This window comes from Electrophorus electricus, chromosome 16, assembly GCF_041902795.1.
Source record: "Electrophorus electricus isolate QZ-2024a chromosome 16, ASM4190279v1, whole genome shotgun sequence".
NCBI classification, from domain to species: domain Eukaryota; kingdom Metazoa; phylum Chordata; class Actinopteri; order Gymnotiformes; family Gymnotidae; genus Electrophorus; species Electrophorus electricus.
In genome coordinates this window covers 6,382,958-6,521,773 of record NC_137512.1, presented here as the reverse complement: position 1 = coordinate 6,521,773, position 138,816 = coordinate 6,382,958, and the positions used below count along the sequence as shown (strand labels likewise).

At 40.6% G+C, this 138,816-nt stretch overlaps 14 protein-coding genes across 44 annotated transcripts in view; 6 read left to right on the top strand and 8 right to left on the bottom strand.

Moving 5' to 3' along the window:
* Positions 1–9,810, top strand: part of mrpl11 (mitochondrial ribosomal protein L11) — a 33,849-nt gene extending 24,039 nt beyond the window's left edge. Inside the window, exons 3-6 of one of the 3 annotated variants that reach the window (XM_027013041.3) lie at positions 202–297; positions 5,518–5,611; positions 6,360–6,519; positions 9,664–9,810. In XM_027013041.3, coding sequence (XP_026868842.1) covers positions 202–297; positions 5,518–5,611; positions 6,360–6,519; positions 9,664–9,748 — 435 coding nt within the window. In that variant the 3' untranslated portion in view covers positions 9,749–9,810. Of the gene's footprint in view, positions 1–201; positions 298–5,517; positions 5,612–6,359; positions 6,520–8,213; positions 8,476–9,663 lie in introns of those variants that run through there. The other 2 variants (XM_027013040.3, XM_081699423.1) reach the window with 2 other exon arrangements.
* Positions 9,811–12,484: 2,674 nt separating this feature from the next.
* On the bottom strand, positions 12,485–18,773 carry npas4a (neuronal PAS domain protein 4a). The gene is made up of 8 exons (XM_027012969.3): positions 18,153–18,773; positions 17,517–17,680; positions 17,277–17,379; positions 16,851–17,151; positions 16,635–16,744; positions 16,237–16,372; positions 14,366–16,125; positions 12,485–14,252 (listed from the first exon to the last, which is right to left on the bottom strand). Exons 1-8 carry the CDS (start codon positions 18,325–18,327, stop codon positions 14,224–14,226), a joined length of 2,778 nt encoding a protein of 925 aa, XP_026868770.2. The 5' UTR covers positions 18,328–18,773; the 3' UTR covers positions 12,485–14,223.
* A 10,597-nt stretch (positions 18,774–29,370) lies between these two features.
* Positions 29,371–39,064, bottom strand: efemp2a (EGF-like fibulin extracellular matrix protein 2a). 2 transcript variants are annotated; one of them, XM_027013031.3, is made up of 11 exons: positions 38,828–39,064; positions 34,982–35,260; positions 34,789–34,837; positions 34,433–34,645; positions 33,628–33,750; positions 32,915–33,031; positions 32,188–32,307; positions 31,894–32,013; positions 31,650–31,776; positions 30,938–31,133; positions 29,371–30,401 (listed from the first exon to the last, which is right to left on the bottom strand). In XM_027013031.3, exons 2-11 carry the CDS (start codon positions 35,084–35,086, stop codon positions 30,240–30,242), a joined length of 1,332 nt encoding a protein of 443 aa, XP_026868832.1. In that variant the 5' UTR covers positions 35,087–35,260; positions 38,828–39,064; the 3' UTR covers positions 29,371–30,239. The 2 variants fall into 2 exon arrangements, with proteins under 2 accessions (XP_026868832.1, XP_081554794.1); XM_081698668.1 differs by lacking the exon at positions 34,982–35,260.
* Positions 39,065–40,615: 1,551 nt separating this feature from the next.
* fibpa (fibroblast growth factor (acidic) intracellular binding protein a) lies at positions 40,616–46,577 on the bottom strand. 4 transcript variants are annotated; one of them, XM_027013000.3, is made up of 11 exons: positions 46,440–46,577; positions 43,427–43,546; positions 43,133–43,331; positions 42,895–43,021; positions 42,716–42,816; positions 42,310–42,443; positions 42,007–42,115; positions 41,832–41,895; positions 41,573–41,659; positions 41,391–41,488; positions 40,616–40,945 (listed from the first exon to the last, which is right to left on the bottom strand). In XM_027013000.3, exons 2-11 carry the CDS (start codon positions 43,509–43,511, stop codon positions 40,876–40,878), a joined length of 1,074 nt encoding a protein of 357 aa, XP_026868801.1. In that variant the 5' UTR covers positions 43,512–43,546; positions 46,440–46,577; the 3' UTR covers positions 40,616–40,875. The 4 variants fall into 4 exon arrangements, with proteins under 4 accessions (XP_026868801.1, XP_026868803.1, XP_035388079.1 ...); XM_027013002.3 differs by lacking the exon at positions 46,440–46,577 and adding an exon at positions 44,819–45,341; XM_035532186.2 differs by lacking the exon at positions 46,440–46,577 and adding an exon at positions 43,908–44,033.
* On the top strand, positions 45,370–47,149 carry ccdc85b (coiled-coil domain containing 85B). The gene is made up of 2 exons (XM_027013003.3): positions 45,370–45,908; positions 46,053–47,149. Exon 2 carries the CDS (start codon positions 46,375–46,377, stop codon positions 46,975–46,977), a length of 603 nt encoding a protein of 200 aa, XP_026868804.1. The 5' UTR covers positions 45,370–45,908; positions 46,053–46,374; the 3' UTR covers positions 46,978–47,149.
* A 2,244-nt stretch (positions 47,150–49,393) lies between these two features.
* fosl1a (FOS like 1, AP-1 transcription factor subunit a) lies at positions 49,394–53,701 on the bottom strand. 2 transcript variants are annotated; one of them, XM_027013028.3, is made up of 4 exons: positions 53,290–53,701; positions 52,567–52,830; positions 51,143–51,250; positions 49,394–51,043 (listed from the first exon to the last, which is right to left on the bottom strand). In XM_027013028.3, the coding sequence occupies exons 1-4, from the start codon at positions 53,422–53,424 to the stop codon at positions 50,471–50,473; spliced, it is 1,080 nt and encodes a 359-aa protein (XP_026868829.2). In that variant the 5' UTR covers positions 53,425–53,701; the 3' UTR covers positions 49,394–50,470. The 2 variants fall into 2 exon arrangements, with proteins under 2 accessions (XP_026868829.2, XP_081554795.1); XM_081698669.1 differs by having other exon boundaries at positions 52,567–52,833; positions 53,290–53,700.
* A 2,846-nt stretch (positions 53,702–56,547) lies between these two features.
* On the top strand, positions 56,548–63,186 carry yif1a (Yip1 interacting factor homolog A (S. cerevisiae)). Of its 4 annotated transcripts, none has more exons than XM_027013047.3 (9): positions 56,548–56,588; positions 56,896–56,957; positions 57,248–57,489; positions 58,503–58,607; positions 58,930–59,008; positions 59,561–59,618; positions 60,045–60,200; positions 60,394–60,487; positions 62,438–63,186. In XM_027013047.3, exons 2-9 carry the CDS (start codon positions 56,927–56,929, stop codon positions 62,594–62,596), a joined length of 924 nt encoding a protein of 307 aa, XP_026868848.2. In that variant the 5' UTR covers positions 56,548–56,588; positions 56,896–56,926; the 3' UTR covers positions 62,597–63,186. The 4 variants fall into 4 exon arrangements, with proteins under 4 accessions (XP_026868848.2, XP_081555363.1, XP_081555362.1 ...); XM_081699236.1 differs by adding an exon at positions 60,625–60,707 and having other exon boundaries at positions 56,549–56,957; XM_081699235.1 differs by having other exon boundaries at positions 56,565–56,631.
* Positions 63,187–63,323: 137 nt separating this feature from the next.
* Positions 63,324–66,964, top strand: si:ch211-145o7.3 (forkhead box protein N2). Of its 7 annotated transcripts, none has more exons than XM_035532291.2 (5): positions 63,324–63,649; positions 64,187–64,778; positions 64,876–64,997; positions 65,153–65,208; positions 65,783–66,964. In XM_035532291.2, exons 2-5 carry the CDS (start codon positions 64,203–64,205, stop codon positions 66,067–66,069), a joined length of 1,041 nt encoding a protein of 346 aa, XP_035388184.1. In that variant the 5' UTR covers positions 63,324–63,649; positions 64,187–64,202; the 3' UTR covers positions 66,070–66,964. The 7 variants fall into 7 exon arrangements, with proteins under 7 accessions (XP_035388184.1, XP_081555358.1, XP_026868835.2 ...); XM_081699232.1 differs by having other exon boundaries at positions 63,969–64,778; XM_027013034.3 differs by having other exon boundaries at positions 63,324–63,654.
* A 445-nt stretch (positions 66,965–67,409) lies between these two features.
* Positions 67,410–78,155, top strand: atl3 (atlastin 3). Its single transcript, XM_027013019.3, has 14 exons — positions 67,410–67,501; positions 69,122–69,352; positions 69,625–69,759; positions 70,353–70,457; positions 70,547–70,597; positions 71,184–71,240; positions 71,428–71,520; positions 72,374–72,512; positions 74,200–74,327; positions 74,414–74,470; positions 74,862–74,933; positions 75,642–75,833; positions 75,939–76,178; positions 76,352–78,155. Exons 2-14 carry the CDS (start codon positions 69,149–69,151, stop codon positions 76,409–76,411), a joined length of 1,533 nt encoding a protein of 510 aa, XP_026868820.2. The 5' UTR covers positions 67,410–67,501; positions 69,122–69,148; the 3' UTR covers positions 76,412–78,155.
* A 1,137-nt stretch (positions 78,156–79,292) lies between these two features.
* On the top strand, positions 79,293–83,678 carry cfl1 (cofilin 1). 2 transcript variants are annotated; one of them, XM_027013049.3, is made up of 5 exons: positions 79,293–79,447; positions 82,102–82,400; positions 82,491–82,567; positions 82,697–82,833; positions 83,123–83,678. In XM_027013049.3, the coding sequence occupies exons 1-4, from the start codon at positions 79,445–79,447 to the stop codon at positions 82,813–82,815; spliced, it is 498 nt and encodes a 165-aa protein (XP_026868850.1). In that variant the 5' UTR covers positions 79,293–79,444; the 3' UTR covers positions 82,816–82,833; positions 83,123–83,678. The 2 variants fall into 2 exon arrangements, with proteins under 2 accessions (XP_026868850.1, XP_026868849.1); XM_027013048.3 differs by having other exon boundaries at positions 82,697–83,678.
* Positions 83,679–87,353: 3,675 nt separating this feature from the next.
* Positions 87,354–93,286, bottom strand: prss23 (serine protease 23). Of its 3 annotated transcripts, XM_081698673.1 has the most exons (3): positions 93,147–93,286; positions 92,768–92,906; positions 87,354–89,483 (listed from the first exon to the last, which is right to left on the bottom strand). In XM_081698673.1, exon 3 carries the CDS (start codon positions 89,463–89,465, stop codon positions 88,311–88,313), a length of 1,155 nt encoding a protein of 384 aa, XP_081554799.1. In that variant the 5' UTR covers positions 89,466–89,483; positions 92,768–92,906; positions 93,147–93,286; the 3' UTR covers positions 87,354–88,310. The 3 variants fall into 3 exon arrangements, with proteins under 3 accessions (XP_081554799.1, XP_035388351.1, XP_081554800.1); XM_035532458.2 differs by lacking the exons at positions 92,768–92,906; positions 93,147–93,286 and adding an exon at positions 90,639–90,969; XM_081698674.1 differs by lacking the exons at positions 92,768–92,906; positions 93,147–93,286 and adding an exon at positions 90,889–90,960.
* A 14,479-nt stretch (positions 93,287–107,765) lies between these two features.
* On the bottom strand, positions 107,766–117,378 carry ubl3b (ubiquitin-like 3b). 4 transcript variants are annotated; one of them, XM_081698869.1, is made up of 6 exons: positions 116,439–117,378; positions 116,080–116,227; positions 111,547–111,655; positions 111,121–111,207; positions 110,813–110,890; positions 107,766–109,428 (listed from the first exon to the last, which is right to left on the bottom strand). In XM_081698869.1, the coding sequence occupies exons 2-6, from the start codon at positions 116,116–116,118 to the stop codon at positions 109,376–109,378; spliced, it is 366 nt and encodes a 121-aa protein (XP_081554995.1). In that variant the 5' UTR covers positions 116,119–116,227; positions 116,439–117,378; the 3' UTR covers positions 107,766–109,375. The 4 variants fall into 4 exon arrangements, with proteins under 4 accessions (XP_081554995.1, XP_035388161.1, XP_035388162.1 ...); XM_035532268.2 differs by having other exon boundaries at positions 116,756–117,378; XM_035532269.2 differs by having other exon boundaries at positions 117,040–117,378.
* A 131-nt stretch (positions 117,379–117,509) lies between these two features.
* Positions 117,510–125,311, bottom strand: slc7a3b (solute carrier family 7 member 3b). Of its 3 annotated transcripts, none has more exons than XM_027012999.3 (12): positions 125,213–125,311; positions 122,094–122,513; positions 121,547–121,708; positions 120,902–121,073; positions 120,658–120,770; positions 120,344–120,566; positions 120,121–120,260; positions 119,905–120,007; positions 119,603–119,787; positions 119,189–119,355; positions 118,877–118,985; positions 117,510–118,644 (listed from the first exon to the last, which is right to left on the bottom strand). In XM_027012999.3, the coding sequence occupies exons 2-12, from the start codon at positions 122,461–122,463 to the stop codon at positions 118,514–118,516; spliced, it is 1,875 nt and encodes a 624-aa protein (XP_026868800.2). In that variant the 5' UTR covers positions 122,464–122,513; positions 125,213–125,311; the 3' UTR covers positions 117,510–118,513. The 3 variants fall into 3 exon arrangements, with proteins under 3 accessions (XP_026868800.2, XP_035388113.1, XP_035388112.1); XM_035532220.2 differs by having other exon boundaries at positions 125,198–125,275; XM_035532219.2 differs by lacking the exon at positions 125,213–125,311 and adding an exon at positions 124,264–124,904.
* Positions 125,312–131,947: 6,636 nt separating this feature from the next.
* Positions 131,948–138,816, bottom strand: part of si:ch211-126c2.4 (uncharacterized) — a 7,904-nt gene continuing 1,035 nt past the window's right edge. For 3 of the 7 annotated variants that reach the window (XM_027012996.3, XM_081699356.1, XM_027012995.3), the window contains 8 exons: positions 137,112–138,816; positions 136,837–136,888; positions 136,125–136,280; positions 135,922–136,011; positions 135,703–135,816; positions 133,046–133,138; positions 132,888–132,959; positions 131,948–132,804 (listed from right to left, as the gene is read on the bottom strand). The exon at positions 137,112–138,816 is cut by the window's right edge. In XM_027012996.3, the coding sequence (XP_026868797.2) occupies positions 132,794–132,804; positions 132,888–132,959; positions 133,046–133,138; positions 135,703–135,816; positions 135,922–136,011; positions 136,125–136,280; positions 136,837–136,888; positions 137,112–138,816 (2,293 nt within the window). In that variant the 3' untranslated portion in view covers positions 131,948–132,793. Of the gene's footprint in view, positions 132,805–132,887; positions 132,960–133,045; positions 133,139–135,702; positions 135,817–135,921; positions 136,012–136,124; positions 136,281–136,836; positions 136,889–137,111 lie in introns of those variants that run through there. The other 4 variants (XM_081699359.1, XM_081699358.1, XM_081699357.1 and 1 more) reach the window with 4 other exon arrangements.

The following is a 138,816-nucleotide window of genomic DNA, read 5'->3' as shown; positions in this document are numbered from 1 at the left end:
CCCTTTAAATGGTCACTGGTATTCATCGAAGGAAATGTTGCTATGAATAGCAGCCTGATAAGTGTGTGCACACAGCTTTCTACTATATATATATATATATATATATATATATATATAGATAGATAGATAGATAGATAGATATAATGTGTGTGTGTGTTTGTTTGTTTGTTTATGAATCTGGCCGTCTGTTTGTTCTTCTAGAGGGGGATCCCGATTGGTGTGTTTTGTAAAGACTTCAATGAGAGAACAAAAGACCTTAAAGAAGGCATCCCTCTTCCCATCAAGATCTACGTCAAGGTAACATGAGTGGCCCTTTTTGGTTCAGTCACACGGTTAATTCTGTTCATTCCCTCTTACCAAGGCCACCCTTTACACTAGGCAAAGGAGCAAATACAAATTACATTTATGCGTAGATGTTAAATCACTTATTCTTAAATATGTACGAATATATTTTCAAAATGCCTGTTATCTAGTAGCAGTTATGGTCAGTAATCTTGCAGGAGCAGCACCACTGGTCACAGTTATAATTCTGTTCCATTTTTTTTTTTTTTTATGCAATGATGGCTACAGCGTGGACAGGATGTGCTTCAAAGTGATTTCCTGAGTGCTGAGATGAAATAAAAATCAAAGTTATCTGAGCAGCGCAGAGAAATGCATAAAGAGGGAAGGTTTCGTTGATGTCGTGGCACTCCCGACATTTAACCAGTATTTTTCAGTCACTGGACATAATGTTAACGCTAAACTGGACATAATGCTAGCACTAAAGTCGCATAGATTCCCACTTTTCAATAAGTCATACTGGACAGCTTCCAAATGGCTTTTCATTATTTGCAGTGAGTCATTTTTAAAACTTGCCAATATTAATTTCATTACAGGTAATTGAAATGCGTGAGTTATAGAGACGTTACAGTGTTATTGCAAGATTTGAATCTATGTGTAATGGGCTTCCATTCCTGTTGTTCACAAAGGGTCCCAGAATCTCTAAACCAGCCTCTGCCCACTGTTGTGGTAGATTATCACTATTGATCTGTGTGAACTGACAGTCCTCGTTTATGCAGTTTTAACAAGTCATTTGGGATGCCCGTATAGGGTGCTGCCTTAGCCGCGTTACCGCAGCGACGTAAATGGTCTTAAGCGGCTCTTGGCAGCATGGCACTGGTGGTCGAACGGAAGCGCCGTCAACGCCGAATTCAGCGGGACTGCATCTGTGACTTTGACTATGACTTTGAAATTCAGCCGACGCAGTGGTGCAGGGCGTCGAGGTTTCAGCAGCTGTCAGCTTGCCTGATCTTGTTTATTGTCCATACGTTTGCCAAAGACATTGTTAGCATTTCAGCTCCTGGAGTTAAACCTGTCCATGTACTCGGCTCAGTGATTTGTGGACTTTGTAGGCAACTGAAGGATTTGTCTCTGGGGCACATTAGAAGAGTTTTACCTGACACCTTCAATTTCTCGTTCCCTCTCTGTGCAGTCATTCCATCTCCTCTTCTCTCCCCATTTCTTACCCACCAGATAAAACTAAATGAGACCGGGTGTAGCCTGTCTTAATCTTTTAAATAAAGATGGATCCGTGGGCATTAGTACTGCTTGCAGAATCAATGCCAGTGCAGTAGGTTGAAAGCCCATTACAGAAGTTGTGAAGAATGTCTTTACATTGAACAGGGGTCATCGATGACTGATTGTAAAGCCTCTTGCATGACAATGTTAAGAAATTTAGTCCTGAAGGCAGGCATCAGTTTCAGTTTCTTCTGTTAGGCTTAAGTGCTCAAGTATTTATCTTGCATTGTAACCTTCTGTCCTCCTAAATCAACTGGAGGCATTTTAAAAGCAAACCCAGACATCGTGATCGAGTTTACTGACACGGCGATGGAGCCATCTACTCCTCCATGCATGCGTTTGCCTGGAGCAAAACCCAGAAAATGCTGTATTTTAAAACTAATGGGTTGTTGGTAGTGTTCTGCTGCAGTCAGAGTCTGGGGCTTCGAGCTAGGGCTACAGTTAGACCTTTGCAGCAGCACTGTCAACTTCGGGCTGAATCCCCTCACGGCAGCCTGTCGGCCCTGGCAGCCTGGAGGATGAACATGTCCCGCTCTGCTGTCTCTGCCGTGTTTGTGTTGCAGCATCGCTGCTCCCTGACCTAGCTGGGAGACGTTTTCAAAGAGACCAAGTGAGAACAGTCACTTTGCTACCGTTATGTATTCAGCTGCATTGCACTAGATTTAAAGGCACACATTGCAATTTTTACAGCACTGCAGTTCAATTTGCCAGACCCAAAGAATACTTTTGTAAGCTTTAGAAATTTCTAGAACCAACATGGTTTCTGGACCTGTCTAATGATGGAACAGAAATGTCACACTTCTCACTCACATAGCGAATCACAAAGATGGTAATTCTAAACATCACAAAAAGATATTTTTTTAAAAAAGCAAACATTTAAAAAAAAAAAAAAAAAATTTAGGAATTGACAGTGGTTCTGCAAAGACAGCAGCCTTTAGAAAGCTAACCTTGAACTCTTCTCCCTAACTCAACATATTTCCAGAATATACTAAGTTCCTGTTTTATTAGAAACATTTACCTATTAGAGACACCTTGTACACAAGTAGACATTGGCTCGTTAATTGCAATGCAGAATGGTTGGCCAATTAAATTCCATGAGATAAATTACATTGACTTTTTATTATTGTATTTTATTTATTCATTTAATGTTTACAACATTTTTTTATTACCACCTTTGAACACTTATTAGTTGCTGTATTTAAAAAAAAAAAAAAAAAAATTTAAATGAGTGCAGGTCGACTTAAGCAAACCAAGACAATGCAGGCAATAACGATGTTAAATAATTGTTCATTTAAACTCAGCAATTTTGTGTTTCATTTATTATTAAATTGTATTTTTTATAATATCCAAAAAATAATAACATATCGTCATTATATATCGGCTGCTCTAGTCTAATTATTGGCATCTGGTCCATATTGGTCAACCACTAATGCACAATTTGTGTTAGCCAGGACCACTGGTGGCTACTTTTGCATGGCAAATCAGCAGCTTGTTGCTCCAGCACACGTTACCATGCTACTACCATGTTGGCAACACTGTTGTATTAAGAATGGACCAACAACCATGCTGATCAATTATATCTTGTCAGCAGTGGTTCAGTGGTCAAGAATCTGACCTGTGATGAACAGAGTAGAAGCAGGCTCAAAGATTGTGGCGAAATGTAATCTATAGTGCCTGTAGGTGCAAGGAAGTAGTTTCTAAAGAGGTGGATGAGGAGCGTATGTGAAAGTGGTTCAAAACCTGGTTAAAATTTCCACATTAACTATTAGGTTAGTTCTATCCTATTCTCTCTTAAGGCTTTCAGTCATAACTATAATCGGTAAACTTCATTGTGTTTCTCTTCCTAGGCTAAGTTCAGAGCCTTCAATTTTCTTCTGTCCCTGTTATAAGGGAGTTCATTATTATAACAAACATTAAAAGCTTTTCTGTTTGATGTGACCATTATGCTTAAATATGCATGAGGTTGTGCCGTTCAGTTATAATGCACATTTTGCTGACAAAATATATGGGATTATTTTTCTAGTCCTCCAAGTGTGTTGAAAACTAGGCCAGCATTTTCACATTATGCATCCAACTCACGAATCTGGACTTCTCATCATGTTTTCATTGCTTAAATTATTTGAGCCTTTACAGCTAGCCGGTTAAAAGCAGTTTTTACACTTTGGGTCTTTAAACTCAGCCTGAAGAAGTCCTTGAATGTGCCCGAGTTTAATTTGGCGACTGTATAAATGCAAAAACCAATAATCAGTAACTCAACAAGAGGAAGGAGCGAACTGTTTTACTACATGTGCCAGTTTTGCTTTACCTGCTGGCCATGCGACTTTACGGCCTCGGTGAAGGCTGGTCACCAAGAACCAGGCACCACCTCTCCTCTCTAATTGAGAACCATGATGGCTGAATTCAGTTTTACATACTGCACCACGTACTACCCCCACCTGCCGTTTCTTAGGGTACAGTCATGAATACTAAATTTATTCAAGGCAAAGAGCCTCTGGAATACAGGAAGATCTTCTAGGTGGTGGTGGTGGTGGTTGTTGTTGTTATGCATTTGTGTTTTACTGCATGGGCCATTTCACACCTTGCTGGTATGAGGGACTTTGGCAGAACACCCTGTGCTGAGAAGATTTGCTGCTAGACCACATTTATTCTGTTTGGGCAGTATGACCGGTTCACAGGACCTCATAGAGCCTGGGGATACCATGGTGCTTGTATCCACCCTGATGGTCATAAAGAATATTTCACAGAGGTCCAACAAAAATGTTTTTGCATTATGCTTCCAGCAATGTTGTGCTGCCAACTTCACTATTGATTAGGGCCAAAGTTAGTCATTTTGTTTTATGTTGGGTAGGACTGGTCTAAAACTCAGCTGAAGGGTTACAATAGCATTGTAGCTGATGCCCTAAATTGCAAGTGATGCTTATTAAAAAAAAAAACAAAGTTAATGTGATTATGCAAACACAAGGCAAATATGTCGTTATATTGAGTTTCTCTGAGCTCTGTGGACTCAGTAAACAGCCTGCATTTAAACTGATCTGTAGCACTTTTCATTTCTGAGCACAGCAAAACTTCTAACCGAGTCATTTCACCTTGCTTGTGCCTTGAATGATGTGCCAGAAATCTGCTGCCAATCCAAACATGGCAAAGGGGGAAATCCTCATCAGGCTTAATGATAGTCAGTCTGCATTTCAAGGCATAGTTTAAAGTGATGGCCTTTTGCCCTCTGTGTTGAGCGAGAGATTAGCCCAGCCAGCCTCGCCTAAGCGGTGGCCAGAGTTCTGGGTGAGGGAATGTCTGGTTGATGGTGCTGCACAATACCAGCTTTAAGGTTTAGCCGGACGGCTGCGGCTATTTCGGCGGGCCCGTGTTGCCGGGTCAAACTCCCTGTGAAGTCCCGCTGGACCCATTAAGCTGTCTGCTGTGCTCTCATTGTCTTTGATCCTCTGTGTGACGCTTAATCCGCTCTGTAAAGCTTGTGTTGCAGAAAGCCAGACAGGGGCTGGGTGGGCTAGTGAGTGGGTGTGTGCGGCTCAGTTTTATCAGATACAGAGTCTGTGAACGGCTGTCAGGGGCTGTGGATGCCAATTGGATTCTTGCAGGGTTCATAGCACTGGTGGAGGGAAAGGAATGTGGGCTCATCTTCCTACAGAGGCCAGTGTCACTAATAGCTAGAGGTTTCTGTGGAGAGACAGAAGCCTTGATTTTAGGGCAAGATAACAAGCCTTCCTTCTGAATGTGGATGCTTTTTTTATGCAGACCTGTATTTATTTAACATACAAGAGACATGCAAAAACAAAAATGCAGAATACTAAGTGTGTGTTTGAATAAAATATTTTATGACACCTGCTTTTGACTGTGTTTTCAGGCTATGCTAGATATTTCTTACTGCTACATTTCTCGAACTTACAATGGCCTCTTAAAGGAAGAAATCATGTTGAGTCAGTATCTCTCTCCTGCCTCCAGCCGGACAGGACCTATGACTTAAAGATTGGGCAGCCCACCGTGTCTTACTTCCTGAAACAGGCTGCAGGCATCGAGAAAGGTGCAAGCAAGACAGGTAAGGCAAGCGCACGTTACCCTACACTTCGCTCGGCAGCTCATTTGCACCGCTCAGTCCCAGGTTATGTTCCAGCTATGGACAGACCTTCCCCCATAGGCTGTTTGACTTCAGATTTCTTTTTCTTTTTTTTCTTTTTTTTTATCCTCCTTTGGATGATTTATTTGATGATATATTTATGGAAAATTCCTTTGCGGAAAGTGGGTGGAAAAGGGTCTGCGTGGATGAAAAGAGAATTATAGATTTTGCTTTATTTTCCCCCACATTCTGGTCCTTCTCAGTTATTCCCCCTTTTAACACCCACCCTTCACACCTTTTTCCCTACACACTCCTCTGAAGGTTTCCTGCTCACACTGTCTCACACTCTCACCTTCACGCCTGCACGCCCACCACCCCGCCTCTGCTCTCTGAATGAACGAGTGAATAAGGTTACACTCGCACAGTGCCATTCTCAGGGCCCAAGGACGCTTTACAGTCAACATGCAGCTTTTGCAACCAGTCACCACACCGGCATTGACTCTCTCTGCTGCCTCAAGTTCAAGTTCAAGTTCGGTTTATTCGTCACATACATAGTCATACACAGTATAATGTGCAGTGAAATGGTGGAGAGTGCTCTGTCCAAACTGAGGAAGAGAACCAGGGGTGCATAGAGAAAAAAATATATATATACAGATAAATATATATATATTCTCTCTGCCTCAGCCTCAGGTCTTCTTAGCAGCTGCACGATTTTTGACCCTCTTCCCAGGGCACGAGATAGCCGGGATGGTGTCCTTGCGGGCGGTGTACGAGATAGCGCAGGTCAAGGCGCAGGACGAATGTTTCCGGGTGCAGGACGCCTCTCTGCAGACGGTGGTGAAGAGCATCATCGGCTCAGCCAAGTCCCTTGGCATCCAAATTGTCAATGAGTAAGAACACATCATCAACCACTGGTCCCGAACCATAAACATGACATACAAGCCATTATATATAACATATACGATACATATGTGACATACAAGACATTATATACAACGTATGCAACACATATGCGACACACAATCCATTATATACAACGTATACAACACAAACGATATGCAAGACTAGATACACCAAACATACAAAATATATACAGCAAGTGGAGATGTTTTTAGTTTGTTTGTTTATTTAATAATTCATAACATCCATTTAAGCAAGCTGGAGTAGTACTGATGCAAAGGCTAAAAATCACAGGATTAAAACCACAATAAAACCCCAAGGCTTGCTTTCAAGTGGTCCTCGTCAAGCGTGGCGAAAATAGAGAAAGGGATTAAAGATTAACATTAAAAAATCCAATATTGTACAAAAAGCCAGTAAATAAACAGTAAATCAGAAAATTGGTATAAATCTGCATATATAAATTTGTATCCCCTTTTACATCTTGGATTTTACTTTCCTCTTATAATGTGAGATTCATGAAGAACTACTGAAGAAGCCTTACACATACGTTTACCTCCTCCTCTATCAGATTATTATAAACGATCTGCTGTCATGACCACTTGTTGATGACTGTACTCCAGCTGCTCCACTGCTGCCGGCTGCGTGTGTTTGGGTGGCAGCGAACATTCAGCCCACCAGCCCATTAGGTGCTACTAACTTGATGTGAACAACTTACTCCTCAGACTTAAGCCTTTGCTAAATAGAAAAGGCATACAAGTCTTGCTGATCGGATGCGGATGGGGTGTCTGTGTGTGGGTGGGTGGGTGGGTGGGGGGGGGGTTTAAATGAAGTAACGCTATGTTCAGACATGCAATGTACCCTTAATATTGCCATTAAAATTAAAATAGCATTTGCTTGATGCATGCTCACACATCTGCTGTTCCTCATGCATAACCTATATACTCCACACCACTTATCCGCAATCATCAAAACAGTGATAATGAATGTGCATAAATTGTAGTGCCATTTTTCCACACTGTCAGAGTACAACTTGAATTTATAAAATGGATCAAATGGATTTGTTTTTCAGGCTCAATTGGAATTTTCATCACTTCCTGTATGTGCAGCTTAGATTTAAACCAGACACACCTAGTTTAAAAATTCAACTCTATTTTTGTGTTTCTATAATCAGTGGTTAAATTAAGAAATCTCCAAGTTATGTAAAGCTTTACCTTTTTTTAAATCTCTATCCAGAGATGGCGTGGGAGAGTAGGTTTCCCTTTTTTTGTTACCTGACAAAGCTATTTTCAGTTAACTTGCTTACAACAACCGACAACCAGTTTTCAATGTCATTATGCCAGTGTGATTTATCAGCATTTGGACAGGTTACAAGGACAGGACCTCAATACAAAGGTGATTTGAGGCCTTGGGTCCCTCTCAAAGATAATATTGTTGTCCTGTGCCGAATGAACCATGTCACCACAACACAGGCAGCCAGTGTGCATGTGTGCATTTTATTTAAAAAAAAAAACCAAAAACGCCTGAAATATGCCTCTTCCAGCGTATTTCAGCGAACCGAAGAGAATTTTGAAATTCTAGTGTAACGCGGGTCTGTCTCTTTGTCTCTCTCATTTCTGTCACCTCCTCTTCCTGTGGTATGTCATTACTGTTCTTCCCCTCTGCTCTCCTGTCACTGCTCTGTCAGCCTGTCACCACAGGAGTATGGGGAGTTCCTCCAAGAGCGCGAGGAGAGGCTGAAGGAAGAAGCCGCCTCCATCGCAGAGGAGCCCGCTGGGAAGAAGACATGAAAGGGGAAAAATAAGCACACCGGATGTGCCGACTTCCTGTACTTGTGGAACTACCTGTCAGCACTGCCTTGCAGTCTTCCGAAACATCTTATTTCTGGATGAATGGAATTACACACTGTCTGTCTTTGGTCATAAAATACACTTGTTTTACACCCTGAACTGATTTCTTGGTGGTTATGCAGCCTCATTTTTTTTAATTCTCTCTTGCTCGCTCTCATTCTTTCTCTCACTCATCCCCTCTCTCGGTTTCTGTCTCTCCGGTGTTTCTATCTGTCTTGCTTGTTCACTCAAGCACTTCCACTTTGTTCTTTTTCTATCTGTCTCCATCCTGTGCTTGCCGTTTCATTTGAATTCATGTACTTGAACAATGCTTCAGAAAGCTCAAATCTGACCTGAAAGAAATTACTTTTGCAGCTAGCACCTGTCTGATGGCTAAACACCATTTTAACAATATGTAGTGTCAAGACAATAGAGTCATCAGTCACGGAACATCTTTGCTGGGATTGTATGGGCTTTGTGAATAAGTAGTATAAAAAAGTTCATAAAAGTCAGTAGAAGTGGGTATGACTGCACTGCAGGTGTCTTGTCAGAAGTGAAGGTTGGAGTAACATAAAGGAAGGGTTGTTTCTGTTTGATAACAAAAGAGATTGCAGTGGTTCATTGGATCACCTCCATCCCACCTCTGTTGACTGACAGCTTGAATATGTTCAATATTGGTATCTGAAGCCCCTAAACGAGTAGCTACCTTCCCAAATTCCTTGAAATGGAGCAAGGAGGGATCAGTCATCCCTGGCCATTTCAAGGAACCTTGAAGCCAGTGACTGTTTGGCAGGTGTCATATTTTTTCTCTGCCTCCCTGTGGATGTGATGGGCAAGAAGACTGGTATGACTGGTCAGAAAAATATTAGCATGAGATTCATGACCATTGATGGCCATTCTATGAGGCAGAATTGCTGAACAGGGCAGTCTCATTGACATGCATTACCTAGCTTCCTGTGAGCTTCTGTTTTCCCTTTGGGAAGGCTTTGTGTCTCAAAAGCTTGCAGTGTTTGCAAACCTGAAGCTTTGCAAAACAAAATGAATAATACGGACACCATTTTAAATCACTACGATATTCACAGAAAATATGTTCTTCGGGGAAATATGTTGGATTTCATCCCTTTCCTTGAAGGTGATTCCCCCAGTAAACACGCAATGCATTTTATTCCCACCCACAACAGATTTTGTTGTTTCCTTGGTTTCTTGTTCCCTTTAGGACCCCAGGAGATCTGTCAGTTTTCTGCCTGCCTGCACAGTTTGTGATAGCCTTCCTCTAACTTTTCATTAATCGTCTCTTTATGATCACAGGACCTCTGTGAGGTGGATATCTTTGGGTAGCAGACTATTCTCAACTCAGCCACGACCCACCACCATACCACTACCACGGCGATGAAGTCCATGGGTTGGGAAGGGTCTATCGTCAAGATAATATTTGAGAATAAAGAATGAAACGCAGAGGATTAATTTTATGTATGTCCTTTCTTCCTCGGGAGAAGGGTATGATCATGTGAAACGGCCACAAGGTGGCACTGCACAAGCCAAGAGTTTTGGATAATCTATATGCTGAGGAAATATTAGGCATTATACTAAGTAGGCCTGTACTGAGTTTAACGTCTCTAAATACAAAAAAAAAGTCAATTGATTCGATGTTCTATTCATTCGCTGTGTTATTACATACCGTTAACTGCATGAATAATGGAGGATACTAAGTCACCCGTGAATAACCAGAACCTTGGCGTTAGGTTACTTCCCCGCATTTAAGGTTCGAATGGTTGATGCTCGCAACATAACTCGTTAGTAAACAAATACGTCAAATGTGACACGCGCAGTTTTTCACCATTTCGGACGATCAAAGTGAATCGTGAACACGTCGGACACTTGGTGCTGGATATGTCTGGAAAATATTGTAGGCAGACGCTTTCGTGCCAGCTATCCTTATTCCCCGCTAACTTAAAAACTCACGCAAGATAATGAAATATACAGAGATTTATGCCATGTACGTGATCTGTACAGAGCCACGTCTAAGCATACCATTAACACCCACTGGTAGCAAAGAAGAGCTCGCCATCTAGCTTATATTGTCTACCATAGACTAGGTTATCAACATGATGAACCAAGATGTCTGGTGGTGTTTTATATCAGCATTGCTGTTGGCCGTTGCGTTGCGTTCACGGTTTGGTATAAGGAGCAGATATCTATCATTACACCCAGTTTAAAGGAGGTGGCCGTTTTGATGCTGAACGTGAGTATTGCATTCTCGATGGGCCTCTACGCACCTGAAGGAATTTGGCCAACATGCCACGTTCTTGCTATTTCACACATATCGAAGTACAGAAATGTTTGGGAGCACTTCTGCACCCATCGATCGTTTGTGGCTGTCTCGGTGTGTAGCTGCATAATTAGTACATTTAAGTCTATTTATTAGATACACATACTCCATGAGGATGAAACAGGACATTATACTGTGGATCTTTAGTTCTAAATCATTACAAAGATGATATAAAATCTAACCTAAATGCTGCTAAAAGAATGTCAAAAGGAACAATTGATTTAAGATCATGGGGTCAGGTTTATATTTCTAATAAGATGCCTTTTGTCCGGATGCCAACAGGAAGTGACTGAACTGTCCCTCAAATGGTAGCAGGTGTACTAGAGGGCAGGCTTTTTTGGTCTCTTACGTAAATGAGATGTAATCAAGTATCATAGCAGGGTAGCAAACACTCGAAATTAAGTTGATTTAACTGATAATTTATCAGTTATGTTTTATCATTTAAAAGATAATTTATCAAACGTATTAAATGGGGTTAATAAATATTGTCCTGGGTGATTGTTGCTAAACAACATCCCTGCATGTGCATCTGTTCAAGTTTGTTTTGATGAATACCATTCCACACTTATTTGCGTGTTCGCGTTTTTCCACCAGGGGGCAACCACTCTCTTCCAATGTTACACAAAAGGAACACGTCAAAAGCAAAGACAAGTATATGTCTTGGTAGGGCTGCTGTAGTATTGAGGGAACTTACAACTGAGAGGAGATTTGCCCCCAACGATTTTGATAAGCCTTAGTGTCAGGACTTCTCTCGTGTCGCAGCACTTGTGTGGTTTTTTGTTTTTGTTTGTTTTGGGTTTTTTTTTTTTACACTATTTAGTGGTTGAAATGCTGTCGTTATATTGTATGATATTTAAGATTTAGATATCACTTTCACAGCGATATTTTTAGTCTTTTCCTATTTGAGTAAAAATCAGTGTTACACTGTAAATTTTAATCGTACTAATCGTACATGTAAACTGCATCAGGCCGCTGTTTGTTTGTGTGACACGGTAGAACTTAACTTTCTGTGCCATAGGGTGGCGTCAGAGAGCTAAACTAGGTTTCTGTGGTGTTAGGCTTGTTTTCTCTCCACCATATGTCCTCATGTACAACTGAGGCTGGAACAAAATGTCCGGTCCCTTTGTCTCAGTTGCTTAGTTAGATCCTGTTCCTTGTTCAATTCCTGAAGACACATGCAGGCGAGGGAGAAAGACAGGACGCGGGAGGGAAGCAAAACATGCTATGGGAGAGGTCGTTTCATTCTAGGCTTGATGAAACTAAGGCCTTTCACTGGGAAACTGGGGTACATTAATGAGGTTTGTTTAAATGCCTTACTGGTGTCCTTGTGCATCATGACTGTTAGCTTTCTCTACCTCCCTCTCTCTTACTCGCTCTCTCCTTATTGGGAAAGTGGTGCCCCATAGCAGGAAAGTCCATATATGGAATCCAACGGTACTGTCGTCGTGTGACGTCTGCACAGCAGGTACGTTCAGTGTGGGCTGCTGAGGAGAGAGAGAGAGAGAGAGAAGCAGGAGGGGGAGGGCCTCATGCACGCGCACGTGGCATCCGGCGCACGAGTGCGTGTACGCGAGCCCCTCCGTGTCAAGCGTGTGCGTCACTCTGAGTCAGACAGTGTCTCATCATGAGTGTGCGTCAGTGCTGTTGCTGAGCAGTCTGTGCACCGGGGGGGGCGGCGGCACAGGAAGAAGGGACGCAAGGATGGGAACGAGAGGGAACCGGAGCAAAGAGTGGATGACGGAGAGCGGGGGGGGGGGGGGCGCTCAGAGAGACTGAAGACGATGACGCGAGAGGCACATGCAGCTTTAAGTGCACTTTAATATAAATGCATTTGTTTTTGACATCCAAATACACTTATCAGCGACACAAAAGAACACTGATCCACAATGTCCATTCTTCATAGATAGCATTATGTCAAGTATGTTTTTGTCATATACCATAAAAATGTCTCTGATATGTACAGATATCGGCTCTGTTCATACAAATGTACAAATGTGTACATCCTATTACCATACTGGAACTTTAGCACCTGCCTATCTAGAGGCATGTGCTCCAAGCTTCCATTCTGTATAACAGCACGCAAACAATATAATACTTTTTTAACTTAGCATGTAAATAGGTAGAATGTAGGAATCAATCCTTTACTTGACCGTAGACAACTCTACGTTAGCATGTCAACACAATGGGAATAGAACCATTCTCAACCCGTGTCGACTGGTAACTGAATAGAAATAGTATCACATCCCTATTGTCCGTTTCATTTTTTAAAACAAAACTTCACTTGTTCTTTTTTTTTTTTTGTGTGTGTGTGTGGATTTTTTAACCCCTCTCAAAAAAGAAGAATTGGCCATTCACACAGTTGTGCTCACCACTCCACACCGCACACAGTGAAGTTACGATGTCATCGTGGTATTCGCTGTATAAAAATGGCGCCTGGCTGGATTCAGCACACTTCGGCTCTGCCAAGCACACGAGAGGAACAGCAGATCACAGGCATTGCAAATATCGATGCCGCAAAGAAGTCCATTGTGTTTGTGTCTGGCTTTGCTCACACAAATGGCTGATCGAGGAGCCATTTAACCCTGGCTGGCCAAAGAGGCAGTCCAGTCAAGTTTATGTGCAATCCCACACAGTTTTCTGTTCTTCTCATTGTCAGCTAGTAGTTTCGTCTCCTGATTGCATCTGCTGGACCAGTTGAAATAGTGTCGAAAACCTTGACTTGTCTTGCACACAAACTGGGATTTGTTCACAGATTAAAGAAACATTTGCACAGCACACTGATACACAGATTTGGAAAAACAAAACTCTAGAAATGGCAGCCATAGACCCAAAGCTCAATGTGTTCTGGATTTTTAATGTTTAGTAGTGCTGTTGGTATTACTGTTTCCAATTAATAGATACACCATTAAAAAGGAATATAATATAGATAAGGAGATCACGGAAGGAACTGAGTACTACTAAGTCCTTGCAGCCTGTAGGAAAGTCCAGTTTTAGTGCTGCACAGTTAAGTTCATTCTCCACACTTTGGGCTTTGTGTGTATGTTGCTGCCATCACAAGCATTGAGCTGTAAGCTGGCTGATTGTTATCTTATTGAGATACGAAGGTAGTTTTGTTTCTCCCTTCATGTCAAGAGTTCACAACAGAGTTATTTTCACTACGAGTGAATACAAATGCAAGTCTGTAAGTCGAGTTGCGCTTACAAAGTCAGAGATCTTAGTCTCCAATAAAAGCTCATGTTACAGTAAAGCAGAGAATAAAACTGACCTCCAAGTCTTCACAACTTGGTTCGCACACAGCTAGTATATTGCATCATTGTTGTGATGTTGCACCATTATTGACATAAAAAGTTATGGATAAATACATGAACAAAATATGAATAATTGTTTTCTCAGTGGATATGAGGAAGTTTTAAGTGTTTTTGGCTTTATATACATTATGTATATATTTATACAATTAGATCATCTTCACTTTTCAGTAAAAGTAGCTCCATGAAATATGACAATATGCCATACTTAATGAAGTAAGTCACAGACTTATTTTAGAACGGAGGATCACTTCCACTCCCATCTGAAAGAAAATGAGAAAGAGCAAAAAATAGAGAGTTAGTAAATATTTCTAGCATGTTATAGAGGTCCAAGTAAATGCTAAAGACAGCAGGTGACCAGAAAAACTGCCCGTACCTTTGCGGAAGCACTGTTGCGGCAGGTGACTTTGGAGTTGATACAACTCAGGTTGTTGCCCCAGGCCAGGGGTGATCGAGGCACCTGCCCCAAACATGGGTTCCAGGGCGGCCAGCTCCTCGAGGAGGGACTGGGCGCAAGGCAGGCCACATGATGCGGGGCTGGCGGGCGAGGAGGCAGGTGCTGGAGAGACGAGCGAGGCAGTCAGGTGCAGCGGGGATGCTGGGATACCGGTGGACACTGGCGATGACACTGCCTCTGTCTCCATGGCAACTTCACCTGCCAACTTGACGTCCGCCATGTCGCCTGCGTCTACCGGCGACATTGTGGCCCCGCACCCGGCCGCGTGGTTACAGCGCGCCGATTGGACGCTACAGAAGTGGCCGGCACTCACGACAGAAACCCCGTCGAAGTGCAGGGTTGGGCGCCAGCACTCAGGAGTCAATGGGGAAGAGGGAGCACTGGAGGGAGAGGAAGGGGTGGGAGAGAGCGAAGGTGAGGAGAGGTCTTGAAGGAGGGACTCTAAGACACTCTCTTCAAACAGAGAGTCGTCGTCTGGGAAGAGGGGCAGGTCCAGGCCTCTCCAGGATTTAACTGGGTAAAATTCACCCAGACGTGGGACTGTCTCCAGCCCCTCTGAGTCCAAGGAAGGAGACGGAGATTGGGGAGAAATGGAAGAGGGCAACAGCTTGGAGAGGAGAGGGTCTAGGTAGAACCCTTCGGCTAGCGTACTTATGTGCTGGGCTAAAAGGGAGATCTCTGTTCTGTCTTTTTCTCTCTCCCGCTCTAGGGTAAAGAAAGACAGGTTGGACTGTTTTCCAGGTGAGGCTTCAGGTGTGAGTAGGCCTTCAGGTGGATATGGGAGCGGCCCATGGGGGACATCAACATAGAGTGGACCCCGAACCTCAGGCAGAGTCATGACAGTGCAGTCTCCATCTCCGGGACTGTCTGGAGTCGGAGGAAGCTTCTCATACAATGCACCACTGCAAGGTTCCACAGGAAAAAGAATCTCTGTGGATGGAGCTGGCAGAGTGAGAGGCAGCAAGGTGGAGAGTGTGGTAGTAGGTGGAGCAGGGCTGCCTTGAGGATTTGATGGAGCAGATGGAGACAAAGAGGGAGCTGCTGTCGTCGTAACCGTTGCGGTAGGGACAAGTGGCGGTGGCGTGGTGGCACCAGTGGGATCAAAGCTGAAGAGTGGCTCCCCAAAGGGAAAGCTGCTGCTCCCTAGCTGTGGTGTATATGGAGGGGTGCACACAAACTCCTTGGTCTGCTGGGACTGGGAGGTAGGTACAGGTGGTAGTGGAAGGGGCAGTGCAGGTAATGGGGGGTCTACCTGGAAAGCAGGGGGCAGTAGAATGTTCTGGGTGAGGAAGTCCAAGTCTGACACAGTTGCGACTGTATCAGGGGAAGAAGCGGCTGAAGGCCTGTCCACAGGCTCGCTAGGTGGTTGCTGGAAGAAGGTCTCCTCCTCCAAGGAGGAGAGACTGGAGCGTGGACCACTCTCCAGTGGCATGGGTTCCATGGCAGAGCTGCCAGCTTGCTCTTCTGTGGAGCCAGCGCTGCAAACTGCCGTGCTAAAGTCAAATGACTGAGCCGAGAGACCACTGCTCCCAGGCGTGAACACTTGGTCTGGGCTAGAGAGCGTTTCAGGACTTTGCAAGCTCAGAGTCTCCTGTTGGGAGGTGCTGGTGCTCAACACCCCAGAGAGCTGGGTCTCTTCAGAGCTTAGCTGCTGCCTCACAGACCAGGCCTCGGACTCACTATGGCATAGAGAAGAAAGTAAGAGGTTAATGATTTCCTCACCTTTTTTGAGTTCCATAGTCACAGGTGCAGAGTGATCTGCTTGTTACTGTATCAGATTTGTGCTTTACCTGATGATGTAATTGTTACTGCTGATAGGATTCTCGCCTGTTTCCAGCTGCAAGACCATATACAGCCAAACCCACGAGTGATCTGAAGCCTCCACACGAACCACCATCTCAGCCCTGCCTTCTCCTCCCTCTCTCACTGCGTGGGAAAATGAGGAAGAACGGCCCAACTCAAGACACGTTCCACCAAGCATGAGGCTTTGAGTCATGCAACATCTCTGTAGGTGTTCTGATGTACTCAGCTGCTACAGATATGTGTGGTAAGGAGCTGTTCATAGGAAGTGTCAAGGCAGTGATAGGGAGAGGTTTGTGAAAGATGTTACTGTATAGTCCCACTGTCCTGAACTGAGCTACTGTGCTTGAGTGAGACTTTTCAGTCAGTCAGGAGAAGGGACACTCACACAGGCTACAGTGCTGAGTTGAAGCATGTGTAAGGTCCTGTGGATGTAGAAGGCTATACCAGGAGCGAGAGCATAGAGTCGCCACGTCCATGCCAAGGTAAACACTCACACTGCAAGAGAACAAAATACTTCTGTTGAGACACTATAATCTACCAAACATGGATCACATCAGTGCCCAGTAGGCTTAACGGGGAGCCTGGTGAACATTAGCCTCACCTGTCCTGTGCTTCCTGGAGTCTCATGTCACGACTGTGCTGGGAGCGGAAACATGGAAGGAGGAAACTGCTCTCCAAGGACAGTGGCAAAGGTTGTTCTGCGGCAGTGCCAGGTCGAGGTGGGTGGGGCTCAAGAGGTGCGCAGAAGCAAACCCACACGGGGTTGGAAGTCCAGTAGGTTCCTGGAGAGGCTTGGTCCGGCGGTGGTGACAGACAGCGAGCCCGAATAAGAACAAGCTTATTGCCAGCACTCTGCCTGCGCACTGACTTGGAAGTGTTGAAACGGCAGCGGAACAATCGATCTAGAAGATGGTTGGGAGAAGATGGTTGGGAGAAGATGGTTGGCAAAAGAACACCTGCATTCCATGCATGAACAATTGAATCATGCTCAGATATTGAGGAATGTGTGGACATACAGGCATCTTACCTGTGTCAGGTGAAGTAGGAGGCACCAGGTTACTTCTCATGATAAAGTGGTCTGTAGGGTCTATTATGTCAAACACACTGTCCCCTTGAGCGACCAAATCTACCTGTAAATTTAACCAGAATGTCGCATGAGGAGAGGGCTTCTCATTCCACCTCATAGAGTTTCTGACATAAGTAGCATAAGAGCATATGTGAGGGTGCATAATAATGAGAATATCTGTCATCTGCCTGTCTAACTCACCATTGAGTGTCCGAGGTGCTCAGAGACACTGTCCGACAGGTAAAGGAGCTTTCCCTCCGCAGTCAGTAACATCAGAAATCCTGGCATCGCTTGCACGAACTCCGAGAGCTCGTGAAATGAGAGGAATCTCGCGCTTTCCTCAATACCACTAGCTGCAGCTACATCTGAAAGAATTGATGATCAGACAATGAAAAAAAAAACATGCAGTGTTTCTCCTGACATACCACAAGTGCATTTTAAATGTAGTCTGTTCACGCGCCATCGCTCGGTTCGTTTTCAGAACCATGGACAGCACCTGGGTTTTTCAGCACTGCGCAGAGCAACTCGCAAGTTTTGGAAGGCTATACAGCATGACGTTCTTTTCAGATACACATTTTTAAAAAGTGTCATATTTACCAATAATGTAATCATTTATTTAAATTCAACAAATTCAAAAAGTCATGTAACGAGATCCACCTGTTGCCATAGCTCGCTTAGTGTGCAGCTCGTGCCGAAACAGCGAGCGTGGATATCATATCTCAAAACGCTACAAAATTCTAGTATTCCTCCGTTCAAAATGCATAACGATGAAACGACTATAGGTAACAATAATAGCAGAACTGATATACAATGCATAATGAAGATAAGTCAACTTACCTTGATAGAAGAAGACGGATTTTCTTGTGTACATGCAAGCAAGGGACATGATGTGTAGATAGGAAAGGCGAGCCTTGTCCGCTTCGGAGATGGGCAACAAGTCTCTGAGGTTCCTTATCTCTGCGTTTATCTGGTCCCTTCGAGCTTTCGAAGCTCCTTTTGTGGAACGATACATTGTAGTCGGTAACTGAGGGGAAGCTAAATAGTAACAGTAAAGTTGTGTTCACTGCGGCGTGATTAAGGAAAGCGTAGATCTCTTTCCTTGAATGTGGACGGAGAGTCGAACTCTGTCACAGTACGTTCAATGAAGTGTCATCTCCGCACATGTCCAGAGTCAGGCTTCGCTCCTTTCTTCTGCCTCTCCCGGGTTTTCCTCTTCGGTTCCGCCACAGCGCCTGGCTCAGTTGCGGACCGGAGGCTGGATGGATTTCTCCTCCGGGTCGGAGTTTTAGTCTGTCGGCTGTTGTTGGAGCCGCCTCTCACCCAGATGTCTGCAGCCCGTAAATCTGGTGGAGTTACTCTGCTCGCAGGTAACTTATATAGGCTGGGACTCCGCTGGTGTAGGGGGGGGCTCCCAACGCGCCAACACCGACATAAAAAAGAGAGAGGAGGGGGAAGTAGAACGGAGGGGGGCTAGGTGATTTTATGTGTCTCAAATCAATGTTCTCAACGCTGAAACTCATTCCTCTCACCCCTCCCAACCTTTCTACTCTGACTCTGACTCTGCTACGACGTCAGCATCCCCTCTCCCCGTTGATGACGTGGGCTTGAAATCGGGAGCTCCGGCGACGCAAAAAGCCCGATTTGGACAAAACCGAGCAATGGGCGGAGTCAGCGTGTAAAACGTAGACGGAGTCACCGGGCTCCGGTGTACGGGGGGGGGAGGGGGGGAGGGGGGTCCTGTGACTGAGCTGCATACAAACTAGTTGGGCTACATATGTCTTGCTGTTTCCGAATCTTCAGCCGTTTCATTTTTAATGTATCTCTACTCCATAACTGCAACGTTCAGATATGACTGAGAACATGATTGCAATTTTCCTTCATTGCATGTTTGGAGATATTCGCAGACAGCTGCCTTATGAATGCATAGATCATTTCGTGATTTCTATGTATTTCTGATCGTATCTTTTCACCTAAGCAAATCCACGTACTTTGCACACTCGCTGTAAATTAGGAGCAATGCATTCGGGGGAAAGAGGAGGAATCCCTCACAGACGATCCTAGTGGTAGACTTAATTAAACTGCTCTTGATGCGAAAAAAAAGTGAACCCCAAATGGAATCAGATGATATCGCCAAGCACAATAACATTATCTTTTACACAAAATCTTGCTCTCTACCCTTATAAGGAAAAAGAGCGACGAACGGAGGGGAATATAGTTGATCTAAGCTCTGTCCAATTAGAAGGTGCGCGCAAAGCGACGCTCTGGGAAGTAGCCAATGGGTCCCTCTAAACGTGGCAGCGCTAGTAGTTAATAGTGTAGAGCATGATTGGTTACTTGACGGTGAACTTGAGACGTTCCTGATCGCTGTAGTAGTATGCAGAAGTCAAATTAGGCCGAGTACTGATGGATGTTCGCTGCACTGATATGACATGTCGGTTCTATGGCCGATGGCGATCTCACAGGGAATATTTCCTAGTCATCGACTCAACCAACAGTAGTTAATTAATGTCCGTGCACGGGCTCGATAGGCGTATCTTTTTAGCATGTTTCATTATCTCTGCCCTGCATAGCCATTGTTGCCCAGAATACCAGACAAACCAGCATGTAAGTAAACATCAGTCGTGTAAAAGGCGAAAAAATCCTACCATTCTATATGAATAGAATTCAAAATGAGCATCAGCCACCTTTAAGCGATCTATATTTGGGAACTTAGAGTGACTCTGTGGTCTTTCCTTTAGTTAAACTGCTTTCCAGAAAGCCTCGTGCGGTGCAAAATTACGTGTCGCACGAGAAAGTCAGGTGTTGCATAAAGACTGCAGGTTACTATTTAATCTTCATGACACTCATTCCGAAGTTTTGAGCTATTCAGTTCGCCAATGTTCAAATGTTTAGCGAAATAGCTCATGTTCTGCGTAAAATCCTATATTACAAATATTTTTAATAGATAATTTCTTCGAAAATCACCTGCGTGGAAGGCACGTGCGTGATGAAGACGTGTTTGAACCTCTTGCGATCCGAGCGTGCCAAAGCTTGCGCGCCGCTTTTCCTAAAAATAACCACCAGGGTACCTGGGACTGACACACTGCAATCGAAAAGATCTACAGCCTCATCAACAATAGGTTATCACTATTTAGACTTAATATTTTGTTGTGTAAAATAGAAAACTAGGGAGTCGGTGGTGTGTGGTGGTGAATTATAGGGTATGATGTTTATGTTAAAGTGATCTTTAGACTGTACAATGGAGCTGAAACGATTATATTGTCTACAGTAGTTTAATTGAGGAGCACATGAAAATATTTATGTAAGCACAAATGCAACTCTCAACAAGTTGCCTAATCAAGCTGGGGTTTTTTTAGTTGTTGTTTGTTTGTTTGTTTTTAGCTTTGTTTTTGTTTGTTTTTTTGCATGAATGTAAGAACCCTAAGATAGTGTGTTATAAGAACGCTAAAATATTGTGTAAGGACACATTATTTTAAGAAGTCAGTGCAGGATGTCTTAAGTTCTTGTTGAGCTCCTTTGGACAGAGAGCTTAAGATTTGTCTCAGACATATTTCAAACTAAGAAAAACTTTTAATTTACTTTTTTTTGTCATTGATTTACAGAGACCACAGATATTATGAAAATGATACATAACATGAAACCATTCAGGTACAATTCATGCAACCTTATGAATAGTCATAGTTTATAATGAAATCTACATACATTTCTAAATGTGCTGCTATATTTTCTATAGACAGCCCATACAATACTGACAAAACCAGTTTGCCATATTAGCGTATATATAAAACATAGCATGTAAGCATATATATAAAAAAGCATGTAAATAGAGCATCTTAAACGTCATGCCAGCAGCAGTTTACCAGTCAGCCTCTGTTTGGCTGTGATGCTTATGGAAAAGCAGGCCAGTGTGGTGCTGGCCCATGTAGTGGGTCGACTGGACAAAAAAAAAAAAAAAAAAAAAAAAAAAAAAGGGTGCAGCACTTGGAGTGGGGGAAGGTGAGTAGACGAGGAGCCTGGGACACAACGGGGAGTCTACTGTCACAGGATGGCTCTACTTCCTAACCTGGCCATCCCCGCTGACAGAAAGACCACAGCAGAGAACGGCTCCGGATGCAGCGCTGGACAAAGATTAGACATGGAGTCATGGAGTGTGTTGCGGTGTTGTTAATGGGGAAATCTTTTTTTTATTTACTCAAGCATTATGTACAGAAAGCTGACATTATGCATGTAGGGACGCCTATATAAGAATACCTCGATAAAAATGTAACACTGACCTGGATTATTGGGACCGAAGAACGCGATTAATCATAATCGCGATTCAATAATATTTTAAAAATCACCGGCAACCATTCGACTAATCGACAGCTAATCGGTATGTTGTGAAATACACAGAGATTTGTGCGCCGAACTAAAAGTACAATTGTGCATGAAGAATCACAGCGTAAACGAACAGCGTGCACCACCCTGCTCAAAATAGAAAACATTAGAATGGAGAAAAGGCCTCCAAAAGAAGCTTTACTGAGAAATGAAATGTTTGCAGCCTCTTCTGCACATGAAGCATACTTGTCCTCCATCTCCAGATTCTTCCATTAGGGCTGCTGTTTATTTTTTACCCAGAGAGAATCAAGGTCTTCACTCCACTTCTTGAAAGAAAAGAGCTAATCTGTCGCCTAGCAACACCTCCTACTCCTGCTGAAGCTGAGAGTGAGAGAAGAGCAGCGAAGTGACGAGGAGGTCTAGGAAAAGAAGTGAAAAGAAGTCTATGGCAAAGGCAGAGCTATGGGGGTTAATGGTGATGCAGGACACTTGTGGACGGTTGGATGGACGGATGACTTGGCTCAGTCTAACTGGTGTATCGTGTGGTCTAGCTTTCCAACAGGATGTATTAAAATATTTATCGTTTATGAATTGTAAACATATATGAACACACGTTGTTGTTTTTTTTCAGTGACTGAATTATTCAGTCATTTGTGTGCATCTAATTTGAAGTGCACTGTCCAGGCATATGTGCTGCAAGGTTCACAAAAATATATACTGATATAAGTGAGCACAAGCCCACACACACCCACACGCTGCCTCTCTCTCTTTCTCTCTCCCTCATTCTCTCTCTCTACCAATGATGCTTCTGCAGCCTGTAGCCTTGTGCATTTTCTCTTTTTTTTCCCCATGTATGGTCTATTTTTAGAACTTGGGGCACAGAACAGTGGGAATAGTTGGACTTTTGATACTGGTGTCAGCTTCTCCCCCTCTCTCTCCCCTTGTCTCTTTGTCTCCCTGGTCTCCCTGAGGCTTTCATGCTTTCCACATGAACTCACAAAAGATGATTTTAAAGTAGACACTGACTCAGAGGTCTGAATGGTGAATACCCATTCATAACTCTGCCAGGTATTTTCATTGAGGAATGTCAGGATATGTCTATCTCTCATTATAGCACAGTTATGAAAGGTTGTTTAGTCTATTTATAGGTCACCTAGAGTGTGACCTACGCATATAGTGTATATGATTGATAATATTGTTATTGATCATCAAACTAGTCATTGCAGATTTCCTCCTCTATTTATTTTTATTTTATTAAGCTAGCCTTACAATTGCAGCAGTATGTGCCAGAACATAGTGCTCTCTCTCTCTCTCTCTCTCTCTCTCTCTCATGCTCCCCCTCTCTGCCTTGGTAAGTTGGTGCTGATGCAAGGTTGCCATGGCGATGTGATGTGGATATGTGACATCACAACAGACCTCCTAGCAGCAGAGTTTTGTCCCCTCTCTGTCTGTCAGTCTCTCTGCTCTCCAATCTCATTTAACACCAAGCCAAAGGCACTGCAAGGCAAAACACCTATGATGTAAAATGACTACATGCATTTATAACAGATGTTCTTGCATCACTCAGCCTGCAGTACTTTCTTACTCTAACCATTTGCCATTCTTAACTTTTTTCACTCTGACTCAGGTGACACCACAACTCCTTACAGAGAATCAAGTATTCAGTGTATTGATGCTTTCAATATGTCATGTGCCCTGTCTCTATATGTATATAAATGCCATTTTGCACTATGCTGTATCTCTAGCTTCTCTAATAGAATCCACATTTTTATACATAGATCATATTATTTAGGTCTAACTAAATTGACATAATTGACATAAATGTGACATTTGACAGTGTAATGGTTACCATATTAACAACGTTTTGATCCTGTCACTGTGTACCTATACAATATCGCCCCCCCTCCCCCCTTACTTTTTTAAAATCAGGCTATTGCTATTTTTAGTCATAACATTTGTTCTTTTGTTGTGTAAATTAGAAAACTGGGCAGTCAGGTGAGGTCTATGTCAGATAGTCAATATCCTATGAAGAACAGGCTATAGTGCTAAATCGTGGGGTGCAAGTTTGACATTTGACATTGGCATAGAGATTCAAATATTTCTTGACTCTGTCTCTAGTTATATATATTCCGTCACCCTTGATCCATAATAGGCTTACTGTTGTTAAATTAGCGGAGAACTGATCAACAGACAAACTACAACAGAGGGCTGGTGGAATGGTGCTTAACTCTCAGAGGAGGCCAGGGAGTGGACAGGGACAGATAGACAAATGAAAAGAATGAGAGAGAGAGAGAGAGAGAGAGAGAGAGAGAGAGAGAGAGAGAGAAACAGGTACTTCAGTGCCTCTTTTAGCTGCAGGCTGGTTTATAATTATAGCTTTTATCTCCCTCAATTTCCCTCAGGCTCCCTCTCATTGAAACCAAAGATTTTTTTCCCCCAGGTACCAACGTTTCTTATTGATCTGCAGTCATTTCCACAGCCCAACCCATTTCAGAGAGGTGACACTTGTGGAGCGTTGCAGGTGTATGTGTCATTAGCACCCCTGTTGGATTTGATGTTGCTCACTACAATTTTCAGTGTAATGATAGAAAAATCATTGTACGTATTTAGAAAGTCTGAGATCCAAACTAGAAACTACAAGCAAAATGAATAAGAAGAATGTGTATTGGTGATTAAGTGCATAAGAGCAAAGAAATGAAAGAAGTGAAAAGGATGTATGAACAGAGGGTTGATTGCATGACTGACAGATCGTCATCACTGACTCATCCAGTGTGAAGTACAGTACTGGAATTCTCTTTTTCCCCTCTACACTACCCACCCATTTAATTAACAATGAAAGTTGTGTCAAAGGAAAAGAGCACACTGAGTGGACACACAGGCACGGTGTCACGCTGGATGAGGGAAAGAGAGAACACACTTTAGCAGTTTGTCTGGCCTTGGTGGGCATTCGCATGGCTGAAGGATACCAGTGCCAACACTGTGATAAAGAAGTGTGGTCAAATGAACAATTCTTTGACACCTTATGTTCGCAGACAGCTTCATTCGTGGTGACAGTCTGTGACACGTGCTGCTCATTTATTCACCATCAGGACATTTGGTCATCTCTCACTCCTTCTTTATATGCATGATTGACACGATTCTATATACTGCCTTTATTTTTCCAGCTGTCCAAAGCTAATAATGAACGTGGATGCAGAGAATCCAGTGGGGGACCAGTGAGCGTAATCTGATGTGCATAACGCTAACCGCCACTGATTAGCTTTCATTTGTTATTACAGATTGTGACGACATGTTTAGTGATGTGACGTGTGATGTCGTGCTTGGCGATGTGTTGAGTGCAGGCATGTGTTCAGTGATGTTTTGTGATGTGTCCAGTGACGTGTTCAGCGCAGGCATGTGGTCATTGCAGGGATGTATTCAGGGATGTGTTCAATGCTGCCCTGTGCTTACACTGCTTATGCTATATGTTCTGCCTGTGTTCCAAGCTTCCTCCCATTGGAGTGGCTGGTATTCCACTGCAAACCCCTCTCCTTGTCTGCCTAGTCGTCCATGGCAACATGCTGCCGTATCATGGTAACCACATTTATGCAGAAGAAACTTATGAAGGTTCGTATATGTATAACATATATGCATATATGTACCTGAAAAGATATGGTGAGCTATATTTTGTAGTTGTGATGGTGGAATTACAAAGGTCCACTGCATCAGAAGAAAACTGGCCTCAGTGTTGACCCATAAGACAAGAGGCTGGACCACAGGGTTGTAGCTCACTAAACAAGCAGCATGGGTACTGAAAAATAATAACGTACCTGTACTGTGCAATGCGCCTCACAACTTGCAGCCTATTAACCAAAGAAAAGGTGGCGCTATTAATATGTACTTTGCAGCCTATCAGTGATTGTGCTGGTCATTGAATGTAGAAGCTTGTTGTGTTACATGTGAGACAAAAGCTCTCTGGCACATCATGTACTATTTTGGAAACCATGTTTCTTTCCCACCCAAACATGACTTCCAACATGAGCCTTAGGAAGCACTAGCTCCTTTGTTCAATTCCTCTCGAAGGGCAGTCAGTGATGAACAAGGCATGTGCCTCTCACCTCCTGCAATAGTCAAAAGACCTTACAATAGCTTCCATCATGGGTGGCCAGCATGGGTGACCAACACGGGTCCCTGATTGCTGGGTGGTTGGGTGGAAATGAAGTTGCAGACCTAATTAGGTATATTATCAGGGGCAAACACTGTCATCTCCAATGGTCCACTTCCTTGAGCACTAGCTTTGCACAGACCAACGGCTCTATGTCTTGCCATAACATAACGAGACAGGCACCTATATTTGGAATAGCTATTTGCAATCTTCCATTAGCCTTGTTTTATTTACCTATCATTTAAATTTGGGGTCACATCTATAAGCCAGATATCCCATCCCCCACAACATGAGTGCATTTTTATGAAATATTTATGAGCCTCGTAACTTCCTGTCTGTTGTGATATAATTAAAGCTGCTCATGTCACAGTTCTTTTTTTATTTATTGTTCAACTATTGGCATGAATGAGGGGGTGGAGACCATCAGCAATTTATGACTACAGACAGAGAGGTTATTTTCACCTTTTTATTTAAAAAATAAATAAATAAATAAATAAAAAAAAAAACACATGTTCAACCATTTAAGCATACTAATGCTATACCAGAAATTAGTATGGTTTCCAAAGAAAGCATGGAACTCCTTAGTGGTGTGACATTTTTCCATGTCAGTTAATATGATGACTTAAGCGTGCGTTAACGTGTGCCATTTGTGTATGAAGGAACTGAAACAACTGTGCTTATTAAAGCATTTTGTACCTGTTATCAGCCCTGTGCACCTGAAGGCAAAGTTTGGAACAACGATCGCTGAAACATTTCTTTCAGCATGCTTGTCCTCTTTTTCCAGTGCATACATCATCTTGGCCCTGCAGGCCAAACGGTTTGGGCCATGAAAAACAGCTCTGATTTTGTCCCTTTATTTGCAAGTAACAGCCAAGGTTACAGTTGCGGCCGGCAGCTGCTGGTGGCTAGAAACGCTGATTCTATTGTTAAAGGCAGAGATTAATCACATCAGCTTTTTTCAGTCCTTCTCGCTTCTGCCCGTGTGGGAGTCTGGCTGTGATCCGACTGCACTGGACGCTCATTATGTTTTCTGTAATATTCCCAATTTTCTGCCAATTTTATTATAGGCAATCCCCACTGAATTAGGTCTCTCTCCCATTACCCATCAGAAGTGTTGATGTGAGGCCAAGTGTTAGCACGCACCTCCTAATCATGAGCTGGGACTTGAACCTGACAGCTATTTGCACTTGTAGGTAACCATGTGAAAAGGTGAGTAGCATGGACTTGACTGTTTGAAAGAGCTCAGCTTCATTTTTTCATTGTACAATACAATATCAGTTTCATTGCACCATCTGTCCTGTTGGATTTAGTTCAGAACTCAACAGAAAAGGTAGACTAAGGCAGTCAGACACTAGATTAACTTTAAAATACTTAACAATACTTAGAAACAGCTAGGAATACTAGGAATACCTTGGAATAATAGGAGGGGTAAGCATATTAATTGGTTGTGCTCTATAGCTACTGCTGGACTGTGGTTTCATGGGTCTGGGACTGGAAATGTGGTGTTCCCCAGGCCTGAAGTTCAGTCCTCTCTGGTCCTCACTCACCCACCCACACACAGCAGGCACAGTCTGCCATGGACTGGCCCAAACGATGAAATCATACCTGGCACGAATGTTTTTTCCTTTCTCTCTCTCTCTCTCTCTCTCTCTCTCTCTCTTTCAATCTCTCTACCTCCCTCTCACTTTCTCTTGCTGTCTCTCCTTTTCTCCCCCTTGCATGCACACACACACACACACACACACAAAATTCTGCACGCCTCTTAAATCGAGTCTCCACACAGTTTGCCACTAGAAGCCTCCTCCACATGCGGGGGCACGTTCGTGCCGCTCATCCGGCCCACCCCGCCATACGCCCATTGGGCGGGCTTTGCGCCGCCCGGGCACGGCTAGCCTCGCTCCCGCTGCTGTGCTGATGGTCAGGCGTGGGGATCAGGAAGCGGCGCAGGCACATCCCGTCCTCTCCAAACATCCTCACCACCCATCCACCCCCTCACCTCCAAATCTTTGTCATGATCTCTGCTAAGAGGCACTGATCTGCCTGACCTGCTTGTGGCATCTGTGAATGTATGTGTGTGTTTATGAAGGAGAGAGTCTAATCTGTCTACTACAACAATAATTATATGGGGTTAATGATTCCTAAGGATATGTTTGTGTTTCTGTCTCTTGGTCTGTCTGTCTGAGTGAGCCATTTGAACATGGCCAACATGTTCATGCGTTTATGTATCTATTAGCTACCAGTCCAGCACTGTGGCTTATGGAAAAAAGTAAGAGACGGGACAAAGAAGGTTCACTCATCACTTAGATTACAAAATCAGCAGCAAGATTCCATCACTTCAGGTTGTTCCTATTCTGGCCTGGACTTCGATTCTGTGTGCAATGCTGCCCCCCTGTGGCAGACAAATGTCAACCCTCCCTTATATAATTATGTAAGACTTTGCAGAGAATGAGTCATCAACGGTGCGAAGAGCGAATGTGTGTGTGTGTGTGTGTGTGTGTGTGTGTGTGTGTGTGTTGGCGTATACTAGGAGGATGCTGGAAACAGCGCGTGATGCTGGTAGGGCGATGAAGCATGAAGTCGGGGATTTTCCGGTGGGCTTTTTTTTTTCGGGACAGAGGTAGGCTACAATCTGGCATAGCACAGCTCCTGCCTCCATAAGAAGACGGAGCACAGAGAGGTTTGAAATGACACTACCCACTACTGCTGTAATTCAATATGGAAACTTCTGGAATTGTGTGCATATGTAGCTCTAACTTAAAAGCAACACCATTTATCTTCATCCATGGATTCCCATTCTTTCTTGCACTATCCTTTTATGGGGACAAACATGACATTTCCTGTCTTCAATTAATTGTTTGTTTGCTGATAAAGAATGCTATCTGAACTGAACTCTCCTTTTAACTTATTAAGACACAGTCCAGTGATTAGTTCACAGTGAACACATGCACACACACACTAGTCTTATGCGATTACCCTCATGCCACCGATTTCAGACTGCCCTGATCCCATTATGCTCTTCCTTTCTCTTGTGTATGTATTCAAAGCACAGCTGTCTATTGTCAAGCATGAAAGGAGATTCCCTGCTACCCAAGTGGGAGCCCCCAGATCTCCTTAATCTGCTGGGGCTTGGGGGAGCTGCTTTTTACAGTATCTGACCCAAGGAATTTTGCTAAGATGCACTGAACACAAACAGATTATGGTTCGACATTCCTACATTCCAGTGATGAGTGTGTGTGTGCTTGTGTAGACTTTGTGAATGTGTGAGTGTGTGTGTGTGTGTGTGTGTGTGTGTGTGTGTGTGTGTTTCTTTCTTTTTTGGCTGATGGTGAACAGTGGAACCCATCAAGGAATGGTCAAGGCTACAGCATGCTGCTTTCTGCACTGAAGACAGTCAGACGCTTCCACAGCAGGAATCCAATCTATTGTGTAGTTAGATGACTCAGAGAAGGCAAGTCGGAAAGATTAAAAAGAGCACGTGCAGAGAGTGAGCAGGCCGTGTGCGCAGACGAAAAAAGAACCAGGATTAGCATCCGTGTTAAATATAGACCCTGATGCAAATCGAATCAAGGTACAATATGGATCTGTAGTCAAACGTACGTGATATTATCATATTTATTACAGTAATAATTGCAGGACAGAAAAATACAACATTGACAGCATGGTATGAAAAATTAATCACACACACACACACACACACACACACACACACACACACACACACAACACAAGAAGAAGAAGAAGCTGAATATGAGTATTAGTGATGGTTTTGGAGGGCAGAGGGGGTAGAGATGTATAGGTGTAGTACTGAGTGGTTATTGCATAATGGCTGTGATTCAGAGTTCACACTAGCCGTAAGGCAGGGTGATCATGATCATGATGGTATGCAGAGTCGCAAACAGCATTTGTGCTTTAACATTGGTAGTTGCTGCTACAAAAATCTTGGGTGGGGGGGGGGGGGTGTATGTGATTATGCTGGACCATCAGCAAGGGCTGTGGATTACCATGTGTATTTAAACGCAAATGCAACAACAGAAAGTACACATCCTAAAAAAAATAAAAATACTCTGGATGACATGAGAGACACTGGAAAAGCCAGATGAAAGCAAAATAAGGTCTAGGCCATACAGCAGATTTTGAAATCATAGTGCAGCTGCTGCCTTTGCTATTTCATACACAACACAAGTAAGACTGAGTGTAGTACAACTGTATCTGTAAGTCTTAGTGCCTGTCTTCAAGGCCATCATTAAGCAACATAGTAGTTGTGTAGTTTGTTCAGTTTCGGGTGATATACAGCATTGCTCTCATAAACTTGGGGTGAAGATCACACGTTTATGCAAGTATCTCCAGCTCAAGTGCTCTCATCCTTGCTTGACATGTTAGTCTCCCCTCTCTTCCTTATCTTCACCACTCTCCCTTTCATTAGCCACTCCACATACCCCGCCCCCGCATTTCTAAGCTCCCTTTTAGAAAGCATAGGGCCCTACGTTGACTGTTAAGCGAAGAGCAGAACTGGTCTGGTAGCTCATCAGTGGGTTGACCGATACCATCTCCAAGTCCAGAACATACTCTTTGGGTCCATTCACCGCACGGGCTAGCACCAACATGGCACTGATGTTGTTGATTTGCTGAGGGAAGAGACCACAGGTATCACTTAAATCCTGCCATTACTGAGAAATGATTAACAGGAAATAATGGCGTGTTATGAGCATAGTATTATCTGTACCCCGCAATCATAACAGAGTTGGTGAGAGGCTACACTGAGGCAGTCATTCTTCTGCCTTGGCACATGTAATCTACTTTGCTCCACCCCCTAAGAGCTCACAGCATGGCACAAGCGTTTACTTACAATATATCAGCAAAACTGCTGTCCTCTTCAGCTCAGTTTATTAATAGTTGCAAACTGCCACGAGAATACATTGTCCTTAAATTTTGGCATTCTTTTATTTTTAATATGCCTTTCCCCCTAAGGGGACCACCTTTTCAAAAGTGACCCAGTCACATTTGATTTCTGGATTGTCTTAAATCCCTTAAATAGTTACAATAATTACCCAGATTGCAGCCCATGATCTGATTCAAAATCCAAGGTCTCAGTGAAGCACCCCCAGAAGTCTAGCATCCTGGGAAGTTCACAATCAATAAAAGCCATTAAGCTTCATCTCACCCTGATGTAGAAGTCTCCATTGTCATCTCCCGAGCGAATGCGGAAGGTGTTGTAGGCTCCGGGATAGACGCTGGTCGCCTGGATCTGGAAGATGTCCGAGGGGACGGAGCGTTCCGACGTGATGCTCATGTAGCGGTGCACGATGGAGAAAGGCAGGTCTTGGCAGCCAGCCTTCGCGACTGGACACACACAGCGGCTGCAGAGAGGAGAAAAGGTTACACTCCAGAATCATAAATAGTTCAAAAGAACATACTTTTCCTAAAAAAGGCAAGCAGAGTAGAAAGTTGAACCGAACTGATCTGACTGCCGGTATTTGACAGCGATTGCAATGCACCCTTTCTTAAATCTTTTGCCAGAAATAAGCTAGCTCACAGTCATAGTATTCCTCTCATCTGTTGTATGATTAATGATCATTTAAGCCACTTAAACCCCAAATGTACCAGTCAATGTGTGTCACATGCCAGACAAATGAACTTAATATGTTGGATGCCATCCATTTCTCTCCAGACATTTCTTCAAAATGTAAACCTGCCTGGCCATCAATTTCAGACTTGTGGAATTTTTCTGATTAGACTAAAGCATGCTGGATGGTGGGAGCTGGGACACACACTGGGAGATATGGGAAAACAAACAGGGAAAAGTCACTGGAGGTATGCCTCCAACAATCAGATGCACCTTGGGTTTAACAAAGGAGGGCCAACTGCTCACTCACTTGTCCGATACTTGGACGTAGGGCTCCTGACAGCGGTTTGCGTCAACACACTGGTGACCGCCGTGGATGTTCACACAGGTCTGGCCATCGGCACACTTGTGCGTGCCTGTCTCACACTCATTTATATCTGTGTGCAGGAACATAGGAGCAGTCAGCCGGCAAGGTTGAGTTGAGAGGCAACGTTGTGTGTTTACAAATAGAGAGGAGTTAAAAGACGGTGAGGAGAAAAGAGGTTGAGGCCCACCTTGACAGAGTCGAGTGCCCAGCAGCTGATAGCCCTCTGGGCAGATGCAGGAGAACTTGCCAGGCTCATTCACACACTGGTACTGGCACAGGTAACTGGAGTAGCTACATTCATCGATGTCTATAGACAGGGACAGAGGTGCTAAAAAGTGACAGCTGGGTAAAAGAATAACAAAGCAACTGGTCTAGGTGCACAGTAGCTTTGGGAGATGTAGACATATGCTCAAACCGAACGTGTGTGTGTGTGTGTGTGTGTGTGTGTCCAGCATCACCTGTGTATATTTATATCTCTCACCTTTACAGGCGAATCCATCTGACCCCAGTTCATAACCCTGCTCACAGCGGCAAAGGAAGGTTCCGTAGGTGTTATAACACCTCTGACTGCAGGGGGCGCCCATGTCACACTCGTCCACATCTGAAGCCACAGATACAGTAGACACAGATGTGTGGACCACACCATATTTTTACAGGAACAATCAATCCAGTTGTGCTGTATTTAGTAAGTCTCAGTTTATACCCCATGTGTTAGGGAAAAAAAACAATGACTAAATGATTCACCCTACTGCGTCATGTAGATCTTTAGACACACTAGCTGTCCTTATTTGGGAAGACCCAGAGATATGTTTGAGTATCATAGAATTAGACATAAATGTCTCATCTGGATTACTTGTCCATCACTTGTGTGACCCCAAAATGCTCTTTAACTTAGATAAACAAGCCATGGAGAGTCAGCCCCGTATTTCATAATACCACAGTAATGACTCCCTTATGCCACTGTAGTGTTCCTTATTCACCTAATTGGAAGGTGCTGCAGCAGTTTGTTTTGACTTTGGCCCCCGTTCAGGGGAGCTGATGTGTAGGAAGATATTGTGCAAGAGCGTGTGGGTTCAGCTTTCTGAATGATTGTGTGTGCATGGTTTGATTGGGGATTTGGGGGGGGGGGGGTAACAGGCCTATGATTCAGGGTGCACCACTCAGGGTGTCAGTCAGGTGCGGGGGCTGCCACATGTGGGCACACTCACCGATGCAGGAGCGATTGTTGCCAGCCAGCTGGAAGCCTGGCTCGCACTGGCAGGAAAAAGACCCGGGGACGTTAACGCAGCGGTGCTGACAGTAGCGGTACCGGCATTCGTCAATGTCTGATAACAAAAGCAAGGGTGGGGATGGATCACCTGGTCAACACGTCCAGCACAAACCTTTACCTTTCTTCAGCATGGGTAAACCCACAGCTGCAGCTCTGACTAGCTTTTTCTGTTTGAGACTGATTTGATGATTCTGATCAACATGTTATTGTATATATAGATAGATAGATAGATAGATAGATAGATAGATAGATAGATAGATAGATAGATAGATAGATAGATAGATAGATAGATAGATAGATAGATTTTTTTTTTTTTTTTGGACTCTGCCAACTTACAATTCAGCCAATATAAAAAGCTTACATCTGGTAATATTAATATTATTTTGTCTTATTTACAATTGTGACCAAATGTCCCCAATGACCTCCTTAAATTAGTTGTTATTGGTTAGATATTGTGTAATATAGTCCTTGTGGATGCTCTTTGAATGTTCCTCAATGTCTGATCCTAGAATAAGTGTTCAGACTGCTATATTATGACCTTGCTTGGCAGTATTTTCCTGTCTACTGTATGTGTAGTAACAAGCTTTAGTACAGAAGCTCAGTATTTGGCTATATCCTAAAGCCGGATTATGTGGGAAGAGAATAGCTCACCGATGCACTCTGTTCCCACTTTGCGGTATCCCCCGGGGCACTGGCAGGTGAATGAGCCCTCTGTGTTGAAGCACTCCTGGCTGGGCTGGCAGTCATGTTCATCCCGTGCACACTCATCCACATCTGTGTGTGTGTGTGTGTGTGTGTGTGTGTGTGTGTGTGTGTGTGTGTGTGTGTGTGTGTGTGTGAGAGACAGCATGACATCAGAAAAAGTGGACCAGCACGCAGGAGGCATATTTATGTTCACCTCTGTTCCTCTCATTGCTGCATTGGTATTGTTTTTGCAACAGTGGTTGCCCTTACAGATTTATGGCTAACAGCTTGAAGGATGGGAATAAATGAATGCTAGCTGTGGGAATTCATGCCAACCAGTGCTGAGTAATACAACCAGAGTGTGCATTAATGAGCTCTTGACTGCTGATAGCAGCTGGGAAATCTTAGCCTTCCAAATCCCCTCTACCTCCAGTAGCCCCTCCCCCAGACATCTCCCTGCAATACTCCCACGATCGTGCCTGAACACTAGACGCCCTCTGTCCCACATACCACCTGTTTCTATCTGAATCACCCAGGCGCCTATACAGCCAGGCATGAAACCCAAAAGCCTGGATTAAAACTTCCCATCTTTCCTCACTTCCTGCCATGTATGCAAACGCCCCCCTGAGGTGTCTTGACTCAGCAGTTTGTCAACACTTGCTTCCATGATAGCCAGAGCCATACACACTTAGTCACTCCCAGCAACTTGCCACCTGTTCACTAACACCGACACCACCCCCAAAACACCCCCTCCCACATGTGGCGCGCTCACCCATACAGCTGTCGCCCTGCGGCTCATAGCCACTGGGGCAGGGGTTGTAGGGCTCACGGGCTGTGTCGTCCAGGCCAGGGCGGATTTGGTTGGGGGGTTCGGGAGCAGGGATCACAGAAGCAGAGCGGGGGAGGCACAGGTAGCCACCGTAATGGTTAAAGCACTTCATCTCCCCCTTACATGCCTCTGTGATGGTTTCACATTCATTTATGTCTGCAGAGGAAAGGGAATGTTTTCAGCCAGTTAGGGGCTTTTTTTTCATGCCGTCTACTTTGCCATTAGTGCTGGATTCATAAAGAAGCGGTACCGTGGACTTGGAGTTGTAGGATATATAGCCAAGAGTGGGAATGTTTTACCTTTGCAGTGTTGGGTCTGAGGATCCCAGTGATACCCATCTGTGCATTCCTGCAAAAGAACGTTCAGCGAGACATTTTTGCATGAATGCATATGATTACATACCGTGCATCTGTACACACATTTGTATGCAAAAGAGGGCGAGATACAGACAGAGAAAAAGAGAAGCCGGGGGAAGGGTTCCTCCCTCCTTACCGTGTAGGTGTCACTTTCTGTGGGCGGCTGTGAAATAGCGCGGTGAAGAAGCGCACACACGCACGCACAGCGAAACACAAAAAGCGAAATGCACACGGACCGCATCCTCACACACAGGCGCTTTCACCTGGCTGCCAGGAGCAGAGAGAACACTCACGGGCAGGGCGTCAGCGATACACAAAAACACGCGCACAAACACACACGCCGCTCGGCCTCGGGAATGAGTGGAACGAAAGCAGGCGCTGGCTTTCGCCGGGACTGGAAATAACACTGCAGAGCCTGTAAGAAAGAAGGGAGGCAGAGGGGGTAAGGGAAGCTTAGGGATACCTTACATACCTTACAGCCTGTAGGCTTTATCAAGTTAAAGCTTGTCGCACAAAGTTATTTGATACGGACTATCCGCATCAGCGTTCCCTCGGTTAAAGTGCCACGCGATTAAGCGTTCATACCAATTTGTTAGCAGAAGTAAGATCTGCTAATATTGTTGTTATTCAGAGTAGATTTCACTGCATTATTGATCCAGGATTTGATTTAGACCTCGAGTTTTACTGAAGGGTATGTGTCGGTATTTGTCTTTAGTTGAGAATTAAAATAATGTTGGGAGCTTCAATGCCCTGCCAGAGAAAGTATATGGCAAACCTACTCCCCCTTGTGGCTGAACTAGAATTGCACACAATTAGTCACTTTTTGGACAATGGCACAATATCAACATGGCTTACAGTTAGTTTATATAAACCACACTTATTAAAACCTGACTAGCCTGTAAGTCTCATAGGCTGATTTTCTTTCATGGGAAACATAAGAGAAAGCCTGTCTGAGAGACTTCTTTTAGACAGTGCCTCAGTTGATGCTCTTAGTAAGAGAAAGCTGAGATTTCAGCTTGAATAAGTAGTGTCTTTCAGGTCTCCCAGCTGAAGAATAAATAGAAAACCAGCCAAATGCAACACTTATAAAACATTTCTGACGCTAGGCTGGGTAACGCAAAGCCGTTAGCTGGTTTGTGCTGCAAGGGAAATAGTGTGGAGAAAAGCTCATAACCACTGACCTTCTGACATACAACACACACACACACACACACACACACACACACACACACACACACACACACACACACACAGTGCACATAAAGCAGGAGTTATTTCGGGCCCAAAAATGTGTGTGCATGCATGTTTTTCTATGAACCTCAAGCCAAACCTCTAAGCTAATATGGAGAGCTCTGCCCTATCCACTGATATTGTCATGTTGACTTAAATTGACAAACAGCAAGCCACAGGGTAATGTGCATATCCACACACACACATATATATATATATTCTGCTTCTGTTACATCAGCCTCCGTGTGCAATTGTGGTTTTGGCCCAAACCACAAGGGATTGTTCATCATGACTTACAGTACACTTAGGAAAACTCAGGCAACTTACAAAGACATTCAAATCTTTTTTTTAAACGCCTAACAAACATCTAAGAATGTTTGTCACTGAAATATTGCATCCCTTTCTATCTAAAAGTTCTTTTGTGAAGCCTACAATGTAAATAAAAGCTTCAGTTACATCTAAGTATGCATATTTTAAACACATTCCATTCAACGGTCAATGACAACAAGAGAATGAAAATTCTTGTACTACTTCTGTGTGAATAATAGCAAATTGGTTCATCAAGCTTGCTCTTTCTCACACAGAAACCTTTGGAAAGTCATCGAAGCATTTCTCCTTTTCCTGCACCTCAAATGTATGCCTCTGAAAGCCGAGGACAGGCCTGCTCTTACCACGCATGGCAGCTGCCAAACGTCACCACTACTCACTGGAATCCACACTGTGCATCTGAACGTGACTGAAGACATGTCCACTCTCTCTTCCTTTCATCCAGCTGGCCGGGCCCGGGGAAAAACGCGTGGCCTCAGGGAAGCCCCAAACGAAGTTGCACACTGGTCCCATAGGTAGGGCGAGACCGTGGTAGGCAGTGGGCATGCCGTGGGCAGTGCAGGGGCGAGGGTAATTCCGGCTGCCGTGCCACACCAACAGGCCCTGGTCTTGCTGGAATGCCGGTGGTGAGGATGTGGGCACCATCCCCAGATGGTACAGCCAGAACATGACTGTGTTTCCCAGAGTTCCGCAAAGTTCACTGAAAGGGGAAGTTATGGCTACCTGGAATGACCCCACCACAACCATGGTGCCCTTTCCTTCTGCTTTTGCGTTGTTATTTACATACTTGGTGCGTTCGTTTCTCACGCAGATATGAGGGATTCTTGGTTCATTGCAATGCTATCTAAGATTCTGAAGTTATAAAATGAATGTGGTGTGTTCAGTGGATTATGTCTTATTATTTCAGTTAATCTGTGCATTAAATGTTTGATGTGCAGTCGGCACCATGGTGTCATGGCCACCCTTTTGTCAAGTCCCTCTACCTCGTAATCTGCTTCTTGGTGAGTATACAACCACTCAGACAAGTCATAAAGATTCTCTCTCATGGGCATACTGGGAAAGGACCACACACATATAGGGACAAATGTTTTTTCCCCCCACCTTTCTCCCCCACCTTCCCCCCCCACACACACACCAGTGGGTCCTGTGACATGTTTGTTCTATTTTCCGTTCTGCTCAGCTGGGCATAAAGCTGACTTTCTCTGATGGTGGTCAAAGCATCGTGCCATGTGCGGCTCCATCAGACCTGCTGGACATGCAGACCCAAAAGCAAACGCTCTTAATACAATCGCCCCATCCCTTCCACCGACTAGTGTAAACCACGGAGGTGTGTTTACACTTTAACACACTGTGACCCAGTACTCAGCAGAGCACATTGGCTACAGGGGGTGACCCCCCCCCCCCAGCACACTCCTCTGCCTTTGAATGAATGCTCAAGTCAGCAGCAAGCCATATAAAATAATGCAGTCAAATTTGTCACTGCAAAAATATATAAACAAAAGCAATGAAACTCCCTTCAGTATAAAAGTGGTCTGTATTAGTATACTGGGCTCCTGTTCTCAGCTGTGACGTCATCTTGACATTTAATTGTGTGTGTGTTTGCTCTCCATGTTATGCCACCTGTGTTTCTTCAGTGGGCCTAAATGTTTTGGCACTCACAACTGTTAACACCAGTAAGTACCACAACCTTTTGTGCATGCTCAAAACTCCAGAGAATCCAAGCCTCGTCAATTTAACATAATCTTGCTGACGTAGTGCCGGAATAAAAGACTGACACACAAATACTTTGCCAGGCATGTAGAAATCCAGTTTTATGGTCAAAAATGTTTGACAAAACTGGCCCAGTGCTTGTGGGGGGTCAAATAAAAAGTGGACTAGCTGACATTTATACCAGTTGTGAAACAAGACCGAAGTTTTGCAATACAGCATACGCAAAGTGTTGTAGTGTGTAACAGCATCCTGGAGGTTGTGTAACAGACACTGAAGGAACAAACTCACAACTGTCTAGGCCCTCTCTGGGAACTGTTTCTAAGAGATGTTGTAGGAAGGTTGCATGGCCAGGGTACTCAATCATTTATGCTCTTTGTGGTTAAAGTGAACTAGCACCAAGACACCGAGACCATGGACGTCTGCTGCCTGGGAGCAGGAGGTTCGGTGTGACGCGCACAGCTTTTCAAGGAGCCTGGGAATGATTCGGCCCTCTTCCTCTCCCTCACACACACACACACACACACACTCCCGTTGTACGGCCCTCTCCTTACGGCCTTCATTTTGTTGCTCTTGCCTGATGATCACATCAGCAGTGGACCTTACTCTCACATTCTACATTGATATTACTGAGCCAGAATGTAATATTCATAGCCTTATCGATTCATCACTTCCTAATGCATACATACTTTGAGAATTTGAAACATGCTATACTCACAGGTCTCTCTTCTTGAATTCTTTTCTCTTTAGGGCCTTGGATTCCTGTTAGTGTTTCTCTCTCTCTTCTTCTGCACTCTTCCAGTGGAAGTCGGTGAGTAGAAATTGCCCTTATTGTCTCTCTCTCTCTCTCTCTCACAGTTAAGTGACCTTTCTTCTTCTTCCTTTTCTTCTTCTTCTTCCTCGTTGTGCCGCCTCAGCGTAAGAGTGAGCGTGGAGACGTACAGCTGGAGTATGAATGTATTCAGAGGAGGGCGAGACAGGAGAGGGACGGCCCATTTCGACCCCCCTCTAGGCCCCCTGCGCTGCAGTCCCCCCCCCCCTCCCCTTCGACACCCCCACGCGCCTCACCCCCCAGGATGAAAATTCCTGGTCTGTGGCCCAAATTCCAAAATTCCAAATCTGTCCAGTTCGCTGACAGAACAACAGTGCACAGATTCAGTCACACACACACAATTCGACCAGCCCCCTCTCCTCACCACCAGCAGACCCTACATGTACACGCACACACGAAGACTACAACGCACCTGGTTTCATTTAAACTGCCCCCCCCCCCCCCCCCACAGCTTGTAACTTTTTCTCCAGCCCCCCTCCATTCACCCTTCATCCCACTCATCTTTTTCAGAGGATACTGCTCACCCATACCTCTCTGACTCTCATGCAGACATGGCTAGATATTTATAGCTTGGAAGAAAAACTAGTGGAATGTGGACAAAAATTAGCAAGCGGAACGACAGGGATAGAACGAAGGAGAGAGAACTTAAGAGGGAGGAAAAGACATCTGCAGAGAAAAGTCTTACTTTTTTTTTTTTTAATACCTTGTCCAAATATTTAAACCGGAGGACATCAATGGATGATATAAAGGCAGAAATGTTTAACTATTAGGCTGTGTAAAGAGTAACACTGATTACACCTGTATTTCTGTAACTCTTATATAATGTATTCATTCAGCCCTTGCCTTTTCATTAAATCTACTTCGTTTTTCAAAGTAGAAGCACATTAAAAATTTCACTCTTGAACTTTTGAATATGGACTCAATGGTGCGTTTATGCAAATGATTGCTTCACATATAATACATCATTCAAAATTTAGATAGTCCAAATTGCAGTTTTGGAGTTATTGGAGGGAATCTGTGTGAAATTCCAGAAGGCACATTTTTCTCAAAGCCATTTCAAAAACCAAGAATATTCATTATTAGCCTGTGTGGTATAAAAACTCTGTAATTGGCAGAACACCCACAAACCCTGTTTACCCTTCAAAAAGCTGTACAAATTGTGGTCTCTTACTGCTCCCTTACACTACCACATGGCCACACACAGACACCAATCACACACATTAGGTTTCTGACACCCACACTTATTGATTCAACTGTTCAAATGACAAGCCACATGCCTTAGGAGTAAATATCCTCATCCGGTGTGGATCACAAATTTGTAATTAGGCCCACACATTAAGCCACAACCTATGCCAGGCTGCCCCTATTCTTAGTATATATTTCAGCATCAATGATAAATTGCTCAACCACCCAACTCAGGACATATAAATCTCCAAATATGTTGTGTTATATGTAGCAGTATTTGTTTTATATACAATTAGAACACACATAAAACACTTTAAAGGTCCAGTACATTACCTATGCTCAGAGTTTGCTGTGTATGAATTCTCTAATCCTTAAATTTACAACACAAACTGTTGTAAAACTTTGTAACAACACAAAATTGTAAACTTATTATGGCAATGCTTGAGCCATTTTCAGAAAAGCTGGTGAGAACATATTGTAGAGGCTATCTGTAGAAAACATGCTTTGTTTATTTACAAGTCATTCTTTTGATTGACAGAGTCTAGAATGTGGAGGGAGGAAGGGAGGATTTAGACTAAGGTTGGGGGAAGGTGAGGACAGGGCCAGCTATTGAAGGGAGGTATTTGTCTAAGGATTAGAGAAGGAAAATGGTAAAATGGGATTTAAATACAGAGACGGCCAAAAGGTGATCAGACTGGGTGGATCCACAATGCAGCTTTAAGAAAGACAGGGCAGAAAAAGTCTATTCATTACTCGTGATACATTCTGAGGATGCAGCTTTTGATAACTCCCATGTACCTAGTCCAGACAGTCTGGTACCTACAAAAAAAAGAGGTTGGGGGAGATAGTGTCATACTGAAGTTATGTTTTCTGTTATACTAAACAAATCAACATTTGGACCATCATTGTGTAATATTTTAAAAAGGTTTGTACACAAAAATCCACATGCCATAATGGTTTGTGTACACAGATGATTGGACAGGAAAGAGCATCTTTTAATACATGCAATTTACTAAAACTAGACCGAGTAAAATTCGAGGAAACTGGGTTTTTGTATCTGAAAGGGACCAAGCTAACTACAGTATATTCCTCAACAGGGAAAGGATATGAGACACAGTGACCTCCACTGGTAGAACAGTACATTTCACCAGAACAGAGAAAAGCATACAATATATTGTATTGAGAATCGCTGTGAGAAGGATACATAAACCTCTGTGAAGAAATGACACTCACACACATCCTTTGGTCACTACAATACACTCACTTGAAACTGTCTAGTATGTGGGCTGAGTTCGTGTAGTGGGTGAGATAGAGATTGACGTCTGTAGCTGTCCATCTGTCTGACTTGCAAGGCTCAATGAACTGTAAAGGCGACACAAGATCTTAGAGTAAGCTCATAAGCAATTTAAATTTTGAAAAATTGCGACTGCATTATTGTAAGATCACCTTTTCTACAAGATCGATGAAGAAATCGCGGACATCCTTTGGATTTGTTAATTTGGCAGCAATATTGACAAGGCCTCTGGAAAGATTCTACAGGGGAAGAAATTGCCATGTTTCAGGCAAATCCTCAAAATCCTTTAACAGTCTTCAAAAAGGTTGTTTGCACTGAAGATGTAATAAATCTACCACATTAAAATTATGTAATTATGTACACAATCCAGATGACATCTGGAAGACATATATTGAAGACATATTCTCCCACCTTAAAATTGGTCTCCATTTCATTGAAAACTTTGGTCTTTCCTCGCAGAGCTACACATACTAGACTGAACAGATATAGAAAATAATTTTCATTACTCAAAATCTTGAGTTAGAGGGCGTCCATTCCTGTCCATCCCTGCTCCTCACCCAGACTCAAAACCGTTGCAATCTTGTACCTTTTGTGCTGATCCAAAAGATCCTTGTCTGCAATTAAAATTTTGAGATCTTTGAGGTCTTGAAGGAACTCTTTGTCTAGATCCACATCCATGTCTTCCACCATATTATCTATAGGAGTCAGATTGCAAAGGTTGAAAGAAGAGAAAAACTGTTGAAAACAAGAACAAGAGCTAAATACAAATTTAGTACAGTTATTGGCTCTGAAAAGGCCAAAATAAAGGTCCAATACATAGCTAACTAGTGAAAAAAGATACATTCCAAATAAAACATTTTTAATAATATTTTTTTTAAAAACCTCTTACCCACAGCTCCAACCGTCCAATTGTTGATGAGCTGTCCAGCACAGAAGGCAAAGTCCTGGAAGGTGAGATACTGAAGCTTCTTTTTCCCTGTCTCAAAGCGATTATTGGCAAAGAACACTATGGCAGCATAATCCCTGTAAAAAATAAAACAATTTTGATAAGCATGTACAGGGAAAATTAAGGAAAGCAGGGAAAAAGACAGATGCTCTGTACAGCTTAAACTGCTCAATGTCATATCACAGACATAAATCTACCCAAAAATAATTGTAGTCAAATAGCTGCATGTGATTATTATATTCATTCCTTAAGAATAGTTGTAATAGTTGTTAACAGGATTTCTCTGCAGGCAACTGAAGTAAGCAGAGCAGCTGGGGAAGGAACATGCACCAGTGTTTTTCTCTCTTACCTTGCTAGCTGGTCAGGGAGCAGAAAATGTTGCCTTATATTTTCCACCAGGGGGCCCTTGAGTTCCTCCACCACTTTGAATACTCGCTTGAAGTTGTCAAACTATGTATTTTTTTTAAAAAGGAGTGAAAAGCTCTGCCTTCAAAATCATTTAAAATCATGTTTTAGTGTTCTACCGACCTGCCGTCTGCAACTCTTCAGAGTGATGCCAGTCTTTGCACTAACGTCATCAAGGTCTTTTTTTGTCCCTTTGGACAGTTTCTTTCCAAGGACCTCACGAACAAAGGCATCAGCAAAAGCATAATATCTGGACAGGTGATCAAGAGAGGATCCAGACATGATGTGTTGGGAAATTATGGAAGTAATTCAGTAAATGATGAAAGTAATGGAAGTAATTCACAGTTGTGACAGGGCATACCTTTCAATCAGCATCGCTTGTCGATCTGGTGGAATCTGAAACAGGAGCTGGTTAGCTAGTTTTGCTGGATTTTGCAGAAGCCTCTCGCACATCTGGAAGGTTCGGAACTGATCCATAGTGTCACTCAGGAGGACTTCAGCACTAGCTTCACACTCCTCCATCACACCTCCCTCCATCCGCACTTTTACTGCATCATTCACTATAGGAAAACCACCCTTATTTTACCTTTTGGCAACACTTAAGATTTAAGTAGTTAGTTAGTTTGTCTAATATTTCCCCAAGCAGCAGGTTTACCTGTATATCCATTCAGCCATAACTGATACACCTCCTTGTCCATGATGGTGGTGTTGCCCACAAATACGTCAAGCTCTACTGACATCTTCACTTCACCACTGTAGCTGCGTAGCTAGCTACCTATTTAAGTAGCATAACGGGCAGCTTAAACGTTTTGTTTATATGGTATAGCAAAAAAACAAAAACCACAAATTAAATTAACGTGCATTCACCCAACAAAATGAATATATTAGTGTGGTTGTATGACTGTTAATGTTACATGTAGATAGCTACCTAGCTTTGTAATCACAAGTCTAGGCAGCTAGCTAGCTAGAAGCTAGTTTGCTAGGTACTACCAGAAAAAGGTTGGAGTGAAACCATTCGCCTGAGCACTAAATATAACACTAGGGAATAATCAATAAAGGGTCAAGTGATATAGCTAATTAAAGTCCACATTTGCCGCATGACATTATATCTGACACGCACAAACGCAAAGACAAACCATTGAACTAGCTGTTGTTGCTAAACAGGGGGCGCTTCCGTTCGAAAACAAACTCGCGCCTCCTTTTAACGTCACGCTCATTCATTTCGGGCGCGTTTAAACTCTGTAACATACAAGCAAACCAAGTCAATGCAAAGTCTTACAGTCATGAGTTGCACGACATTCCTTGAAACATGACGTGTAGATTACATGATCTGTACAAAGTCCTCATTTCTCAAACGCATCCATAATATTAGTGGATGCTACTTACGCAGAGCTGAGGCTATTTTGCTTTGTGAAAAAATGATAGGGATACTTCACCTGGCTCACACTGTAAGCAGCTGAAAACATATCAAAATTGGACATGTTAAAGCAAAAGGGTCTGCTTGAAATGTTCTGATTTTGATCTGTGTAAAATCCATAAGGGGACGGATATCTTAGAAACATACACACACACAGACAGACAGACAGACAGACAAGACAGATAGACAGATAGAGATAGATAGATAGAATATTATATATATGTGCGTGTATTTGTGTAAAATATTGAATTATGTATGTCTATCTATGTGTGTCGTGATATATATATATATATATATATATATATATATATATATATATATATATATATATATATATATATATATATGGAGAGAGAGAGAGAGAGAGAGAGAGAGAGAGAGAGAGAGAGAGAGAGAGAGAGATTCAAAACTGTAGAGAAGTACCGAGTTTCCAGCGAAACAGGACATCAGCTCTGCATGAATGTCGTCTGTTCTGTCCGAAACGTCCTGTTTCTCTGGAAACTCCGTGCACTTCAGTAGAGTTTTGAATATCTCTACAACTCTTAATAATTGCTGCTTAGTATTGAAATGGGTTTTGTTTTGATTCGCTCTGACTATTTGTTTTAATTAAAATCCCTCTCCCCTGCCAACCTTCGGCGTCAAAATCTCGCAACGCAGCAGCGACGGCACAAAAACAGTCCGCAGCCTTTTCGTTCAGCACCTCCGACTCGTGCGTTCCGCCCACTTATTCACCACCTCGCGGCCCGTTTCCACTCTCGCCTCTGCTTGCAGCCCCTCGCTCGCAGTCGTTAACACCCCACATTGTTATGGGCTCGTGGTAACAATAGTGCTGGAGAGCATAGAGGAAGGATGTGGCCAAATACCGCGGATTAGTGCACAGAAAGGCCTGTTGGAACTCTAGCCATCGTTGTGTGTGGATCATTGTTTTGCCCATGCTGGTTTGTTAGAGGGAGTGAATGCAAAAGGGGGCAGGAGGATTTTTACTGAGGCCAAATTGGGCGACGGCATAAACCGGCGGTTTGAATTATTACTACAGTTAGCTGAGCATGGCTAACTTTACTGGGTTTGCGGTGCAGAACATATAAAATACCTCGACTGAGACTCTTGTGGAATGATGTCATTTTTACCACGGCATAGCCTGATTCTTACGATAAGGAAAAAAAACCTAAAGGAAGGAAGGGGAGGAGAAAGAGACAGGAGGGGGGTTCACGCATCCGCTGCCTCCACTATCATGGTTGCATTTTGGGAAAGAGCGGTTTGTCGCTAAAATATACATACACATATAAAATATTTAACGTTGTACCACGCGGATAAAATAATAATACTGAAAATCAAGCATCGCCGAAAACCGCGGATTTATCAGACACCGCCCGTGCTGTTAAATCGCAAGCTCCAGACCAAGACTGTCCTACTTTTTACTCAATTTTGTTTATTTGTCGTGTTTACAGTGCCTCGTTGAGATATCTGTGGTCGGATGTCTTTTTCATCCAAAAACATAAACGAGATTTCGCTAGAAGAAAATTTCCCGACAGAGCAATGGAATGAGGTGTGGAACCAGGGCGGGGAGAGACGGATGCGTCTGAGGCAGCAGAACAGCGACAGAAGCAGGGACATTGTGATCCTTGACAACAGACTGGATGCACGAAGATAAAGGATGCACAATCGCGCTTAATCCCAACCTCCGATTTGGTTTTTCGACACTCAGGACGACGTCGGCAGAGTATGTTGCATTGTATCACCTTGGCATCTCGCTGCTCACATTAATTAGAATAACCTATGATACTATGTTAATAGCATAACCCGTGGAATTGTAAATAGGCCAACGTCCACTAAATTCCGGCTGGGCACATTGTCCTTTGTTCAGGTTTCAGGTACGAGCAGTCTGAAATCTATGGATGCTCCACTGTGAAATTAGACGTGGCCAACTGAAGAGCGAGAGAGAAATGGTCCGTTTGTTTGAGGCCTGGAAACGAGGTGCGCTGAGCCAGGTCCATATTGGAACAGCCTAACTGACATTACACGTGCCTCTTAAATGTTAGCGGATAACGAATCTGCGTGAGTTTCTAGGTGCTCCCTTGTGTACAACATAATATGCAACGTACTTTATTGGTTCATGCGGTGCAACATTTTTATTCCGACAATCAAATTTATATGTTTTCAAGCTACCGATTAAAAGTTTAAACGAGATGGGGAGCGACGGTGAAATATTAAATCGAGAGTTAGCAAAGATGTCTGACGAGGATTTACTCACTTGTTCTAAAGAAGAACTGGTGAATCGGCTGCGCAAAGAGGAATCGGAGAAGATGTCAGCCCTCGTACAACGTGGCCGCCTAATCAAAGAAGTAAATAAACAACTTCAGGGACATCTGCTTGAAATCAGGGAGCTCAAAGTCATCAACCAGCGGCTTCAAGAGGAGAATCAAGAACTGCGCGATTTGTGCTGCTTTCTAGACGACGACCGGCTGAAAGTTAAGAAGCTCGCGAGGGAATGGCAGCTGTTCGGGCATCACGCCGCTAAGGTTATGCGCGAGGACCTGGGTGGCTACCTGAAGAAACTTGCCGAGCTCGAGCGGATGCAAGACGGTTTGGTGAAGGAGAACTTGGATTTAAAAGAACTGTGTCTGGTGCTTGAGGAGGAGTGTGTGAGCCGGAGCGATTCCAGCCCGGGCGGGTCGACGGAGCTCAACCTTCCGTGCATGGTGGCTCGGGACCTTGGTGATGGAAGCTCGAGCACGGGAAGTGTGGGGAGCCCAGATCAGCTCCACTTGGTGTGCTCGCCGGATGACTGAGACAAAAGACGAGCCATATCACTTTTTTTTTCCTCTCGGAGAATGTCGGAAAATGATCTGAATGAATCCATGAGGAACAATGCAGTTTACAGTTTTGTCATTACATCTCAACTACTTAATGACAGATGCGAAGCAGTTTGTTTATTCTGGCATGGACTGGTTCATTTTTTTTCATGTTATCTATTTAGGCTATTTTGACCCAACTTCCCTTCATTTAAAATGACTTTCTAAATGTGAATTATGTTACTTTGCTTACAATATCAGACACAATAGAAATTGTTTTACGCTTTAATGTTATTTATCTCATTTGGTGTTTGTTCTTTTATTTAAATGTAAGTATTGAGATCACTGGGATGTTTCCTCTTTCATCTCTACCAGGTGTTGTGTATTGATAAGAGAGTATAAATGGAGGTTTTCTGAAAAAAAGAACCAATCTAACTGCTGACTCACCAGGTTTTACTGTGCACTGAATTTTTTTTCAGGTGGGCTGATGTTTTAATGATGCACTAGACAGGGCTGAAATGAATCTCAAAAAGATTCACATTTTTAAACTGCATAGAGCCATAAAATGATCTGTTCGAGATCATGCACAAATAGCACTGAATCATTTTCAAGGGTGACTTGAAATGAACAGCATAAAAGATTGGTTGCAAGGAGGCTTCCAGTTTCAAATGATTGGATTTCTCATGATTTTACTGTATGGTTGGAGGCCTCCCAGTGCTTCACTGAAACTGCACATTCAGAATACTTTCTCAGTGTTATTATGCACCAGTCAGTATAGGAAAGTTTATTACATTAAACCATCTTATTAATTGGTTACTTTACTGGATCCTAGATGTCCTTGCATTGACCCAACTTTATGATTTAACTGCCCATGTATGCTTTAACAAGCTTTTTTCTTTGATTGGATTTTACTGGGCTACATGCTGTGTTTACATACTGGCAACTGGTGGAGAATACAATGACATGTGAGTTTGTAATATTGTTATGTATATTCATCTATGAGTTTTCCTCAACTTTCTGTATTTTTCCTACAAGGCATATAATTCACGTATATAAATGTTTGGGTTAGGCCTAAGCTCTTTACTTACTAATTATAATCAGTATTACTTAATGACTGGATTTTTTTGTTTGTTTATAGCATCAAACTCTTAATTAGTGGCTTTGTTTTGATGGCTGTAATCTTTGGGCCACATTCATTATAAGTGGGAGAACTTACACTTGATCGAGACTCTCATTTCTTTAATGGTCCGTTTTTGTGTTGGAAGCCCTTCAGGCACTTGTATTGCATACAGAACGAATGTTGTAACAATTTGCTTTCACTTGAGCCAAGTGTTGACTGACATATATAAAAATTCTCTGGTCATGTTTGAGGACCAAAGACATAAGTGTCCTGTGTTATATTTTTGGTTCACTGTTTGCATAACAGCAATGTCAACTCAGTAATACCCTTACTGGAGTATACAGAGGTTCTTTTATCAGAGCATGCATGCATTGGCTCGCTCAGCACAAACTCCCTTTTTACTATCAGATGTGTTCACCAAGCTCTGAGTAAGGATTCTCCTCAGATTAGAGTGCTAATGGAAAATGTGTGTTCGAAGCATGGTGACCAAGTTTATCCCATTAGCTCTTTGCTTGTAAATGTTGTAACTGCCATTTTTGTCCTTTGCAGAGGACCTTTTACTATTGAACACTTCTAATTCTGGGTTATCTCAATTTTATGTTTTCTGTTCATCGATATGTCTCCTTTACACTGTGGGCCAGGTTCCCAGACCCAGTTTAAGCCTAAAACTAGACTAAAGAAATTTCCAATAGTAATATTCCATGAAACTGCAGTGTAGACTAAGACTAAAACAAATCTCTTTGCAGGAGACCAACCCTACATGTCTTAATGGTAAGCTCACAACTGCCTGCCAACACACTAAAATTCTCACAGTAGTGAAACATAACTTTCACTAACCCATTACATGCATAATTAATTTTACATGCTTTTAAATGTATTTTATTTAATATCTTGTGTAGTTTAGTACAATGTGGGATTATGTTTAAACAGTGTAGTTTCACTGTGAGTATGAGTCCAGGAATTTCTCTTTGCTAGTTATAAGGACATCCTTAGTGGAAGCAGTGTTGACTCCTCCTTTCCTCTAAGCCAAGCCCCGAGGACTTTCCAATTTGTATTTAACTGAACTCCACTTCAGTTGTTTCCAATTAGAAGTAGGGTATTTTCAAGTAAATTAACAAGTTACAAATATTCAAACACAAAGCTTCGGTGCACAAATTGGATTAACTTAAAGACATCGACATACCTTAGGGTTTTTACAAATGATTCCCAAAAGCAATACATTTTGTTATTTCTCCCTTTCATGTTGTATGGTGTGAAATTCTTTACAACTAATGACTAGTTCTCAATGAAAAACACATTTACAAAACAGTTTATTCTCAAAAAATAAATACAAATCTGCTAAATTCTATGGTCCAGCCCTAGTAGTGCATCAAATACATTGTAATAATGCTTACAAAGTAAATTATAAATATAACTAAACTACTACCGGATTTGATATAATAAAGTTTTACTTTAGAAAATGTACATAGTTAGCATCTAATAAAAAAATTTAAGTGCACATTTGATGTATATCAGTTGAGAATCTGCAGGTAAATTCAAATATTTTTTTTGTAACCAGTGTAACTTGTTGAAATGTATGCTTTTTCTGGCTTTCAAGGTTTGAAGACATAGGATAGTATATAAAAATAAAATATGCTATAATAAAGCCCATCGAAAAGTAGCTTAATACACTGTACCATTTTAAGAAAAAAACTACCAATCTCATAGCTTTAAACTGTAGCAACATTTTTTTTAAATATATGAAAAATAATAATGTAGTGCACATCCAGACAGTAATAGGCCTGCATGAATCAGAAAACCATGGATATGTAGTTATTTATGATAAAAGATCAAATTAAAATGTTATTTTTTTAAAGTGTTATCTATCTGGACATCCATTTTTTTATCTAGTTATCTATCAAGCCACTTATAAGTGAAGAATATATATTTAGATTTATATATTTATATATAAATATTTATATATATAAAAAATATAAATATATATATATAAATATTTATATATATATATAAATATTTATATATATTAAAAAAATATAAATATATATAAATATATATATAAAAATATAAATATATATATATATAAAAATATAAATATATATATATATATATATATATAAGAAAACCACTATGCCTTACAATTTTCATAATACATGTTTAAGTATATTCTTAGTGTTCTGTTTCATAGTAATTATCCGTTGTTCTCAAATTACGCTTGAATAACTATTGGTAATAGCAGCTATATGAAGGCACAGTGCATCTATAGGTACTAGTTTGTATTTACAGTGTACTTTGAACGTACTAGTTTTACTTTGACCTAGCATTAAACCCGTAAAAATTCAAGCACGCGTTACCCATGGATGAAAATCTAAATCAAAGAGTTAGGATGGTTGGCGAGTTGAGAGATTGATCTGACTGGTCCCCACTGCTGCTACTACGACGGTGGGCAATACCACATGGCTCTGGGTTTCGGGAGAGCTGGGTTGTACCATGGTGAGAGGCAGGAAGGTTGAGCGTTTGAGATGTAGCAGAGGCGCTTGCGTCAAGAGCTGCGGGATAGGTGAAGACCAGGCTGGCAGTGAATGGGGTCAAAGAAGGCGTGGAGACGAGGACTGGAGTGTGGAGAGATTCTGACTCCGAACTGACCATCCCAGCTCCACCAGCAACTGAGGTTGAAGGTGGAGCTGGAATGGTTATTTTAGGTTTTGGTTTCACTTGCTTGGGTTGACATTTGGAGGGTCCAGGGAGCTCTGAATCCACTGGCTCAATTTTGATTCCACATAGGGAAGGAATAAGGTTATTGGAATCAGAGTCTGAATCCGAGTCCTGCACTTTGCAGATCGGTCGGTGGGCCTCGAGAACCAGTTCAAGCTTCTCTTTCTCCTTCTGCAGCTCAGCAATCTCTTTCTGCAGATGGGATTTCTCATCTTCCAACTGGTCTGTCTCCTTAAAAAAAAAAAAAAAAAAAATTGTGGTAAATGTTTATGCAGCCGACTTCATAAGCACAAAGTCAAAGTCAGAAGTGCATCGGAATAAACAGCTTACGTTTTGTAGCATGTCGGTGAGTTCTCGGCGGCGATTCCTACACTTCGCAGCAGCCAGCTTATTTCGTTCTCTTCTGACCCTGCGTCTTTCAAACTCTTCTGGAGACAGCTATAAGATAAAAATAAATGTAAGAAAACAAATTTAACGTTTTAAGAAATTAGACAAAAAGAAAGCAAGCAGAGGATATACACTGCCCAACCAAAGTTTGGTGACAACTGTTTTTTGAGCTTTTTTTTTTGGTTTCCAATAACTTAACATAGCTGTTTAGCCATTTCAATTTCACCTTTTTCTTTGCAAAAATAGCAGAACTGAGGGACAAGGAAACATAATGACACACTTAATCATTATGGCAAAATCTGCTTTTCTTCCTAAGGAAAATATGATAAACATATTCCCAAAGTATTAGCAATTAGATGTTTCAGTTTCACAAAACCTTTGCAAGTTACTTAGCTGAAAAGTAACAGTGAAAATCAAACAAGGCAAGGTGTCTCCAATCTTTTGGCAGATCTAAAAATAAATATAGAAATATGCAAAATGTTTAAAACACTTATCACGTATAAGGAGTTACCAACTGTTGGCCACAGCAATGCTGCCATCTAGGGGACAGGGTCACTTTTATTAATAACTACCCCTTAGATGCTACATAAAAATTGTCACTAGTTTGCATCAGCAGCATGACAGTCTGCCCTCTGTCTTTTCAGTGTTTACTCTTGTAAAATTTAATCATTCACTTATACACTCTTTTTTCTCTTATTGTGCATATCCTACCCCTTAATTCTGTTGAATCATCTTCAGACCCCTCAGTGACTCGGGTGTGAGTCATATGATTTTGCTCCAATGAGTCACCTGACTTCCTGTCTCATTATTTGTCTTGTGCCACACCATCCTATTCAAAATGATGACTTGGGGTATAAATCAATCAGGTTGCCATAAATAATATTAAACAGGGACTTCAAATGATTAAAATGGACATTATCAAACTGAAATCCATTCTAGATAGATTGTCATCTACTAATGACCATGAGATATAAACAGTGTATGGTTTCATTAAAAAATTATTACATACCCTACATGGTTGCTAAACAATTGCTGAACAATTTGAGCCAAATACATTTTAACTCTAAAGGATTCCATTTGAATATGTCACACCCTTCCCTTCCTTGTGTGTATCAGTGGTGTTTGTGTAGCGCCATGTTACACACACACCCATCAGACACATTACAGGATATTACACATTGTCTGATTCTACAACCACCCAAGATTTTTTTTTCTTCTTTAGAAGTAAAAGTGGGAGAGGCATGATGCATAATGGCCATCCAAGAGGAGTGTGCCATGTCTTAGAAAACTGACACATAGATAGATCATTCATTCATTTTATCTTTAGCTAACCCTTTTTATGCAACTGGGACATAAATACAACTTACATGGTCATCAATTCGTCGCCTTGCAGAACTTCCAGAGGCTGTCACTGCCAGGGGTCTGATGACCCCTGGTCGGAGAAGGTGTGATTGGGGCTGGTGAGGGTTCATTGATCCAGTTCTTGGTGGCAGTGGGTAAGGGTGACAAGGTGCCCTGGATGGACCCGGTGTGGGTAAAAGGGAGGGCTGGACCAGCCACTGTAGATCTTGACTTGAAGTTATGGCATTGAGGGAAGGCACAAACTGACTGGATCCTGCCACTGAATACTTCTGCTAGGTGGTGGTGGAATAAAAGTAAAGTTTAATTACATATTAAATAAATTAATCTAATAACAATATAACTGAACACTTTCAGCCTTTTTTACCAAGGTCTGAAGTCCCATAAATGATCATTAAGAAGGTAATTAGAGTAAGTAAACATAATGAAATGACTATTGTATAGCCTAAATTATATGGCCCTGTGTATATGCTGGGAACCTAATAAGAGGACACCCATAAATAACGTTTCAGTCAGTATTTATTTAATATCCAGGTGGCCCTATCTTGACGCTGTCCAAACTATGAGTATGGGACACTGTACCACTATGGTAACTTAATGCTCTACTATAAAATTGTCCCATCGAAATGTTACTAAATTCGAAACAATTAGGATTTAACATTGTGTTAAAGTATGAGAACTATTATAAATTGACATTCGATGAAACCAGTTAATCTGGCATGCTGCCTTACCTCTCCGAGGTTGGTGGTGACAGCGGCAGTAGTACCAGTAACGTTCGCAGAGCTCGATCCAGATCCAGATCCAGAACTGCTATCCAAGAGGTTCTGGTTGGTTCCTCTACCAAGACTCGCATAGTTTCGATACATGTATGCCGTCTACTTTCTAATGGTCAAAGAAGGAGAACTGAGCAAGAAAACCTACTACTCCGTGATCGCTCCAAATGGTCGTACTCGCCTAAGCGCACTTACTTATACATCACCACGACAATTCAAAAGTAAGTTGAAAGTCTGTCCTGTTGCGGGGAAAATGGTAGAATCCAATCGTGTCTTCCTAGGGGTGTAAGGAAGTAATCGTTCACGATCGTACTGTACAAACTATTGCCTGTGTTCAAATAAAAAGAAGTACTTCTTCTACTGCTAATCTAGATCTTCAGCTAAACTACTGTTTCAGAATGCTCTTAGGTTTATTATCATTGGACTACATATCGTATTGTTTACGCCCCTCCCAATTTACGGGAAATAGTGCCGTCGACAATTTGGGTGACGAACGATCACATGTAAGATGACGTATAAGCCCATATTTAGATTTTTCCGGGAATCCCTTTTTTAATTCTTTTAATGCACTTTGCTGGGTACACCCCTTAGCTGTATCGCATAGTACTCCCAGAGGAATACTGTAATAATAATCCTTGAAACTTATTCAGTGGCCTCGGTTTGACCGTGTGTAATTCTAACAGATAAATTAAAAACGAGATTAAAGATGATTGAAACTGGTATAAGGTGGCGGGTGAAGGGAACGGTGAAACAGAAAGTGGCTATGGTTCAGTTAGGCGGCTGGAATAAATTTATTACCGTCCGGTTTTTTTTTATTATTAGATATTATTATCCCTCGGATTTATGAATTCCACACGTGCTACAGGCTACGTTTTTTTAATCACTAAAACAATTTGATATGCACAGACAGCTGCTTATTATATGTAAATAATATTTGTTAATTCCACTCCCGTTATTATTTTCATCGTTCGCTTTTACGAGCACTGTCTCTCTGTGGTCAGGATATGATAATCGGCAGCTGCATCTTTCTGCCATTCATTTGTTGAACTCATTCCCGACATTGCTGTGACTCATCAGTGGGTTCCCTAGTTAACACGGTCGGCGCACTGGCTAACGTGACGACTTCATGAGCTTTTTGTATTGTTTAGAAAGTAATTATAAATTACTGTAAGATTCTAAAATTAGCTATTTTTTTGTGCCAGCTGCATCAAAATGAATGTTTTTGATAGATTTTATTAGAATGACAACGTCTCAAGTTCGTGTAATCTACAATTTGCAGTTTGCGTTATGGAATAGAGTTTATAGGCTATTAAAATTGAAATAAAATTGATGACCCAATGACACTGTTTCAACAACCGTTCAGTGTGATGCCTGTGAGAAAGTAGGTGACAGGTGAAAATGACGTCATCCCTGTAAAACGTCTGCCTGAGACCAGAATGAGGCAGTCTTGGCTCCGGAAAAAAACAACGACACACCTTCCGCCACTTGCCAAGATTGCTCACACATGTCTTGACTTGGGTTTTTTTCACTGATATTGGATATGTCTCTTTGCGTGCGGATAGGATACCGATGAAAGCCACTAACGTAGCAAAAAATAAATAAATAAATGGCACTGCGCATAGACACTACCCTTACAAAACACATCCAGGTGAAAAGAATATCAAATTATTAACCGATTATAATGTAATGCTACTCCGTTTCTACCTGGATCTGACTACTTAGACTTCCTGTAGCTCACCCCTCCTCCTGCACATAGTGTTAGGGAATATATATATATATATATATATATATATATATATATATATATATATATATATATATATATATATATATATATAGATGCATATGCTGCTCCCTGCTATAGGTTACCCTTCTCTTACAAGTAGCTGCTCACGTCATGTAGGTAAGTCAGTGCAGAAACAAATGAATAAAACAGGGCCATGAATTTCCTAGCACAACCGAGACACTGACTTCTAGTTTTTTATTTTTTTAAATACACAAACAGACATTTAGCTGACACTTTTATCCAAAGGCACTTACAATTATGACTAAATACAACTTGAGCTATTGAGGGTTAAGGGCCTTGCTCAGGGACCCAACAGTGGCAACCTGATGGTGGTGGGGCTTGAACTGGCAACCTTCTGATTACTAGTCAAGTACCTTAATCACTGAGCCACCACAGTAAACAAAAATTCGGATCATATGAAAGGACGCACATGGGTATGCATGTATTCTAAGATAAATATATAATTGGTTGTTTTATACAGTATTTGTAGGATTACCTTTCTTAGTATAAGACATCAGGTTATTCACAGCTAATATAATGAGATTCTTCTTCTTCTTCTTCTTCTTCTTCTTCTTCTTCTTCTTCTTTTTACAGTACTGAGTATTTGCCCTGTTTGTTGTCATTGAGTGTTTCTAACACACTACATAATAATAATTGTAATAACAATACGTTTTATCCACATAGTGCCTTTCGCAGGCTTAATAATTTACATAAGTAATTTGATACAACCAGACAATGAATTTAGCAAAGAATACTTGAAGAACATGTTAGGGTACAGATAGGCACAGAACAAACCTTCTGATTATGAGGAGACGCTAATGCGAGTGATACCACTGGGAAAAGATAAGTTTTAAAGTCCAGAATTAATGTCACAGTACCCACACTATCCACTTTATTGAAAACATTTATTTAATTAGAAAGATTTTGTTAGAGATTTTTTTCATAATACCCAGTTTCTGACTAGAGCACAATTACTAGCTAGACCAGCAGTGACACTGATAAATGTAAAAACTCCAATACTGCTGTACACGATACATTCATACCATTGCTGCACTCTCTCATATTACTACTACTACGATATCACTAACACTTTTGGCCATTCTGTTAACATGCTGTCGATAGCGGTTCTGTGGCTAGAACAAGGATTTTTTCATGTAGGGTACTGGGTCATGGCAAATGATGGTCTCCAGTTAGAAAATGTATCACTGTAAAATACTAATATCAGTTAGCTGTATCTGCTGGAGTGGCTATTTTGAGGTTGGTGCTTTAACATGGAGGTGAATGCGTTTGCAAACGCTCTGGAACACCTTTAACTGAAGCGAATTACCGCCAATCGTAATTTAGAAGTAAATTGCACAAAGCCAATATCTGACCAATATGACTTGCGCGTGGGTAAGTAGCTGCCACGCAGGCACATTTCCGCGAGCCAATGAGGAGGGCGCGAGGCGGTATCACTGCCGTCTGCGTAGCAGTAAGTGGAAGTTGACCTCGCGAGCTTAGCGTTTATTTTAACAGTAAGATACCTAAAATGTATTTGATATGACGTACTGAGACCTTGTAATTCTCACTTTTATCAGTAATGTCTATTCGGTGTTATCGTTGAAAATAAAAGCCCAACAAGTTAGCTTGCTAGGATGTCTACTCAGTCAGCTAGCATCTGTTAGATCAGACCGGACTTGAAAATTAGCTAGATAATTGGCTTGCTTTCCACAACAATTGGAGATCACGTTTGGAAGTTACTTATAAGGAGTGTGTATATTTATTTTTTCATAAATTAGCTCATCATATTGTCTTCTAAAAGAAAAAACGATGGCCCTTCCACCCCACGGTTACCGGGCTAGTAAGTATGAGAACTTTGCAATCTAGTTAGCTTGCTAGCAGTTTGCTATGAATATGAATAGCATTCTGAAGACGTTAGCTAGCTTGATGGCTTTCTTGAACGCTGTTTGTGTTTTGTTCAGTTTCACCGTCAGTAGATAGTGCAAATATCAGCGCAAGCGACGCGACTTTTATAAGCTCTGTTTTACAACACCGTTTAGTGATTGTGATAGTTTAGTAACAGATCTCTTTTGGTTTTGTCTAAACACGTCTAGATGATTCATCTCTGTAAATGACTCTTTTTTTCTAAAGCAAAGCCCAGAGCTCGTTCAGCCCAGACTGGGGATCCCCTTCTTTTTGAAGATACCAGTTCTGGGGCGCCAGACATGAACAGCCAGAATTACTATGAATCGGGTTATAGCATTGGGAGTGGAGCTGTAGGAGGTCAAGGACCTGGAGGAGTGAACAACCTTTTCACAGATCCAGTGGCTAATGCAGCTATGATGTATGGCTCTTCAATTGCCAACCAAGGCAAGGACATGGTAAACAAAGAGGTGAGCTGTAGATGTGATGATGGCTGTAGCTTATGGCTGGGCGATGCTACCCCCCCCCCCCCCCCCCCCAATAAATAAATAAATAAATAAATATCCAAAAATAAATAAACATCCAGCAATTGGAACATTTCATCCAAACCTATGTATATTTTTACTAGAGTGCACTTTGGATGTACAAAAATAACCAGCACAATCTGTAGCAGTCAAATGGTGAAGGAATTATTTTAAATGTCCTTAACAGACTCAAAACTGCAAGTATAATATCAATGTAAGAAATATTAATTTTAAGATTTATCAAGAATTGCTTTCTTGATAGTTTTTCCTGATGTGAAATGCCACTACATCATTCATTTCTTTCAACTGGAAGCTCTTTGTCATATGGAAAAGTTTTAGAAAATGTAGCAGCTAACATCCATCTTTTAGCAGACATTTTGGGTGTCAGCTTATAATTTTTGTTTTAGTTTAATTTCTGTCTCTGCCCTTGTCTTGTGTTTTGTAAATCTCTGCCCTTCACTGTTTGCACCTGTATCTCTTTTCCCCGAGTCTACCTTTGTACTTGTTTTCCTGTCTCTTGTTGTCAGTCATTGTTGTAGTTATCTTTCACTTTGTTTACTAGGCTTCTGACTATGCATCTTTGTCTAACATTTATCTAACTGGATTGTATTAAGGTTAATGAGAATGCCTTGAATAAACTTTGCTCATCACTGTATGTGCGTGCTGTCTCACCTCACTGTTACAATAACACAAGTTATATTTCCACCTTTCTTCGAGCTATTTTCTCTGCAGATTGCAGCCTGTTTTCATTGTTGGGTGTTTTTTTTTTTGCAATCTGGATTCACAATTTTTGAAAATCGTGATAAAATATTAATTTGAATTAACAGAATTAATCATTAAAATCGACCGGCAATTCTGCACTCGCTATTATTGCACTGCTTTCAGATGGTGTGCTTTTCCAGACATTATTATTTTCATTACTGGACCAAATAGCGATTAATTTCTGCTATTCTCTACAGATCAGTCGATTCATGTCCGTGAACAAGCTGAAGTATTTCTTTGCAGTCGACACCAAATATGTCATTAAGAAACTGCTGCTTCTCATGTTCCCTTATACACATAAGGTAAAAACTGAAGTTACTCAACTGAAAGCAATTTATCATTCCTAAGAGTTACAGCGACACTCAGACTCAACAATGAATGTGACGGAATTAATTTTAGGTGCAAGAGTTGCTTTTCATTCACACAATTGTTTTTGCTGTCAACATATGTGTATATCTCAAGGTTCTGTTTTAATCATACAATTTGACCTAATTTGTATAAGCATTAATGGATTTATCTTGAACTTGTTTGTTTCTGTAAAGGATATACATTAACTTAATAAATGACAGCTACAAGGTGGTACTATAACTCCATGTCTCTTGTAATCTGCTCTGATGTCTTTAGGACTGGGAAGTTCGCTACCACAGAGACACTCCACTCACACCTCGGCATGATGTCAATGCTCCAGATCTCTACATACCCAGTAAATAATGTTCAGTGTTTATTCTGAAGTACAGATGTAAGAGCTAAATTATTAAATGTGAAATCCCCCCCTAAACAAGGTGGCCTTGATACCATCCATCACAGATCTTGGAACAGCTGCATCAGATACAGAAGTCAAGATAAGATGGAAGGACCAGAACAAAACATCTTTGATTACCATGACTAAAAAAGCTTCAGTGTACAAATTGGTTTATGGTTTTAACAAAGCAGAACTCCTACATTAACTATGTTTTACAGTGCCTGTGATGTGGAATGGGATGACCTAATGAATGCATTAACATGTAATACATTCAATTTTGTGCTATGTGTTTGAGTTAATGTCTCAGCCAGCTTTTTAAATCTCTATATATTTGTATTAGTTATAAGTACAACATTATTTATGTCTGAAAATACATTGTTAAATGTACACAGTTCTAAAATAATACCCAGGAAATTGTATGAGTAGTAGACTTGGTTTTGCACAACAACTATGAAATGCTCACATATTGTACAACAGGTTTGCTCACTGAAATGTTCTTTTGTTTTCTTGTAGTAATGGCTTTCATCACTTATATTTTGCTGGCAGGAATGGCTTTAGGAATACAGAAACGGTAAGTGATAGTGGCCCACTCTCAGAAGCAGTATAAAAACTGGTTAGTATAAAGAGCTGAAAGAAATGTTTTTCAAGAACATACTGCATATGTGGTGCAGTCTCAACACTGTACTCATAAAACCTTTAATGCTACATAGGCTTCTGTATTCCGGAGATCAATTTCTTGAAACAATCATGTTGCAAATAGTTAAGGTATTCATTGTCATCTTACTTACTTAGGGCAGTGGTAGTGGTTAAGGTACTTACCTTGTAATTAGAAGGTTGTTGGTTTAAGCCCCGCCAGTGTTGGGCCCCTGAGCTCAAGTTGTGCTTGGTCATAATTGTAAGTCACTTTCGATAAAAGCATCACCTAAATGCTGTAAATGTAAACTTATAACAGAATTTCTAACTCTGGGTTTTTCTTTTTCGTCCATTTCATTTGTAGGTTCAGTCCAGAAGTGCTAGGGTTATGTGCAAGCACTGCTCTGGTTTGGGTCATCATTGAGGTACTTGTCATGTTGCTAAGCCTGTACCTTCTCACAGTGCACACTGATCTCTCAACCTTTGACCTTGTTGCCTACAGTGGATACAAATATGTTGGGTATGTACTTTTTTTTTTTTTTTTTTTTGAAGGGGATGGGTTGTGCAGGGTATTTGTCATTGGCCTTAAAAGTGTTCCCATTTCAGTGGAGTTTCTGATCTTCAATTTTATAACAATATAACAGTAACAATCTTATCCTGCTGTTCACGTTCCTGTACACATTGGTTCAGGGTGAAATTATTTGTCTTTTTAGGATGATCTTCACTATTCTCTGTGGGCTACTCTTTGGCAGTGATGGCTACTATGTTGCACTTGCCTGGTCATCTTGTGCCCTCATGTTTTTCATAGTGAGTCCTAGGATTGCATTTGATTTTATTGGATGCATGCACACTATTCTGCTTGTGCACCGATTTCCATATCTGCAACAAAAGTATCAGGTTTATGTTGTATACCCCATTTAAAGTTTAATTTCTGATTTATTTAGAATGAAAGACAAAATGATCATTTAAATAGTGAAATCGGGGGTCAGACAATTATGGACCAAATTCCATCTCATCAATATAGTAGGTAGGTAGGTAGGTCTTTATTGATCCTGAAGGAGATAGCAGTCACAGTACCAAGACATAAAGTGCACATAAACATCCATAAAGTACGCAAAAATAAGAGTTGAGAGCCAAGTTACAGGAGTGTTTATGAAGTGGTTGTAAAACAAATGTGTCTATATAAGACATAAGTGCAGCATAAGGTGTTGCACTAAGTATCAGGAGGTTGATTAGTTCATTGTGAATATGATTAGGAGTAACAACAGATTTCACAGTCTTAAGTGCATAGTGAAAGTTTCTAAAACAGCAGATTAGAAATTGCACAGTGTAATAACACAAGTATGCATTAGTGAAATTATTTTGGTATGGAAGTTCAGACAACAGGAGATCAGTACTGTATCTACAATAAGGAGAATAGTTGTAGAGTCTAATTGCAGTGGGAAGGAAAGAACTCATGTGACATCTTTAACACAGTACAGCTGTATCAGGCTGCCACTGATTGAGCTTCTCAGGTTGTCTGGTGTGGTGTGCAGGAGGTGGAAGTTTCTCTCCAGTATGGCTAACAGCTTGTTGAGAGTCCTCCATTCTGCCACAACCTCCAGATAATCCATCTCCAACAACAGAGCAAGCTTTCCTGATCAACTTGTTCAGACTGTTCATGGTTGATGCTTTTGCGCCAGCACAGAGAAGTGCACCTCTTCTACCCCCTAAGAATGATCAGTTGACATCAAGCTAGTTTTTAGGTACTTGTCACCAACATACAAAACCTTGGAATCCCCTAACACAGAGTCTAGACATTATGCACATTTGATTCCCAAAACCTCCCAGATATAATCATGAATTGCTATCCAGAGTGCTTGAATTTTAGGGCACAGCCACAAAGCACGAAGCAAGTCTTCTTCAGACTTGCTGCACTCAGATATAGCTTGTTTTTAAGCTCAGTTTGTGCAATATGGAATGAGTCCAATAAAAATAATGCATTTTAAACTGGATAAGATGTAACCTTAAGTCCCTTGACACAGTTGTAATATTTTTGACGAATTCTGTCCATCCCCCTGCTCCATCAAGTTTAATTCTCTTTCCCAAACCTTTTTAACAGCAGAGAGAGTTCTATTTCCACATTCAATGATCAGCTGTAAATATCTCCAAAACTGTAATCTTGGGATGTCATACTGGTGCATCAACTCATCCAAAGATTTTAAAATATCCCAATTAAAGGGATCTTCTAGCATGTGTTTCACTTTTTCCCTTGATAAAAGGGAGTCCCAATACACTTAGGGTTCCTTCATATACTAGAGTACAAATTTAGATAGTGAGGAAAATTAAACATTATAGCTATTTTTATCCATGTGGAGTGTAAATGAGAAATAAGGGGGGTTACCTTCTGCTTTGAGGGAGAGACAGTTAATAGTGCTGATGGTGCTAGTACTCGGTCCCAAACCAAGGTAGGGCTTGTTCAAGTGGGAGTGACAATTATGGTAGGAGTCTCAGGGAACAAGTGAGATGAAAAATAACAAAAAAACAATAGTTTTGGTAGCCCCAGCAACTGGCGTTAGAAGCTTAATTAGATAATTAGATGAAGCTGAAGATGTTTACCATTACAAAAATGCCTTTTTCTTTATATTCAAAGACTTAATAATTTGCATTAATTTAAACCATTCAGACATGTTCATTGTGAGGAACTTAATAAATGAATCTTGTTCTCAGTGCAGCAGAAATGCACATATAACATTTCTTCTGATTGTTTGTTTTCAGGTTCGCTCTCTCAAAATGAAGATCCTTTCGTCACTGTCTGCGGATTCCATGGGTGCCGGAGCAAATGTCAAGCCCCGCTTCCGCTTATACATTACCGTCGCCTCTGCTGTCTTTCAGCCAATCATCATTTATTGGCTGACTGCTCATTTGGTCAGATGACCAGCTGGAAAGGTTCACATGGAGAGAAAGAACTCCAAAATCGCATGAGAAACAGCATTGGGTGCCAGAATGATGACTCCCAAATTTTTTTTTGCCATTACAGCAGAAAATGGCCGATAATTATTATTAAGTTGTTCTTGGTTTTGAGGACATGCCGCTACATTCTTTGGCTTACTTTCATTGAAGTGCTCGATGTGGTACACCACCATCCTTTGAAAGAATGACAGACTGTGCATCGACATTTTTTTTTAAAGCTTATAAAAGTGCTCTTTAATTTTTATTTTTTTTTGTCACTGATGTGTAAGTCACGGTAAAGAAATTCTAATATAAAGTTTATAAAGTAAACTGCTTGTGACAATTTAAAGAAAATCACTTTTCTTGGGTGAAACACAATACAGACACAAAAATGCAGAATGCAAAAATTTGGTGTTGTAATTTGGAATTTTTGCAAGTTTGGTATGTGGCACATGCTAAATACATTGTTTGCTGAGCTTGTGTCCTATTTTCTATTTGTCTGTGCATACATCATGCCTTTTTCCTTATAGTAAAATCTAATGTCAATTAGAATTTTAATATAGTAATTTGTTGAAGGATTTGTGTTTTGAATTTATTTGAATTGTGTAGTTTACTTCATGCCACACGTTTTTGTGCTACAAAGGAAAGCAGTCATGCACTACAGTTTGTACATTAGTAGAGCAAGCAAAATGGGTTATTTTGTTCAGGGTGTGGGGTATCTTATTTGTAGATGTCCTTGAAAAACGCCTATAATTTAAAAGCCCCCCCCCCGAGTGCCCATTTGTTCTCGTTCTAAAAAAGGTTGTGGTCTCTTTAAGAAAGGGTCGCACTTGAGGCGCGCCGGCTGCAAAGCGTCTTTTTCGTTTCCAAGGTAACGTGGGAAAGGACAGATCGCGGATAGGACAGTGAGGGTAATTCGGTGACTAGTCGCTAGCTAGTTCTTTTGCTGTAATTTTAATACTGTTCTGTTAATTCAGTGTATCTGTTTAAACGCAAAAAGGGACTCTCTATCTTGAGAACTCAAAGTTAGTACGTAAGGTGAGGTAAGTTTCCCATGCCCAGCTGTTTATATCTAACACAAAGCTCGGAGGTGCCTGGCTAATTGTCCTAAATGTAACTTAATATTCTAGCGCCATTTTCTCAGGTACCCTACGTGTACCATGCGGCTTCGCTCCAGTAAGTAACAAGTTGAGATGTCATAACCGACGCTCCATTAATATTTAATTTGTATATTTTTTAGGCATTTGTAGTATAATCTCTGAGTCCAACTCTCCGTATTTCTCATGTCAAGAGACATGCGTGAGACCTTGGTTGACTAGATTGCTCAATGATTTACTAGCTTGATAATTGTTTGCAGTCACTGACGGATAAAAAAAAAAAAAAGAACTTCTGAGCGACTGCAAAACCCTTTCTACCTAGTTGTGGGCCATAAACGATCTTGAGTGCAAGTTTCGTCTCCTGCTTATGCATTAGATCAGGTGGTAAGAGACTTACTCATTTGTAAATGAATGAGTTATGTCTTTGGCATGGGTTTGATGGTTGTTCAGTAAGGCTGATCTGTTTTTACCCCAACAGGCAAGCGACTGCATGCATGTGCCTTTACCTCGCGACTGGGAGAGAGATGGAGAAGGACGTACCCACATCGCCATCCGTTTCCCCTATACAATCCCCAACGAACGCATCCAAAGCCCTTTCCCATTCCCCATCTCTTCCCCAACCCTCTGCAACTGTGCTGCACCAAGCCGCTCCTTCTTATTCCTCGTGCCCCGCTCCATTGTCTGGAGGTCTTAACACTCACTGCCTCAGTCCCCCGACTCCATCTGACCAGGATGACCTGACCTGCCTAAGCTGGCTGCATCAGAGGAACTTACTGCCTCTGCAGCACCTTCCCAAGATGCCCACACTGCCTCAGTTAGAGTCACTGGAACCCCTCCCCACCCCAAATCTACCTCTGTCCCCAGGCAAACCTCCATATTCTTTCAGTAGCCTCATCTTCATGGCAATCGAAGACTCTCCAGACAAAAGGCTTCCCGTTAAAGGTATCTATGAGTGGATCGTCAACAACTTCCCTTACTATAGAACGGCTCCGAGTGGGTGGAGGAACTCGGTCAGACACAACCTGTCCTTGAGCAAGAGCTTTCAGAGGATACAGAGGGACAAAAGTCAAGTGTGTGTCTCTCTCATTGCACAAATTTGCGTGGCGTTTATATTGTGGTTCTGTTGTTAAAATACTATTAACCATAATATGTGTGTTTTAATAACAGTCTGTTGGAAAGGGGTCACTATGGTGCGTTTGCCCAGAATATCGACCCACTCTTCAGGAGGTGCTTAAGAAAACACATTATTGTCACATCAACAACAGTAGTTTGCTGAACAGTCCTGTATTGTGAGTATACATGTTTTCTTTTTCAACGATACTCGCTAATAGATGTAGTAGTACATCTAAAATGTTTATTTTGTTGCAATGGACCATTTTGTCCTACATTGTTAAATGTGTACTTTATATTTGTTTCATGCATCTGCTTGACCTGTCTGGAACAGATTGGAGGCAGCAGATTATGGACAGACCCTCATGGGTGACACTACAGTGATTTCAGGTTAGGCACTTTGTGCTGATTTAAATTATAAAATGTAATACTGTAATAAACTATAGGGTAATCTGTGAATGAGGGAAACCAATACATATCCTAAAATTAGTCAACTTTGATGTGTGGTAAAACAATTTTACCTGAATGGAAAAAGGTTACGTGTAGGTCTTCTTATATGAAATTCGTAGTTTTTTTATCTTGTGCTGGGCACCCCCTTTCCCATTTCTTGCAATGCTAGCGTTTGTGTGCTGTTGTCATGACAACAACCTGGCATTACCCTAGCAACCTATAGCCACAACAATGTGATGGCTAGCCTCTTTATATCTGTCTTTTTTAGTGCCAGCTTTATGTAAAGTGATCTTCAAGCCTGTGTTTGTGTTTGCAGTCCTCTTTCTTATCATCATTACTCTATAGAAACAACTGGCTTTGGTGTGACTTGTGTTACAGTTTTGAGCGTTGCTTTTCATAGTCTTCTAAAAAACTATTTACAAAAGTGAAATTTAGACAGTAACTTGTAGAAACCAAATCATTAGTTGCAGTTTGGATGCCCTTGTATAAATTACCTCTTTGTTCCACATCACAGACATGGATTTGAATAACCCTTCAATGTCGTCATGTTCTTTGATCCCTGACCACGAGGAGCTGGTGGCCATCGAACTAACAGAAGAGGCTTGTGAGGAGTCTGAGAAAGATCCACTCGCAGACAGTGGCTACATCGAGTTCCACTATTATCAGGATCAGCAGTACCAGTACCTGGTCCTACCAGGGGATACTGAACTGGATCTAGAAACAGTCGAGATCCTACAACTTGATGCGGAGGCGCAAGAGGCTGCAGGATCACTGCTTGACTTAGCAGGAGGAAGCCACTGATCTGGACATCTTGATGGAGAAATAATAGCTGCCATCACCAGTAATTTACTTTTTTTGATTTACTGCTACTTGTCTAAGGACATATTGAAACTGCCTGAAATCCGATGTTGTTATAGTGTTGTATGCACCACATTTTTACAGTTTTAACAGATCAGTAGTGGGTTGAGTTGTATAACATGAGAATCGATAGAAATTAATGGATTTGATCATACATGAATTTACTTATTTGCATTCATTTAAAATTGAACATGGATAAAACTGCTTTTGAGGGACCAGTGCTGATGTCAACTATGGGTAAAGGGGCGAAGGTTGTATAGAGTACTGTGCTCTAATACATATTGCAAAGTAAAAGAAAAGTATTTACTTACATAACTGTGGCATACATAACATTTTAGTAACAACTGTAGCATTTGAGAGTCTGGATGTGGTTTGGAATGTATTATTCAGATTATACCATGCTGTAAACCTAAGGCAACTCACCCTTAAAACAATGTCTTGTTTGATAGACATTTGTAGACATCACTGTTTAATGTCAGAAAACATATTTAGTGCTCTTCCAATAGCTAGTTCAGTATATAGTTTGTGTATTTTCATGGTATACGTCATACGCATAATAATTTATGATGTGTAATATTTGAGACAAACTGCCAGTAATTTCATTCTTTTGTATAGAATTTGTAATGTCTGATCTTTGTTCCTTGTTGACTCATTAACATGGTACTGTTGAAATAAATGTTCTAACATTTATTTTTCTGTCGAACCTAGTGCATGGTATTCCAAATTGTTTATTTGAATAAAGTGTTTAATGATGATTTGAGTAGTTTAGACCAAAAGGTCCACCTCCTGTTTATATATAAGACACTTGGCAATAAATTTCTGGATTTCTGACTGCTTATTTCTTTTACAGTTTCAATCTTTATATTTGAAATGAAAGTATGTATGTTAACAGCTGTGCCAAAATACAGAATGTTCTTAATCTAGATCAAATAACTGTTGTACAATACTAGTAATTTGTTCCATGAATGACTCACTGAGGAACTTACTAGACACTCCCTCGGAAGTTCTTTTTGGTTGGTAAAATACAATTATATCTAGTATACGCACATTTCCCTAACAGAAGGGGGGGACAGCATATAGATTCGGACCCTTCTCTGTCAAAGTGAAGAATAAATTAGCCGTTTGATATGATTAATTTGTGCTACATTCAACTACATTCGAATATCTCGTTTTAGTGAAACGTGCAACTTGGGAGCTGTAGTTCTTGAACGGCAGGGTACGTAAGCAAAGTTAAATGCAAATAAACTACAACTCCCACAAAGCGCATTGCTTGTTCGCGTTTGAAAATACTTATTTCCAAACAAGGGTTGAGTCCTCCGATCCGAAACAGTAGCTACCTGTAGCTAGCGAGTTCACTACTTTTACAGAAAGACAGGTAAGTTAGTTAAAGGAAACATTAGCTAATGAACCAGGTTTGCCATATGTATTGATGGTGGTGTTTTTTAACGTCAGACTTTTAGGTTATTTAAAAGGAGTTCGCCTTGCTGCTTTGCAACTGAAGAAACTGAGGTGACGTGCTTGTGATGCAGTGTAGCTAACTTGTTAGCTAACTAAATGTTAGTGTTTTCTCAATGTTTCATGTATAAACTACGTTAACAGCCGCTAGTTAATGCAATTAATTTAGATTAGTCTCTAGACCTAGACTAGACTGATACTTTCTGGACGCAGTTCAGCAAGTCTCGGTCAACTGATTTGTCTACAACACTAAACTAATGTTCGACCTTTAAAAACTACAAAGCATTTGATAGAGTGCGCATCTGTTGCTGCCGTTTTCACCTTACTTTTTTAAAGTTGTTTTTTTTTAACCTTGTTAAAAATGTTGTACTACGCCTCTTCCAACACATGAACACTAGGGTTAGTTAGCTAGCTATTAGATAATGATTTGGAAGGTAGCAGCTTTTTTTCCTGCCAATATCTAGATAGATCCCGATTTCCGTAGCTACCCTAGCTCTTATGTAAATATGGCACATATTAGCTAGCCGTGATTTGAATAGCCACGCCGGTCGTAAACACACTACCTAGGGTACCGCCAGCGACTATAAAAGTTGCAGATGCAGGCCTGCAGAGAAACAGCGCAACTTTCCTCCTGGAGCAGCTGGGCGTAGTTTGTGTGACGCATAATTGCCTCCTATTTTTGTTCATGTGTGAACCTTGACACGGACCGCGCCTTTCGCTTTTTGTTAGGTTACATATTCGTACTTTTATAATTTTCTTTTTTGCGATGATACAGCGTCTCTTATCAGGGCGCTTTCAAGCGCATCCTTAAAGCAAAACGTGGTTCTCTGAGGTCCCATGCCACAGTTGTTCGTGCACCCTGAATAAGTACATTAAGAGACAGCGTAGACTTGAAATATGCCTGGAGTTCAAACGTTTTAAAATCGATATGTTTAACAATTGCTGTAATACAATCAATAGGCTCATACGCAAGATTCCATACTCACTTGTAGTAATACCTGATTAGTGAGAAATGTTGGTATGTTACTGTACTTGTTCTCATGTACCACACCCCTCCTAAGTTAGGGTCTGCAGAAAAAGGTATACCCTTACTTGTTAGTCTGCTTTTCCAAGTGCAGACATTAATCACCTTACTCTAAAATTACTTACTCGCATTACTGTGCCTTTGCGGGATGTATTAACACTTTTCTGGGAGAACGGCGTTGCTGTGTTGATTGTACTTGTTAGCCCACGGGTAAGGGTGTACAGAATGCAGAAACAAAGACACTCATTCACTAGAGTACAGAAACAGTGAGTGGAGCAGAGCCTGCTTCCACCCCTCAGCTGCTACATCTGCATCACATATACCAAAGACACCAGCAGAGTAAACTTTGTCCCAAATGGTGCTTCGTGGAAAATGAACATCTAGGATTTTCACATGCTCAAGTAGTTAGTTAAGGCCTGTCTGATTATTTAAAACAAAACTCCATGCATTAGCCATGCACATTCTGATTATATTTGCTTACATTAAATACTGCAATACTGCATTTGTTGTCCACAGAAACACTGCCTCAACAGAGAACCAAGAATGGGTCGTGAACCTGGCCCAATCCAAATAGTGACTGTTAATAAGGAGAAGCACTCCTTTGACTTGGACTCAAAAGCCCTTGAACGGATTTTGTTAAGGCCTAATGTCCGAGATATGGATGTTGTGGTGCTGTGTGTTGCTGGCGCCTTCCGCAAGGGCAAGAGTTTCCTCTTGGATTTCATGCTTCGATACATGTACAGGAAGGTTAGTTGTCCCTGTCTGCCGTTAACTATGTAATGCATCACACTGGAAACTGTCAGTGTATGTGTTGAGCTACACTGAACAGATTTGGCCCAAAGTGCTTGACAACACTGCTGCATAATAGTATTGCCAGATTAGTGTCACGATACTGGAAGCAGTATAGATCTGGTGTGATAACCACTTTATACTTTATGCATATTTTGTCCACCTTTTTTGCTCCAGTTTTTGTGGGGTTTTTGTTTGTTTGGGTTTTATTTGGTCTGTGTGTGTCATAGTCCGATGAAGACTGGCTTGGACAGGAACATGAACCCCTGACGGGATTCTCATGGAGAGGTGGCTCAGAGCCCGAGACCACTGGCATCCAGTTGTGGAGTGAAGTTTTCATTGTGAAGAAAAGCAATGGCAAAGAGGTACCTTATAGAGGACAGATAAAGAATGACCAGTCTGGCATAGGTGAATGTTTACAGGGCATTGATGGAAGTAACCAACTATTTACATCTACGGCATTTAGCTGAGGCTTTTATCCAAAGCGACTTACAATTACGACTGAGTACAACTTGAGCAACTGAGGGTTAAGGGCCTTGCTCAGGGGCCCAACAGTGGCAACTTGGCAGTGGTGGGGCTTGAAGCAGCAACCATCCGATTACAAGTCAAGTACCTTAATCTTTAAATACCACTATTTAAACATTTACTTGTTAGTGACATGTAAAGATTCAGTACTGTCTAGATAGGTGCAGATGTTTATCAGGCACATTATTGCGAGGTGTTAAGTAATCCTAAATTGTGTAATGCCTGATTTCAGCCTTACAATCTTGAATTAGTACAATAGGCAAATAGATTCACTTATAGTATGGGCAGTGGCTTTATCCCATTTATGTTAACTTGTGTGAGCATGGCATTTAAGATACTTGGAATTCCCTTTCATCCATTGGTCAACTTCAGCTTCACACTTGATTGTTTACATCACCAGTTGGAACACAGTTCATGCTCTTTCTTCCACAAGGTGGCAGTGTTGCTTATGGACACACAGGGAGCGTTCGATGACCAGTCCACTGTGAAGGACTGTGCCACAATCTTTGCCCTCAGCACCATGACCAGCTCAATGCAGGTACAGCCGTCCTAGCTGTCATATGAGCTTTATTGTTCTGATCATATTTGGTGCTGCATGGTTAACTGATGAATATATATTTTCTGTAGATATATAATCTGTCGCAGAATATCCAAGAAGATGACCTGCAGCAGCTTCAGGTTAGTACTTTGTGTGCAAATGTACATAATGCTCAAAATTAATTTTACTTTTATTTAAAAAGTTTGTTCCTAATATTGCTTTTCTCATACTAAAAGTACGGTATGATAAAATGTGATAAAGTACTTATCCACAGTGGGGTTTTCGACTGTGTTCATTGATGAGATTTAGTGTTGAGTAGTAACTAGTAAAGTTTAAAAACAAAAACAATTATTTTTGTTAATAATGGGAACATTTTGAGGTTAACAATCCTCAATGACACTGAAATATGGTTGAAATCTTTGCTCTCTAATAGATAATGAATTGGACTGTGAGTTTTAGGTGTCATGAAATGAAGCAAATATGTATGTCTACAATTGAAATTGAGAAGTATTTTCATAATATAATCTAATCTCATTATTTTTGGAATTTACCCAAAATATTACACACTGTTTTATTTTTCCCCCCTTTAGATAAACTTTTTTTGTGCTTTTTCCAGTAACAGATTATCTCTTTGTCAGGTACTACTGACAAATGAATGTGACAAAAGATGTGCTTTGCTTCAGTCATTGTTTATTAATCACTGTTAGTTTTGTTTTCAATCTTCAGTTGTTCACGGAGTATGGCCGACTTGCAATGGATGAAATCTTTTTAAAACCTTTTCAGGTAGTAGTAAGCTCTTTGTTACTCCTAATGCAAAAATTTAAGAACATGTAGAAAGACATTTTAATAGTAACATGATTTATTTATGTTCCCAGCATTACAAATGGCACATTTTATTCAAATAATTCATATAGAGCAGAATTTAAACAGCAAGTATGCAAATGGATCATGACTCATGGTTTATTTTCAGTCACTCATGTTTCTTATCCGAGACTGGAGCTTCCCTTATGAGTATAAGTATGGATTCAAGGGAGGCAGTGAATTCTTGGATAAACGGCTGCAAGTAAGTTATTACTCTGTTCAAAGTAGCCTGCCGACAAAAGGGATTTGATCACAGTAAAATACAAAATTTTTACTGTGATTGTGGACTACTCTGCCTCGGCTGCACTTTTACCTCGCCCATTTTTAAAATATTGATTTTCACTTTTAACTAAGCACTGTGTTTTTGCTTAATGCAGCTACACTTTTATTTCCTTGAAGGGAAGTTTTTAAATGGTCTTTTTCTTGAAATTATTTTCTTTTTTTGTTGTTGTTTTTTGTTAACTTTTTTTTCTTTAAATTAACTTTAGTCTTCTTTATATATATATATATATCAATCATATGTAACTATATTTTAATAAATCGTTTTGTAACATTTTATTTTTGGCACATACTTTCCTAAGGTGAGAGATAGCATGTAATAAGCTTTATTATCCTTCTATGTATTTTATCCTTCTGCGTATGTTTATAAAAGTGCTATACAAATAGTTATTTATTATTATTATTATTATTATTATTATTATTATTATTATTATGCACAAACAATAAATAAAACAAGTTAAATAACTAAAGATGCCTAAAGGTTATATGCCTAAAAGGGGCTGAAGATTATTGTGCTAACAAGATTTCATGTCATGTATTTAATTATAGTTGACATGTTGATCATTATTTAATCAGAGCATCTTCAGTACTTTAACTGCCTCTATTCAAAATGATATCATCTGCACTATTACTATTGCTGCACATCAGACACATATAATGCATATGATATAATAAGCATATAATGCAGCAGTTCTTGGATTTAACTCTGTAGATGCTGCGTCTGCATGGATGTCCACACATACAGCAAGCCATTCGCTTCTCTACTTGTTATTCAGGTGAAAGACGCTCAGCATGAAGAGCTGCAGACAGTGAGAAAGCACATTCATTCCTGCTTCACCTCCATTTCCTGTTTCCTGTTACCTCACCCTGGCCTGAAGGTCGCCACAAGCCCTACTTTCCGGGGTCAACTCTGCGGTACATAGTTCTGCTTTGGTTTTTCTTGCATGCATGTTTGTTATACATGTTTGTGTGCATGTTTTTCCATACATATGATGGTGGACCCATTCCTAGATATGAATATTCAGCAAACATTTTGTAGACAATCTTTAGTTAGAGTTTTTCCTTCAGAAACTCCTGGATTTACCTCTGGATTTGTCTTCCTCAGTTGTCCTTTCAGGTGACACCTCTATTGCTCTTTTCTTTGTACTACTCCACTGTGTTCAACATGCACTCATTTACACACCTGATAGAAACCTGCGAAGGCCTTTGGTAATCGCCTACCAGCTTGAGTTGTGTGTGTAGTTAAATCCTAAACCCAGGAGGGCTTTGGCCCGCAGGTCCTGTAGTTGAGATTCCTGCTTTGGTGCACAGACGAATAAGGCAGTAAGTAAAGAGCTTAAACACAAAAAGGTGGGGAATAGAAGGAAGACAATCTGCCAGCAAATGTACTAAATTGTCAAAAAAGTGGTTAACATGACTTCTTAAGGCTTCTTATAGCAACACTGGGGTCAATTTAGTTTTTTTGTAAACATATTGAAGGTATGTGCTGCTGTTCCTATGTCCCCAGTCAGCTAGATTTGAAGTTAAACATTAAAATAGAAAACAAAGATGCAGCCTATAGAATTGGTTGAAGAGAACAGCTGGTCTCATCCTTTATTGCAGGTTAACGTTAACAAGCCTTATTGAACCAAAGAATGTCTAACAATCGCACAAAGAACCTACGTTTTTTACATTTGTCAGAAGTGATTATGTATTCACCTTCTTTTACATATTAGTGTTTGCATTCTCTACCATTATATCCAAACCATGCATTAGTCAATATAGGGAAACTGATATTCAATACCCACACCAGTTGGAACCCGTTACCACTACATTCCAAGAGAAGGCTTCTCTTGACCTCATCCTAAAGAAGATTGTTTTTCTATACTGTCCTGAGCCTGGTGGAGAGATTATATATCTTGCACTGAGGTCTGCTGAAACTGACCCAGGATCCTTTGAAGAAGTCTGCAGAGACCTCTAGAGAGGCCTCTGTCTTGTACGCAAATCATTCTGAAAGGACACAGAATCTCCATACTCCATTATGTTTTATGTTTTTAATAGGTCTAATTCAATGTTACAAACTTATTTACTCTGTGCATTCACAAAGAGGACCTTGTCTCAACTACAACAACTACCCATTCTGATACTGACCATACAGCAAATGCCATGAAGGGTTAAGTTTCACTCTCATGAACCTTGCAAATGGTTTGCTTTTAAAAACAGCATTTTAGACACCATGATGGTGCCATTACTGCCAACCCACAGCTATGAAGCCATGCAATCGCTTTAATGTATGTTCACAGCAGGCTGCCACAGACTGTGCTGATCTGAACAGCTATAGCTTATGTAAATACTACAGTCATGGTTTAGAATGATCAATGTTTAACAACTCACCCTCACTGCTAAACATTTAACGACATGGTGCAAGTTTGCGGGACCATGCAAATGAAGATGGTGTGGTGAGGGGTCAGCTGAAACAGGATCTAGGACCATCCTGGAATTTTAGCACTCAGGCACTTGTTTTAGTTCCCAAATTGTAGGAAGGATCAAAAATCAAAGTGCATGTGAAATAATGTAACATATTACTACAAACTAGTGTTTAAAGCTGCTTTCTGTCTCTTAGATGTGGCTCCAGAGTTTAAAACAATACTTTGCGAATTCATTCCTAAACTCCTCGACCCTGACAGACTGGCAGTCAAGGAGATCAATGGCAACAAGGTGACCTGTAGAGGCCTCCTGGAGTACTTCAAGGTGGGCACACCTGTAGGGCACCTGACATGTTCAGGGTACACACTGGCACTGTCATGGACATCTCACTTGTACTGTTTTTATTTCAGTCATACATCAAGATATACCAGGGAGAAGACCTGCCACAGCCAAAGTCCATGCTGCAGGTAATCATGCATAACATACGTTTAGACATCATTTTGGGACCCTTTGAAATTAGTTTTGAAATTGTTTCTGAGTGATGCATGGAGTAGCTGACATCATATGATATACACTTATTGTTCCCATAATTGGACCGTGTGCATCTAAAATAGATTTAAAACAGTCAATGTAATAGGTAAATTTTGGCCAAGAAGCACTATAATAAAAACATGCATACAGAAAAAGTTGTGGGCTCTTATCCTTTTGATCATAAGTCCCCCCTCACTCAGCCTGAACGAATGAGTCAGCAGATGGTTGCATATTCATTCGGTGAGAGTCAGCCCAGATGTTAGCAGTTTCTGTGTGTTTTACGACCAAATCTTCAGAAGATTTACAATCATGTGTTGACTCGTTCAGGCTACAGCAGAAGCTAACAATTTGGCAGCAGTGGCATCGGCTAAAGACCAGTACTACAAGAATATGGAGAAGGTTGGTATGTGGTTGACTCGCCAATGTGTCATAAAGGTCCCGTGACACTGCTCTTTTACTCTGAGGAAAACTTCATAAGAAGAAATTTTACTCTTTGAACTTCATATGACAAATACATACACTAACAAGATTACATCCAATTTACAAGCTACATAACTTTGCATGTTAAAGGCTAAGCAGCAGCATGCAACCTCCGTTTAAGACTTCAACTGTTGATGACAACTTAATTACAATTTAATTACTAGTAAAAACAATTATTGAAAATTACTTGATGTGAAAAAGGACTTTTAAGAAACAAATATGTGGAATAATGACAAATGGTGAAGGAAATTTGAGAAATGCAGTACATTTCATTGCCAACTATCCTTTGGCTTTCCAAAATTCGCTCATAAATAAATAAATTTGTCTTTTTAAAGTACAATGCAGTACTGCACTAAATACTGCTGAAATGCTAAGTAAGAGCAGTAACTCACACAGGCGCATAAATGTGGTTTGGAGATTTATGGCATGCATTTAATATGCATAAAACACCATGATGCTGGTTGGTTTCATAATATCTTACCGGTTGGCTGTTGTTTAGCATTTAAAGAGGGCCTGTGTCAGGATTTTATATTTTTATTTATTTTTATATATATATATATATATACACACACACACACACACTTGTAATTAACACCAGCAGACCTCCATTCTATCTTTCTCTGCTAGATCTGTGGTGGAGAGCTGCCATACGTGGCACCTGACAGTCTGGAAGAGAAACATCACTTCTTCATGAACGAGTCGCTCAAGCACTTTGCCAGTATTAAGAAGATGGGTGGGCAGGAATTCTGCAGCCGCTATCAGGCCCAGCTGGAGTCGGAGCTAACTGAGCTCTGGGAGTCCTTCAGCAAGCACAATGAGGTGAGAGACCAAAATGGATGTGCGTGCAAATTTGAACTTTTTAACGATTTTTTTTTTTTTCCTTCTCCTTGATATTTTCTGACTTTCTTTTTTTTGTCTTTTTAGTCCAAGAATGTTTTCAGTGCTTTCCGCACTCCAGCAGTGCTTTTTGTCCTGGTTTGCTTCCTGTACGTGCTCTCTGGACTGTTGCTGTTTATCGGCCTGGGCACCATTTCCGTTGCTTGTGACTGTGTGATCGGACTTGCCATGCTTGCCATGCTGACCTGGGCCTTCATTCGCTACTCTGGCCAGTACCGAGGGGTTGGATCTGCCATAGACCAGGCTGCAGGAGTGCTGCTGGAGCAGGTATGCAGAAAAAAAAGGAAATGTCACATGCCACGAAATTGTAAACACTATCCCTGATAATTAATGAAATATCCATTATATATGGTTTATATATAAATAATTCATTCTTGTATTGTTTCAGTATTGCTATCACACCGGGCACTAACCTGTTCATTTTTGTTTCTGGCATATAGGCTACAGAGATGCTGAACAAGAAAAGCGTAACGATTAAGCAAGAGAAGAAATCAAGATAGCTTTTAGGACAAATCAAAGACACAAACTGCACAAACTCAACTAACCATATCACACCAAATATTGGTAATGTACTTCTCCAAACATGGCACTTAAAACTTGGCTTCTGATTTAGATTATTGTCTTATAAAAAGGTATAATCCGTTTATAAATGGGTATAATCAGGATAGCAAATGCCACGTTTAATGATCTTAGTCAGAAAAGATTTAGAATTGGCCATTAATTGATACAGTTGGGTTTGATCTTGGTTCTTGTTTACAGTTGGCCTATTTTACTAATGTTTCTGCTAGACAATTGTTGGTTGACATTTGCAGATTATACCTATTATGTAAACATACTGATTTATATATTTTGCATTAAAAAATAAATTCTTTGCATGTTGTCATTAAACATTATCTCAAGTACAAAATCACCGGCCAGCCTATCAGGCACATGTGTGGTTTGGCACAAGAGCTATTCTCCTTAAAGGAGCAGGAATTTTTGTTTACAGTTACATATTTTAATATTACCAAAGACCTTGCCCTATAGGCTGACACTTAGATACCTTCCATGGCAGTTTAGGTCATTTCTAATTATTACATTGCACTAGCCACATATATCCCTGATTTAGTCTTTGTACATGAATAGCCATGTATTATTATGTGAGCTTGGTATGAAAGGGATAGCGGGACATATTGCATTTGCAAAAATTATTTTGGTATCAGAATGGAACCATGTACGCATTCAGTCTTTCCACCTTATGCTCATTTGCTTTGCTTTGATTGTTTGATTTTTTTTGTCTTTTAATTAATTGATGTGGCAGTGTCTCCTTAATACTTTTAATATCTTGGCCATGCTATTCACAAGTAGTATGTCAAAACAAACCTGGACACTGCATTGTGTTGTGTTTGTATCTGTTTTTATCTTTTTGGAATTCTCAGTTTTGAGAAAGGTCACTATACAATTTAAAGTAGATCAAGTTTTGTTTATTTGATTTTTTTTTTTTTTTGATTGACATGCTGGTGGTTTGTGATTGCTTTAACAGCCTTTTTTGTTTCACCATTATATGAAAAGCTAGTCTTGTTGAGGTCCTTTGTAGTTAATTGAATCACTCAGGGATCATCAGTAGCATGTTGTACGCGTGCTGAAAGGTGATTCGGCACAAACCCGGACCTAGCCTTTAGCATTGTCTCATATTAATCTACATCCAACTTCATTACTCATTGCATTTGTATGATGGTGAATGTGGTGCACTTGTTTATTTCTTTCACCAAGTTCCTAGTTGTGCTGTTGTAGTGAGTTTTGGGAGCTGGTTGAGTATGTTTAAAGCACATTACAATTCACACTTTAAATTCACAACTGGGCCTTAATTAAACACTACTTGGAGGTCTTAAAATCTGGAGTTGAAATGCCTTCAGTTAATAAGGATCATTTTTTCCATAAGTAATCAAGCTTAGTTTGCCTGAAGTAACCACATATACATTTGCCCTGAAAACCAAAAAGGACTGTTTGAAGACAATGCGGATCTGATCGCTGGTGTGCAAGTTACCTGTTCTAGTTTCCGTTATGTTTTTCATAAACATTCCATGTCATCTAAGCCATAGTTTGGGGCTTTTCTTGTGTAAAGCCATTGTACTTTGTTACCTTGTTCATTCTGTCAATGTGATATCCAAGCTTAAGATCTTAAAATATTTGGCAGTTTATACCAACACTCCTTCATGTTACTTTCCATATACATTCCATTAATAAAGCTAGAAGCATGCTATACATCATCGGGTTGGTTCGTTTATTTAAGATCGCACGAATGCACCGCAATGGTATGATTACTATTTCTTGAATCAATAATATAGGTCAGGTTTTGCACACTAGGTGTCAGTATTGATTCGTGCGTATTTTAAATACGTGAGCACACGTCTTCATTTACATAAGAGGCGGTGTTCCTCGATAACGAGACCACCAACCTATGAGCCTCTGTAGTGCACGAACTAAATAATCTGTAATTTTAGTTCTTAATAATTGTTATATTTTCAAACAGCCACGTCTTTAAGAAAACGAGACACGTCCTCGTTTTGGCTTTCCCCTTCCTCGATCACCTTTAAAACATCTCTCTTCCGCTGGATAGTGCCCCTTCTAGTGGATGCGGTGAGAGTTTACAATATATAGACCAGAAACGTCCTTTTTTTTTTTTTTTTTTCCTTATATGGCGATCGGAGTCGCGAGCCGCCCGATGCGCGTGCTACGGGCTGGCGCGCGCTCACGGCTATCACCGTTCGCTTCCTTATTTGGAAGCGAGTTAAGCGAACCTGAAAAAGGGGCGGAGACGCACGGAGGTTCGGACAGGCCGCCCCGTGTCTCGAGAATCGGTGACGAATGGACGTTTCACTTTCGCATAATGCCTTCTTTCAGTAGCTCAGCAGAATGCGTCGTCAGCGGCGACATCACTTTGACGTATTTCATTTGTCAGCACCCACGCTCCTATTCTAGCCTGTGATCAGAGCCATGCAATTTATGCCGTGATCATTTAGATGTATTGTGCACATTAAAGTGCACGATAACTCTAAAGGATCACATAGTTGGTTCTGATTAAATAAATGTCGAGTGCAAATGTTTTGTCGTACTTGAACGCACCATGCTGGTACAAGCTGATATCTTGTGTATGAACATGTCAGGTTGGTTTGTGAGTACTGAATAAGGTGGCCATTCAATGAATGGTGTAAGGGTTAAATATAATTACATCCCGTATTACGTTTTAACTTAATTATCAGGTAACTCTAGAGCCGGCTATATGTTTGCTCAAAAGCACTGGCTTTTTTAAGCTTTTTTGCAAGTGTATTTCTATACCGTAACGCACAGCGATGTGGCGTTCAGGACTCCATCTCCCATCATGCTGCTCAAAAGCCACGTGGTACGGCCGTGCGGCGCTCGCTCCCGTCCACCGTCCCGGGAACGCGCAAAAGGGCGCGTCCGCGTGTTGGATCAAGTGTGCGAGACGAGAGGACTGCATCACAGCTCATTCAAATCCTGTCCAGACGCTGACCTAACACAGAGACACAGCCATGGTATGTCTGCATTTGTCAATTATTCGCCCCCCCCTCATTTGGTTTATACTAACGTGTTTCGACCCTTTGTATGCTAGAGGCACTCTGCTCGGCATAACGCAGATTAATTTTCGAAATTAATTTTAACACCAGCCTAGCTCCGAAGCCTTTCGTAGCTGCTTCCAGCAACGTTGTTAGCTAGCTTGCTAACTAGCTATTTGATATAATGTTACCTGCCTGACAATAGTCGGAAATTTAGAGATCTAAAAATGATGCTCTTGGCAAAAAAAATGTATCGGTATCCTTACCGCTGGCGTTTAAATTAAAAGATCACCCGTTGCCAGTTGAATGTTTTAACTACGGCCTATAGGTATTTGGATGCAATGAAAATAACACAAAAAAGCCGACCCAAAAACAACTGGCGCCATTTCCTCAGCCAGCCCGTTATTTCCGTGAGTTTGGGCCCATCAAAGGCCGATCTTGCGTCCTATGGCCCCCCTCCCTCCCCCGCTTTGGTAAAACTAGGCCCTACATCCAAGCGTTCTTTACATCGCATGGATTAATCAGGAAAGTGTAAGCACGGAACCTCGGTTATGCATTTTTTTGTTTGTTTTCCGAGTCGTGCGCCCTGTGCCGTTTCCTTTAGTTGAGTGTTCGCTGTGCGTTGCAAAAGCTAACGGGCTAATTCCGCTCCGTCCTTTGTCTAAAGATGGCCATGCAAAGCATCTCAAAACAGCCGTTTGCTTTTGTTGCAGATCCGTGGCGCCTGCACACGTGTATTTTACTGAATCCTCTCTGGTTTTGTTCAGGGTTTTTTTTTGTTTTTTTTTTAATGTCTCGTTTTTGGACGCGTGTGACGAGCACATGCACGGACACTGCGTTGGTTGCGAGCCCCACCCTGTTTCTTCGTGCACAGATCGGCTTGCTGTCGTTGCACCTCGAGATGCCGGATGGTCGAATGGACTGTGCACGGCACGTGCATCGTGTCGAGCAACGTTAAAACACGAGCTGAGACTTCTGTAGCCTTGGGCATTAAATAACACCAGTTTAAGTAAGGCTGTGTGTTCTCGCCTATGATCACTCGGGGAACACGACGTTCTTCCTGATTTTATGCAACGTTGTCGAGCGCAGCTTTTATTTTTCATTTATTTTAATTGGTGTTGGAGGGGGGGCGGCATTACGGTATCCCAATTTCGAATCCATAAATATTTTTGTCCCGAGTGTGGTTTTTTTATAATAAATATTTTAGGTTCAGCATTTTCCGTGAACGGTCTTATAAACTGTTCTCGAGCATTGCAAGCGTGTAAGAGCCCCCGACTTCCTCACAGTTTCACACCCCCCCCCCCCCCCAAAAAAAAAACCCTGTAGGGTGCAAAAAGAACCTAAAGTGTTACTCTCACAGTAAAGTAACACGTTTATCATTTACGTATTCTGATTCATTTGGAGTAGGGCTTCCCGTTTTTAGGCGTGCTTGCATGTGAAGGAAATGCCGGTTCCGGTTTGTAGTCTCCGTTATAGGCCGTTTCATAACGGTGCACGTGTGGTAGACTCGCCATTGTGGGCCATTAGTTTTTTGAATGAGTTATTTCTATAATGTCCCAGCTTTGCTTTGGGCCACACAATGGGCATAGTTTAATCTCGTGTGCTTTCACAGGACACCATGTGTAACACGCAGTGCTGTTGTCTGAATCGAGTTTCCAATAGATCCTTTGGTATGTGGGCAGCTTTTTTTTTTTTTTTTTTTTTTTTACGTTTTGATGTGATCTGAAGTCAAGAAACATCTGAACATTTAAAAAAAAAAAAATGCTGAGATGTCAATCCCATTCTCTATATGTAGACTAGACTTTATTGAACTGGCTCAGAAGCCAGAGTGGGTTTATGGGCCTGATGTGACTCAGGCCGTTTTGATTTTGACAGTAGTACCATTGTGCCTGTGATTAGCTACTGTGTGCCTGTGCAGGCATGGTCCCCTCCCTGTCTTCACCCTACCCCCACCCCTTGTTGTATGGCAGCTTTATGGTAGACCTTTGCTGCTTTGTGGGGGAATTGTTTGGCTTGCTTGTCTTGTAACAAGAGTCAGACACACCTTTTAAACCATGCAGCTTATCTCTTAACAGCCAATGTGTTTGAGTCCTTGGTGAACAGCCAACCCTTCCCCACCCTGATTTACAGGAAGTGTGGTTCCTTTCTTCCCTTCTTATGTGAAATCGTATTCATTTGGCCCTCTACGAGCTGTGATTTTATAAGTGTTTTGGCTTCTAAGGTGCTCAGCCAAGCGGGCCTCTTATTTTTGTGTTCTGCTTCATTATAGTTAAACCTAGTGATGGACTTTTGTAGCAATAACGCAGTTCACACCTAACCCTAGCGACCTTTGGCCCTGCAGGATTTGTCTGTTCCTGCTTCCAAGTCTGAGTGGGTCTCCTCTGGTTTCTCCCATGTTGCTGTTTTTCTTCCAGTCAGGTCCTTTAGTCCATTCAAAACTTCTCTGATCAAAGGCACCTGTAATTTATTTTGGGTTAACCATGCTAGTTCCTACGCCACGATGACTTGATCCAGTTCTCACCCACACGTGCATGCTTGTTCAGAGATGCCTGTCTGTGGCAGCTCCTGCTGTGCCCAGACCTGTCGAGCAGGTGGCCCATCCATGTGACTTCTTGTGCCCATTTGCCCTGCAGGCCTCCGGAGTTACAGTGGAAGAGAATGTGCTGACTGTCTTCAACGACATGAAGGTGCGCAAGGCACAGCCTAATGAGGAGGAGCGGAGGAAGAGGAAGAAGGCTGTCCTCTTCTGCCTGAGTGACGATAAGAAGAAGATCATCATGGAGGAGGGCCGTGAGATCCTGCAGGGAGAAGAGGGTGACCCCTACCTCAAGTTTGTCAAGATGCTTCCACCTAATGACTGCCGCTACGCACTCTACGATGCTACATATGAGACCAAGGAGACCAAGAAGGAGGACCTGGTTTTCATCTTCTGGTAAGGAATGTTGAAATTGGCACAATTGGTGCTTTAATTGGTTTTAGATGCCCAAAACTAGTGGGCTCAAGCTTTTGTTGTTTCCCTCAGGGCCCCGGAAGGTGCTCCACTGAAAAGCAAGATGATCTACGCCAGCTCCAAGGATGCAATCAAGAAGAAGTTCACAGGTGTGGGTCTTTGACAGCAGTCTTACTCTGCTTTTGTTTTATCTTTAACCTTTGAAATGTGTTTAATTCCTTATCGAAAGGGCTATCCCACTAGCAGCTTTCTGAGTGCCAGCTCTTCCTGTTGCACAGGTATTAAACATGAGTGGCAAGTGAATGGTTTGGATGACATCAAAGACCGAAAGACCCTTGGTGAGAAGCTTGGAGGATCGTCGGTGATCACTCTTGAAGGGAAGCCTCTGTGTGATTGAGGCCAGCACTTCTGAGGGGTATAGCTGTTCATTCCAGCATTGGTAGGGGAAGGGGTGGTTTGGCGGCAATGTTTGCCAGATTAAAGGGTGGTATCTTTTGGGGGGGGGGGGGGGGGTTGTTGTAAGTGACAGTTTCCAAACTTCACAGAAATGTAGGCTGTCATTCCATTTCACACATATGAACAAAACAAAAACACAAAAGGAAAAAAAAAATCTCGAAAAAGTTTAAAAAAAAAAATGATGAAGGATGATGATTATAAACTATTATAACTATAAATGTGTGCAGACAGGTTTTTGTTCTTTCTAGGTTCCATTAGATTGTTGAAGAAAGAAGCCGAGACTGAACTGCAACCATTAGAATTGAGCTATTTGAATTTGCAGAATACTGTTCATAATTATACAATTTTGTTTTGTTTTTTTGCCAAACTTCTAGTTAATTTTTTCTAAGTATGTGTGCGTAGCTGGGACTAGTCTAGTACAAAACAGTTTACTGCAAGACTGATTGCACAAGATCTGTCAACCCTTTTGGGAATAATTATTTCTCTCCCCTGTGTTTCTTTCCTTATTTTTGGACTTCCAAGTGTTTAATGATTCCAGCTCTTGTTTTCAAACCTCTCCAAGTCTGATTCCCAACCATGGCACTGAAACCATGTCAAGAAATTGAACACATTCCTTAACACATACAAATTGTGGATCTGGTGGCTCAGAAGTCTACTGATGAGTTGGATAAAATGAATGAAGGCGAGTTGGGGGGGGGGGGGGGGCGATGTATTTGAACAGCCTGTGTACAGAGCTTCAAAGGATATTGGCTAGTGGATGTTTTGTATCGTCTCCTTATCTCCAATAAAAAAGGCACTAAACTACCCTGTTATGACTGTTTGTTTGTTTTTATATGTGAAATGTCTCCATTGAACCATTTTACTTGAACATGGCCAGGAGCTAGTTTTTCCCCCTCTTCCTGCTCATGTCAGAGTAATCTGAAATTTTAAATTGACGTTGTGGCGCCGACTGTTGCTGTTTTAAGATTTACGTGAAGGACTTGGTGTCTGCGCCATCGGAATCAGCAACAGCGTGCTTTTGCGGAGTTAGAGTAGAGCTGTTATAACACTTTGTTCGTACATGTGTACAGTGCTGACTAAATATCTTGTGCTGGTGATCGGAGGTGCTCTCCCTTTTGCAAAATAATGCAGCTATAGTGTATTGAGGTGTTGGGTCAAGTTTTGATTTGCATTGCCCATTTTGTGGAAAGATAAGACCGTAAAATGATTACTAAAGAGCAGTGTGTAGGTAAGGCAAGAGCATCTGTAGAGATGGTCTATTTTCCCAAATATGGTGTAAATAGTTTTGTGGTTTTCACAGCAGCCTTTACAATTTTTATTGTTGGCTTACTAGATGTTAAGACATGACTAAATACGTATATTGTGTGGAATTTTTAAATTATTTTTTAAATAAAGATTCGGGTATTGTGCATACGGTATTGGTTTAGCAATAGCATAAAGTAGAGTGCGAATGCTAGGATCATCACGACGCATGTGGCCAACGCCATGTTAGGGCATTTCAGAAAATTATATGTACTGGCTGGATTTGTCCGTTAGAGGGCAGTCAAGACTTGTGTTCGGGAGTATTTCTCCCAGGTGTCGGGCGCTCCCATGGCAGTAAATCATGAGCCATAGTCACATGATAATCTTACTTTATTTGAAGTCTTAGTGGCGTCATTGCTGGGAACCAGTTACTCTGCTAAAATCTGTGTCGGGCCAAGTCAGTGCGGCCAAGCCATTATAAAAGTTTATGAGCTCAGCAGCGCAGACAAAAGCTCAGTTTCAGGGATTCACATGACTCACGTACTGTAGTGCTATGTGGGCAGAATACTGTCAGGCCACAGATCTGGATGGTTAGTTTGATGCATGTTGGAATCTTCCAACTTTGTGTTGTGTGAACCAAAAAAGGATTTTTATGTATTTTTAATACCTGTAACTGTAATAAAGGTAAGGGTAATTTGATGAACCATGACTCAACAATACTGTTCCAGCATTTGTTCAGTGTACCTCAGAATTAGTGTTTTAGAATCAACCAGAATCTAACGCATCCCACAGATGCTCAACTGGATTGGGGTATGGAGATTTTGGAGGCCAAATCAATGCCTAATCATGTTCTTCAAATTATTCCTGAACAATGTTTGCAGTGTGGCAGGGTGCATTTTCCTGTTGAAAGAGGCCACTGCCATGTGTACTTTATCTGCATCAATGTTTAGGTAGATGGTACTTGTCAAAGTAACACCCACATGAATGCCACGATCCAGTTTACCCTTGCCCAGAGCCACACACTGCCTCCGCTGGCTTGCCCTGTTCCCGTAGTGCCCCCTGGTGCCATCTCTTCCCTGGGTAAGTGATGCACATGTATCCAGTTGTCCACATGATGTTAAAGAAAACATGGTTGAATGGAGCAGGCCAAGTTCTTCCATTGCTCCATGGTCAAGATCTTTTCCCCCTGTCACACCCCCCTCTTTGGAGGACAACTTTGTTTTTATTCTAATATCATATTAGGTAATAAGTGACACATGGGTGTGTATGTGGAAATGCTTATTTTTGTGTTGTCACACAGTAGGAAAAACAAGAGGGGTAGTGGAATGCTGGGAAATGAAGTCTATGATGGAGTGCCAAAATTCTTGTATGTATGGGTATATCCATAGAGTGATATGTGATCTGTGTTGCTTTATATGGAATAACTGGAGAGAAGTATTGTTTTTTGTTGTAAAAGTGGTATAACCTCTTTGGGCCCAGACGTCAATGCTAGGAGAGATCATACAATCTTGATTTGTCAGTTTATTGATTTATGTTATGATTTCAATTAATGAATTAGGATCATAATATTTATTTTAGACTTCAGTACAGATGTGAGTTGTAGATGATGTAAACATTTATCCCTTTGGATACTGAAGTTTCAGTCCAGATCATTAAAATAAATAATGGTGCCATACTTGAAAATAAGATGATGTGTGATCCCTTTCTGTTTCCAAACAGTGAAATTTACTGGTGAGCAATGATTAGTGGATCATTTTCCACCAAGCCATCAGTTGTGGGTATGGCTATTTTGTGGAAACATGAGGTAATTTATTGTGTGATTGATAATTGGGGGGTCTGATGATAAGGTTTCTTGTTCTATTTCCAACCATGAGTAATATTCTTGTTTGGAGTGTGTCCAGATAGGAGCATGTTATTGTTGGCTTGCTAGAGAGTACATATGAAAGTTGTGTGCTTCAAGTCCTTCTAGTTCTTTAGGGTTTTTTTAAATGTAGGGAGTTTGAATCTTATTTTAAAAAAATTATATAATTTTGTTAGCGCAGAATCAATTGACTTAGTAACTGATTAGTTAGGATCATGGCGAATAATTGATTTTTGGAAGGATTCAGTTGCCATTTTGTTAAGCAGTGAAATAAATTCTTCCACTGATCTAGGTCTTCTATTGTTTTCAGTAATGGTTTGAGATTAGCTCTGACAGTTTGGAAGACATGGCAATGCCTACGTCTTTAGTGTCATCAATAGGGAAAGCAAGTTAAAGGTTTTGGGGTATAACATTATCCCGAAACCTTCCTTGTTAATAGGGAGAATGGTGACTTATTTCAGATGACTGAATAACTAGACAATTTGGAAAATTTCTTTGAGTGTTAATCTGTACTGTAACGTTAGAGATCTGGATGGATGCTCTCGGTAATACATCATACGCATAGAGGCTGACTTCCAAACTTTGAACCTCAAATAAATGCTAATTCGAGTTTTTCCAGTTATCCTTTTTTTCTGCTGTGCAACACCTGCAATCACATAACAGCCCGAACATATTTAACAACTTTTTCATCGACCGTAACCTAAAACATGGCCTTGATTGTAATATAACGTTAGCATACTCCACCAAGCAATATTACCTTATTTGATGGTATACTGCTAAAACAGAAACCACGTAAAGAAAATAAAAGTATCCACAAATCTGTTGCTTAAATAATACAATTCTTACACCAAAAGATTTAACCGAGTCTGCACAGTTGCATCAGCATGCGCCGCCTCCATCTGTCTGATATGCCACGGGCATGTTATCGGCTCGTGATTTACTAGACTGAGTTAGTGCAAACAGCCACTCTGTGGTTAATGCTATTTTCACTTAGTACAAGTAGACGCTTCGATTTTTTAACCTCTCAGAACATTAAAATGGAAGTTTAGCGCTTTGTATAACTTTCAATGTTGTGGCGCAAACACAAAATAAATGTTTTTTGGGTTTTTTTTGCTTTTGTTTTTGTTTTGTTTTTTGTAGTGACGCCTGGTCTTTGACTGGAGAAACTGCATCCGCATTAGTCCTCTCAGCCACATGGGGGCGCAATAGGTCCATGGAACATAGCCTTTTGGGGGGGGGGGGTCTTTGGGGAGACGTTTTTCTAGGATAAACTGTATCTTAATTAGGAAATTTTTCTAGGATAAACTGTATCTTAATTAGGAAATCTTTGTATGGAAAAAAGAAGTGTAATTAGAAAATGAAGCAAACATAATATACATATTTTATTTGTTTATTAAAATAGAAGCATTTTCCAAAAAAATAGAAATATATTTCAACATCAGTTTAGCCCTCATTACTTGCACTTGGTATCCAATATAGCTAGTCATGATTACTAAGAAACATGGTATCTTTATGGCATATATTATCTTAATAAAGTTTTGTAATTTTGCTAGCCCTGTAATATCTCTTTAGGAATTACTATGGCAAATCATTGTGAGGGTTATGCTAGATATTTAGGACTCTATACCCTGAAATTAACCATATAATATCAAACAAAACACAGAGTTAACTATTTTCCTCCTTTTATAACACAACTCAGCACTACTAGGTTATTCTGTTATTGCGATAAGAAATAAAACATCAACAACAACAACAACAAAAGAACAGTGACAGTGAGTTCACCCACAGAAACAAATTAGCTCTTTAACCAAAATGTTTGGGGTTTTTTTATAAGAAACTTTAATGCATGTGACAATGACTATTGTTCAAAGCAATTGTAAGCATCAGTCTGAAAATGAATTCCATTCCAGGAGTCGTCGGAAAGGAAAATGCAATAAAATCCTAACAATAAAAAACAAAGCAACTGGTATTTTCTGTTCTATATGTGTATTGATATGACATAAAATATGTGTACTAAGCTGCCCCTCATCACACTATTACAGGTCTCAGCAGTATTAAGTAACTTTCAACTAAAATGGTAAATGTTGCAACATTTTAAAATGGAGAGAGGAAAAAGTGTTTTTTTTTTTAAATCATTTAAATAAATGTCCAATTTAAAGACACAGGTGGTTTCAGATCCAATTTGGATTAAATAAAAAATTAACAATCAATTCCAGAATCCTGTGGTAGCCTTTTGCCAAGGACATGATCTGAATGTAGTTGCCTTGCTTGTGAAAGGATTCACCATAAAGTGCATGTCCATGGATCATTTGTCCTTCCTCTCATTCTTCATGTCAGTCCTGGTTGCAGTCTGCTTTGTTGCCATGCACCCAATAGCAGATCTGAGCAAACTTGAGTGGCGTAAAGCGTACAGCCACATTGTAATCACGGTTCTCGCCATCGATTTCCAGCCACTGGTGTCCCGAGAAGATTCCTATCACTTTGCGTTCCCAGCGTTCCAACGTGTCGTCCCACACGCGGCCATAGACGCCGGAGCCACTGGCGCCTGGGCGTGCGTCGCAGTGCTGGTAGATCAAGTCGTTGGACTCGTCCTCCACGGGGCAGAAGCGGTAGACGAGCTCTCCTGGCCGATCGCTGTCAAAGCCGGAGAAGTGGACACGTTTTCCAGGCAGATCATCGGCGTGAGGGGCCACGGCCAGCTGCATGAAGGGCCGGCGATGGGGCCAGCGCAACTCCAGGAGAGCATAGTCGTAGTCCATGCTGACCTCCTGGGGTCCCTGGATCCAACCTTTGGGCACCCGCGTGCGCCTGACTTTCACCCAGCGCACAACGGGCTTCTTTAGAGGAGCCTGGCCTGGTTTAGTGCTATTTGCTGAGGGCGGGACGAGGAAACCCACTCTGAGTTTGCGCGCACCTTTCACGTAATCATTCCCATCATGGACACAGTGGGCAGCAGTCAGCACATGCTGCTGGGACACCAGAACCCCAGTGCATCCTGTTGAGATGCGCACAGCAGTGGAGAAGGGGTAGTCCAGCAGGAAGTTGTCCCCACGGATGTTAAAGCGTCCATCTGCCCCATAGATCTGCCTCCTTGTTCTCTTGTGAGGGATGGATGGGACTTTGTGGAAAGGTGCATGAGCATCGTCATCATCATCACCGTTATCGTAGACATCAACGGTGGTCAGTGTACGCGAACCGTCTGCATACAGCGTCTCGAAAGCTAGCTGCTCAGTTAGGCGTTCCTTGTTGACATCCTCTCCCTTGTGGTAGCAGCTGGCGTTGCAGTGGCTTGTGATATCCAGTTGGGTCGTTGCACTGAACTGGGAGCGGGAGAGGGGCAAGGCAATGTGAGGCACTAAGGAAGGTGCGTGTGGATGCTGGGACTGATGTGAACCCGCGCTCACTGACAGAGAGCTCGACTGGAGGAGTAGAAAGTGAAGACACATGAGGCATGAATAGGCCCAGCACAATCGCCAACTGTGTATCATGGCTGAGGCTTGAGCAACCTGAAATTAGAATGGCACACATCATTTAGCACGTACAACAGTTTAATATGTTTAATAGGAAAGTAATTTGCAAACTTTGTTTTATTTGGAATATTTACTGACCGATGCCACAGCAGTATCAGGCTCTGATTTGACATTTTGTCACAGTGTCCCAATTTAAACATGTGGTGTATTAAAGCTCTTGAAGCATAGGCCAGAAAACTGAATGATAACTCTTTATATTATTATTCTTACTTGGTGATTCATAATAGTTTTCTTATCTACACCACTATAGTGTTAATATGAAAATTTATGTCACAGTCCAGGTTGTTTTCTTACTTCATATTAGTTTGATTGAATTAATTATATCTTGCATATTTTGTTTAAAAGATGTGCTTTTATTTAGAAATAGTAGTCTTTTCTAGAATGCTTAATGTGTCCTGCACATTATAGCCACATGGAAAATGCAATGAAGATGATAGGTCTCCTTCTGCAAATTGTATAAATGTGCAGTCAAAATATTCTACATTGCTTTAAAATAATAATAATAATAATAATAATAATAATAAATTATTTGACTAATTCATCAGTGCTAACAAACCTTATATCAATTATCATTTTGGAGCACGTAGCTTGTCAATCCACGGAATCATATGAATTCATTTTTGTTTTATTAGGAACGTCGTAATTCATTCACACTAATAGCAGCACTGACATTCCACAAACATGTCCTGGGCCCATATTTGACCCCATTGTGGCGCTTCCCTAAAGTTCCCTGCGAACAACCTGTTCCCCAGAACGACGACTGAACACCCCCAGCTGGTCTTTTGTCATCTCACACATCGTGAATGCATGTCTAACTATCCTTGCCCACCCTTAGTGGTGGTGTTAAATTCAAAGAAAACATGCAGTGTTTACCTACTTTTACTTGTGCTGAGGTAACACAAAACTAAGTGCCATGTGCAAACGCATACCATTTCTACACTCTCCAGATATTTCTTGTTTATTAATTTAGATGTATTACATACTACATGCAATATGATCATAGATTAATACATGGATAGACGTAAAATACACGCTCAGTCGGTCATGTTAGTTTTACGATACCTTTTATCAAACGATATTGTGTCGTAAAACATTTAAAAAGGGTTTGACTGAAAAAAAAAAATACTCAACCTTGAAATGGGTCATTAAACAAATTGTGCCGCTTTAAATCCAAATCACGTTTTTCTCTTCAAGTGCACTGGGTATCCCAGATCCCAAGTTTCCTTCCATTTCGTCCCTGTGGTCGTCCCTAATGCTGTATGACAGGTTTCCCGCTATCACACAGACCGTTTGCTGGGGGTTTTCAGGTGGACTGGAATTTCACCACTTGAGAGAGAGAAAAAAAATCTTTACGATGTCATTAATCTGCGCGTATCCGTACCGGTTTATATCCAGCTAACCCGTCCCCTGAGAGGCAGGGCAGCAGTCCGCCTCCTGCTGAAGTATCTTCAACCGAATAACCGAAGCAGAATATGATGGTGCGTTTCGCCTTACCTTCCTGGTCCTAGCGCCGTTGCGCTGTATGAGTCTTACGTCAAGAAGCATTGGGTTTAGGTTCACTAGCTGATTAAATTCTCGATTAAATATTTTTTTTTAGTTGTTGGTTTGTTTTTTTTAATCGGTCATTATTTATTATTCGTTCAAAGTATCTCGTGAAGACAGCATACAGTAAGCGTAATCGTTATCTGAGGTGATATATTCAGCAACTGATACGAAAGTTGCAAGAAAGGAAAGCAGTGCTCGAGACTACGACATTCTTCTTTAGTTAAATCCTACAGTAAGATTATGCGGCTGATTTCCACAGAAAACAAAACTTTGAATATGGCACAATAATATGACTTACTAAGAGGTTGAACAAAATGCATCTTTCACTGGTTACTCACACTACCTGAACTGCTCTTTTGGAAGAGCGCATTTCAGAAATATCTACGCGTATATTTGCCATTACGTCCTGAACTGCACACCGATGTTGAATTTAACCTTGTGACCTCCACATGCTCTTACGTGTTTAACAAGGCTAGTTAAGAGAAAAATGCAAACCTTTCTCTGTCTCTAATCATATTGTCTGTTGTAGACAGGTTTCTGTCTCGTATCGACTATAGAAATTCAGTGTCTTACTGTCAAGTTCTGTTCAAAGTCATTTTCTGAGGAATTTGCTCCAAACCTTTCCAAACATAAGGTGTCTATTATACAGCAGGAATATTTTATGGATTTTTAATCCACTGTTGCTGTAAAAAAAACCCAATAAAGAACAAAGCAAATGAGGTTTTTATGCCAGAATTGAAGTATCAACGATCAAGCAAATTGGTGAACATTCAAACATCCTATTTTTGCTCAGACAGTTTAACAGAGTAGATGAAAAATCTGGGTAGCATATGCCTACATTTCACATCTAGCTCAACTAAAGCCAGAACTCTAGCTAATTTACTGAGAAGGCTGTGAATTCACTCTACAGGATACTTTAGCATAATAAGTAAGCACTGAAATCTTGAAAGTATGCGGGGAAGTGCGTGCAAATGTGTAATAGTGTAACACAACATGGTGCAGTGATAATATCATTTACCTGCCTGTGGGTCACTGTGGGTGAGCAAGATTCTCTTGGTTTGTATTGGCACAGATTGCCATTCATTCATTCTCCTCCTCCCCCTCTCTCTCTCTCTCTCTCTCTCTCTCTCTCTATGTCTCTGTCTCTATGATCTCTCTGTGTCTCTCACTCTGATTTCCTTCTCTCTCTCTCTCTCTCTCTCTCTCTCTCTCTCTCTCTCTATGTTCTCTCTCTCTCTCTCTCTCTCTCTCTCTCTCTCTCTCTCTCTCTCTCTCTCTATGTCTCTGTCTCTATGATCTCTCTGTGTCTCTCACTCTGATTTCCTTCTCTCTTTCTCTCTCTCAGATATTTCCAGACACACTTCTTGTCTAACAATTCTATCTCACTCTATCTTTTTCTTCTGCTTTTCAGTTCGAGTTATTCTAACCCACCGATATTCACTATATGCTCTTTCCCGAGTTTGTGATCAGGGACCACCTGGGTGCACTCAACGTGGCCCCCACCACTCTTTCAAACGCCAAGAATCCGCCACGTTGGACAGTCCCCAGCTTGGTGTACAGTGGGGCTGTTGTTCTTGACCTGTCCTAGCTTCATGTCTCACATGGAGTGAGTGAGAGAGAGAGAGTGAGTGTGCGCACGTGTGTGTGCGCGGGGGGGCTGGGGGGGGGGCTTGGGGGGGGGGGGGGATGGCGCATGTGGCGTGTGGGAAACTCACTGTGAGGAGGGGGCTTTGTGAGCGAGTCCTGTTTTCTCCTGTTAAAGCCACCCTTTTATCACCTCCAGTTCCAGACGTGAGCCTTGGGAGACTCTGGCCTTTCTCTCTGTCCTCCTGGCACTGATGGCGTTCTCCCTCTCTTAATTCAGGCAAACAGAAGAGACCTTTCAGAGAGGGCCAATGGAGAGCGGAGCTGCTCATAACAGATGAGACTGCCTTTACAAATCACTTTGCACCTCAGAAAATTGAAACTGTCTTTGTTACACCAAAAGCAGATAACTGAATATTTTCTTTCAGAAAATATGCATGCACACAATTTTAAACATACTCTTATAAACTGTTGCAACATGGTAGATCTATTTAGTAGGAACTGATTTACCTGTTGGCAATATCTCCTCCAGGATGTATGTATGAGTTAGCCCCTAGTATGCGTTAGCAAGCATACCTCAAATCGCCATGGAAATGCTCCAGTCACCAAGCACAAGTCAGAGCCTGTAAGCGGGAGCTCAGAAACATCCCCCACTCAGTATGCACTGTTACAGGTGGCCCAGAGCTCACGGATTATATGCATATAGGACAGAAGTTTTTGCCTTGCACACAGTAAGGTGAGAAGGATAATGGCCTCTTTTCTATACCACTGCCTCATCCAGAAAGCTCCAGAGATTTATGGATTCATGTCTATTCACGGCAGGGACATCAAAAAGCAACATCAATAACGTGTAGAGAATATTCTATCTGCTGCTCTCACAGCCAAACCCTCTTTCATATGATACCCTTTTTGTGTCAGCATCTCTCCTGGGCCGAGACATCACTGCCTTGGGCCAGAATATTCGCCTGATGTGGAGGGCTGCTCTGTATGGCTCTCGACGCAAAGTGGGTTTATTAAGGGGATCAGAGGGCTCCTTCAGTACTCTTTAATCTGTCGACTGGCCTTAGATTCAAGCGAGTGCCTTGGACATGCAACAGTAGAAGAAGTCTTTCATAACAATACCCACTGTGCTTGGCTCTCTACCCTCAATACGCTGTCACTCAGAATTTAACATGGCCTGTGGAATGCCTGGCTTCCAGTTACGGTGGGAGACCTGAGCCGTGAACCCAAACAATGTCCCCTTTCTGCACCCATCCATCTTATGCCTGCTTTTATCGTCCTTTTAATTTTTATTAGTCCTTTCTGCGGTTCACACTAACGTGTCCCTTGTCCCTCTGTAAGGCCTGTACTCGGTCTCTCCTTACCTCCTACTGCTCTCATTTTAGAGATGTCTTACCGACCCCCATAGCCATCCGACTTGAATTCTGATGCCTATTTTGTCTTTCTCCCTCTCTCTCCCATTCTCCAGGTTTGTTCTTTATCTCTCTTCACCATGTTACTACATGAGTTCATGCCCAATTTGACAGTTCCCAAAAACAACGGCAAAATCAGAAACATAAAGGCGCTGGATTAAATGTTCTTATTGCCACCTGAATACTGCCTATTACATACTGCCTGGGAGAACATTTTAAATGGATTAAATGGACATGACAGAACTTGTCATGGAGAATTATACTATATCAGATGTTAAATAATTACCACTGTTAACTCTAGCCCTAAAATCATTTCCAAATGTTAAATAAGTTGAGTCGGAAATGATGATGCCAAAATCTGATAGTTCATAAGGACAACAATGGCATAGCCACACAGCTGACACTGTGGAAATGAAACATAATTATTCTGTTGGAAACACATTTTTCTTGCAATGAGATGTGGGGCCAAGTAAAAGAGACTCTTGGTTTTGGGAATCTGTTGGCTACAACTGAATACTGAACAGAACATGCAGGGCTATATAAATGCTCATTTTACAGTACAGTAGCGTTAGGGTAGAAAATGCTTTGCCACTGGGTGACTCAGTGGGTGACTCAGTGGGTGACTCAGTGGGTGACTCAGTGGGTGACTCAGTGGGTGACTCAGTGGGTGACTCTACTGCCCAGGCACCAAAGGATGACATCAACAAGCATTTACCAGGGAAAAAGAGATCCCTGAACAAAATTTAAGACCATGAAGTCATTGACATGAAACTTTTCCCTCTCTGCCTAATACGCAGACGTTTAACAGAAATCTAAGACCATCTTCCAATGTTTGTTTACCCACTCTTTTAGTTTGTAAAAAAGCTTCTGTGCATGTGCCAACATAAAAAAAAAAAAAAAAAAAAAAAAAGTTGACATAGCTCTGTCCATTTTGAATGTCGTAAAGTTTTAATATCCTCCATCCCCAAAACAAATCAAGCAATAAAATACCAACAAATGATTTGACAATTGTTTGAACATATTCTCGTAAACTGGTCGTTGTCTCAAAGCACAGAATAGTGGTCAGATTATGAATTGTGCTGCTTATAAACTTATGACTTATCTCGGGACAGAGGTGATGCAGAGATTCAGGACTGTGCCACAGATGTCACTGTAGAACCTCACAGGCTCTAAATGTGCCAGTTCACACCCTTAGCCACTCAGGGTAATGGAAGTCTTTGAAAAGCCCTGGAAAGGATAGCGTCCTCTTAGGCTCTATTTTTATAGGGCCTGGTGTCTTAACCACACTCTAATGAAACCATCTAAACAAATTACTTGCTCCTCTAGCCAATTTTCTTTATGTGAAAAGTCATTGTTTATATAGGACAGAGGATAATTTCTATAGTATATTTTACTTTCCCCTGAATTATTATGGTAAATTTGTTACAGTGCATAAGGAAAAGAGCTTTCCCAGCATCTGAACAAGCAGAAATCAGTGAGATTATACTACTGTAATCAGTGGCTCTGCTAGGGGATTCTGCAGTGCTTGGCCCAGAGACTAGAGGAGAGAGACCCCAACCCTGCTGTCATTTGTGCAGGTGGAGGATTTTTAGCCAAGCAGAACCACAAGTGTTGCAGCATAACAAAATCTCCTTCAGCTAACACTGCACTTCCCAACAAAGGCCCCAAACAAACATGTGAGCATTGTACTACAGACAGCCATTAAACTATTGATCCATTCTGTGTGAGGCAGTGTTTTGTCTGTCAAAATCGGCAGGTAACATTTGGGTGATGTGTAATGTTAAAACATACCGAAAAAGTTCTCCATGAGTAAACTGCTGCCAGAATAATCTGCTTCATAACTGCTGCCTTCTTCCACTGAGTGCATGTTTACTTCAGATATGGAGAGGCTGGATAATAGATCTTCAAACCTGGACATAGAAATCTTGAAAACTAATGAGACATTGAAAAGTCATCAGTTGGATCATTGCTCAAACAGTCCATCCCCGGGCCATGTGGGAATGGTGTGGCAGGCCTTGCTATGTAGTGCAGCCCCTTTATCTGGATAAGACAGAAAAAAAACAAGGAGAAACGTTACAAAAGTAGCAGAGAGAGAATGCTGCAAGGCTCTCTGTAAACAGTCCAAAATATTTACGGCAGACCTCTAGATGAACCACAGTCCCCCAGCACAGCTCTCTCCGAGTGTGGGCAGGTGAATTTTCCCAGGCCTGGCGTCAGACTCATACAACTCAAATGACTCTCCTGCAACGTTTGAAAAAGCACTACAACCAATGTGCTGGCTCTTTTCACCAAGAGAACAGCAATTGTAAATAGTTCCTTATGTCACCTCATATTATTAGATGATCACACTGGAGTCAATTTCCAATTGCAGTACAGAAGTAAAATTATACAGCCCCATTTACTTATCTTACATCTACGGATTTAACTTACTCACAAGGTTTATATTAGGAGTACTTTTTCTGAGGCAGACTGGACTATGGTGGAGTGGAGAGTCAAAGAACAACAGCATTTATGATGCAAATAAAAGTTGAGACCACAAATACCTTAAGTGAAAACACAACATTACATTTAAAAAAAACCCACTGCCCTTGTGGAAACTACCAGATGTTTAAATCACTGAAACATTAAGTGACATCACATTGGCATTAAGCCAAGGCACAACACCATCAACCAAAATGACATTTTCAAAAATGCAGCATTGGAGGTCACTCACAATGCTCCTGCTCCTCAGTTATTGTAAGTTTCAAAAGCTTAGGCTGTTAAACATAAAAATATAAAAACATGAGCAAAACAAGTTTGAGAAAAACCAGAAGAGACAGAAAGAATCTGGCATCTTGACCTCTAAGTCCAGTGGCATTTTTAAAGAAGGTTAAGCTTTCTCTCCATTTATAGCAAGAGGGGATTCTACCAAATCCATAATCAAATCTTTAGACACCCATAGTGCCCTAGACTGTGAGCAACCTCGTATGTAGCATTTTTAATATAGTTTTTCATTTTGGTTGATGCTGTAGTGTGTTGTGGCTTAGTGCTTAGTGATGTCACTTAATGTTTCAGTGAGCTTCTGACTTTGCACAAATACAGCATTTTTAAAAATTGTTCTTATAATGTTGTTGTGCTTTGTATTTGTTCTTATTGTATTTGCTAATTCGTAATGCAGTGTTCTCAACTTTCATTTGCTTTGTAAATTCTGACAGAAAGACAGAAAAGACAGAAAAACTAGACAGAAAACAAATCCGAATCAAGAGCTGACTAACAGATAAGGATGCTGTGTTTATCCCTAAACTATTCAAATCTCATTTTTGCCTAAACATACGGGTTGTTTCCAAAACATACTATGGCTGTGGAACATTGACATTTTTAATTCAGTTAATAAACAAACAAGACAGAAAAAGCTTGCATTTAGCTACATTTTCCATTGAAACCAGACCCGACCTTTGATCCGATGCAAGGGTTGCCAAATGAATATTCCTGCATATGTGCACGTTCCTTGCCATTACATCTAGTATTAATTAATAGAGATTCATCAGGAGCCAAACAAAGTACAATCTGCAATGTGTGTCTGATAGTAATGAGACATTTCCCATCTGATGCTTTAGAATACAGAAATGAGCCATGGCTGCAGTGTCGTGCCTCTTTTTTAACCAGAGTACAAACAAATCAAAACACATCAGTGGTGCATAAATGTGGACGCACAAGTGAATGTGAATAAACTGGATTGTTTAACAGACTTTGCCGCTCCTGATGCCAAAAACACTTCAGTTCTTTTGCAGTGTGGTCTGCCAGCACTCTGCTTGGACCCTTTTACAGCACTAATTTTTCTGCCAGAGCAGCAAAGCACAAGAGGGTAAAGGGGGCCGAGGAAGGGACAAGACAGTCTTCATGTATTTTGGGGGGGAGAAGGGTGAGTGAAACATAAAAGAAGAAGGAGAACGTGGCTTCTTTTCTGCAGCATTCTTTCCTTCTTCGGGAATTCACTGAGGTTTTTTGGCAGGCGGCTTTTATTACGGTCTTCTTTCCTCCTCACTTGGGAAGGACAAGAGAGTCTGTTTGGTCCCAGAGAAGCCTGGAACAGTAATGCAGAGGAGTGTACCTGAACCCATAGCCTGAAAGCAACCACGACCCACTCAAACTCTTTTAACGCCACAAGCAATTAGACTGAAACAGAGTGCACGCTCATTCTTGCTACTTGTTTAAGAAGGTGAAAAAACACACAAGCTAGCTACATGCTGCAGATGCCATTTTTAAAGGTCTTAACTGCATGCTGGCATTAGTAGTAGCACTACCATCTTTAAATAATGACTGATGGAGTGAGACTTATTGATAGTTATTTGATGAAATAATTTTTTTTATTTACAAGCACTTGCTCTAGTGCTGATTTAAAGCTGTACTGCGAAAAAGCTTTAATGTTCTACTTTGAAACTGAGGTCAGGCAAATCTGCCACATCTGTCAACTGCCTAATTACAGGCGTTATCTAGAGGATGCTGCTACCCAGCATGCACTGCTCCTGCAGGCTGTAATCACCAGGGAGACCAGTCTCAAATCTGAGGCATCGCTAATACATGCCTATACTAGGGCGATATGAGCAAGGTATGAAACATCCAGCGCTGCGCCAAAGAAAACATGGTGGAGGAATCATCACCGCAGTCCCTGACAGCAGGAATCTATTTGGGAGAAGCTTAGAAAAACAGAAAGGCTGCTCTGTAAAAACGAGGAGTTCGATAGAAGGCCTATACTAGCAGTGAGACTCTCTCTATGTATGTTAATAAATCTGCAAAGACCAGTAATACCTTAATGTCATGCACCATTTACCACACTGGGAAAAGAGAATGGTCATTCTGAAATGGCTACATTTGGACTGGTGGATTTGAAGTGGGCTTTAAACATCGGCTAACCAGAACTGGGCCTTGAATCATAAAAGAAGTGAACTGAAAACACATTTACCTGGGCTTTGCTCAGAGGCAACGGCTGTCTTCATAAGGTTTGTAGGTCATATCAATTTGCTTCTATGCCCCTATCATGCCTTTTGTTTTGTTTTGTATCTTTCCTCTCCATACTTATTCTTAATATAAAAGTTCATATTCTCTGCAACCAAATTGTTCCTCTCCCTCCATATTAGTGCCCAAGAAAACAAGCCACAGCACACGTTGTCCTGATTTCAGTATTGGTTGGACAACTAGAAGTGCAGTGGTGTGACTGTTCCCATTCTGGGGATGGAGCAGTCAGTCATTTTCAACTAGTGAATCCAACAAAAAGACACAGATGACCTGGCCTTTGTGCAAGCAACCAGTCAGACGCACTCCTCTCAGTACAGACGCCACAAGATATCAGCAGAATCCAAACAACATTATAGAATTCATGACCTATGGAACTGTTGAACCTGTTACACATTTTATCATTGATCTCGGATAGTGACCAAGGATTGTGGCACACATGTAACTCAGTAATCCTGCCCTTAAAGAGACCTTATGTCCTTATGTATGCATTCTCATACAAGCACGCTGGAGTTGTGAAATGTTCAAAATAAACTAAATGTTGAGAATAAACCCACATATCTTCCCAGGAAGACCTAGTTTTTACATGTGCCTTCCTGTTGACAGTACTTGGTTTCCTTTGTTATGAGGTGCTGTTAGTTATCAACAGGGAAAACAAAAAAACAAAAACAAATACACACAACATAGTCCAGGTCTCACCAGGTTAAGTAACTCATGCCAGATAAACAGTACCACTACCAAACCACACATAAACCAGCTGTGGTGTCTGCAGTTCACCAGTGTGATTACATGATGCAACGATGTGCAACAAAGGTCCTACTTTGTGGTTTTCATCATGTCTCAAGGTCTTATTTGGCCTGGTTGGAGATGGTGTGCAGAATCATAGAACTGTTACACTGGTCTAGAATGAGAAAAATGTGAAAGACTCCCTTAGCATTTGGAAGTGATGGAAAGACTGGGCTGCAGCTGCTCATCCTGTTGTTCAGCCTCTGGCACTACTATCTCATTTCAGCTGAGCTCAAAAATATTCACGTTCACTAGAGACAAGGGTTGCCTAAGGCTTCGTGACCAGCACAGGCTGAAACATGGTGATGAGCATGCCTTACTGCAACTGACTATCAAACATACATGAACAGGATCTGAGAAAAGACTTAGTAGCAGATAAAAATAAAAAATTAAAAAATCAACTTATGACACACAGCGTCAGTTCTTTCGGCACCTTTAAGGTGAATAATGAGGAGGAATAAATCTCATCTGCTGCACTCAGTTATTGAGGACCGCAGCCAGGAGAGCATCATGAGCAGTAAGCCCTGGAGTCCAAGAGTCTGTCCAGATCCACAGACATTTCTTATCCACAGGAGCATAAATGTAAAGCAGCTGCTATTACACAACACTTCCTAAATGTCCCACAATAGCCTGAGGATTAAGATGGTGAGACTGAACACTCCTGACCCCAGGTATCATCCCAGTTAAGGGCAGACCCAAACCCATCATGGCCAAAGGTATTATAGATTTATTTTTGTAGAGCACAACATGGTACTAGTAACATCAACCTTATGGGTTTGATTCCCAAGAAGCACATGTATATGTACTGTCATACTGATAAATAGGTAAGATGGTCTAAAAGTCTCTCTCAAATGCAAGTAAATATCATTGGTAGCGTGCTGGGTAAAGTGTGAGTGTAACATTGTCAAAGCAAACATCTTCAAAAGTGTGGCTTTTCTTCTTTGTTATGGTTAGTGTCCAGAAAGAATGAGGATACAATTGAGACACTTTGATTTTGTATCATGGTACATAACTGTGCAAGACCTTATCTGGACAAAGTATTTGTCCAGTTGCCTTTGAAAACTTTTACAGTACTTAAAGAATGCACAACCATAAAGCCATGCACTTACCAAACAAATTTATTGAGCGTCTCATAATATACAAATTATGAGACACTGAATAGAAAAAAATACAGAGAAGATTTGTGACCACTGACTTACAGCAGGGAGTTTCTTATCTTTGTATGGATATGACAGAACAGAATGGCTTCCTCCATAGACTTATCAGAGGCTACCACCTGGCCAGGAACAGTGATTAACTGTTTAAGGTTACACATAGCTTCAGGGCTGATACTGAAGTGTGAGAATGTTTGATGAATGTGTTTTCATAACTCCAAAGGCGAGGGCAAACCTTATTGTCTTTAAACTACAAAACCAATACCCAAAGGTCACTGCTGCCGTGAAACAAATGCTGGATGCAGGTGAAGGCGAAACATGAAATGGCCTCTCACCTACCTTAATTCAGAGCCTATAAAACTCAAACTTCTAACACATTTTTGGAACAGGGAAAAATTAGACTGTCCTGTCAGCTCAAGTGAGCTCGTTCTTTCATAGCAGACTAGTCTTGACATGTTTTACAGCGACACAGATTTGAAATCTCAGAATTGCCATGGATGTGTGCATGTATTCATTACATTGTACACAAATGATGTTTGATAGATGCCATTCTTTCAGAATGACAAATGTTTCTGCAGTTATATATCATTTTTTGAAACAGAACAGAATTAGTACTCCAAGTATATAAAAACAGGGAACCCCCCAAACATGCACTTAAGCAAACAGGATAGATAGTTTTGAGCTAAACCACACCATTGAAAAAAAATGACATCTATTAGAGGAAACTAGGTGTAGCAATTTCCTTATCAAATATAAAGGTGATGTGGCCCAATAAAGCTTTGGTAGGGAATAATCCGAATGATACCTAACACATACCAAGGGAATGGGTATGATAAAGACTTTGATAATAATGAGAGAGACAGCAGACACTTTTATTAATATCATCTGGTTTCATTCTTCTGAAATCATTGACTTTTTAAGATTTGCCCAAGTGCTTTATGAACCACAGCTGAGTCTAGATTTGAGCCATACTCTCCAAATCTCAGGCAATGTCGGAACTCTGAAACATCATCCTCCTCAGTTTAATGTATGGCATTGCTCTCTTTCTCTCTGACTTTTTACAGGTCTTAAGACACAACACTCAAATAGGTTTTTTTCTCCTGGACCATTGGATGAGCTCTTCCCTCTCTTTATTCCTGCTCCAAACTGCATGCTACCCTTTTAGTTGGGACGGCAGGCTTGCAGCATCCCAGGAGGCCTCAAAGTTGGAGTAAGGTCTGAGGACTCAGCAGCCTCCAAACCATCAGCACACTCTCTACTGAGCAAACTGGCTGCTGTGCCAGGAACTCAGGTCAGGATCTGAGGAAACCTTGACTCTCATGAACAAAAAAGATGGCAAGAATTCTGCTAATTCATTGTTTTTGGAAAAGAAAACTCAAGTAGATACAAGTAGATACTCCTGCTCTGTGGCGCACAGTCTTCCTCCACATACATACACTCCACACTCAGTTTAATCTTAAGATTTCACATTGCACTAAACAACTAAGCAAACAACATAGACAGACTCTTTTGCTTCCCCATCCTGTGAGGAACGAGTTCCCTCCTGTGCCGCACAGATCATCAACACTAGCCAGGATCTGTTGTCCTTTCGCATAGTACAGCAAGTCAGGCAGTTGCATGTGCAGGCAATCGTGCGATACAAGATATCACACTTACAAGAACTACAACTCAAAAAAGGAATCCAGTGGATTGCATTATAAATTGCTCTCATATGCAACATATATCAGCAAGATCCCAACCGAGGCTATCATTAAAAAATGAAAAGAAAAAAAGGTCAAAGTGCCAGCATTTTCAAACATTGGCAGCCCTTGGTTTTGAATGGTCATAAACTCATACAGGTTGCTAATTTAGTATTTTCTATTGGTATGCTAGGGGTCTGGAGAGTAATAGGTAGAGGCGAGACTCATAGAACCAACCAAAAGTGTAAAAAGTGGCTTATAACTCAAAACAGCTCAGGCTTAATTCAGAATGTACCATTCCAAACCACACTTCCATTAATCTGCCAGGCAAACCTAACTAACACATCCACAAAGCCATAATAGCCTTAATAAACCACTCCCAACAGCAACATGGTTATATCAAATTCCTATTTGGATGCATGTATGGACAACTGGCAATGGAGCTGAATTACTCAGGGAATGTCCCTATATTACAGAACGAGAATGACGCACGGAGAAGATGCAAACAGAAAGCATAAATCTCTCTTGTCTGTCACAAACACAGTGGTTGAGTCATGTTTACACTCATGCAGAACAAATTAGCATTCATCTGAGTGTCTCACAAAATGCACACACACACAAAACAACAAAAAACACATGCTTTGTAAAAGCAGTGGAACGTTTCTTATTCAATATTAAAAATTATATGTGCTAAGGGTTTATACTTGTCTGTAAACACAACTCTAGACAGAACATAGCCGGGTTATGAAAAATTGAAACACAGCAGTTTTCTCAGAAAGGAAATAATTCAGCTGACATATCTGTCTGAGGTTTTGTGCATTAACGTGCATGTTTGATTGATGCATAATCTTATGGCTAAAGTTTAGCCATAGCCAGCTGTCAGCTGCTTAGCCACATCGGCTACTATCAAATTGCCATACGTCCTTGGTGATTTTATACAATATCAATTGATTTGGCCCCATTATTGTACATTGAGAAGGTACATATAAGATTAGTTGTAGCACCAACACTTTCTTCTGTTGTCCACTTACACTTTTGCAGGACTGGCAAGCATACATCTGGCACAGTCCTTGAAAAACAAACTCGTGAATTATTTGCATGATGATAAAGAATAATTGTAGCACAAACTAATCCATGTCCTTTTGTTATACCTACAACTGACAAAGCAAGTTCCGCAGGAAATTAGTCCCTTAATAATTCCTAATAATAATTCCCAGATATCCCCCCTCTGAAAGAAAAAAAAAAAACTTCACAGCTGGCACAAGATTGATACACTGAAAGCATGCCAGAACCGCAGGCTGTCAGACAAGCAACTTAAAGGAAGGATGAAGATGCAATGAATTAAAACTATAACTTTAGAAGTATAAGAGAGCATGATAGTCTTCCAAGTCCTGCATAAAAGAAGTACAAAAATTGTGTTTACCACTTTCAGTGACACACTTGGGCATGTGCTGTAATAACAGGGGCCTAACAAAGTATGCAGACAAAGCTGACAATAATTATACCAATGGATTTGGTTGAGAATGTAGAAGGCAGATATTTAGCAAACATATTACCTCAATGTGTTCACTCTACAGCTTTATATACTGTATACCTCTGAGTAAAGACATCACTGAGATAAAAAGTTATAATATTACAAAGCATCAAAACCACTTATAATATGATGAAGTTAACTGAAGGTGACACATTCTCTAGAGGAGAAAAGACCTTGATAAGAGTGGTGGCCATGGCATGAAATCATTCACTTTTTTTTTTTAGCATCATTTGCACATTTGAAGTCAACAAATTCTTTCATCCAGAAGGCATTGACGCACTTGTCTCTGAAATAATTTTAGATGGCAAGGAACGTTAGCCACTCTTTGCTCTCGTTTTCCATTCCAGTTGACCCAGAGTATGTGTTGTTTAAAGCACCTCTCTCCTCAAGCTCTCTGTCCGGTTACTCCTTTCAGTGGTAGGTTATAGAACTTAGGGGACCACCTTTTAAAACAAACAGCCAACTAAAACATGAATTGTAACTCAGCGCTGCACTGCTCACCGACATTGCTGCTTGGCTGGGAAAGCAGAGGAACCGTGAGGAACCGTTACGCCTCCAGTTTTACAGACATTCCTATGGAAAACCACAGCCACATGAACTTGTGTCTGGGTTTTTGTTTTCTGATTAGGAACAGAAGAGATGACCAGGGAAGGACCTGGAAGAGCTGAGTTGAGTGGTAAGCAGTTTCACACTGCCTGGACAGTGACCTTTAGTGCACTCGCAAAAGGGACTCACACATCTAAGACACGTGGATCCACTAAACTCTCCCATGAGCAGGCCAGCTGTGCCAGGGTGCAAAGAGAATGACACCACTCACACATTTGCAAACACTTTCTTGCAAAGATATTGGTCCCCATATCTTTTCAAAAACCATTAAACCTCTTACCGATTTCAGCTGAATTCTTCCTTGCCACCTCATGGTTCCCAGATAAGTCATAGTAGGCACTGACTAGAAGCAACAGAAGTTCAGGTTAATCAATTGTGAATATGCCTATTATGTATAGACAGACAGCTGTTTTTAATATCAGCAAATCTGACAGCATAAGACTGTTCAGCCTGTCCTAAGACAGGAAGGGGAAAAGAGGGAATTTGGCAATGAGCAATGTCAAAAACCTCTGTTGGTGTCAGGTTCCAAACATCTAGAACCTTTAATGAGTTTACACATGGTGCCTTACATTTTCCATCAGGCTGTATTATGGATCCCTAGAGAGGTACGTCCTTTAAGAATAAAAAGAAGGGTCTCCCAGGGTTAAAGAAGTTATACCACAGCAGGTCACTAAGATGGTTTTTTTTCCCCCCTTCTGGGATCCCCATGCCAAAACACAGAGATAGAGAGGAAGCTGAGTAGTGAAGCAGCTGGCCCATCACTCCCAGGGCTCCAGTCCAAATCCCCCATGACCCATGTCTGCACAAAGGCATTTGGTTGCTCATTCTTTTAAAGTTAACCCTGCACTTTGTTCTTCCCTCACACACAGACCACAGAGGCCTGACCCTACACGGGTGAAGCATATTAACGTTTCAACAAAGGTTCTGGAGATTATGAGCTCACGCAGGCCAAGCTGAAAGCAATTAGGTCACAGACTCCAACTGACAACCTACCCAATGATCACTATATGAAAAATAATTTAAATATTTTCTCTGTCTTTATATATATATATATATATATATATATATATATATAGAGAGAGAGAGAGAGAGAGAGAGAGAGAGAGAGAGAGTACATTCTACTGTTCATTAGAAATAAACAACTTTCTTTTATTGCTGTTCAGCACTGTTTGCTGAGTGTGTACTAAGAGTAAGAGAACAGGACAAGCATTCGTACTTAACTACAAGGAGATTTGTGCCTGAATAGATGGCTTGGACCATTCCTCATCCTTCTTTGCCAATGTCAACTGGAAACCTCTCAGCTGTACATAATGAAAGGATCCATCAAAATAGGGAAAAAATGTACTTAATCAGGAAAGCAGTAATAAAAACCACAAAAAAAAACAAAACAGAGAGGGACAGAAGATTACGTTGCTCTCTCATAACAATGTTATCAGAGTCTCACACTGCCAACTTAAAAAAGGGATGGGCCAGTTTCGGAGATATATTTAGCACATTCTTTACTCGATGATCCACAAACATTGATGACCATTCTAACGTTGAAAACAAATTATGGTCTAGTGAGAATGACCAAAAGTACTTAGACAACTGATCATCACACCTACATGAGCCTGTTGGGCATCCTATTCCAGAACTATGGGCATTAACACAGAGTTGTAGTCCCCTCTCTTTTGCAGCTAGGGTCTCTGCATCTATGGGGATTGATGGCCAACAGCACATTTCTAAGGTCAGGGGATGATGCTGAACAAGAAATCTGGCTTACAACTGACATTCTAATTTATGCCTAAACTTTTCTAAGGGATTTAAGTCAGGGCTCTATTCAGACCATACCAAATTCATAACATGTCTTTATGGACTGCACAGTGGCACAGTCATGCTGAGGCATGAAAATGTCTTCCCTAAACACAAAGCTGGAAGCATACTATTGTCTAAAAATACCATGTGGTCTGTACCATTAACATTAACCTTCACTGGAATTAAGGGATTTAGCCCATATTATTGTCTCTTTTCCACCAATTTAACTGTTGGCATCCCAGTAGAGGGCACTCTCCTAGCATCCAACAATCATAGATTTGTCCATCAGACTGCCAAAGTGTGAAATGTGATTAATCATTCCAGAGAATTCCAACGCTCCAGAGTCTAGTGGCAGTAAGCTTTACACCACTCCATTACACTGTGCTTGGTAATGTGAATAGTGATCATAGCTTTGCGTGCAGTTACCCGGCCACTGAAACCTATTTCACAAAGCTCCAGATGCACAGTTCGTGTGCTGACGTTTCCAGATTCAGTTCAAAACTCTTAAATGAGGGATGCAACAGAGGATGGGTAATTTTTGTACACATCAGCACTCATTTGACCTTCCGGGTCTACTGGACTACTGCTTCTTGACTGAACTGTTCTTGTTCTTAAACATTTTAACTTGACAATAACCCTTACTAGTGAAGAGGAAATACCAAGCAGGACCTGTGGCAAATCTTATGACCATGCCATGTTTAATGTCACTGAACTCTTCAGTGCAAACCATTCTATCCCCAGTGACAGATTTCATAACCATGGTTTTTTTTATTTTATACACCTGTGAGCAAGCAGTGTGGTTGAAACACCTGAACATGATCATTAAGCAGGGTGTCCATATACTTTGTCATGTAGTGCATATATAATATGCACATATAGTAAGGCCTGAATGTAATAACATCATTCACTCTAACCAGTATTAAAACACTGGCTGACTATGGCCTGCTCTCAGCTGCAGTGAGGAGACTGTTAATGAGGGTGTAGGTTAGGACCATGAATCATCTGCTTAGAAAACTAAACCAACACCGCCATCTAGAGACTGAAGCTGGGCGAGGGGAGTCCAGACGCCTCGTCAGCACACGTTTTTGAGAAGTCATCCATAATTTGTAAGAGTAATGAACATGGTGTGCTAAAAAAATAAAATGAAAAATAAAACAGAAAAGGCCATGAGATTACTTCAAAGATTTTTTTTAATTAATTTATAATACAGGCTTTTAAGCAGATTGTATTTTTACATTTAATATTGTGAAGCCAATTCCACAGCAGTCATGATTAAAACTCACTCACTGAAGGGTGGCCACTCAAAAGGAGAGAGTCAGGACCATTTCCTCAACACACTCACGGCTGATCTGTTCTCCTGTGTCATTCATGCCATCCCTCCCCCAAAATCTCACACACACACAGTCAGCCATTAAATGTCTACTAATTAAAATCTGAACTACACTGACAAGATTACAAAGTCCTTTTTTTTTTTTTTTAAGAATTCCATTATTAATAATATTAATTCTCCACAATTAGAAGCAAATGAAAATACAGAAAGCATACAAACATTAGGAATTAAAACACCCAAGTTTGGGGTTTGGCGGGAATTAAGGGTCGATCTCCTGTTCACTCATCTTTGCCCTCGCCAGACATCAACCGTGCTTCTGGTGTAGTACCTATGGGCGAGGTGTTCACACAGGAGCCCTCCGATACTTCCCTTATCCTATTCCTTAAGCTGGCTGGTGATGGCCATTCCTCGGGATGCGTGGGCAGACAGTCTGATTAGGCGAATGAGGTTGCAGACTGAACTCCTGCCTGGACCAAATGCCTTTTCAAGATCAAGCACATTTGACAACCTTTTCACGCAATGTTCAGTGGGAGGGGCCTTCACTATTTAAGCACATAAGAGGTGAACAGTTTTCCAAGACGACAGGTACACACCCAGGGTAAGAAAACACTACACTAGGGCATGCACAGATCAAAACAACTGTTTAAAAAAAAAAAAAATAAAATAAAATAAAAAAATAAAATAAAATAAAAAAATTAAAAAAAAAAAGTGCCTCTCAACTAGGTTCAAACGACCACTTGGTCCTGTGCCAAAAGGCAAACATGGGTGGTCATGGCATGTGCCATCAGCTCCTCTATACTGGTCCTACATGTATGAAGCAAAAAAGGTCTTCACAGCAGGTGGTGGAGATCATGTTGAGGAGTGATGCTTTGTCATGTACTGTCCAGGTCACAGCGGAACAATTGATGCCCCAGAGGGCAAGATCTGAGTCAAATGTAATTCCAAGGCCTGCCACACACATACTGCGCTTGACTTCATGATCAGAAATGAGTCTAAAATGCAGCCAGCATTTATAAAGCAAAGCCAGTTCGAAATCCATTTCCAATCAGAAAGAGGGGACCTCCAGATTTTCACCCAAGCACACCGAATTCCTTAGATGGCTCCTGTTTTTCCAGGATGCAGAATTCCTAGTTGTCAACTGCCTTTCGGTGATCCAGGTATTCCATGTTACTGCCATTCATTTTCTATTAAATGTACATTTTCTATGGCTATGTACAAATTCTTATGACCTGACTAAGCAAAGAAATTTTGGCAACCAAAAAAAAAGCAAAACAGAATCAATTACTTGGCACAGAAAGGTACCAGCCACTGTACAGGATTAAATCAACTAAATGAACAGAAATCAGTTTGAACCCCCAAGCTGTTCATCAATCACATTGATTGGTAAGCAGAGGAAGGTGGCAGGGCAGAGGAGGCGTGTTTGTGGGAGCAGTGGGTTGATCGTTCTTCTGTTTACAGCAATAGGCAGCAGCTGCTTTCTGTAGTTTTCTCCCGGTTCCTTTGGCCTTAAAATAAATATAGAAAACATCATAAGGAAAGGGCCAAGTGACACCTAATAATAAACCCACTACATACTCCTCCTATTAGGCTTTGTTTTTATGTAGCCTTGAGAGTGAAAGTCAAATCAGATCATAATGTAAAACAAACAAACAGGCTAACAAAAATAGGGTGGGTCAAAAATACATCACCAGCACACTCACTCTTTTAGCAATACACAAGTGTCCTGATATTTAGCTTTGCTGGGGTTGGCTTAAAAAGCTGAAAAACACAGTGTACCACAAAATCACCATCACACAGTTCATTACTGTTCTAAAAGTACTGAGAATACCCAAAACATGCTCATAAATTAAATCTATGTTGTTGTCGTCCGTTATTTAGATGCCGGGTCATCGTCGTGTTTCTCAAATATTATTTAGATGCAACATTAATACTAACATGGTAGGGGCATGGCTATGGGTATGAGGATCAATTATTATCTTATCCCTCAGTGGGCTAATAGTGGTCCAACACCCAAAAATGTCCCACCAGATGTAGAGCTATGGACAGACAGTGCCCACTGGTGACTACTAGAAACCTCTACCCTCCGTTAAAGTGGCTAGTGAGAAATCAACAGCGGGAAACATGAGGTGCCTTCAAACTGATGTTTGCTATTGTTTGACATGCTTCTCTTTGAATACTAAGCAAAGTTTAGACACTCTTTACAAACTGAAAATAAAGCATCAAAGTCTCTATATGGACTACAATCTCGAGTTTCCAAAGCCACTTTGTGACATATTTAGAAGGATATGCATCTAATCATCCCAGACTACACATCTCTTGTACATGTCATTCTCTGAGTGGAGAAAAATTACTTTTTGTTACAAGCTGTAATAATGGCACTCATGACTTATTTAGGATTTAAAATATTTTAATCTCACACCATCAATAAGAATGTACTTTATATCTCGAGTTACCATGCTACAAAATTTGATTCAAAGCACCGCCCCTAACAATACCTCCCATCAGGCTCCAGAGACAATGCACCCTAACCTACGGTAATGTAGCCAATTACACTGCTGCTCAGGACCCTGTCCCAAAGGAGGCAAAAGGTCAATTCATCAAAATCTGCTTCCTAAATATGTCCAATCTTGTACATCAAATGTAGGCAACTGGGCACCAATTATTTTGAAAAAAACAATCATTTGAAATGTCACAGCAACCACACGGTTTGCTAAGGAAGCTACAATAAATGGTTCGGTTGGAAGATTAAAACCCAACAAGGCCAGGGGCTACCTGGCATAGGTTCTCAAAAATGTCCATTTCCTTTATTCAGATGCAGAGCTGCTTAGGAGGCAGGCGCGCGCACACACACACACACGATGTTGCCAATGGGGACAGTCCAGCTCTTACCATGAGAGTTGGGTTCTGGCAGTGTCTCTCTGGCAACCAAGTGCATGACAGTTGTTCGGCCAGGGGGCAACTTCAGAGCTGTTCAAAAAGAGGCACAGTATACAGATACTAGTTTACCTGGGAGTCATCACAAGAGGTTAAATGCACTATTAAAAAGTATCTTAGAGCAGCAGATGAATGTGTGCCAAAAAATATTTTAATTCCACTCAAAGAAAAAAGGGGGGGGGGGCAGAGAGACAAAAATGGATGACACCACCACCTGGAAAAGAGGATGTTTCTGAAGGAGTTAAGAACTGTGAGTAGCTCACCTCCTAGTGTGACATTGCCATGCAGGAAGCGTCCCTGGAAGATGAGTCTCAGGATACTGGGACTGCTCACCTGCTCCTCTTCCCAGCCTGTAAAGGAACACAAGCACAGTGTTTATTCACAAGCTGCACAATAGGATCCTACCAGACTAACAGGAGCAGTGCATGGCAACAGAGCACTTGTCCATTGCTGAATGCCTTCTGACAGATTCACCATATGAACACATGCAGGAGAACTACTGTTAAGATGATGGTTTTTTTTCCCCTCTAAATTTAAATGGATGCTTAATGACTGCAGTCAGTGGCAACTAACATGAAAGGGGAATTAAAACTGCAGTTGTGAATTATTGCCTTCTGTTTCTGAGGACTTTTAAATTAAGCGAAACAATATGTTGTCCACCCGTGCAATGCATATGCAGTTTAGCTTACCTGTTGGCCAGTTTTCAAAGACATAGCGTGCAATATCCGTGGCCGAGTCATTGGGAGAGAAGGTGAAGTCCTCAGTCTTCCCACTCACAAGGATCAGACGCAAGCTCACCTGGAATCAGTGAAAGGAGGACAGGGAATGAACATCTTAAAATCTCTGGCCCAGGCTTACTTTTTTGGCTCCCCCTTTCCAATTTATCCACCCCACCCCCATATAGTCATTATGCCAATTGCCAAGCATTCCCAGTCATATAAGAACAACAAACCATGGAAGGTGCAGCAAGCGAGACACGTGAAACCAAGCACCACATTTTTGAATGGCTGTTCATACTGCAATAGAGGCCAGGCCAATGCACTCGGAAGATAGCACTTACTGCACTCGTCAACAATCAAGAACACACAAGTCCACAATTGGCTTGATGGGGGCATTGAATGCCGGGGGTACGGGGGTAGAGGAATGCTATCCCCCCCACCCAGAGTGCAGTGGCAATTTAGCCTTCCAGCCACAAATGGCAGTAGCATCAATGAGGCTTGAACTAGCAAACTCCCCAAGAGAGGGCAAATACTTTTCCATTGCGCCCAGCCAGCTTTTAAGCATCACATAACCCTTCCACTTGCACTCATTGTACAGCCAGGGGAATCTACAGAAACAAGACAGTCCTTCCTAATTAGGTTTCTGCCTTAGCTGTTGAGGAGGTGAAATTGGTAGTGTCATCTGAAGCTTCCTGTTAAATGGGCATCTCCACGGTGACAGTGCAGAGAGGGTGGGGCCAAGAGGAAGCATTCCTGCCCTATGGTGTAACTGGAAGGACTTCCACCCCACCCTCCTTTTCCCCCCAGGTTGTCACCCTAATGCAATAACCCCAAGTGTCCCAGTTATTAGGAGGATGCGTCTGCAGGTGAGAAGCTGGTTGATATGCAGGGGGAAAAGCAGCTGTCTGAATACCATTAAAAACACCTCTGAAGTGCAGAACAATAATAATTAACAACAATAAAGATGGTGGGACTATCACAAGCAGTCAAGAACACATCCAGCTGGGAGACCTCATGGACCCAAATTACAGCACTGAAACAAAATGGCAACAAGGATGACATGACTCATGTAATGCTAAGCAACAAGCAACCTATGGAACCAGCATGCATGCTGGAGCCATAACCACACCACACCCTGCCATATACCTCCTTGTGCTCTTCACATCAAGGTCCACTCAATCAGCAATCCAGCAGTCCTGAGTACTGAAAAGTTGTGAATCCACGACAACTGCACTGAGCAGAGTGAAACTTGATTGGTTGTGCTGTACTAACTAAAAAAAGTGAAGGACTGGCAGCCCTAAAATGAGACATCCAGTTTAGCACAACCACTGAGCAAAGGTGCTTCATCATGGAATAGAAAGCCATCTGCACAACATTAAAGCAGACAGTGGAGATGATGGTAGTTTAAGGTATATTATTTGCATTAGGGAACCTAATAAAAGCGGTCGTATTTGCACAATGCTCTGCTCCGTAGGGGGTGGCGTACTACAGATTGAGGCTAGGTACCAGCAGACCTTAATAGAGCTCCTGAAATAAAATGAGAAAAGGAACAGGGTCTGTGCTATGCTTTAAGAGTAACCTACAGAATTCAAAGAGTTCAGCTGTTCAAAGAGTTCCCTTGTTCAGCTGTTTTTCCTTCCCCCCCGAGTTTAAATGTACTTTTTCCATGCCATTCCCAGTTTTCAATGAGTCCTCGGTTTAAACATGACATCACCCACACCATGTATGCAAGGCTTGGCTGGGACTAAATGCATTCGTTCAGATTCATGCAGCGGTGAGAGGTGGAGGGGATTGGAAAAAGGTAAGCCAGCTGGTCTTGGCACTGCTTGGTTAAAAGCCACTTGCTAGCATTAGCTCCTGCACACAGAGCATGGCCAAAATAGAACACCCCCCCCGAAGAACCATGAAGATGCATAAAACTGCAACTAATGACTCGTGATCTATGGTCTGCCTGAAAAATAAGAAAGGAGAAGTGAGAGAAGTGAACTTCCCATCTAGCTGCTTAAAGCTACCAAAGACCAAAGCAACAAAACCAGTTTGTGTTACAGAAAAACAAGCCTTTTTGGTGCACTCACACTGACAAATCTAGTCAGCATTCCTAGTACAGCTATCTAACAATCTTAATACACAATCCACAGATGCTACCTATTGGACTATGAAAGAAGCACAAGTCATGACCTAGGTAGTGCCAATTCTAAAAATCGGTCCTCAATAATGACCATGTCCATAAGGAGCTCTCCGACACGTTCAAAACATTACACTTCTTTTCATATCACATCCTTTAACCCTGCTCAAGCAACAGCTCCCATTTGCACACCACTGGGTACTTCTGCTGAAATTTAGGTCACCACCCCCCAGTCCCTTACTCTGGAAAATGCAAAGCAATTTGACTTTAGTCAAGGGATATCAAGGATTAGAAGAAAGGTCACAACATACGATGTCATGGCAGCAGTCTGTTTACAAACATTAGGCAAAAGCTGATCAAAAGACCAGTGCTCCCCCTACCAGAGTCAAAATATCAATAAATTCACCATTAATATGATAATGAATAGCTGTAACATTTGTAATTAAAAAGTACTCTTTCCTTTAAATACCTAGAGAATTTTAATCTGTAGTCACTAGCAATAGCCTTTAAACCATAAAAGAAAGTATGGATGGCACTACAGGCCTACATGTTGCAACTCAGTGAACTGAAGAATATTAGGAATGAGAAAGTAGAGCATGTCAGAGCTGAAGTGGGTACTGAGAATGCAGAAACTTCTTAATTCCTGAAAGTGAAGTACTGCCATTTCTCGTCACAATAAATGCAAATCAAGATTTTGGTATTTTGTTATTAAAATTAATCAAATAAACATTGAGACATTTATATTTCAAGATAAATATGTACACTGCATTCCAAATTATGCAAATGATCTTTCTCTGATTATCCTAAATGGTCAATGCAAATGACTATCATTTTCAAGTCATCATCCGTTTGAGCATAAAATGAATTTTATTGAACAAACCGCCCCCCCGATTACTTTCTCAAAAATAAACTGAAAATGCACTGTTCCAAATTATGCACAACAAAGTTTCAAAACATTTTAAAGGTGGTAAAGAACTGAAAATGGTCATTTGTTGAATTTGCAGCATTAAGAAGTCACATTTACTGAAATCAAAAGCCATTTCCATAAAAACCTTAACAGGCCAAGTTAGATGTTAACATAGGACCCCTTCTTTGATAACACCTTCACAAAAGAACTTGAGTTCTTGGAGAATTTCTGCTTGAATTTCTTTGCAGGATGTCAGAACAGCCTCTGAGAGCTGCTGTTCTGATATGAACTGCCTCCCTCCCTCAGATCTTCTGCTTGATACTCAGTGTCTTAATACGGTTGAGGTCAGGGGAGGATGATGGCCATACCATGAGTTTCTCTCCTTTTATGCCCATAGCAGCCAATGACAGAGCTATTCTTTGCAGCATGAGATGGTGCATTGTCATGCATAAAGATTTTGCTACGGAAGGCACAGTTCTTCTTTTTGTACCATGGAAGAAAGTGGTCAGTCAAACTCTATACACTTTGCCAAGGCAATTTTCACACCTTCAGGGACCTACCAGCTCTCTTTCCCCATGTTTCCGGCCCAAAACATGACAATCTCGCTGACGTCGCTGCCTTGTTGGGACATGGTGGCCATCCACCAACCGTCCACTACTCCATGCATCCGGACCATCCAGGTTTGCATGGCACTCATCAGTAAACAAGACTGTTTGGAAAGTTAGTCTTCATGCATGTCTGGGCCCACTGCAACCATTTCTGCTTGTGAACACTGGTTAGGGGTGGCCAAATAGTAGGTTTATGCATAACTGCAAGCCTCTGGAGGATCCTACAACTTGAGGTTCGCCAGACTCCAGAGGCACCAGCATCTTCAAATAAATACTGTTTGCTGCTTTGTTACGCCATTTTAGCAGCTGCTCTCTTAATCTGATGAATTTGTCTGGCAGAAACCTTCCTCATTATGCATTTATCTGCACAAACCCATCTGTGCTCTGAATCAGCCACAAATCTCTTCATAGTATGATGATCACGCTTAAGTTTTCATGAAATATCTATCGTTTTCATACCTTGTCCAAAGCATTGCACTATTTGACACTTTTCGGCAGCAGAGAGAGATCCCTTTTCTTTCCCATAATGGTTGAAACCTGTGGCCTACTTAATATGGAACGTCCTTCTTAAGTAGTTTTCCTTTAATTGGGCTCACCTGGCAAACTAATTATCACAGGTGTCTGAGATTGATTTCAGTGATCCAAAGAGCCGAGACAATACCATCCATGAGTTTAATTGAAAAACAAAGTTAAATCTTTGACACTTAAGTGAAATTTGCATAATAATGTGGAATGCGGTGTAAAGTTTACTTTAATATGCATGTTAGATGCAAGTCCAGTTAGGCTCTTCATTTCATATTTTCTAATTCCACAATTAGAGAACTGTATAAATGTAATTGAATTAAGCAAAGCAGATTACTCACTGCGTCGGACTCTCTTTGAGCGGTCATGGCGGTGGTCATAGATGAAGGCCAGCAGGAAACTGATGCGTTGGGGGTGGGTGGGGGACAAATAGTGACACAAAGACCCTGTATGTGCTAATCCCTCAAGTCCTTCTCTGCTTTACACAGCCTGGCACCAAGTTAAACATTGAACAATTAGCATCAACAATTTTGTTTACAATGCATGGAATAAAATAATTTTATAATATCCATTTGTGCTTGAAACAATCACCACACAATACAACACATTCATGTATTTACATACATGAACAGTCAAACAAAAATATACACATTTATACATAAACACAAACACGCTATATATGCATATTTGTGTGATGTACCTCTTTCATGCTATTTCTCTGGAACCTGTACTTCAATACAATTTTTTCTCTCTACATCTCTTACAGTACACTGCAATTACTCACCTAAAATCAATCCATCAATCTATCTATCCATCTATCTAACACACAGATACATACATATACATACACATATATATATATAAATAAATCAATCAAACAGCGTGAATGTGCAGTGGGGAAACGTAAGCGGACATTTGTATTGAGCATCAACAGCTGATTAGTTTGCTATAACGCAGCGTTCAATGATTCTTACGTTATAAAACCCTGCTTAACTGTCACGATAAAATGTCACATACCTTTGACGCCGCCTGACCTTTGGTTTATAATGTCACTGTTGTAGCAACATTATTTGACCGCAATAAAGTTAGCCAGCTATGTTAGCTAGCTAACGTTGCCAACAGCAAACTAGTCAGCTAGCTAGGTTAGCTAGCCAGATATCGTACAAACTACAACCAAGGGCTTTTGGTTACGTGAATAAATGTCTTTATACAAGATTAAGACTACGAAAGCAAAAAACGAGCAACGTCACAAGACCGGCAGCGTATATTTTGCTGACAAATCCCTTGAGAACAAAACGCACCGTCGTCGTTGGGTAGCCAACCGAGGTAGCTAAGCTAAGATAGCTGGCCTCCACTAGCACGCGAGTGCCTTCAAAAAACACGGTCTGGTTGAGGCTGGAATAATTTCTGACTGCGGCAGAAAATAAAGAACCGAGAAAGATCACGGAGTACGAACGGGGTCAACAAAAATGAACAACTTTCCTCGTCTCAAATACTCTCTAGATAAACTAAATAAAGTCGCTTAATAAGGCGATGGTTTATTAATCCATTAGCTAACGGGTACATCCATCATTATTATTACTCTATTCACTTGGAAGCAACAACAGTGATCGGTCCAGATTAATGGCTGAGAATTTAAAGACACCGGATATCAGCTGGCCATGTACACAGGAAACCTAACCCTGCTAGCATGTCTGGGAGTTGAAGTTTAAAGACAATATTTCATTTTGGTCAGTTTAAAAAAAAGTACCATATACATTTATTAACAAAGTAAGTAGTATATATTCATTTTTATTGTTTTATTGAGACGGATACACACTTCTCTCTCAAGGCTGCAAGGGCAGTCACAATAAGCACATTGTTTCAAAAGTAAGACAGGCATAACAGACAATTTACTGTCCACTTTGCAGCAATATAGAAAATGTAGACATCAACATTGCTTATGGATAATGTTTTTTGTACAACTGTTTTTAATAACCATAAATTCTTTATTAGTATGGTAGGCAGTAATGCAGAGAAAACAACCATATCAATATTGTTATATTAGTGGATTTTATATGGAGTGGAGTTTTAAAAAGAAAGCAAAATATTAAAAACTGCATTGATAATGCATATTTAAAAAGCACAATTAAAATGTGATTCCTTATGAAAATAATAACATTATTTACAAAACATTTACTTGCAAAACTTGTACAATTTATTTACATAGTAAAAATATGCAAAAATCTCTAAACAATAAGAAAAAGAAACCAACATCAAAAAACAACTAAATAAAAACATTAAGTACAAGACATTTGCTCGTTTAGTTTACCTCAGACAACAATGAAATTCACATTTGTATACTGTATGTCCATCATAAAATGTTACAATGCTTATATTAAAAACAACAGGGTAAATATATTCATATATTAAACACTCATCTACATTAATACACACACTTCATGGTCATTTTAATTTAGAAGTTGCTTCAAATGAAAAACTATGACAAGGGGCTATGGGCAGGTCACAAATCTTTGTGTCAAGATTTTTATATAGTGCATGTCATTTAAACAATTACAGAAGGTCCCTCATTTACATTCTGTGGTCCTATGGATTTAAAGCTTTTGTTTACTACTTTAGCAAGCTTTACTTGTTAAAGAAAGTTTTACTATCTGTAATTAGCATAAGTTTTATAATATACCAATAATGTACTCAATGTAAGTGTCTCTTTCATATTTGGGCTTTGATTTAACTGTACTTAACAAGAACATATTGTTCTCCCGAGGGTCTGTCCAATTAAACTTCACTGTTCTTCTCATCCAAACTTATTGGGCTCCTTTTTTGCAGAACAGGTTCTGAATTTCTGGAGGAATTCTGTTTGGCTTCAGAACTGTTCCTTATTCCGTAAGCAAAGTAAATCAAAAAGCCTAAAGCAAAGCATTGAGATATAATGAGGGAAAAGCATAAAATCAAACTGTCAACAACAGTACACTCATCAAACTGTCAAAGCATCCATACGGTGAAAGATGCATTACAGTTGGTATATATTTAAAGAATTCAGTGCAACCTTATCTGACGTCTAGATTGTATATCCAGATACACTTATTTTGGTAACGTTTTCAGTTCAAGAGAAAGTTACATTTCTAGGATGTAGCTTACCGACACCCATCCATACTGCGAAACGAATCCATGTTGGACCATCCAGCTGCATCATCAGATAGATGTTAATAAAGATGCTGACCAAAGGCAACATAGGAAGCAAAGGGACCTGGAATATGAAAGGAACGATCACGTCAAGCAGCTAAAAAGTCTATATAGGTATAAGCAACATATGACTGCATACATAACGAAAGAAAAGAACAAAAATTTAAAAAGCTACCCAAATAAGTATAAGTTAATAGTTAAATGCAGTCACTTAACAGTGTAAGACAGATGGCAGTAGATTTAAGATGCAGGACACTGCATGTGTACCTTAAAGGAAATAGCCTCCCTGTTCTGGGGCTGTCTCCAAATGATGAGAATGCACATGGCAGAGAGTATCACAAGGAAAACCACCATAGTGACCCATACACTATGCCCCTCTATGATACTCTCCGCCTGCAATGCCAGCACAATACATAGCAGAGTGAAGAGCGCACCTGCAGACAGAAAAACACAGAAAACCTTATTAAAAAAAACAAAAAAAAAACACACAACACATGTTCCCTCAAAGAGGAACTCACTTCTGCTTTCTAGAATATCTTATCCATTAAACAGAACCAAAAATATGTGAACCAAAAAAAAAAAAAAAAAAAACAAGCTGTTTGCACACACAGGGGTGTTATGAAATGTGCCGATGAACAGAGCAGAGAACAGGCACAGCTTGTCCAAGAGGGAAGCCCTTACAGGTAATGGCTGTGGTGGCATATACGACCAGGCCAGAGGTTTTGGTTGGTGTCTGAGTGCTGGGCAACAGCAGAATCTTGGGAGTGAAGGACACCAGCCCAGTATCAGTTCCATTCAGCAGCTTATTCTGATGCTCTTCACCATGATTACTGCCAGTACTGGTGCTCAGACTGCCTGGCTGGTACCTGTGAACAGAATGACAAAAACAAAACTGGCTTTAAATCCAGCAGCTATTTCCAGCATTATGCAACCTTTTTGTTGTTGTTAGTGCATGACTGAAGAAAATGTAAAAGAACACCGACCTAAGGACAAGAACACACACTGCCACAAGCGTGTAGGCCAGCAACGTCCCGATCGACATAAGGTCCACCAATGCGGCCAGGTCGAACAATAAGGCCATCAGGGCTACATGTAGAAAACGAGAGATGCATAGACGTCAGGTCACAAGAAAGCAGTTGCTTGAACAGGAAGTCTTCACATGGTGAGATGTTACACCCTATTTTTCATGACAGCTCTACCTGCTATGACTCCGGATGCAATGGTGGCGGCCATAGGTGTTTTTGTCTTTTTGTGCATGCGGGAGAGGAATCGGAAGAGCAGGCCGTCTTCAGCCATGGAGAAGATCACACGAGGCATGGGAAACATACAGCCCATCAGGCTGGAGCCAAAAAAGAATAAATCACAGGAAAACACTGAAGGAAACCAAGCCTAATTACTGTTCATCACTAAAAGTAAACGGACCTGGTTGAAAGGGCACATAGAGAGCCTACAGCTACTATGTAGCGGGCAGGTTCCCACTGTACATGTTTGAAGGCCTCTGGCAGGGGGCTCGCAGTGTCCAGGACATAGTAGGGCATCATTAGTGTGAGGGCTGCAGAAACTCCAAAGTATGCGACAAAGCAGATGAGTAAAGAAGCCACTATACCTATTGGTATAGAACGCTGGGGGTTTTTGGCTTCTTCGCCTACGGGAGAAAAAAAGGAGGACGAGTTGATTGGTTTGACTGTGCCACACAGATTGTACAGGTTTCAGTAGTAAAATCAAACAGGACCTACCTGTGGTGGCAATGCAGTCAAAACCCACAAAAGCATAAAAGCAGGTCGCTGCACCAGAGAGGATTCCTGTAAAGCCAAAGGGTGCAAAACCCCCAGTCCCGAAGTCAGTTCCCCTGAGAAACATAAGAACATAAGGCAACATTTTAGATCTGGTGCATGTAGACACACCAGACATTCCATTATGGTCAAGCACGATAGTCTCCCGCCACCACTGCCCATCGTGTCTGCAGGTCACATGACTCACGGGGGCACTGGAAGACTTTTGTTGTTTTTGATATCCTCCAGTGTTAAGTTCCAGTTGTTACGATCACCCTTCACAAAGCCTGAGATTATGATGAAACTTAACACCACCAAGTTAATCCCTGTGAAGATCTTGTTCACCAACGCTGACTCATTTACGCCGAATGCCAGCAGACCTATAGGAAGAAAGGCAAGTGATGTAGAATTATTGTCACCGACTTTAGCACAACACTGGTATGTGCATGTGTTGTTTATTAAATATGACTTTATTAATATATTATCATGACTTTCAAGAAGGAATTCATGAAAAAAATCCAGATAATTACACAAGGATTCACAAACATTCTCAATACTATAAACTTCACAACCCCACCAAAAAACAAAAAATACTTCACAACAATGTATGAATACAATATGAAGAGCACCGTACATATCATGAATAGTATAAACAGTCCTGTGGTGTCTAATACATAACACAACATCCTGTGAGGTTATATCCATTTGCAAAGTGAACTAGTTAACTTCAAGTCCTTTGCTTAATTCATTGGCAAGTTTGCATATCCCATTTGCTTATATCTGATGCAACAGTCAATAGAAACAATGCATGATTCAAAGAAATTGTAGCGCAGTTCAAGAGTACTGGACTCACTGGTCAGCAGCATAATGATGATAAGTGCAAACAGGTCCGGATATTTTGTCAGTACATTTCCTGTATCTGGAATGGACATGGATTCATTGAAAAAGGTGGAAATCTTCTGTCCCACTAGATTGTCAAACGTGGAGCTCCAGGCCCTGGCCACACTGGCAGCACCTAAAGGATGAAGCACAGATGACCTTCTGTATGTGCAAGGGTAGCAAAGCCACATTCCCCGTCAACAATACGACAACCTCAGGCTGACACTCTCAGGCCCTTCAGAAACAGGCGTAAACACTTCATGCATTTTTAGATCCACTTCCCTTCATGTCCAATTCCATGTGATTGTCATAAGGTGTTAATTAATTAGGTCTCAGAGGCCAGTGCTTAATTGAACTATTAGGATTCAACACTAGAGGAACTCACACTCGAGTTATTTTGGAATGTCAAGTGGTCATTTTAGGTTAATATTTAATATTGCTTGTTGGCACTACACTACGAAACTTCTTCACAGTTCCACATCCTTCATGCTGCTTTATTCATAAATGCTGGACATACTTACCTATTACATAAGAGAGAATGAGGTTCCATCCTGTAATGAAGGCCCAGATTTCACCCACTGTTACATAGCTGTACAGGTAAGCTGACCCTGTCTTTGGGACTCGCGCACCAAACTCAGCGTAGCACAAGCCGGCAAGCACGGAAGACAGAGCCGCTATGAAAAAGCAAATCACAATGGCTGGGCCTGCCTTCTCCCGGGCCACCTCCCCAGCTAGCACATAAACGCCAGCCCCTAACGTAGCCCCAACACCCAGAGCAGTAAGGTCCAGGGTGGAGAGACAGCGGGCAAAGCGAGTCTCCTCCTGAGTGGGATCCAGCATACGCCGGCGCACTAATGACTTGGCAAAGGCGGCCAACTTTGACTCCATCATGGCACGTGGTCAGTGAGGGTGGACAGGAAGGCAGGAGAATGCTGAAGACTCTGTAAGAGACACCAGGAAGGCAAATGTTAGCTTGCTTTACACTTGTCACAACAACAGTAGATCTGGAAAGGTGCCAAATGCACAAGGCTGAAATGTACATTAACATAACTGGAAAAGCCAGCAAAAAGAACCTAGCCAAGTCGTTTTCAGATACCCCGACAGGAGTGCAAATAACAGTAAGTCAAATTTAATTTGAATGTGAACACCTTTAAACTTACTAACAGGTTTGCTTAAAGTGCTGTTGAACCATGTGGATTGACCCTTCTAATGAGTACTACGGTCAGGAATGAGATTTTTGAATAGTAGCACACATACCAGATAGCAGACTCTGGCAAAGTACACAGAAACTTGATAGAAGTAGTAATATGTTTTCCATGTAAGTTAAAAAGAAAAATACATGCATCTCTATATTATATGTAATATCCCATCTGTGTAGGATAATAGTTTGCATTGGTAAGTTATGATGCAATACCTACACTACATTGCAAAGGAACATGTGCTCTTTCCTTTTAATTTCCCTTGACATTTGTTTAGTTAGTTTTAAAGAATAGCAAACCAACAGGAAATAACGTTATGTCTAACAATGTCTGGGAGCAATCCGAGGTCAAGTAAAGACTAGAAAGATACCAAAAAGAAAAAAAATCCCTATGATCAAAAAATGAGGAAATAAAGTAAAATTATCACAAACAGTGATATCATAAGAGGATGAGTAATAGGATGACCGCACAAGAAGCAGATTCATATTGTTACTACAGGAAACAAAACTTTGGATCAGTGTTACAGTACCATCTCAGGAGCATTTCATACAAGATCTCATGCTCCTTTGGTACAATCAGATCATAATATTATCTTTATCTTTTACTATCTTTATAGAAATATTATCTTTATTGAAATGTCTACAGCAATTAACTGACTACAGGATTAAGAATGACTTTCAAGACCTGGATCCAATACTCATTAACATCTTGCCTGACTATTGTACAAGCAGGGGTCACTAGTGTAGTTCCCTTTATTATTAAGGATTAGAAGGTAAAATCTCCGCTGCTGAAACAGAATTGTATAAAGGCTGCTAGAGCTGACCAAGTCTCTAGGCTCAGTGGTCCTTTAAATATTCCATTGGCTGTGAGCTTACATCTGTTGCCTCTATATACATCAACAACCTGCACTAAAATTATAAAGATAGCTCACTGCCTGCACAGTACTTTTTTAAACTTCTCCCTTCTGGTATAAAGTTAGAGGGTATTTTATGTAGAACATCTCGCACCTACATTTCTGCTATCTGACTGTTAAACTCCAAACTACAATTTTAATAAATTTTATTCATTTACATATGGTTTAGCAAAGTTGCATTATGCTGCAAGTGATCAATTATTACATTGGAACAAATTTCTCTCAGTCAAGCACTGACCATATCTAAATACCATATCAATAAAGTATCTAAATACCATATCTACCAGCTATTGATGTGACAGCTACACTGAAACATGCAGTGACCACAATTACTGATATCTTTGGTACAATAAACACATCATTCTTACAGACACACACCAGAAATACTATAAAAACTGTTCAGTGTTTAAATTCCACAGGAAAAGTTCAAACATTGTTGATGTTCCAAATGTGATGTACAAGCATATCTGGGCATGCTATAGTTTTGGCTCCAATGGTTTATCCGCTTATCAAACGGGTGAATCAGACAGTTTAGAAAAGCAGTTTACTCACGTTCTAACTTCCTCTAAACGTACTTACGTTTCACAAAGCTGTGTAATATGATTTTGTTATGTTTCAGTTTCCACAGCAATTAAGCAAAAGCATTTGTAAAATGTAATGAAATCCAAAACTCCCACAAGTTTTTGCTTCGACTGTTTTAGCTACTCTTCAGCATAAACGCAGTCACGATCCATCCTATGGGCGTACAAGAATGTACAATAACAACTGACCTTTCTGATGCAACATCATATTAACATTTCAACACGAGAAAAGTTTGATGAAAGCATATCAATGATTGTTGCGCTTCTAGTTCTAAGTATCTGTGTAATGAAAGTCTGGGAAAATAGGCTAAAGTGATCAGACGCAAGTATTTCAAGATGCAACACCTATGTATTTCGTAATGCAATTCTAATATAGAGCCCATATGCCACGCACGCAAACGTGCGTCCACTAACAGCACAACCCGTGTGGCTACACTGGATAATTTTAAACAAGCAAGGCAAGAAGTTCTGGTACTCATCACATTAAAACAAAAAAGGAAATTTGGCCCATGGATGGTCACTTTTATGCCATAATTATAAATAATTACCCTGTAATATTAAGAGTTTGTGTTAATTTAACTGCTACTCTAATGCTTTTCTTAGCTAAAAAGGATTTTGCTCAGCCGTTGACGAATCGATTAGTTTAGAAAGTAAAGTAATAAACACCTAAGCTAGTCTAAGAGCTCTAAATACATAAGAAGGCGTAGACTGAATATACATCGTATTTATATATAGCTTGTCACCAACAAGAATATCTTGAGCGTTCTAAAATTATAAACGTTATGAGTTATAACCTTATAAAAACATACACATTTAACCAGATCTTCAGATTATTTTGTCTTTATTTAATAAGTTAGCGAATCATTACCAAATGACATTTTTTCCAAAATACTTGTGGGATAAATAATGTTAGTTGATAAGCGATATATTACCTGTTCTTCTCTTACCTTCAAAAATCAAATTGCCTACGATCAACCTGGTTTAAGAGCCACAATGCTCTTAAAGAACACGCGGGAGGTTTTATTTCTGTGACGACTCAGGTTACGTCATATTACGAGCCCCTTCATCTATATTGATCTTTTCCAAGTAGGCCATAAGTTCCAAAGTATGTCGAGGACGAATCATTCTGATCGGATTATTGCAAATAATGTATGTACATTTCCAAAAGAGGGCATTGAGAAATTATGAATAAATATTGAGAAGAGATATGTATCTAGCAGGCTACCTTAATCTCTCCAGGCAATATTCGCAAAGCCAGGCAGGTAGAATAGTATTTAATATTCTAATATTAATAAGGTAAAACTGAAGAAAGAAAACAACAACAAGGATTGTCCATCGAAGTGTACACCACACATTAATGGATTTATTTATTTATTTGACCTGTTTTATGGTCACTGTATTAATAATTCCAAAATGAAGAACAGGACTTAGCAGTGTAGTGTTGCATCTTGTGACATCACGTCCTGTGTTTGGTTCGTTTCGATGCTTTTAGTTCGTACTGCGTTCGTACACGAACGGCACCAGAATTCGTTTAGGTACGGACCGCTCAGGTGGGCGCAGTCAGTTATTTGTTGCCCGCCAGAGTTCGAGAAGAAGTGTCTACGCTTCCGTCTGAGTTCATTTGAATCAAACCAAAGCTGAGAAGTATCAGCACCCCTAGGTTATATAGGAAGCCAAATGGTTCCGAATGTCCCATACCATGTCACGAATCTTCACTGGCTCCGCCTTCAGGCTCATTGTTGTTGTTATTATTACTATTACTACTACTACTACTACTACTACTACTTCTACTACTAACTAATGTCTTTTGGAATGTATCATTATTATGATAATGTGCAAAGTAAGTGCAAAATTTTGAGTGAATTAAACTTCAAATAGTGAGTTAACAGAACAATAATCAGCATTATACTTGAGTTCCACTAATTCAGCAGCGCTTTGCTTGTTAGTTCCACTAACTCAAAAGCTTTATTTGACCAATTAAAAACAATGATGTATATCATTCTTTTAAGATAGCTTTTCTCTATTTGTAAATGCTTGTGCATTCTCCCCTGCACCCATACAACACCCTTCTTTGTGTTTAGTTTAAAACAAGATCGCTTGTTTACATAATTAAAACAGAATCTATTGTTTAATGGTTGCAACACTGAGCTACCACGCCATGGAAGAGAAGGAAATGGAATTGAGCTTGTGGAGAAGTTAAAGTTCTGGGGCTGTCTTGTAAATAAGACATAGACGATGATCTACATCATTATCTTGGTACAAAAGGGAAAATGCTAAACTGGGAAGTGAAATTAGAGAACTTTATTTTACCAATACCAGTTTTCTTAATTTCCTGTCCATTTACTGAGTCTACATATTCACTTTTAGCCATTACAGTAACTATCGTATTTCACCATCCTAAATTGAGGTAAATCACAGTATAATAGAACAGGAACTTTACACAGAATCAGGAACCCAACTCAGAATCAGGATGACATGAAGGGCAAAAAGATTATATTTGATCCAGTTTTGTTAGTTTTACTTTGTTTGTTAATGAAATTGTTTAACATAATAAACAGCACCAAACTGTCAGACAAGGATCCATCTTAAAATATTCTGAAAGATCTTTTTTTGTTGTTGTTGTTCAATTGTATATGCCACAATAAATTTAAGTGGCAAATAATTCAGTAATAACTTAGGGTGTGTAGACAGTTTCCAGAAATTAAGATAACTGAGTGTGAATTAAGAAAATCATATTTGCAATCTTGTAAATTCCTCTAACATGGCTCATATTCTAAAAAGAAAAATAAGATATTTAACACATTATTTAATATTAAGATATTAAGGTTAAGGTATTGAAGTTTTAAAAGAATGAACATATCAAAATGAAAGTTCAAGCTCAAGAGGAATTTTAAAATGACATTTAGTCAAATGTTTAGAGACAAGATTGTGCTTTAGAATTTTCTGGTACAACTTCAGTGATCTCAAGCAATTCTGCAACTAAATCAGCAAAGCAGCCCTGAACCATTTCATCTATCTGCCAGACATGAGATTTTGGTGTGGTTCTCTCCAAACATAATGCTGTGTACATGAATCAAAAAGTTAAACTTCTACATCACCTGTCTACATTGTTCCAGCTCGAAGGCAGTGGGACATTCAGGTGATCAGGTGTTTTTCTTGGTATGCTCATGAACACAGATCCTAATCCATGGCATAATGAAGATGCCTATCAAGCTCCTGACCTCTATCAGGACTTGTTTGATAATTCAGTCACATGTACTTGCACTGACCTTTGTGTTGAGTTTTTGCTCATTTGTAAATCTTTAGTAATTGTAGAACTGTGCATTTATTACACAATTTCTTAGAAATCCATATGTAACTTATTTTTCATAATCCTTTCCTATGAGGTCTTTTTAAATCTATTTTGGCTTGTTTATATGGTAGGGCAAATCACACTTGAATTGACTGCAACATACAACTTCAACTACCCTTATGCAAAAGGGTCAGTATTTTAGAAGTTTACATACTTTCCCCATGAGTGATCTTATTGTTTAAATCATTTGTTCAATAAGCAGAAATTATAAAGTAAAATGTAGATTGTCAAATCAGATTTTTGAATTACTTGAAAATAACATAAAAATGTTATAGAACAAGACGGTTTCAATCACACCTGTTTCTGACAACTCTAAGCACAAAGGGCATAGCAACATTAAGCTCCCATGCTACAGTGATGCTGAATGTACACTCTCTTTGCATTCTATGGTTTTATGTATCAGGACATCATAAAAAAACATCTGGTCCTTAGTAGGTCTTAAATTTAGGTAAATACTACTTCAGATGAAAAAGACATGACAAATTATACTGTCATTATTTATTGGGCCAAAATACAGACGCATGTGTGTTAAAAATTAAATACACCCTTACTTAGGAATTAAGAGGGTAAGAATTAAGAGGGTACTGCCAGGTGTTGCTAATCAAATGCCCTTGATTTACCACTATAAAAGCTGATGTTCTGGCAGTGTGCTGGAGGAAACACATCAGTAATGATCTTGTTGCTGTTCCATTTCCAAACAATTTGAAGTCCACCATTCGACAGTGAGAATGTGGAAAACATTTAAGACAACTGCCAATCTGCCTAGGAGTGGACGTCTCAGCAAGTTCACCCCAAGATCAGACCATGTATTGCTCAGAGAATTGACAGAACATTTAGAAAAAGACTGATGTATGGCTTGTTTGGAAGGGCTGCCAGGAGAAAGCATAGCTTAAGTTTGCCAAGCTGAATCTGAAGAAAACACAAGACTTCTGGAACAATGTCCTTTGGATAGATGGACAAATTGGAGATGTTTGGCCATAATTCACAATGCCACATTTGGCAAAAACCAAACACAGCTCTACACAAACAGCTCATGCCAACTGTCAAGCACGGTGGTGGAGGGGTGAAGATTTGGGCCTGCTTTTCAGCCACAGGACCTGGGCACCTTGCAGTCCTTGTGTCAACCCTAAACCTAAACCCTGTATATCAAAGTATTCAAGAGTCAAATGTGAGGCCATCTGATAGCTAAGGCTTGGCTGAAATTGAGTCATGCAACAGGACAATATTCCCAAACACAACAGCAAATCTACAACTGAACAGAAAGGTTGTATTTACCTAATTAAGACCTGCTAGGGACCAAATGACTTTTGTTATGATACAGAAAACCATAGAATTTTTTGTATATTTTTCATTCAACTGTTACAAGTCAGCCCCAAATAGCCTGTTCTGTATTACAGGACGACATGTATTAATAATGGAATCCTGCCACAGTTACTAGTGGCTCACTGTCAGTGCATGTCAAACTGGGTAGAATATGCACATTAAATGCAGTTAATTTACACTGGGAAGGTGAAAAATATTTTACATGCATTTAACAATAAATTCACTAAAATGTTTAGAGGTGGAGACAGATGATGCTCTGCCAGGCCTGTAATACATTAATTATTAGTTTCTGCTTGTCTCAGGTTTATTTGCCCAAGCTTATCTCATCTTTAAGTAAAATTCATGCTCATTGTGGTTCAGATTGGATGGTTAATTTAGCCAGCCAAGAACAGTCCACATTTAGGTCTTGTAAAAGTTCAGTCTTCTTTAGTTGTATGTTTCAGGTGATTGCTCTGCTAAAGATCTTGAGGCATTTGACTGAATCTGAGCAGTTTGTGCATTTAAGAATGCTTTCAGATTATGGCACATAATCAACAAAATCAGTAGGTTCTGCTACATATCAGATTCTGCAGCAATTCTCTTGTCTGGTGTTCCTCGTTCCAATGGTCTCAGTTCCCAGTACCAAAAAAAAACCTTTCCTGACCAAATGTGAACAGATGGTGATGGTGTCATTACCTTCCCAATATAAGGAAACTGCAGTAAACACAGAACTGGGTACATAGAAAGGACAGACCATAAAAGGCTATTTCCTTCCTCATAGACAAGAAGTAAAGATGCTGTTGCAAGATATTAAAATAATTAAATAATTGACAAATCATTTGAAAATAAAGATGAGCAAAAGTGTTAAAGGACTTCACCAAATTTCACATTTGACTACTTCTATGTATCTATTGGACAATTTCTTCACCTCAGACAGCTTTTACATCAATTACTTAAATCATTTCTTAAAGATAATGAACTCCAATCAATGGCAAAATGCATATTACAGACATTGTAGCAACACACATCTTGGCTGTCCGGGACAAAAATAATCTTCCAAAATACTTTGTCAACAATTTATTTTATTTTATTCATTTTTTTAATTAATTTTTTTTAAAAACAGCAGTTTTTTTTCTTACTTCATTGAATGACCATTTTAACCTGCTGTACAATTACATTTACATTTATGGCATTTAATTGACTCGTTTATCCAAAGCTACTTACAGTCATGACTGAACACAATTCTGCTGTACTATTTCTTGGATATGTCCATGCATGCAGAGCAAGTAGTATTTTGTAAGTCGCTAAGCAAATAACATTCATATGAAATATGTTTGCTGATAAGTAGGAAAGTATGTGGACCTTTGTGACTAGGAATTTGTGCCAATTTATTGAAAAGAACATGTGTGAGTTCAGACACTGCTCTTGAGTGAGAAGGCCTGGCTCACAAGGATGTTCCATTTCATCCCAACCATGTTCAGTATAGATAAGGTGCTATTGGAGTTCCTCCATACCATATCTTTATGGATCTCACTTTGTGCACAGGGGCACAGATATACTTGAACAGGAAAGGGCCTACACCAAAACTGTTGTTACAAAATTGTAAGCATATAATTGTCTAGAATGTCTTTGCATGCTGGGTTGTATTAATTTTATCTTTCGCTGGAACTAAGGAGCCTAACCTAAATCTTTAAAAATATTTCCTCTGCCAGTTTATTCTTGGCATTATGCATTCTGGTAGGGAGTGTTGTCCTGGCATCCAGGAACGTGTTAATCATCATGCCACACAACCTGACTTCACTGCTTCACAGTCTAGTGAGTGGATCTCTGTATTGAGTGACGTAAGAGGACAGGCAATACATAACTCAGCACCCTGAGCTGTTGTTGCTTACTTCAAAATTCACAAACATTAGACCTATTATAGCCATGAAAAATATGAAGAATAATCATAAGCACCTCAATCTTCCAGGCACTAAGAGAAGAGAGCAGTAAGTAAAAACTATTGCATGACCATAAAGAATCCAAAAACTGTTTAGTATTTAGGTGCAAACAGCAGTATTGCTATAAATGTGATATTCAGTTGTGTACAGACATATCTGATTCACAGATTCTGTTTTCTATGCTCTAATGTTCACCCATTAATTTTCGCTAGGAATTCTCTACACAATTGGCCAAATGATATAGCTGTTATTAATTATTGCAATAAAAAAAGAATTCTGAATAATGCCTAGATGACACATACCCTTTGATCACTAAGGATTTATCAGGGCTGAATGTATTTCTGTATATTAACTGTTGCACCTACTCTGCTCTACTGAAAGTCAAAGCACTTATATTTCACAAAGCATTGATTTGATACTGTCTAAAATGAGCTGAGGGACTAAATACTCCTGTGGTTATCTCAGCCAGTGTGAAAAATGCTGTTTTAGTGAATGTGATGAAACTCCAGGTCTCATGTCTCCTGTTATAGTATTTGTTCTCCTTTTGCCTTTCAGTAAGGCTCATGTTTTAAATGAGTCTTAAATTTTAAAAATTGCAAAATATTAAACAGAACAGAAACTTTATACAACACACCCATTCTAATGTGTTTATTTTGTTCCAAATGAACAGAGGAAGTGCAAGGTTAGCATAAAATGTGGCTGCAGCTTAAGTATATTAGATGCTCAGTATGCCAAAGGTCACAAAACATGGTAGTCCTATAAATGAGATAGTCCCTATTTTGGGGGAAAATGTCTTTGTATAGCAATAAGACTTTGGGAATTAATATGGTTAAACTGAATTTAACAATTCTCAAACAAATTCTACTATACAGATTATGATATATAGGTATCTACTACAAACAAAAATCTGTGTGGTAGCTTTATTTTTTAAAACTTTCATTTGTCAATGGAAGTCAGATGTTGCTTTTGAATTCCAAATCCAGCAATGTCACATTGACAGGTACCAATAAAAGTGTATGGTGGAAACTGTTGTGGCGATACCACACTGACAAATAACATAATAATGCCACTAGAAGCAAGCAAGAGTCAAAAATTATTGTACCTTTAATTCATGTGAAATCAATAAACACAAAAAACCTGAATCAGAATGAAAAATAATGAGAACCTTTTGCAAAAGGTCTTAAGTCATTTTCAATGGCATAAGAAATACACCTTTTTACTACTTTCACTTGACATGGTTATCAAATACAGCTGAATTTATAAAGCATGAGCAGAATGAGAGCTTAAATACCATTTTTTCTTTTTACAGGAACATCCAAAAATGTTAAACTTCATATTTAGTTAAAACTCATAGTAAGAGCATGCCCCTACTCCTAAGGCTGCTGTCAACAAGCCTCACACTAAAATCAGATAAGAGTACATACAAGTTATACAACTCAGTGGTAAGTTCAAATAGAGGGTGCCATTTCTTCTACTTTAAATGTTTAATACAAGGCTCTCTGGAAATCCACAGTCTTATGATATAACTACTTACTGTCCTTTTTCATGTTTAAGTTTGCATAACTGGTGACAACATACAGTGTTGAATACTTCAGAGGTAAAGCAACCTTTGCCATGGTGTATGGTATGTTACTGCAAAAATTAGTCAAGGACAACAAATTGCAAAAAAAAATAATAATAATAAATTTTTAAAAAAGCACATGTAATTGACTATACAGTTTAATTACATTTAATCTGGATAGGCCAAAAAAAAGACTCATCTTTTTAATCTTTCCTTTTGCTGATTAACAAGAACTATTAATAATAATAATAATAATAATAATAATAATAATAATAATAATAATGACAAATTATAGAAAACAAACTGCTATATTTCATGAATACTCAACCTTTATATACAAAAAAGGTCTCGCAGTGAAACAAGTCCCTCTTCTTCACTGATGTGCTGAAATAAAAAGCAAGATGATTATATTTACTGAACATTTACCACCATAACAACTAGTGCAAGGATGGGTGAAACTTAAATACCTGCTTGCAATCTCCTAAACTCCTCTAAACACACCTCAAAATTTTGCTGAAATGGCAGCCACTTTTCACAATCTGAAAGAAAGCACACTGCTGATTAAAAAAATTCTACAAAAGACAGCATCAATCCAATACACACACACATTTTTTTTAGTCGTTACCTGCTGGAAATCTTCTAAGTTCCTGGAGAAATTCCCCAAGTTGTTGGTGGAACATGCATAGTCTTTCTTGAATTAGCACACAATTTTCACAGCCTGGAGCACGGACACGGACACGGACACGGACACACACACACACACACACACACACACACACACACACACACACACACACACACACACACACACACACACACACACACACACACACACACACACACACACACACACAGAAGTAGAGCAATTTGATTTATTCATGATTAAAGACAGAAAATTAGGGAAACAAAAGTAGCGATACATTGTTGATTGCAATAATGATCTCTCATGTGCGTGTTGCAGCCACCTAAGTCTTGTAGCAAATCAATATTTCTGTTGTGCATTTAAAGCACCAAACCTAGACATTTCAAATGTGTTTTGTGGAGGCTATGATGAAATCACAGAATTTAAATAATCCAACACCCAAAATTACCACCCACTAGAAGAGCAAGACAATAATACATGTTTAAACATTTTCATTACTGTGGCTTTCCTAAGTCATAGCTAGTCATAGATACTGCCTTTGCTCATATTTTATCTGTTCAGAGAATGGTTGCATGCACTAAACAAAGACAAAAATTAATACATTTTAAACACTTCAAAATTCGACAGGATGATGCAGAGACTGCATCCCTTTTTAACAAGCCTCCACTATAGAAGAGACAAAAATCCTATGTTTTATGCTCAGAGTTGGTCAAATAAATAAATGTACTGTAGCCTGCAATCACTTGTGCAATAACGTAAATTTAAGCCACTAGAATAACTAGTATAAAAGGATAAATTGTTATCACCCATTCCCTCATGTATTTCTGCATTTTTTTAAATCTATTGTATCTCTTGCAAGAGATATAATCAGCTGTACATTTGAGAAGCCAATAGAGCTTGATGATTGTGTTGGAACACCTTCAAACTATAAAAATCAAGCATGTCATTTTTCCCTGTCTCATGAGTGTGGTATAAATATCAATGTAGCACGCAAGGTTTCCAAAGCAACAAGATCCTTCATAACCTGTACAAGCAAATTGCTTCAAAAGCAAGAACTGAGGACCTTTGTCCGAGAGGTCTTGTTGCTCTGGAAACCTTGTGTTCTACACTTAATTTATATATATATATATATATATATTTTTTTACAGTACACTGGAACCTCATCCCCTAAATGCACCATTTTCATTCCTAATTCAAAGCTAATTTAATATAAATATAAAAATCTAATTTCAGTATAAAGAAATATGGTGTTGACGCATAGTTTACCAGTAACCATAACAGTATAAACATGTGTGGAAATGGAAATCTGTAATCTTTATACTTTTAACATGCATTATATAACTACCCAATTTGTACCTGAAATGTGTTATTTTAAATTACTCTGAACCCTATTTGAAATTATTACACTTGTTACAGTACCAGGGAGATTTCAGGTCTAACAGCTATTTAAATCATTTAAAATCCAATTTTTACATTTACGGCATTTAGCTGATGCTTTTATCCAAAGCGACTTACAATTATGGCTGAGTACAAGTTTGAACAATTGAGGGTCTTGCTCAGGGGCCCCAAGAGTGGCAACTTGGCAGTGGTGGGGCTTGAACTGGCAACCTTCTGATTATAAGACAAATACCTTAACCACTGAACTACCAAAAAAGCTGTTTGGTAAAGTTTTGTCCCAATTCTCAGTAATCACTGACATAACTCTGGGTTATGAATACAGTATTCCCATACACTGTCCCCTGCTTTTTTTTTTAAAGCAAAAGGATCAACTGTGTTAAAAGGTAGCCTAGGCTCCAATACATTTTAGCTGTAGAACTGACTATACATACCGGAATATAATAAATGGAATATAAATAAATGATAGCTGATTTAGGCATCTTGGCATGTATACATTCAAAGCTTGGACTCAAAGCATGATGCTCTACATAGCTTTTGATATGGTTACTGAAACTAGAGAGGGCAAAGCTGCCAAAAAAATAAAATAAAAATCAGATCTAGTGTATACTAGATCACAAGACAGTTCTAGTGCAAACTATCTGACAAGAATCTGGTATACCATGGATGTAAGTAAGCCTACAAGAATAGCAGTACTTATGCAAGCAGGCTTTCTGCTTGTTACTGTATTCCCTATTTATTTTCAAATATTGAACTACATATTTGATTTCATCCACACAGCTACGTGTTAATACAATTTGGCCACTTACTGGATATATTTTAATACTAATAATGAATATTCTTATACTCCACCATGGTTAATAGTGAAAACGTAATATTATTGTTTTAATGTTGCTTTTTAGAACAACTACTTGAATACCAGTAACAAACCAAAGCCTGCAAAGTGGTTTTTAGCATGTTGGCCTAAAAGGGATGCAGGGTGTAGTTGTAAAAGGAATACAATTCATATAAACTATTTCAAATAAACTATTTCTTATAGTTTACCCAATATAGATGTACCCGCAGGAATTAATGGTGTCATTCAATGTTGATGACAATACAGGTGTCATTCTTAAATCAACACATCATTCAATGTTTCCTTTTAAAATCATTGTTTGACTACAGAGAAGAAGAAAAAAAAAAAAGATTTACAGCAGTCACAGTGAAACTATTTACAAAATAGATTGCATGTCACATGGTCTTACCGGTGCTGGGCCCTTTTATTCGGTTGTCTTTGGAAGCTGCAATTATTCTCTGAGCATCGTCACCTGGCTTTGAGCCTACTGGAGCTTCAGGACAGGTTGGCTGTTCCAGCATATCTGAATGAAAAAGCATTACATTTGTGCTCAAACCTTCCTCAAGTCAACATGCACCAGTTATGGAGCTCATTGAACAAAAATAGCAACCAGACAAATCTATCATACCATTTTTTTTCCTTTTTGCCAATGGCAAGTCACCACTGCTTGCTTGCTTTTGGGCAAATCCCGGAAGCAGTGAACTCCTTGTCCTTATACCTTTAATTCAGTTTTAATTCATTTTAATTTCAACCAAACATTCTCCATATCACTTATCTAGTGAAATATGAAGGATATCAATATATAAAAACAGAAACCTCTAATGGTGGTACCTGTTAAAACTGATGGTTTAGAATTGGTCTGAGAATGACCTGCCTCCACTGAGAAAGAAGCACTACCAGGTGGCTTAAGACCCAGTCTTCTTTGGCCAGTGGGCAGCAAGCTGGATAGTTTAGGCTTCGTCATGCTACTGTTTGAAGGCTTTGAATCTGCAAACATACAGTAACATATTAGTCACATTACTTCATCACTGTATATAACCAATTCTCCTAAAGCATTGTACACACTGAACATTATTAAATACCTAAAAATACCTTCACATTCAATGTAGAGCAAAACCAACCTATCACAAGCAAGTCATAGCAAAATTAACATACTCAGGTTCAAATAAAGAAAGTTCACCAAAGATTCAAGGTACATTGAAAGCGTTCTACTAATAACATTTTCAAGAAACAAGAGATTTTTGGTAAACATCACTTCAAAAATCATACCGAGCTGACGTTCTAGTCATTTAGCAATGTCCAATAAAAGAACAAAAGTATGTGATTTTAAAAAGCCCTCAGCGACAGTGTTGGTATAGGGTGAAAAAGATGCTAGCCTTCAAACAATAAAAAAAAGCTTCCAGTGCCTACCTCTTGCCAATAAGTCAGTGGGAAAAATATTTTAATAAAAATCATACACATGTAAATTATCAAACTGTACAACAAACAGAGTAAGTCTGGCATTTGAAAAAGGATCAAATTAGCAAATAAAGTCAAATCGCACCTGCAGTAAACCCACTACATCTACTAGAGGAGGTCATCACAGATAGCTGGGGCTGGAATAAAAAATAAATGTATATAGTTCAATCAAGGCCCTTAACTGTGCTATAAAAGTTATGGGGCAATTTACAGAGGTAATAAGTTTACAGATTGCTTGATTTAAGTAATAAATTAGTAGTTATACCACCAATATTTAAAATATAAAATCCCCCCCAATCAAGAAATCAAAGCATATTATGAACAAGCCCCTTTATTCAAAAGATTTACAATATTTCTTACCCGTGCTGTGGCAGTTTTCGTGGTGGTTTTGGCTGGTCCAAAGTTTTTTCTTTTATTAAGCTCAACTGTCCTCCTCAAGCTATGCAGGGAAGATATGGAGGTCTCTGGCTGATTAAGAGCTTGTGTTGCTGGAACACCCTTTAAATTTACCAGCACTGATGTTCCCTGTGAGGTCTGAGATTTCACAGGAATCTGGGTTTTGGGAATATTGCATTTAAAAGCAGGTTGAGGAATTTTTCTTCTAACAGAAAGCTTTGAGGGAGGTTTGTTCACAGCTGCTGACTTAGAGATAGATGAGCATTTTGCTGAAACCTTTTGGGTGTCAGACTTCATGGATGATGGACTGGTCTCTGATTTGTCAAGTCCATCACAATCACTTATGCCAACCAGGTCATTGGTTGACTGTGTGTCAATACTGTTGATCACAGAGTGCGCTTTTTGCATATTTGTGAGCTTTGCACTTCCCAGTCTGTAAAAGCCCCTACCCAGAACAATAGGGGTGGATGTAACAAGGGCGTGTGATTTTATGTCAAGTGTATCATCCAAAGAAAAACAGCTACTTTGGCTGATGTTCAGGTTGAGATGACACTCACCGTCAGAAACACCAGTTCTTCTTTGGAAGTGTCCCTGTTGGTCCTCTCCTTTATTTTCAGCTCCAGGAAGGTCCAGGGTCCTATTACAGCAAACTGCCACTTCAACATTTACTGTAGGAACAGCTGCTGTGCTGATAGTATCCGAAGGCCCAGACAGAAGAGCATCGCCTACAGTTGTGGCAACATCAACACTGGACTGTGGTGGTAATTCTATATTGGAAGTTTTCAACACATCCTCTGTGGTATTGATATTGGAATTCTTTAAGGTGGGAAGAGGACTTGGATGTGTGAGATCAGCCATTGTATTATGTTTATTAAAAGCCCTGTCAGGTGCATGAACATTACATGGCTCACCCAGTTCAGTGGACACATGAGATGCAATGCCATTTTTTTCGACAACACCAGTTACGTCAATGCTCACATTAACCTCCTTTGTAAAAGTGCCATGTTTCTCACAGTCCTCAACAGAAGTAAGTCCTTCATTACACTGTTCTTGTTTACAAACACTTGAATGGATAATATCTACAGTGCTGTCAAGTTTTTCATTGTGCTGTTCTGTAGTAACATTTGAAGGGCAATAAATATCAATGGAATTTAAATGCTTTTCCCTTTCTCCTTGCAGACTGTCATTATTAGTGGAAACGGTAGAATTAGGATCAGAAGAATACCTTTCTTTAAGTTCTTGGGACTTCTCAAAAGTAATGTTTGTCTCGACCCCTTTACAGTTGAGAGCTTTAGTAGAATTTGATCCCATAGACCCCTCTTTAACCAAATCAAAAGTACTGTTAGACTCCACTCTCATGTAACATTTCTCGTTGCAAATACTAGACTCTGGCAAAGGTGAGCTGGGGTCATGTGGATCTCCTTTTAAATCGGTTTGGGTTAATTCTTCAGTGTTATTCTGGGAAGAAATAAAGGACATGCTGAAATCCTCTGCATGACTGTTCTCCTCTGGTATACAAAGCAAACTGTTTGTCTTCATTTGACTTCTGCATCCAGAAATGACCGTATCTTCATTTGTAGTTTTTTTCATCTGTGCATCATAAACATTAGCAGTGGGCCCCATCTCATTTGCAATTAAGGACGGATCCATGGTATCCTCAAGAACTGTT

What these genes read in the sequence shown, in the direction of transcription:
- npas4a (XM_027012969.3), bottom strand. Translation starts at nt 18,327, where the DNA reads ATGTATCGTTCCACAAAAGGAGCTTCGAAAGCTCGAAGGGACCAGATA. An exon ending in AACTCAGCACTGTAGCCTGT is followed by an intron (nt 16,373 to 16,634) that starts GTGAGTGTCCCT and finishes TTTCCCACGCAG; the next exon opens with TGAGAGAGGGAGGAGAAGGC. An exon ending in GCAACAGTGCTTCCGCAAAG is followed by an intron (nt 14,253 to 14,365) that starts GTACGGGCAGTT and finishes ATTTTCTTTCAG; the next exon opens with ATGGGAGTGGAAGTGATCCT.
- efemp2a (XM_027013031.3), bottom strand. Translation starts at nt 35,086, where the DNA reads ATGCGGTCCGTGTGCATTTCGCTTTTTGTGTTTCGCTGTGCGTGCGTG. An exon ending in TCAGACCCAACACTGCAAAG is followed by an intron (nt 34,646 to 34,788) that starts GTAAAACATTCC and finishes TTTCCTCTGCAG; the next exon opens with ACATAAATGAATGTGAAACC. An exon ending in CAACAATCGCTCCTGCATCG is followed by an intron (nt 32,308 to 32,914) that starts GTGAGTGTGCCC and finishes CTGTGGCTTCAG; the next exon opens with ATGTGGACGAGTGTGACATG.
- fibpa (XM_027013000.3), bottom strand. Translation starts at nt 43,511, where the DNA reads ATGTCAGTAGAGCTTGACGTATTTGTGGGCAACACCACCATCATGGAC. An exon ending in ATGGCTGAATGGATATACAG is followed by an intron (nt 43,332 to 43,426) that starts GTAAACCTGCTG and finishes GTTTTCCTATAG; the next exon opens with TGAATGATGCAGTAAAAGTG. An exon ending in TTGGACGGTTGGAGCTGTGG is followed by an intron (nt 42,116 to 42,309) that starts GTAAGAGGTTTT and finishes TGACTCCTATAG; the next exon opens with ATAATATGGTGGAAGACATG.
- ccdc85b (XM_027013003.3), top strand. Translation starts at nt 46,375, where the DNA reads ATGGGGAGCGACGGTGAAATATTAAATCGAGAGTTAGCAAAGATGTCT.
- fosl1a (XM_081698669.1), bottom strand. Translation starts at nt 53,424, where the DNA reads ATGTATCGAAACTATGCGAGTCTTGGTAGAGGAACCAACCAGAACCTC. An exon ending in GGCGACGAATTGATGACCAT is followed by an intron (nt 51,251 to 52,566) that starts GTAAGTTGTATT and finishes TTTATCTTATAG; the next exon opens with CTGTCTCCAGAAGAGTTTGA. An exon ending in TCACCGACATGCTACAAAAC is followed by an intron (nt 51,044 to 51,142) that starts GTAAGCTGTTTA and finishes TTTTTTTTTAAG; the next exon opens with GAGACAGACCAGTTGGAAGA.
- yif1a (XM_027013047.3), top strand. Translation starts at nt 56,927, where the DNA reads ATGGCCCTTCCACCCCACGGTTACCGGGCTA. An exon ending in TGTTCCCTTATACACATAAG is followed by an intron (nt 58,608 to 58,929) that starts GTAAAAACTGAA and finishes TGATGTCTTTAG; the next exon opens with GACTGGGAAGTTCGCTACCA. An exon ending in GTGCCCTCATGTTTTTCATA is followed by an intron (nt 60,488 to 62,437) that starts GTGAGTCCTAGG and finishes GTTTGTTTTCAG; the next exon opens with GTTCGCTCTCTCAAAATGAA.
- si:ch211-145o7.3 (XM_081699232.1), top strand. Translation starts at nt 64,116, where the DNA reads ATGAATGAGTTATGTCTTTGGCATGGGTTTGATGGTTGTTCAGTAAGG. An exon ending in TTGCTGAACAGTCCTGTATT is followed by an intron (nt 64,998 to 65,152) that starts GTGAGTATACAT and finishes TGTCTGGAACAG; the next exon opens with ATTGGAGGCAGCAGATTATG. An exon ending in TGACACTACAGTGATTTCAG is followed by an intron (nt 65,209 to 65,782) that starts GTTAGGCACTTT and finishes TCCACATCACAG; the next exon opens with ACATGGATTTGAATAACCCT.
- atl3 (XM_027013019.3), top strand. Translation starts at nt 69,149, where the DNA reads ATGGGTCGTGAACCTGGCCCAATCCAAATAGTGACTGTTAATAAGGAG. An exon ending in ATGACCTGCAGCAGCTTCAG is followed by an intron (nt 70,598 to 71,183) that starts GTTAGTACTTTG and finishes TTCAATCTTCAG; the next exon opens with TTGTTCACGGAGTATGGCCG. An exon ending in TCTTTTTAAAACCTTTTCAG is followed by an intron (nt 71,241 to 71,427) that starts GTAGTAGTAAGC and finishes GTTTATTTTCAG; the next exon opens with TCACTCATGTTTCTTATCCG.
- cfl1 (XM_027013049.3), top strand. An exon ending in GACCTGGTTTTCATCTTCTG is followed by an intron (nt 82,401 to 82,490) that starts GTAAGGAATGTT and finishes TGTTTCCCTCAG; the next exon opens with GGCCCCGGAAGGTGCTCCAC. An exon ending in AATCAAGAAGAAGTTCACAG is followed by an intron (nt 82,568 to 82,696) that starts GTGTGGGTCTTT and finishes CCTGTTGCACAG; the next exon opens with GTATTAAACATGAGTGGCAA.
- ubl3b (XM_081698868.1), bottom strand. Translation starts at nt 116,118, where the DNA reads ATGACCACCGCCATGACCGCTCAAAGAGAGTCCGACGCA. An exon ending in CTCAAAGAGAGTCCGACGCA is followed by an intron (nt 111,656 to 116,079) that starts GTGAGTAATCTG and finishes CACTGATTCCAG; the next exon opens with GTGAGCTTGCGTCTGATCCT. An exon ending in CTTTGAAAACTGGCCAACAG is followed by an intron (nt 111,208 to 111,546) that starts GTAAGCTAAACT and finishes GTTCCTTTACAG; the next exon opens with GCTGGGAAGAGGAGCAGGTG.
- slc7a3b (XM_027012999.3), bottom strand. Translation starts at nt 122,463, where the DNA reads ATGATGGAGTCAAAGTTGGCCGCCTTTGCCAAGTCATTAGTGCGCCGG. An exon ending in CATCATTATGCTGCTGACCA is followed by an intron (nt 121,074 to 121,546) that starts GTGAGTCCAGTA and finishes TTCTTCCTATAG; the next exon opens with GTCTGCTGGCATTCGGCGTA. An exon ending in GTGTGTGTTCTTGTCCTTAG is followed by an intron (nt 119,788 to 119,904) that starts GTCGGTGTTCTT and finishes TTCTGTTCACAG; the next exon opens with GTACCAGCCAGGCAGTCTGA.